Source organism: Macaca fascicularis, chromosome 6, assembly GCF_037993035.2.
Source record: "Macaca fascicularis isolate 582-1 chromosome 6, T2T-MFA8v1.1".
In the NCBI taxonomy this organism is placed as follows: Eukaryota; Metazoa; Chordata; class Mammalia; order Primates; family Cercopithecidae; genus Macaca; species Macaca fascicularis.
In genome coordinates this window covers 144995707-145130000 of record NC_088380.1, presented here as the reverse complement: position 1 = coordinate 145130000, position 134294 = coordinate 144995707, and the positions used below count along the sequence as shown (strand labels likewise).

The 134294-nt window shown below is 45.4% G+C and overlaps 2 protein-coding genes, 1 long non-coding RNA gene, 2 other non-coding genes and 2 pseudogenes across 8 annotated transcripts in view; 5 read left to right on the top strand and 2 right to left on the bottom strand.

Annotated features, from left to right (window-relative positions):
* The window catches only part of LOC135971432 (uncharacterized), a 110606-nt gene extending 97561 nt beyond the window's left edge, over positions 1-13045 (bottom strand). For both annotated transcript variants that reach the window (XR_010587640.2, XR_010587641.2), the window contains exon 1: positions 12921-13045. This is a non-coding gene — a long non-coding RNA (uncharacterized lncRNA). The remainder of the gene's footprint in view (positions 1-12920) is intronic.
* LOC102117271 (large ribosomal subunit protein uL1 pseudogene) lies at positions 2214-3671 on the bottom strand (annotated as a pseudogene).
* Positions 4505-4922, top strand: LOC102130642 (large ribosomal subunit protein eL37 pseudogene; annotated as a pseudogene).
* A 35303-nt stretch (positions 13046-48348) lies between the features above and the next one.
* On the top strand, positions 48349-69822 carry HSPA9 (heat shock protein family A (Hsp70) member 9). The gene is made up of 17 exons (XM_005557912.5): positions 48349-48522; positions 49637-49695; positions 49907-49994; positions 53046-53227; positions 55104-55228; positions 56450-56523; positions 56611-56717; positions 57008-57170; positions 57445-57537; positions 62715-62924; positions 65027-65254; positions 66463-66567; positions 67148-67265; positions 67630-67724; positions 68313-68405; positions 68584-68724; positions 69054-69822. The coding sequence occupies exons 1-17, from the start codon at positions 48442-48444 to the stop codon at positions 69129-69131; spliced, it is 2040 nt and encodes a 679-aa protein (XP_005557969.3). The 5' UTR covers positions 48349-48441; the 3' UTR covers positions 69132-69822.
* On the top strand, positions 63996-64065 carry LOC123574264 (small nucleolar RNA SNORD63). Its single transcript, XR_006699150.1, has one exon. It is a non-coding gene; the product is annotated as a small nucleolar RNA SNORD63 (small nucleolar RNA).
* On the top strand, positions 66080-66149 carry LOC123574265 (small nucleolar RNA SNORD63). Its single transcript, XR_006699151.1, has one exon. It is a non-coding gene; the product is annotated as a small nucleolar RNA SNORD63 (small nucleolar RNA).
* Positions 69823-81784: 11962 nt separating the features above from the next.
* Positions 81785-119871, top strand: ETF1 (eukaryotic translation termination factor 1). 3 transcript variants are annotated; one of them, XM_005557913.4, is made up of 11 exons: positions 81785-81924; positions 82085-82188; positions 106982-107157; positions 108136-108275; positions 112108-112246; positions 112874-113064; positions 114212-114341; positions 114586-114741; positions 115146-115210; positions 117153-117300; positions 117577-119871. In XM_005557913.4, the coding sequence occupies exons 2-11, from the start codon at positions 82103-82105 to the stop codon at positions 117657-117659; spliced, it is 1314 nt and encodes a 437-aa protein (XP_005557970.1). In that variant the 5' UTR covers positions 81785-81924; positions 82085-82102; the 3' UTR covers positions 117660-119871. The 3 variants fall into 3 exon arrangements, with proteins under 3 accessions (XP_005557970.1, XP_065402875.1, XP_045250232.1); XM_065546803.1 differs by having other exon boundaries at positions 82085-82316; XM_045394297.2 differs by having other exon boundaries at positions 82085-82387.
* The last annotated feature ends 14423 nt before the right edge of the window (positions 119872-134294 follow it).

Below are 134294 nucleotides of genomic sequence, written 5' to 3'. Positions count from 1 at the left end.
GGTGGTGTGTGCCTGTAGTCCCAGCTACCTGGGAGGCTGAGGCTAGAGAATTGCTTGAACCTGGGAGGTTGAGGTTGCAGTGAGCTGAGATCGCGCCGCTGAACTCCAGCCTGGGCAACAGAGTGAGAATTCTGTCTCAAAAAAAAAAAAAAAGAAAGAAAGAAAGAAAGAAAAGAAAACAGCCACCCATTTGTTTTAAATGATTTATCATCTCCATGGACAAACAGCTGGAATAAGAAATCTCTCCTGGCCGGGCACGGTGGCTCACGCCTGTAATCCCCAGCACTTTGGGAGGCCGAGGCGGGCGGATCACGAGGTCAGGAGATCGAGACCATCCTGGCTAACACGGTGAAACCCCGTCTCTACTAAAAATACAAAAAATTAGCTGGGCGTGGTGGCAGGCGCCTGTAGTCCCAGCTACTCGGGAGGCTGAGGCAGGAGAATGGCGTGAACCTGGGAGGCGGAGCTTGCAGTGTGCCGAGATCGTGCCACTGCACTCCAGCCTGAGTGACAAAGCGAGACTCAAAAAAAAAAAAAAAAAAAAATCTCTCCTAACTTGTAAGTATCTTGAGGGACAAGGAAACCTTACAACTCACAAACACACGTGGTATTTTGGAGCTCTGGAGATGGACTCCATCAGTTCCAAAAAGCCTCCCACAGAAGCTTCCCATCAAAAAGCCCCACCCTGTCCTCATCCCAAGCAATGGCTCAAACGATTTAGTGAAACTCAACATCTTATTCAATCAATGCCACCCTCTCTTCTCACCAGCACATTCTACCTTTGATTTATCAAGCTGAGATTGGTCAGGAGTAGGGCCGCAGGAAGGGAGGATGAAGGGGGCAGATAGGGTCAGACCTGGTGTTCTAAAACACCAGCACATTCAATTCGTTGGGTATTTTGCATGAATTTCCTCTTGAGTTCACAGGCTCCTAACTCAGCAGAATTAAAATGGGATGAAGTAATTAGAGCAGCAGCCTGTGAGGATGTTTTGGGCCTGGCGTGCATAGGGAATGTGGGGCAGGGGGAAAGAAAAGAGACAAGAGAGCCTTAAGGCAGAAGATGAGGAAAGAAATGCACCCCAAGGGTCAACTCCTTGGGAAAGACTCTCCCAGCTTCCCTGGGTCACTGGTCGGCAGCCCTCTCCTTGGTTCTGCTTCCTGAGAACCTACTCCTGGTCTGGCCCTTCACAATCAGGCTCCAACCTCCCTTTCTAGTCCCCTTTTCAGGCACTTCCACCAGATGCCCATGACCTCTACCCACGCTAAACTCATTACCCTAGCCCTTCACTACGGTCTTTTCTGTCTTTTTTTTTTTTTTTTTTACTTGGAGATGGGGTCTCACTCTATTGCCAGACTGGAGTGCAGTGGCGTGATCTCAGCTCACTGCAGTCTCTGCCTCCTGGGTTCAAGCCATTCTCCTATCTCAGCCTCTGGAGTAGCCAGGACTACAGGCGTGTGCCACCACGTCCAGCTAATTTTGTATTTTTAGTAGAGATGAAGTTTTACCATGTTGGCCAGGCTGGTCACGAACTCCTGACCTCAGGCCTCCCAAAGTGCTGGGATTATAGGCATGAGCCACCGCGCCCAGCCTGCTTACACATTTACCTCTCCTATGAGATGATTGGTTCCCAGCCTCTGGATGTCACGCATGCATTGCATTTTCCTCCCTAAGCAAATCGCCACCTCATGATAAGACTTTCCCCCTTTGGTCCCCAGACTGACTCCTAAATTAGTTTAAACCCACAAGCTTTAAGTTATAAGCAGCGTGATGCAGACTTGTGGGTGTGTCATAGTTTGAGTTTAGGTGCTAATGGTATGTTGAGAGCATGCATGTGACTATTTCAGGGATATAATTTGAAGGGATTGGTTTGTGGATTATTTGTGCCTGGGCCATGGAAACTCTGAGTACCTGGCTAATTTTGATAAAAGCTGGTGACCCTATTCAGTTACCCTATAAAAGAGCCAGAAGCTCCTCCCTGGGGCAGCCTATTCACGTTTCACCAGTTTTTCCTGCCAGGTCCCTCTGTAGAATTGCTGTCCTTCTCCAACGAGATAGGATGAACCCAGATCTCTTGGGCCTGTAGACTCCCGGAACATCAGCCATCTCCTCTGTGATGTCAGGGGGAGCAGCCCTTGTCTAGAAAGGAGATTGCTGAATCCCAAGTCTTTCTCTGTTTATCTCTGTCTCTCTCTCTGTCTCTCTCTTTGTGGCACTAAGATTTATTAGAATGTGCCTTAACATAGGCACTGGGGCTTTTGCCTATGGTGTTCCTGACATATAAAGCCCAGATGTTCTGCCAGTTCTTCCAGAGCAATGATACCTGGAAGCTGAGAGCCAGATGGACATTGTACACAAGCTCGTCGTCTGTCATCCGGACATGGCCAAGAGCCATGCCAGACAGAGCCCTTTCTTCCTCTGGAACTTGATTGTGGACTTCCCCTCATCAACTTTGGCCACCATGTCTTCACTGTACGTCAGCAGGGAAGGGAACCTGCCTTCCTTATTTAGGCCTAGGCCCAGGATTTGTGGGATCTGCCTGATCACAGACCCTGAGGCCAAAAAGGCATCATACTTGTTAAGCAGCTTCTTGTTCTTGTCAAGTTTCTTCAGCACCTCGATGTCCACGTGGGAGACACCCACAGCCTTGGCCTCATCCCAGTGCTGCTGGTCCCCCAGGACACATGTGGAGAACGTGGGGCGGGGAGTGGACTTCAGATGACAGTGCCCAAGAAGCGTTCATCTTTCTGAGGGTCACAGTTCTTCAAGCGGATCTGTAGCTCCAGTGTTCCCAAAAGTTTCTGGCACTTGCACTGGTTCCTGTCCAGGACTTCCCGCACTGCCTCCTACAAGGTCTCAAGAGGCTGCTGCTCTTGGTGTTTTGCGCAGGGGTAACAAGAAAAGAGCTAATCCTGCCTCTCTTGAGGCCTGGGGCTCTCCCATTTCCTCCCTTCTGAGTCTAAGGAGGGTGGGGAGTGGCATGAGAGCCTGCATTTGTCATGTCTGGTAAATCCATATTCCCTGAATAAGGTCCACTTTATTAGATGAGAAAGGGTCACTCTTAGTCCCACTTTGGTTTTGTTTGTTTTTGTTGTTTTTTTGTTTCGTTTTGTTTGAGACAGTCTTGCTCTATTTCCCAGGCTATTGTGTAGTGGTGCCATCTCGGCTCACTGCATCTTCCGCCTCCTGGGCTCAAGTGATTCTCCTGCCTCAGCTTCCCAAGTAGCTGGGACTACAGGCATGTGCCACCATGCTCAGCTAATTTTTTTGTAGTTTTAGTAGAGATGGGGTTTCACCATTTCACCATGTTGACCAGGCTGGTCTCAAACTCCTGATCTGAAGTAATCCACCTGCCTCGGCCTCCCAAAGTGTTGGGATTACAGCCATGCCCCGCCTTAATCCCACTTTTGAAATAATGAGGAAATGAATCTTTAACCAGTAACACCACTTAACACACACATGCACTTTTTGTGATATGACAAAAGATTGCTTAATTTTCATTTTGGCAAGCAAGGAAATAAACAAATCAGTGATGACTACCATCTACTATGAACATGTTTTGAGGAAAGAATGTACATAAGAATATAACTTCAAACTAAAGAGAAAAGATCTTATATTGAATACATTTAATTTTATGTAAAGACTCACTACACTGTCTCTTGCTTTTTCTCATTTCATCATGATAGTGAAATGGACCAGTGAATACCCTAGCATGGAGTCTGGAAAGAACATAACTAGTCCGTGATCTCCTCTAAGCAGGGAGTGGTATTTGTTCATTTATGTATTCGCAGAACCTAACTCAGACCTAACTCACAGCACTCACTACATCTTTGTGGAATAAAGGAAGAGAAGAACGGAGAAAAGAATTCCTCATTTGAGGACCAGGATAGGAGACAGCTTAAGCCCCACTGGACTTGGGACCCTGGAACAATTGCTTCCACCAAATTCTACTCTGTGACCTCTTTTTTCAGGGGTGGGGGATGGAAGACAGAGTTTCACTCTTGTTGCCCAGGCTGGAGTACAATTACGTGATCTCGGCTCACTGCAACCACCGCCTTCCGGGTTCAGGCAATTCTCTTGCCTCAGCCTCCCGAGTAGCTGAGATTACAGGCACGCACCGCCACGCCCAGCTAATTTTTGTATTTTTAGTAGAAACAGGGTTTCACCATGTTGGCCAGGCTGGTCTCGAACTCCTGACCTCAGGTGATCCACCCACCTCAGCCTCCCAAAGTGCTGGGATTACAGGCGTGAGCCACCTCACCCAGCCCTGTATTGTGGTTTCTATCCCTGTCTCCCCTACAAGACCGTGGTTCTTGAAAGGCAGGTACCATGATTTTTTCCATTCTCACATCTCCAGTGTGTGACACCACTTCTGAATAAATGACTGGAAGGAAAAAAACCCAAGGAACCAACTAACATCCTTTTTTTCTGGGCATTTCAGAATCAGAGGCAACTATGGATTAAGGGACTACAATTAAGTTCTGTGAAAGTTGTCAAAATTAAAATAAAGTCACTAATGTTAAGAAAATCCAGCTCTCTGGTCTCGGCTGCAGAAGCGAGAAGACAAAGGGAACGTCATCGTTTGGAAAGCGTCACAATAAGACGCACACATTGTGCCGCCGCTGTGGCTCTAAGGCCTACCACCTTCAGAAGTCGACCTGTGGCAAATGTGGCTACACTGCCAAGCGCAAGAGAAAGTATAACTGGAGTGCCAAGGCTAAAAGACGAAATACCACCGGAACTGGTCGAATGAGGCACCTAAAAATTGTATACCGCAGATTCAGGCATGGATTCCGTGAAGGAACAACACCTAAACCCAAGAGGGCAGCTGTTGCAGCATCCAGTTCATCTTAAGAATGTCAACGATTAGTCATGCAATAAATGTTCCGGTTTTAAAAAATAAAAAAAGAAAAAGAAAAGAAAATCCGGGCAGGGCACAGTGGGTCATGCCTGTAATCCCAGCATTTTGGGAGGCCGAGGCGGGCGGATCACGAGGTCGGGAGATCAAGACCATCCTGGCTAACACGGTGAAACCCGGTCTCTACTAAAAATACAAAAAATTAGCCAGGCATGGTGGCACGCACCTGTAGTCCCAGCTACTCAGGAGGCTGAGGTAGGAGAGTCACTTGAACCCTGGAGGCGGAGGTTACAGTGAGCTGAGATTGCGCCATTGCACTCCAGCCTGGGCGACAGAGCAAGGCTCCATCTCAAAAAGAAAAGAAAAGAAAAGAAAACCCTGACAAACAGAATCAGGGCAGGCCATGAAGAGAGGGTTTTCATGTTTGTATGCTTGATTTAAAAAAAAAAAAAAATCACAAAAGACTGTAAAACTCACAACCTTGCATGAAGGCCTTCACAACATTACATAAAAAATACTTATGCAAGGACATCTGCCCAGCAACTGCCTGTCCAAGCTCAGACTGGCATCACCCTTGGTATTGATGTTTAAAGCCAAGGATAATTATTTTAAAATAATTACGGAATCTTCTTAATTTTTCCTTTAAAAGCCTTTATCAGGTTGGGCACAGTGGCTCACACCTGTAATCCCAGCACTTTGGGAGGTCAAGGCGCGCAGATTGCTTGAGTTCAGGAGTTTGAAACCAGCCTGGGCAACATGATGAAACCCCATCTCTACATAAAATATAAAAATTAGCCAGGCATGGTGGTACACGCCTATCGTCCCAGCTACTCGGGAGCCTGAGGTGGGAGGATTGCTTGAGCCTGGGAGCCAGAGGCTGCAGTGAGCCAAGATCATACCACTGCACTCCAGCCTGGGCAACAGAGCCAGACTGTGTATCCAAAAAAAAGGAAAAAAAAAAAAAAAAAGGCCAGGCGCGGTGACTCACACCTGTAATCCCAGCACCTTGGGAGGCCGAGGCAGGTGGATCACCCGAGGTTGGGAGTTTGAGACCAGCCTGACCAACATGGAGAAACCCCGTCTATACTAAAAATACAAAAAACTAGCTGGCATGGTGACACATGCCTGTAATCCCAGCTACTCAGGAGGCTGAGGCAGAAGAATCACTTGAACACAGGAGGCAGAGGTTGCAGTGAGCTGAGATCACGCCATTGCACTCCAGCCTGGGTCACAGAGCGAGACTCTGTCTCAAAAAAAAAAAAAAAAGCAAGACTTTGTCTTTTACTCACACAGTTTACTATGGCATGCATATTCATATTCCCATTGCAATGTCCATTCCAAAATAAAGACCTTTTCTTTTAGAAAGCCTCTCTGATCGTTATTTAGGTTTACAGTTCCTTCTCACATAGGGTATAAAAAGTGGTCTGAGACAACTCCACTCCCTGACCAAAACACCAGTGCAGATTTCATAGCCTTTAATGCCTGAGGCAGTGCTGAGGCTGGGCAAGGAAAATTCAAGTGTCCTTTCATCCACAAAGTCACTAACACAAACCCATTCACCCTCGCCTTGAAGCTACTAATGTCAAGAGCACCAACAGAAGCCTTAGTGCTCAGGAAAGAGAAAAAGGGCCTGGGTCGAGGGCATCAAATTCAGGTTTTCGTTGAAACTGAAGTTGTAGCTGGAGAGTAGTCTGGGTGTGTTGATCCCTCCTAAGCCCTCGCCAAATATAGAATGTGGGAAACCATATGATCTTACCCATGAAACTGTCCTTGCCTATGGTCTTTTTCTGCTTGTTCCTAATTGCTATTGTAATTTTAATGGGTCCCCCTTCATCAATTCCACATTCCATATCTTTCAGCTATTATACTAAAAAAGTAGGGTAGGCAGGAAGTTGAGGCTGCAGTGAGCCATGATCATGCCACTGCACTCCAGCCTGGGTGACAGTGCAAGACCCCATCTCTAAAAAGAAAAAAGAAAAAAAAGTGGAATAGGATGTGCTCGTTGACACATAACTTTTATGTAACTTGGGCATGCCCAGATTCCTCTGACCCAGGCTCCACCTGCCTTCTGACAGATTAGCTCTAAAGGAGTTCAGAAAATGCCACCCCAAAATATGCTGCTTTGGGCCTCAAACTGAGGACACTTGGGAAATAGCAAATACAGGGAGACGCTTTCTCTGAACTTCCCTCATCTGCCTAAGGACAGATTTTCCAAGAGGAACTCCATTGTCATGAGTCCCCTCCCCAGAAATTTCATCAACCAGGGAAGATTAACCAGGAGAGGAAACTAGAGGCCCACTTCATACCCAGACCGTCTCATGATGTCACCTGTTCTTCTGAGGGCCCATTCATCTTTCCCCAAAATCATTTACAGTCCCCTAAGTTGCCTATATCTCCCCTCACACCTCCCCCCGCATGAACAGAGCATGTAAACATCTACATCTCACTGGGTTTGGAGGTACTCATTTTTCTTTCATGCAATGCCCCTGTGCACATAATATATTTGTATAATTTTCCTCCTGTTAATCTGTTGTCAGTGTACTTCATAGACTCAATAGTTGAATCTCAAAGGATAGAGGGAAAGTTTTCCCTCCCTTACAGCTCATTCCAGCAATTTCTAACTGGAAAATCAGGGATACATGTGCCCATCCAACACCAGACACACTTGCAGGATCACAGAATTTTAACCTTCTCTGGAGCCCTACAGCAAGCTGGAGGTTATCATCCCCCAAGGGCAGGGAAGGAGTTGGGAAAACCACGGGACAAAGTGCCCAGAGGTTAGGGAAGACCAAGTGGGAGAATGAAAACAAAGACTGCCATACATTCAGCGGGGAAAATAACCAAAGGGGCCCGGTGAGGTGGCTTAACGCCTGTAATCCCAGGACTTTGGGAAGCTGAGGTAGGAGCATCGCTTGAGCCCAGGAGTTAGAGACCAGGCCTGAGCAACATAGCAAGACCTCATTTCTACAAATAATAAAAAAGAATTAGCTGAGTGTGGTGACCCGCACCTGTCATCCCAGCTACTCAGGAGGCTGAGGCAGAATCACCTGAGCCAGGAGGCTGCAGTGAGTCGTGTTCATGCCACTGCACTCCAGCCTGGGTGACAAAGCGAGACTCTGTCTCAAAAAAGAAAAGAAAAGAAAATGACTAAAGGAAGCAGGAAAGAGCCAGAGAAGGAAGATGACAAGAAAAGAGGAGGGAGTGTGTACAGGTGAATGATCACATGGGTGAAAACAGTGAAGAGGGAAAAGGGCACGAGGAGGGGGCCAATCCAATTAGAAGACACGTTAATTTCCTCAAGAGTCAGAGCAGTCTCATATCTGTTTGTTTTTCTCGAATCTCCTATTTAACCCCCGAAAAACGTTCAATACATACTTCATTGATTCCAGCTTGATTGATTGATTGATTGATTTTGAGATGGAGTCTCACTCTGTCACCCAGGATGGAGTGCAGTGGCTCGATCTCAGTTCACTGCAACCTCTACCTCCTGGGTTCAAGCAATCCTCCTGCCTCAACCTCCCAGGTAGCTGGGATTACAGGTATGCGCCACCACACCCAGCAAACTTTTGTATTTTTAGTAGAGACAGGGTTTCACCATGTTGGCCAGGCTGGTCTTGAACTCCTGTCCTTGGGTAATCCGCCTGCCTCGGCCTCCCAAAGTGCTGGGATTACAGGCATGACCCATCAGATCTGGTCTCCAGCATTATTTATGAACCATGCTTCCAACAGGAGACTCCAACTCTCTGGTTCATCAGAATCCTGTGCCTGAGACTTCTGACATTCATGGTACCATCTAAATTCTCATTCTATCCCAGGTTCTCAATGTTGCCTTTGAAAGGCAGGACTTTAGGTTGTATACCTAAATACAACCCCAGGGGAAAACTGCTCCCTGTGCTAGGTCTGTACACCTAAAAGAAGGCTACAGACCTTGGTTAACCCATCAAATTGTGATTTTGCCCATATCTGCCAGCTGTTAGTAAATAAATTCCTTTGCCTGGATGCAGAAAAGATCCAAAATATCCATGTTGAAGATACCTGGTTTCTGGTGCACACTCTGCCTGTCTCCCCTTGCTGGGAGTAAGCCTTCACAGTAACTGTTGTTGTTTTTTTGTTTTTTTGTTTTTTTTGAGAAAGGATCTCACTCTGTTGCCCAGGCTGGAGTGCAGTAGCACAATTACAGCTCACTGCAGCCTCCATCTCCAGGGCTCAAGCAATTCTTCCACCTCAGTTTTCCAAGAAGCTGAGACTACAGGTGCATGCCAACACACCTGGCTATTTTTTTATTTTCTAAAAAATTATTTATTTTCTGCCGGGCGCGGTGGCTCAAGCCTGTAATCCCAGCACTTTGGGAGGCCGAGGCGGGCGGATCACAAGGTCAGGAGATCGAGACCACAGTGAAACCCCGTCTCTACTAAAAATACAAAAAATTAGCCGGGCGCGGTGGCGGGCGCCTGTAGTCCCAGCTACTCAGGAGGCTGAGGCAGGAGAATGGCGGGAACCCGGGAGGCGGAGCTTGCAGTGAGCCGAGATCGCGCCACTGCACTCCAGCCTGGGCAACAGCGTGAGACTCCGTCTCAAAAAAAAAAAAAAAAAAAAAAAAAAAAAAATTATTTATTTTCTAAAAAATATAGAGGAGGTCTATCTATATTTAAATAAAAATATAAAAATATAAAAAATATATAAATATAAATATAAAAAATATTTAAAAATATAGAGGAGGTCTATCTATATTTCTCTATGTTGCCCAGGCTGGTCTTGAACTCCTGAGCTCAAGTGATCCTCCCACCTTGGCCTCCCAAAGTGCTGGGATACAGGGCAGAGAACTTCTAATGCATTTCAGCACAGCAGCTGCTTTCCCAGGCTAGGTCGCTGAGCCAGCCTCCGTCTCTATCCTCCTCAGCCAGCTATTGCTGGAACTGCCTGTACCCGCTGCTCCCTGCCCTGGCTGCCTCTAAGAGAGTGCTTTAAGGCTGGGTTGCTTCAAGCACTCTCTGCCCTCAATGCTAGCTTCTCAGTGGCTTGGCAAAGGTGCTTCCAACTCTTTTCTTTCTCCCTAGGGTCATCTTGGTAGGAATACCAGCATCTTAATTTCCTCTTTTATAAATCCTTACCTGATTTCCCTTCAGTTTTGCAGTTAAATCTACTGGTAATTGTGAAATAGCTCATGTGAAAAAAAAAAAAATCCTCAGAGCCTAGAAGCCTGGTCCTCAACTTCCAGCCCTCTTTTCTCATGACCAAAATATCCTAGAGCCTTCAAGTGTTCAGTACAGGCCCTGTTGGAACCTCTTTGAGCTCCACTGTTTATCTCTAGAAAAGCACTGAATATAGCAAGAGGCTAGAGGCATGCTGACATCTGCTCGTCAGCAGAGCAGAAATGATGGCTTTAATTTCCTTTCTCAATTAATTCATTCCCAGGCTGTTCCCTCCCCACCTTCATAAGCTGGTTCTTATTTCAAAAAGTGAAAGTAATAAAGCTGCTCTCCATTACTCATCCAGTTGCTTCCTCCAGCTGCACATACCCCACATGCTCTTCCTCAACCTCTCCTCATCACCTTCTTTTTCCTCCCTTCTCCCTCTCCCTCACCCCTTCTAGAGGGAGTGCAGGGTCATTGCTCTTCCTCCAAGTCCTACACTCTTCCTACAACCTTCTGAGCTTATTCTCGCTGGGTTGGTTTTCACGGTGCTGAATACATACCTCTTGATATGCTTTGCATTGATTGATTTCCTCATGCCAATGTTCCAGGCATACTTCTCTCAGAGATGACCCTAAGAAAAAATCTGCTGCCCCAGAGAAACTGAAAAATCCCAAAAGATTGAGTGCCTAACAGAGCTGGATTTATTCCCTCATTCCAACAACAGGAATTAAAATCTCAGAGCTGGACTGACCCATAATGCCCAGGCACTGGCCCTAACAGTGGGTCTGGACCAGGAGCCAGGATTTTTGTGGGGACCGCCCTCTGTAGGCACCTGGAGGCACCTGCATGCTGCATGTTTGGACATGTTTGGGCAGTGAAATATAAAGAAATGGGCCGGGCGCGGTGGCTCACGCCTGTAATCCCAGCATTTTGGGAGGCCAAGGCGGGCGGATCATTTGAGGTGAGGGGTTTGAGACAGCCTGGTCAACATGGTGAAACCCGGTCTTTACCAAAAGTACAAAAAAATTAGCTGATCATGGTGGCGTGCACCTGTAATCTCAGCTACATGGGAGGCTGAGGCTTGAGAATTGCTTGAACCCAGGAAGCAGAGGTTGCATGACCTGAGATCATGCCAGTGCATTCCAGCCTGGGTGACAGAGTGAGAGTCTGATTGAAGAAAGAAAGAAGGAAGGAAGGAAGGAAGGAAGGAAGGAAGGAAGGAAGGAAGGAAGGAAGGAAGGAAGGAGAAAGAAAGAAAAGTAAATGCAACTGAGCGTATAGGGTAAGGCATGGGGCTCTGGACTCAAAACTCAGATTTAAGTTCTGCCCTGACATTTATTACCTACCTGACCCTGGTTAAGTTACTTCTCTACCCCTTAATTGTAAAATAACAGTACTTCCCTGGCTGGCAGGACCAAATGAGAGCATGTATGTAAAGCATTTAATGCAATGTCTGGTGCATGAAGAGCATTCATTAATTGTAAGAAGTTATTATAATCATAAGTGAATAGACATCACTAAGCCAGATAAGCTGTTAAAACTCATTGTAGGCCTCTAAATTAAAAAAAAATACAGCCTTGCTATTTTTTAAAAGTATTGCCTCTAAGAGTTGCTTTAATAAATTGCTAGAAAGGAGTGATTTATAAGTACCATATTGTTGGAATGCAAACAGATACTCCAAAGAGGTAAAAGTAACTTGTTTTCTTGAGTGGGACAAATATTCCCCTTGGGATCTTGTTTACAAACTCAAATATCTTGTAAGCAAATGATGCTAAGAGAAACTCTAGCCCTTACTTAGGGGAAATGATCACAAAAACTGTATTCTGAGCTTTGAGTAAATGAGGTTTCTACCCTGCAGAAAAGGAGCCATTGCCCAAATGAAATACCCTGATTTCAAAAGCATGAGGAAAAATTGTCAATCTTGAGGTTTTCCATTGTATACATGTTTATTCTGATGCCGCGCAATATTGGGTAATGGCCAACCTACTGCACAAAACAGTTTTCAAGTATTCATGTGTAGACTATCTAAGGGCAGCTATCTAACCAACCTTGTATATGATGCTTTTTGTTCTGTCTGCTTGTATCTTTACTGTTTCCCAATACACACACATGCACACTCACCCAATTCACATCCACACTCACACAGACACACATATTAACACACATTTACTCACAGGCATGCATAAACTAACACACTAACACACACGTTCCCTCACTTTTTTTCTCTTCTACACACACATACACACACACATACACACACAACCCCACTTTGCCCAGAGCAAGCAGAGCCCAGAACTCTGTCTTCTGGTGGCTACGGAAGGATCCCATGACCGCTCTGAAAAGCATCTCTTTGTTCCCTTTCTCCCCTCACTGTAATATTTCCTTTTCCTGAATATCACGCAGCAAGGGGCAGGGAGGGGGAAAGGAAGGAAAGGAAACCGTGGTCTCCCCCGAGCCCAGCAGTGCAGGCTGTGTGAAGCAGAAGGCTCCTGCTGCTGGGTGCTGGCATCTCTCCTGCCATTTTTTCTGAAACTTTGGGGTGTTTTTCTCTTCGCAGCACCCACGCTCCCCTCCCTTTCTGCCAAAGCTCCTTGTTGTGACACAGTGAGCGGCTGGTGGGTGGGGGGAGGGGAATCAGCTAGGTGGCCTCCCGGCTGAGTTACAGCTCCCCCTCCAGGAGCAGGGAAGGCAGAAATGAGACCACAGACAAATCCTAGAAGCCCCCCTAGTGCTGATCCCCCTACATACCCAGAGCGTCTGTGCACCCCCCGACACCCACCCATACACAGACACACACACACACACCCCAGATGAGCGTGGCAGGCACAGCCACACAGTCAGTAACACTCAGGCGGGAAACCCCATGTCACATTGCCATGGGTCTGCCCAGAAGCAATCCATGCCCCACGCCCCTCCTTTGATCTCTCACCCCTTTGCTGGGCCACAGAATGTTGCTGAGTGCTGGGCCTTGGGTGCGTGGACTCCAATACCACCGGCACTTCAAGCACAGGGACCACCAGCGGCAGCGCCAGCGGCTGCCCAACCCCCTCCTCCCAGGGCTCCAGCAGTACACCCTGAAAAACACACACAGTCCTGGTTGGGGGCGGGGCAGAGGACGTGTGGGGTACATCTCATGGGCTGTGGCCTCGCTCCCCTCGGGTTCAGCTGATGGCCAGCAGTCCCTGGGCTCGTCTGAGGGAGAGACATCACTACAAGAGGAAAGGAGAAAGGATTCAATGACCTCTCAGAGCTCTCTCAAAACTCCGGGAGAACCAGTCAGTGAGAGCCAAGTGACAGGTCTGAATACCAGAGGACCCCGCGTTGCCAAGCTAGGTCCTGGGTCAGGAAAGTCAAAGGACATTGCCTACTGTGCGGGGATAAAACAGGAGACTCTGTGGGCTCAGCTGCAAGTACCCAAAGATGGGCTCCATCATTTTCCTTGCTGGCCACTGGAGGGCCAATACCCTGCCCTCCTCCCTCCCCAAGACCTTCTTTTTATCAGGCTGTTTCTCTAGCCCCTCTGCTTTAGGCACATTATTTTATTTTAATTTACATAACTCCACTGGGTGTTACTGTAGAAAAAAAATTAAAAAAAAAAAAAAAACCAGGCCGGGCGCGGTGGCTCAAGCCAGTAATCCCAGCACTTTGGGAGGCCGAAACGGGCGGATCACGAGATCAGGAGATGGAGACCATCCTGGCTGACACGGTGAAACCCCGTCTCTACTAAAAAATACAAAAAACTAGCCGGGCGAGGTGGCGGGCGCCTGTAGTCCCAGCTACTCGGGAGGCTGAGGCAGGAGAATGGCGTGAACCCGGGAGGCGGAGCTTGCAGTGAGCCGAGATCCGGCCACTGCACTCCAGCCTGGGCGGCAGAGCAAGACTCCGTCTCAAAAAAAAAAAAAAAAAAAAAAAAAAAAACCAAACACAACTTGTGGTTCAGGGATTTTACATGATTTGATCAAGATTACAGCCAAGTGCGCGGTGTGGCGTGTGCCTGGAGTCCCAGCTATTTGGGAGACTGAGGCAGGAGGATCACTTGAGTCCAGGTCAGGAGTTGGAGTGCAGTCTTCATCCTGGGTAATATAGCAAGACCTCATCTCTCAAAAGAGAGAGAGAGAGAGATACAGAGAGAGAGAGAGAGACAGAGAGAGAGAGGGAGAGAGTGAGCTAGAGAGAGAGAGAGAATACACAACTAGCAAGTGAGGGAGCCAGGGTTCGCCCCCATACCTGGGTAACTTCGTAACCTTGGCCCTTCCCACTGCTTCTCAGGAGCTCGCCACTGGAACCTTCCCAGCTTCCTCTGAGTGAGCTGGAGAGGGAGTCTGGTGTTGAAGAGAGTGTTGGGGGAGGTAGAAGAGGCATCTGCCTACTGACTTTCTTCCAAGGGAACAAAAGTAGCACAGCCTGGGAACCCTCTGCGCCGTCTTCCAAGCCTTGGGAGGCAGTGCCCAGTGGCTCCGGTGATTCCTCTAGAGCCATTTCTCCTTCAGGACCCCACACTTTCTTGGCCAGTGTGCTACATGGCTGCAAAGATCCCAGCCCTGGACAGGCAAAGAATGTGTTGATTCAGAAACAGTTTTTAAATTAATAAGCACATGGTGATTCAGGCTGTTTGTTCAGGGCAATGTGCTGCCTAAATTGGAATGTGCCAAACTCCCTTCCCCTCACCTTCTCCCCCTTCCCCTCACCTTCTCCCCCTTCCCCTCACCTTCTCCCCCTTCCCCTCACCTTCTCCCCCTTCCCCTCACCTTCTCGCCTTTCCCCTCACCTTCTCCCCCTTCCCCTCACCTTCTCCCCCTCTCCAGGTCCTGGCTGTTCCCCATGTCATTCTGGTAGTCAGAATTCCAGTTCCTCCATACCCTCAGGTGGGGCAACTGTTAGTCTGCAAAGCCCAACTTGCCAACTGAGCAGCTTCCCTGGGCTCTGAGGTCTCTCGTGTGTGTGTGTGTGTGTGTGTGTGTGTGTGTGTGTGTGTGTGTGTAAGGTGCTTTTTCTTCTTAAATTGAAAAGTGATTAATCCATCGGTTCTCCTCTCTTCTGGAACATGTCCTAGGAGGACAGGTACTACTCAGTTTCATATCTGCTGTCAGGAAGTAGGCATAAGCAGCTCCTCCTTGAGGCAAGACCTACAGGTTGGACTGTCTTAAGGATGATCAAACTAGAAATTATTCTTCCTAGAGGGGCTGCCATCAGAAGTTTATCTCATCTTATCTCCCTTCAAATAGAGCTGCTCTTCTCTTCAGCCCAGACAAACATAATACATTCAAATACTCATTCGACAAGTATTTATTGAGTCTTTATGAGCCAGAAATGGTTCCAGGTATAGGCATATTGTGGTAACGAGACAGAGAGGCACCCTACTCTCACGGGGTTTCATTCTAGTATGTGGGGGTGGGGAAAGGCAGATAAGAAATGAGGAAACCAATAATCAGTGCCAGGATATATATCAAATAAGATATGATAGAGCAGGGATCAGATTAGCAAGCTATAGCCATGGGCCGAATCTGCCTACTACCTGTTTTGTAAACAAAATTTATAAAGTAAATAAAGAGGCTAACACAGTGGTTCATTCCTGTAACCACAGCATTTGGGGAGTTTGAGACCATCCTGGGTAACACAGCAAGATCCCCATTCCTGCAAAATAAATATTTTTTAAAATACCCAGGCAAACTTGGTGGGCACACACCTGTGGTCCTAGCTACTTGGAAGGCTGAGGCCAGAGGATCATGAAGGTACAGTGAACTGTGATCGCACCACTGCAGTCCAGCCTGGGGAAAAGAGTGAGACCCTGTCTCTAAAAAAGAAAGAGAGAGAAAAAAAGAAGAAAGGAAGGAAGAAAGGGGAAGGAAGGTTGAATGCTCAGCAGGGGCCTACTTTATTTTCTCTTTTATTTTTTAATTAATTTTTGAATAGATAATATATTTAATGAATCTACATTTTAAAAAAAATAGAAAAAGATATGCAGATAAGTCTATTTTCCTGCCCTGTTTCCTAGCTATCCACTTTCCTTCCCCATAAGCAACAAAATGTTAATTTCTTGTGCCTCCTTCCAGAGAAATGTATTCATACAAAAGCAAGTACATGTGTATAGTCTATGTTTTTGCCCCCAAGGAAGCTATTTTAAATTGGAAGATCGGGAAAGATTTGTGATTTAGGATAAAATTTGAATAAGAAGGTGCCAGCCAGGCAAAGATCTCAGAGCAGCAGCTTCCAGGCTGTGGGAACAACTAGTACAAAGGCCCTAAACTAGACCTGACATGGCAGGCCCTGAGATGAGAAAGGAGGCTCATGTGTTTGGGACATGCTGGGCCAGAGGGCAGTGATTTGACATAAATTGGAAGAAATTAGAAAGCAGGAAGATTCTACTCTTAAAGGCTCTATAGGCCAGGCATGGTGGTTCATGCCTCTAACCCTACCACTTTGGGAGGCTGACGCAGGCGGATCACGAGGTCAGGAGTTTGAGACCAGCCTGGCCAACATGGTAAAACCCTGTCTCTACTAAAAATACAAAAATGAGCCAGGCATGGTGGCACATGCCTATAATCCCAGCTACCCGGGAAGCTGAGGCATGAGAATTGCTTGAACCCGGGAGGCGGAGGTTGCAGTGAGCTGAGATGGCACCACTGCACTCCAGCCAAGGAGACAAAGTAAGACTCCATCTTAAATAAATAAATAAGGCTCAGCCGGGTACGGTGGCTCATGCCTGTAATCCCAGCACTTTGGGAGGCCAAGGCTGGTAGATCACCTGAGGTCAGGAGTTTGAGACCAGCCTGGCCAACATGGTGAAACCCTGTCTCTACTAAAAATACAAAAATTAGCTGGGTGTGGTGGCACACACCTGTAGTCCCAGCTACTTAGGAGGTTGAGGCAGGAGAATCGCTGGAACCTAGGAGGTGGAGGCTGCAGTGAGCCGAGATTGTGCCACTGCACTCCAGCCTGGGAGACAGAGTGAGATTCTGTCTCAAAAAAAAAAAAAAAAAAAGAAAAAGAAAAGAAAAAGAGCTAATATAAATAAAGAGAACAGCAATTAGCACAGTAACCACTCAACAACTTTCTCCCCCTCCTCCTCCTCATTACTTGGTTTACAAAACACTTTCTCATCAATTATCTCATTTGATATTTGCAATAACCCTGTGATTGGGCATGGCAGGTGTTACTGTTTCCATTTCACAGGTAAAAACATTGAGGCTCAAGATGATTAAATACATCGTCCAAGTCACAGAGCAGAAACAAACCCAGGTGTTCTGACTCCACATAGCGCAAGCTTCTCTCGTTATGGGGAGAGCAGAGGGCAATGTAAGCAGGCAGAAAAACAGGAACAAGAGAAAGAAGCAGGCAGCTTTGGTAAACCCAACTGCATGTCATTTGCACCAGGCATGCTCTCTCAAGAGAAGCCTGCAACCTCTGCCTTCTGGGTAGTCTCCATATTCCCAGATCACAAGTCCTAGCTCAGGAAAAGGAGCAGCTTACTGATGGACAGCCTCAACAGAGCAGGAAAATTGTGAACAAGAGAAATTCACCACCTCTATAATCTCATTAACACTGCAGACCTACACGCACATGCACCAGACCTGCAGGTTGTCAGCGTTTAGTTACTAAGCCTGAGGCCTGAAATAAATTAGGCTGCATCTCAGAAAAACAAGGTTATGTTACTCATATTAAGTATTCGTGTGGATTAAAATGCCATCTACACCTTTCTTTTCTCAGGGCCCTGCTGAGTGGCTAGAAGGGCTATCTTCCACACGCGCCACTCAGACTCTGTCCTGTCGCTTCCCAAAGGGGACTGGCCAAATTGAGCCACCTACCCCTTGTCTATCAGAGCCAGGCTATGAGGCCCCCAGGTAGGGGCTTCAGTGTCTGCCTTTGGAATGAAGTTGCCTTCTCGGGTTGCCCCTGGCAACCAAACTGCTTGAATGTCTGTATCTCTTAGAGGAGACTTGGGAACTGGGGAGGAGGAGGAATCGGTCCCTGAACAACAGGATGCAGGGAACATGTCAGGCATTGTCCTCCTTTCCACCTTTCAGCCCCTAGACCCCACCTCCTGATGAGAACAAGTGTTGTCCCCTCACCTGGCTTCTGCAGGTCAGCAGAATTAGCCTGAGATTCTCCCTGAGGACGGGGAGGTTGGGGAGAACCTGCCTGCTTAGCCTACTGCAAAGATCCAGGTACCCAATACATCCTTGGCCAGTTCCTGGCACACCATATGCCTTCAAACGCCTTACACCATTTTGTCCTTTAAGCTTCAACATCCCCTTCTCCAGGAAGCCTACTCTGACTTGGCTTTTGGCCCCAGGCAGAGATAGTGTCCCTGCCTGTGAAAACCTGAGTATCACTCTATCATAATACACATCACTCCATTGTAGATGTATCTGTTTTTATTAGCTCCTCGAGGTTAAGGAGTGTGTATTATTCTAGCCCAGGACCTGGCACATAGGCACAAAATAAATGCTTATTGAATGGGTGACTGAGTGAGAACACAAGACTGTGACAGGAGAGCATTTCCCAAACCAGCAGTCCTGTAGTCCATTGCAGATTAGTAGGAATGTCGCAAAAAATAAAAAGGATTTCTCTGCTTAGATAATGTTGGGAAAGAAATTCCCTCCCTTCTAGAGGCAGGAAGATCTTCAAGCACTGGCCGGAGGAAACAGAATGTGTAGAGCACAGAGGGGCCTGAAATTATTCAGCTCCAACCACAGCATAGGGTGTGCAGAGGGAACAAGGAACCAAGACAGTCCTGAAAGCTGAATTAATACATTTGGGACAGGCAAGTGGCAAGCTCCAAGCCTCATATTAGGAAGACAGATCTGGCCAGGTACGTAGGGTGGACTGGAGGGAAGAATCAGCTGGCAGGGACACTTGTCAGGAAACTGTTGTGACAGTGCAGACTTGATCTGTAAAGGGTGTAGACAAGAGCAGTGACAGAGGGAAATGAAAGCAAGAAATAAACTACCCAACTCTATTGGATGGCTTCTTCATCAGCCCGGGGATGGCAGCTGCTGCCTGACCCTGGTTAATTGCCAGCCTGTGGTTGCCATCTGAGCTGACTGGCCACCAAACACTTGGTGCCCTGCAGAAATCCTAGCTGCCATTACCCCTGGTGCTGAGTAGTGTGGGGTGGAGGGTAAGTCTAGGAGAGCATTTCCCAAACCAGCAGTCCTGTAGTCCATTGTAGATTAGTAGGCATGTTGCAAAAAATAAAAATGAGTTCTCTGCTTAGATAATGTTGGGAAAGAAACTCCAGAGTTGACAAAGGGAGAAAGTTTCTCTACTGGAACATGTCAAGGAGCCATGTACCCCTTCCCTCAGTGTTTATCAACCTGAAATGGCAATGGAGCCCTTTTCATACCAGCCCCATTCACAGCTCCTAAGAGAGCACTCACTTCCTTAGAGGTACAGCTTCACTCACAGTCCTACCTCAGAAGCAGTACAGAAGCTGCTTACAAGCTCTGGCTCTGAAGTCAGTGGGTCTGGATTCAAATCCTAGCTCTACCACTTGATGGTTATCTAGCCTCTCAGTTTGCTTGTCTACACGATGGGGAAAATATTAGAAGCTACTACAGTAGGGTTGTTTAGAGGATTATATTGGCGAGATATGCACCTAGCACTGTACCTGGCGCATAGGAGTCCCTCAAAATTTTTGAGCTACTGTTTTTATCCTATGCAACCATGTGCTCTATAATGAGAGTTCAAGATCTGAACCAGGGCAACCTGGTGAGGGGAGGGTGTCAAATTATCTCTCTGGAGATTTAGAAGTGGAACGCAGGGCCAAATGGTTGGCAGTGGAAATGAAGGCGGACAAGATGCATAAAAAGAGGAGCCAGAATCTGAGATCGAGGCCTGAAGAGTCACAGCCAGCACCTCATCACGAGTCTGCCCCTCACTCTTTCCCCATGCTCGCAACCCCATTTTCTGGCTGCCCCTGTTTGCCCTCCCTGTATCGGAGCAGCGTCAGGCCCTCGGATGTTTCCAGCCAGTGGCCTCCACCAGGTGCTTATTGACTCTTACTGTGTGAATGAGAAGTTCATGTCATGTCCTCATGACTACAAGGAACACCCCTTCCCCTATCTTTTACTCCCCCTTCCTCTCTTCTTGTCCTCACTGCACACGCACCTTTCCAGATGCTTCCCTTGAACCCGATAGCTGTCACACCTTCCCAAGAGTGGCCTTTGGATCTGGAAGACAGAATGAATAAAGGAAATCATTCCTTCCATCAATACAGCATTTTGCAAAGTGATTTTATATGATTTTGATAACACTGTGAGGAAAGTATTATTATTTCCATTTTAGAGATGAATAACTAAAACTTACAGAACTTAGCAATATCTCAAGGTCACACAGCTACACAGGATAGAATCAGGACCTGAACCCTGCACTTTTCACCTCTAAGCCAGGGTCATGTCCACTGTACCCTCCACCCTGGCCTCCCTGCCAACCCAGGACTCAGGGTCAGGCCACTATGGCTGCAAATCACAGCCTTTATCTAAGAACTTGTCTCTGGGCAAGTCACATACAGCTCTGTGTGTTCATGGGTAGGCACCACCCCCAAATACCTAGCTTTGCCTCTGAAAGTGACTTTTAAGAAGAGGTGAGCTAGTCAGGGTATTCAGGGATGCCAGGAGCAAAGTCTTGGATCAGAGCTGCTCTGCCTGCTCGTGTCACACTGCTCTCCTCTGGGGGAAATCCCCAGCAGCTGTGATATGCTTAGGTTCAAGATTCTGCCCTAATGTGGTCTGACAGCAGCTAAAAGGCTGGAGTGGGAAGATCTAGGACTGAAAATCCCTCAGTGGAAACCTGGTTTCCTGTTACTACCCTTTGTGTTCTCTGTATTTGAGGGACTCAGGAAGACTCAGGCACCATGATTATCTGGCAGGTTTTGAGTCTCATTCCTTAGCCATGGGAAGAGGCACCTCCTCCTCCTCTCCATCCAGAGAGGGCCTGAATCTAAGCACGCCAGGCAGATGAGTCTGTGCTTTCCGTGTTCCCCCTTTAGACCTGGCCCTCTTCTCCTCCTGCAATGGCCAGTATCTTGTCACTCACGACCCCGCTTCTGGATCCTGGGGCCCGCCTCTTCCTTCCCTTCCCTCTCCTTATATGCCAGCATCATCACAGAATCGCTCTGAGGGCACCCCAGAGTCCCTCATGTTTTTATCTTGTGAATTCCAGAACTGACAATTTCTTCATTACAAAGAGGAAAGGGTTGACTCCTGTAATCCCTGGGAGACCAAGGTGGGAGGACTGCTTGAGGCCAGGAGTTTGAGACCAGCCTGGGCAACCCAGGAAGACCCCATTTTTACAAAAATTTAAAAATTAGCCATGTATGGTGGTGTGCACCTGTGGTTCCAGCTACTCAGGAGGCTGAGATGGGAGAATCACTTGAGTTCAGGAGTTTGAGGCTGCAGTAAGCCTTGATTGTGCCACTGTGCTTCATCCTAGGTGACAGAGATGCTGTCTCAAAACAAACAAAAAACAAAGGGGAAAAGATGTATTCCTTATCATCTTCCCTAGCCTGTGGGGCTGAGAAGGCAGGTGGTCTGAGCCCCCCTTCTACCCTATCCAAATTGCTGTCCTTCCCAGCTCCACCTCAGCTGCCAAAGTCTGCCATGGTGCACAGACAAAGGGAACCACAAAGCTCCCCCAGGAAACCAAAAATGCCAACACAACAGATTTATAACTGTGAATAGACTCCAAGAGATCATGGAGGAAAACTCCAAGCCTTTTTAGTTTCTACACACACACACACACACACACACACACACCCCGACACACTCTTTCCTCCACCCCCAACAGCCCTCCCTTAAGAGAGATGTTAATGGAGTCGTCCATTAAATGCAGCAGCTGCCAGAGCATTCGGCTGACTGGGCAGAGGGCCTGAACCCATTTATTCCAAACTGCAGCCCCCATCACATATCTCAGGTTTTTATCTTTTCATTTCCACACTGTGCTCCGGCCAGGTCGCTGAATGCCAGCTCCCGGCCTGAGAACCCACACGCTTCCATGGAGTACACACTAATGCCTGCCTGCCTAACAGCCACAAAGGCCGTGCATGGAGGGATGGGAGGGAGGCCAGCGGGAAGGGTAAATCAGTACTCATATCCCAAAGCCCACTCACACTCAAGAAAATGTTGCTTAAAGAGCCCCACTGTGGAATCTTTATCTATGACAATTACTTATAACTGAAAATTTGTTACAATGTCACAACATCTAAAATCCATTCTCAGCCTGGCACGGTAGATGGCTCACACTTGTAATCCCAGCACTTTGGGAGGCTGAGGCAGGAGGATTGCTTGAGCATAGGAGTTTAAGACCAGCCTGGGAAACACGGCAAGACCCCATCTCTATGAAAAATACAAAAATTAGGTGGTCCTGGTGGCATGCATCTGTAGTCCCAGCTACTCAGAAGGCTGAAGTGAGAGGATTGCTGGAGCCTGGGAGTCAGAGGCTGCAGTGAGCCAAGATGGTACCACTGCACTTCAGCTTGGGTGACAGAGTGAGACTTTTTCTCAAAAAATAAAATAAAATTCACTCTCAAGAGGAAGACTGCCTGTTTCTGAAGACTCTGTCCCCAAGACCAGTGTCACCTGTCATTTCTAATGGGTCCCTGTCCTGTTCTCCATTGTGAACTATTATAAAGCCAAATACTTTACCAGCTGTTTAGAATGAAGGCAACAAAACAAGTTTTATATAGTGTGGGAAAATTCTAGAGTATCAGCTGTATACAATCTGGCAAATTGCAGGAACATGGCTTGATGGAAGAGTGGGACTCTGACTTAGCACAACAGTCTGCCTTCAGTTCTTGGTTCTTCCTGCTTCTCTCAGCTTTCTCTTTGACCTTCTGACTCTTGGAGTAGCCATTCTACAAACATTATCTGAGTGCTGCTATGTGCAAGCTGCTGCTCCTGGCACAACCCTTGGGTTCATGGCAAGACTGCCTCCTCCTCATGGTTCTCCAATACCCCCAGCTGGCTTTCTGGACCCTATGACTAGGAGCTGAACTGATTTGTTCCTCTCTTATACTGACCTTGCCTTTCCTCACACCTGAGTCTAGAAAGTACCTCTTATAATTGACTGCTGAACCCATCATTTATGTTCCTTTTTTTTTTTTTTTTTTTTTTTTTGCGATGGAGTCTTGCTCTTGTCGCCCAGGCTGTCACAACAGCATTATCTCAGTTCACTGAAACCTCCGCCTCCTGTGTTCAAGTGATTCTCCTGCCTCAGCCTCCCGAGTAGCTGGGATCACAGGCACCCGCCACCATGCCTGGCTAATTTTTGTATTTTTAGTAGAGATGGGGTTTCACCATGTTGGCCAGGCTGGTCTTGAACTCTTGACCTCAAGTCATCCACCCAACTCTGCCTCCCAAAGTGCTTGGATTACAGGCGTGAGCCACTGCGCTTGGCCCATCATTTGTGTTTCTTAAGCAATTTCATTTGAATGAGCTAGATGTACTCTACAGTCAAAAAGGCAAAAAGACAATGCATGCTGTAATGGACACAAGTTCCTCCCCAAGTGTTGCTTCCTTAGGGGATCAGTCTCTTTAGTTATTCCAAAACCACATGGTCCTGGGAGTGGCAAGATCCTCCCCTCGACTTCAGGGATAAGGACATGACCCAGGCCTAGCCCATCAGATTACTCCACGCCTCTAGGCACAGCAACTGATTCAGAGAAGGACACAGAACTCAAACCAGACAAATCACAGTGGTCTCCGGGCTTCTCCAGGAGCTATAGGGGAAATACATACTCTCTCTGTGGAATGGTGAGTTCTGAGGGTAGCGCTGGTTTGGAGCTGCTGGTGGCCACCTGACTGCCCTATGTGGAGAGTCTGTCTGACCCTGAAGCAAGGCAGCAACAAGCAAAGCCAAGGAACAGAGATAGTCTGTACCCCATGCACCATTTGTTTTCTCTCTCTGTGTGTGTGTGTGTGTGTGTGTGTGTGTGTGTGTTTGCTTCTTTGTTTATTTTCTTTCCTGAGACACAGTCTTGCTCTCTCACCCAGGCTGGAGTGCAGTGGCACAATCTCAGCTCACTGCAACCTCCGCCTCCCAGGATCAAGTAATTCTCCTGCCTCAGCCTCCTGAGTAGCTAGGATTACAGGTGTGCACCACCACACCTGCCTAATTTTTGTTTTTTGTTTTTTTGACATGGAGTCTTGCTCTGTCACCCAGGCTGGAGTGCAGTGGACCGCTCTCGGCTCACTGCAAGCTCCGCCTCCTGGGTTCATGCCATTCTCCTGCCTCAGCCTCCTAAGTAACTGGGACTACAGGCGCCGGCCACCACACCCAGCTAATTTTTGTATTTTTAGTAGAGCAGGGTTTCACCGTGTTAGCCAGGATGGTCTCAATCTCCTGACCTTGTGATCTGCCCGCCTCGGCCTCCCAAAGTGTTGGGATTACAGGCGTGAGCCACCACTCCCGGCATTTTTGTATTTTTAGTAGAGATGGGGTTTCACCATGTTGGCTAGACTGGTCTCAAACTCCTCACCTCATGATCCACCTGCCTTGGCCTCCCAAAGTGCTGGGATTACAAATGTGAGCCACTGTGCCCAGCCTGTTTTTTAATAAGCTGGTGTTTTGAAATTTTTATTTATTTTTGTAGAAATGAGATCTCACTATGTTGCCCAGACTGCTTTTGAACTCCTGGTTTCAAGCGATCCTCCCACCTCAGTCTTCCAAAGTACTGGGATTACAGATGTAAGCCACGGCGCCCTGGCCATGATGCATCATTTGAAGTCATGGATCTAGTCTTCCCAAAGCCAGTCGACCATTTTGCTGGAGATGTTTGAAAGAAAACAGCTACCTTTTAGTTAGTTGTCCCTCTGGGACACAGTCCTTATACTACCTTCCTGTTTGTTTGTTTGTTTGAGACAGAGTCTCGCTCTGTCACTCAGGCTGGAGTGCAGTGGTACAACCACAGCTCACTGCAACCTCTGCCTCCTGAGTTCAAGTCATTCTCATCCTTCGACCTCCCAAGTAGCTGGGACCACAGGTGTACACCACCATGCCTGGCTAATTTTTTTGTATTTTTGGTAGAGACAGGGTTTCACCATGTTGGCCAGGCTGGTCTTGAATGCCTGAGCTCAAGTAATCCACCTGCTTTAGTTTCCCAAAGTGCTGGGATTACAGGCATGAGCCACCATTCCTGGCACTACCCCTATCTTATTCCCTCCCACAAAATATGTTGGGAGAAAAGTTATGGAAATGGATAAGAGTTATCCAAAATTTTCCTTTTCGCCTCTAAATCAAAGCACAAGATTCCAGATCTCTTGAGAATAAGAATCAGAAGCCACTCTGATTCTAGAAATAGTGAGTCAACTAAGTGCTTGCTGAAGAGGTCAGAGATATTTGAGGTGTATCCCTAAATATTTGGGAGCATCTTGATAAACATTTACTGTGCTCTCTGTCTCACATTTTCCCTGGGGATCACTATCAAAATAGATGGGTCAAGGTACCACCCAGTGGCCTTGCCGGAGAGAGTTCTTCACCCCCTCGCCAACTCCCTTCCCATCCTCACCACTAGTGGGAAGGAGGTCTTCAACATAACAGTGCATTGAAGTTAAGCTCTAAGAGGTGACAGAAGCAATGAGGAATTGTCTTGGAGATGCTTTATTGGAAGAACATAAGGATCCACCTTCATCCTTCCAAAATAGAGCCAGACCTTGGCCAGGCACTGTGGCAATAATGCCAGCACTTTGGGAGGCCAAGGTGGGTAGATCACCTTAGGTCAGTAGTTCAAGACCAGCCTAGCCAACATGGAGAAACCTCATCTCTACTAAAAATGCAAAAATTAGCCAGGCGTGGTGGCACATGCCTGTAATCCCAGCTGCTCAGGAGGCTGAGGCAGGAGAATCGCTTGAACCTGGGAGGCGGAGGTTTCTGTGAACCAAAATCATACCACTGCACTACAGCCTGGGCGACAGAGCAAGACACTATCTCAAAAAATTAAAATTAAAATTAAAAAATGGAGCCAGACCCAATCTCACAGGCCCTAATAATGAAGCCTAGACTCAGAGAAGCAAGCAGGGGGTAGAAAGCAAAGAGGAGGAAAATTAAAGGGAACAATTGCAAAAAGATTGAAAAAGAAAGCCCCAAGAACAAAATAGCATCACGAAGAGGCCAAGAAGCTGAGTAAAACATAGCAGAGGGATGACAAGACCCGAGTACCTGGGGCCTTTCATCAGAGCAGCCAGTTCCCTGGGCAGGTGCTGGGCTTCTCCTTCCAGACAGCTCCGGACCCTGCCCAGGGGAGTGTGGTGCTCAGGGCGCAGCTGGCTCCCAGGCATAGTACAGACCTATCCAGATGACTGTCTAGTCATGGCTCAAAGGTTCTTCCAGTCAATGTGCTTCCTTCACTGGTTAAACCCGTGGAACCTCAGCCTGTGGCTCTCTCCTAACAAGGCTTTTTACGCCCTTGCTAGCACAGCTGTCTGCCAGATGCCTATTGAAGGAGTCATCTATTGCTAGAAAAACACACTCCACTTCTTTCTCAGTGGGCCTTTACTCCTCTATGTTTTCTGAACATAGGGAGAGGGGCTGTTGTTCCCAATGCTCGCTGTCATTGGGCATTAATCATCACTATACTCACAGGGCTGTCTACAGTCATTTGGGTTGCTTAATACTCTATCATTTGGGAGAGCAGCTGTATTAGGTCAGGTTCCCTAGAAGCAGAGCCTGAGACAGGATTCAAGGCACGTGATTTATTGAGATGTGAGTTCAGAAGAAAGAGAATGAAGGAAGCAGGGAAGGGTAGGAGAGAAGGATATGGCTGGAACTTTGTATTTAGCCTCAGCCTGACTCCATGGGGGGAACTCAAGAGCATAAATAGCACCAAGGAACTGATCCTTTCTTGCAATGAAGGGGCTGGTCCTTGTACCCTCTTGGCTGAAACCTGAAGGGAATGGGTACAGGAGGGTACAAAGGGTCTCCTACACACTGGGAGCAATTTTCTGGAGGCGGGGAGATCTGTGAGCTATTGGAGTCCCAGATAGCAGCTGGGATACACTGAAAAGGTAAAGGGAATCTGAGCAGGGTACCAATGGCATCTAATACAGCTACATGTTAGTTGGCCTGGGCTGTTAAAACACAATACCATAGATTGGGTGACTTAAACAATAGACATTTATCTCTTACAGTTCAGGAGGCTAGAAGTCCAAGAAGGGGGCAGTAAGAGGGGGAGAGGGGGAGGCGGAGTAGAGAAACCAAGCCCTCTGGTGTCTCTTTCTATAAGGGCACTAATCCCATCCTGAGGGCCCCATCTTCATGACCTCACTTTAATCTGACTGCCTCCCCAAAGTCCCACCTCCAAATACCATCTGGGCAATAGGGCTTCAACATATGAATTTTGGGGGCACACAATTCAGTCCACAGCAGCTACCATTTTCCAAACAGGAAAAACAGACAAGCATTCCATGAGAGCCATTTCCCCACCAGTCATTTCTCTGCTACCTAAATTCCTCTGGGAACCCCATTGTTGACTGATACGGAAGAGTTAAGTTTAAACCCCAGCTAGCTGAACCAGGCCTAGGATCTCCCAACGGCTTCTCTTTCTTCTGCCTTAGCAGATGCTCTGCTTGATCTGGGAAAATCAGGCTGGGAATGTTTGCAAGCCTCAGTCCTTGGTAAGTATTCTGGAGGTGACAGCTGAGGCATGTGCGTGCACTCCTACCCAGCTCAGGCTTTGAAGCTCGGGAGCAGAGCCATTAACATTCTCTTCAGCCTACAGACAGTTCTCTTCAGCCCTTGTTAGTCTCATTTTCTTCCCTCCTGACTTTTTCATCAAGAGCAGCAGCTTTCTTGTTCCTAGAACCTTTTCTTCTCTTCAAAGAGCTCTGGTCCCCAGGGAGGCCTGTGGCCGAGAGACTTGCCAGACACCTCTGGATTCCCAAAGAGGAGACTATGCCACCTGCTTTGCAGCTAAGAACCCAAGCACCCCCACTCCCTTCACAGATGCCTTCAGGATTGAGCAAAGGACCAGCCAGAGGTGGGGGGCCCACTTGCCCCCTGGTTTCCTGGGCATCTGCAGTGGTTAGGCCATGGGCTAGAGGGACTATCCTGCTGGGTCCTCAGGTCCACTCCTACTTCTAAATTTGGGCTATTTAAATAGAGGAGGTCAGAGAGGATAGTTACAGAGAGTTGGAATCCATCCACTGCCCCACCTCCATTCTGAAGCCATGAGAGGAGGTGGAGAGAGCTCCTTTCACAGAAGGCCTCCTGTAGGCTGGAGAGGGGCAGAGAAGTGTTCTCAGTGGGAGCACCATTCACGCCTCTGTGATTTATTAAGAGCTACTATCTATCAAGCTGTGTGTGGGGTGCTTAGAGAATAGGAAAAAGTAATCTCAGGGAAGCTTAAATTCTACTAGCCCCAAAGCAAATTTCCTAAGCAGTCTACAGATGTTAGTAAAAGGGACTCCAGTGCTTGCAATTCAGACAGAGGAGAGTAAGTCAAGCAGATGATAATTCACCATCATTGTCTAAATTTTCCTCTTAGGGCTGCCCTTTCTCCAAGAGCCACTGGTTGTATCCCTGTTCCCCCACGAGGTTTTGCAGGGGTGAGGGAATTGTGCCATGTTCCTCCACTACCCAGAACTTGGTTCTGTCATCTCTGCATCTTCCCTGCCCCATGCCCTACAGTTATCTCAGGCATCCAAGCACTCCCTCCTTACAGTTGCTTCTGCAGTGATTCCAGAGAGACACATGAAAGCAATCTCCCCAGGAGCATATTTTACTGAACTCCTGTGCAGACAGGACAACAGTTATGGCAATGAGGTGCCATCATTTTTATTAATTTCCCTGTCCCCTCTGGCCGCAGAGCTGGGCCCAGCATCACGTTGCACGCCAGCCCAGGTAGGCCCAGCGGCACACAGAGGACTGTGACTCCATCTGCTGGCTTGACAGCAGCTCCAGATCAGAACCTTTGAATTCCTTGCAAGGCAGGCTCTGGCTCTGAACTAGAAGACCAAGAAGTCCTTTCATCATGATAAAGTAAAGATATTCAGCCATTTTGTCAAAGGCGATGACATCTACCCCTCCCACCTTAAACCCATAGACACAGATACAAATACACCAGGGAAACACTGAGCCAAGGATTATTGATCTCTCTGACATGAGGTGGGGAAGGCAGTCCAGCAGCCGCTGGCTGTGTTGAGCATAAGTATTGCTTTGGGGGCTATAATAGAGACCTTCATACAACAAGAGGACAGCTCCAAACCGAGGTGGGGGGATTAGAAAAACACTGATGAAATTAGCGTTTTCTTCTTTCCATCACACCCTTCACCTCTACTTACCTTCTTTATGGAAGAGGCTCCCTCTGTAGATTACTTAACTATTCCCCAGGGCCTGTGGTCCATGCAGAGTCATCTTTATCCTCAAGATTTCTTACTGCTCTTACTGAGCAAGGAAAGGATGAGGGCCCACTTTAGAGATGAGAACAATTAAGCTTCCTTGAAAGAAGACAGGAGAATGGTAATATTACCTACCTATACTCAGAAAATAACCACTCGGTTCCCGAAATCCCTTGTTTAATGACATTGTGTTATTTGGAAATTTCAGTAAGGCTCCAATATGCAGTATCCATGTCATATCAAAGTGAGGTGCCAGCAATGATGCAAATTTTCACAGGAAACAGTTGACAATCACTTATGGGACTCTCAAACTTTCACCCCATCAAGGAGAAAAGAAGTTGTTGGATATGAAGAGAATGTTTCTGAAAAGGATTTATTTGGTGCAAAGTATTGGTGTGCTATGGGTACCCACTCCAAAAGAAAGAGGATACCTGTGTTTCACTACAAACCTAATGAGAAGGGCTTTGAAGGGACTCCTTGGAGAGTTTGATATGTGTCTTCTCCTGCAGTTATCGGGGCAGAGTGGTCTAATTTCTGACTCCAGCCTGAAAAATGTAGAAGCCACCATATGTGCTAGCAGCTGCTTTGTGATGCTGGGATTTGTTCAGAGCTTGTGTGGGCAAAGAACCTGTTTCTCACAGACCCGAGGTGGGGCACATGTATAGGGGGATGCTTTAGAGAGCATTTTAGATCTTGACCAATAGGAATGTCAGAGGGCAAACAGGCCTGAGCAGAAGAGAAACTGGAAATGGACTGTTACATTATGAGGGGCCAGAGCGGGCAAAAGCAACTGACAGAGGGGAGTGCACTTGCCCAGGCCACTGGGAACTGCAGCAGCAGCAGTGTGTGTGTGTGTGTGTGTGTGTGTGTGTGCAGATCTCCGAAGAGAAGAGAAGAGAAGAGAAGCATCACAAAAGTGCTTTAGGAGGAAGCAAGATTTAAACATTGGCCACACTGGAAGGTGGGAGAGTGCAAAGCCAGCTTTGACATGAGACAAGCACCATATTTTCTGTCACCTCTTACTTTCTTGTGCTCTAATTCTGGAAGGATCAGAGATTTCAGAAGAGAAAGACTACACCCTTTCTTTTCACTTGCAGCAGGCCCTAGATAGGAAGGACAAATAGCAAATAGCTTAAGCTTCAAAAACCAAAAAGAAACATTGATAATACCCAGCTGAACTTTTTTTTTTTTTTTTTTTTTTGAGAAGGAGTCTTGCTCTGTCACCCAGGCTGGAGTGCAGCAGCGCCATCTCGGCTCACTGCAAGCTCTGCCTCCCGGGTTCATGCCATTCTCCTGTCTCAGCCTCCCGAGTAGCTGGGACTACAGGTGCCCGCCACCACACCCGGCTAATTTTTTGTATTTTTTTGAACATTTTAAGGGCCTAATTGAAATCATGCTGTACTGCATTCAGTGGCTATAAGGCTTCCTAACACCTCCAAGGGATCCTGAAAAGTATTTGTCCAGGAGCAGACTTAAGACCATCACTACAAAGCAGGTTTAAAGAAACAGTGGGGACAGGCGCGGTGGCTCACGCCCATAATCCCAACACTTTGGGAGGCCGATGTGGGCGTATTGCTTGAGGTCAGGAGTTGGAGACCAGCCTGGCCAACACAGCGAAATCCCGTCTCTACTGAAAAAAAAAATTAAAAAAATTAGCCGGGCATGGTGGCAGGCACCTGTAATCCCAGCTACTCAAGAGGCTGAGGCAGGAGAATCACTTGAACCCAAGAAGCGGAGATTGCAGTAAGCTGAGATCACGCCACTGCACTCCAGCCTGGGCGACAGAGCAAGACTCTGTCTTGAAAAACAAAAAAGAAAAGAAGAAACAGTGGGAGCTGAAAATAAAGTTTCTGTTATGATTATACCCCATCAGTCCTGCTTGTCATTGTTCCCGTTGCAGTTATAAAAGTGGTTCTTCAACCTTTATTTTAAAAATAATTAAAACACCGAAGGTCTCATAAGAAGAGGAGCTGTTGTCAGAGCTAACAGTTCTCCTTGGCTTAACAATGCTTCAATGTCCTTGTGGAAAATGAAGCTTTGAGCTCAGCCCACTTCTCCTCTTTCTTCTTCATTTCCTGAAGGCTTTCTCTTCCCTTCTCCTGTTACTCTGCAGTATTTTTTTTTTTTTGAGCCGGAGTCTCACTCTGTTGCCCAGGCCAGAGCACAGCAGCACGATCTTGGCTCACTGCAACCTCCGCCTCCCAGGTTCAAGGGATTCCCCTGCCTCAGCCTCCCCAGTGGCTGGGATTACAGGTGCGCGCCATCACATCCGGCTAATTTTTGTATTTTGAGTAGAGATGGGGTTTCACCATGTTGGCCAGGCTGATCTCGAACTCCTGACCTCAGATGATCTGCCTGCTTCGGCCTCTCAATACCTCCTCATTCTTTCCCTACAGTTGGGGGATGAGATACATACGCTCACACCCACATACAAAACACCATGCAAAGAAAATTCTATACCTGGATTCTAGCCCCTTAGAAATGTACAACTTAGGATAGTTAACATTAAACAGACAAGCATAAACATATAAACAATAGAAAAACAACATTAAACCAGTACATGAATGAACAGCAGGGCAACTTCATGATTGAGATGGCAAGCAGGCAGCCAGTCGATGAATGTTTACTGAACAGCTCCTAGGTGTCAGATGTTGGGCCAGGTTTTGGCAATAAAATTTGAACAAAACAGACACAGTCCCTGCATACATGGAGAATCAAAATACTAGAGAAGATAAATACTAAACAATTTTTTACTAAAAAGTAGCTTATAGGCTGGGCGCAGTGGCTTACGCCTGTAATCCCAGCACTTTGGAAGGCCGAGGTGGGCAGATCACCTGAGGTCAGCAGTTCGAGACCAATCTGCCCAACGTGGCAGAACAAAAATACAAAAATTAGCCGGGCGTGGTGGCAGGCGCCTCCAATCCCAGCTACTCAGGAGACTGAGGCAGGAGAATCACTTGAACCTGGAAAGCGGAGGCTGCAGTGAGCCAAGATCGCACCACTGCACTCCAGCCTGGGCGACAGAGTAAGACTCCATCTCAAAAAACAAAAAAAGGTATTATAGGTGTAGACAGTGCTGTGGAAGATAATATGCAGGACTGGTCTAGGCCTTAGGAGTCTAATCTATTCTGGGGGCTGGAGAAGCTTGCCTACACAAGTGACATTTATATTGGGACCTGAAGACTAAATAAGGTTAGACAAATGGCTGGTGGGGAGAAAGTGATCTAGGGACAAGTGAGGGCCTATGGAAGTACAGAAGCAACACTTTCAAGGACCTGAAAGAAGGCCCGTGTTGCTGCAGTGAATCTATCAAGGAGGGGTTGCTGATATAAGGAGGTTGAAGGGACCAGCAGGAAGCTGGGAGCTTTTTTTCTTTTTTAAGAGAAGGGATCTCACTATGTTGCCCAGGCTGGAGTGTGGTGGCTATTCACAGGCGCACCATCATTGCACACTACAGCCTCGAACTCCTGGGCTCAAGTGATCCTCTTCTCAGCACTACAGATGTGCACCACCACACCCAATTCTGGTTTTTTTTTTGTTTTTTTTTTTTTTTGAGACGGAGTTTCATTCTTGTCACCCAGGCTGGAGTGCAATGGCACCATCTTGGCTCACTGCAACCTCCGCCTCCCAGGTTCAAGCAATTCTCCTAACTCAGCCTCCCAAGTAGCTGAGATTACAGGCAAGTGCCACCACGCCAAGCTAATTTTTGTATTTTTAGTAGAGACGGGGTTTTACCACATTGGCCAGGCTCGAATTTCTGACCTCAGGTGATCTGCCCTCCTCAGCCTCCTAAAGTGCTGGGATTACAGGCGTGAGCCACCACGCCCGGCCTTTGGGGGATTTTAAATGTTAATTAAGAACAAGCAAGTAGGTCAGGAGCAGTGGTTCATGCCTGTAATCTCAGCACTTCGGGAGGCTGAGGTGGGCAGATCACCTGAGGTCAGGAGTTCGAGACCAGCCTGGCCAACATAGCGAAACCCCGTCTCTACTAAAAATACAAAAACTAGCTGGGCGTGGTGGCCAGCTCCTGTAGTCCCAGCTACTCTGGAGGCTGAGACAGGAGAATTGCTTGCACCTGGGAAGCAGAGGTTGCAGCAAGTCAAGATCAGTGCGTGAGCCACAGAGTGAGACTCCGTCTCCAAAAAAATCCAAGCAAGTGGAAAGTATAGAATCAAAGACTTGCAGGATGGGCAGTCACAGGATTTAAAGGTCATCTAGTCCTACCACCCAGATGATGCTAGTATCTCCTCTGCTCATTTTCCATCACCAGATGAATACAAATGGAGGCCAGAGAGGGGCTAGCATGAGGTCACAGCAGGCTGAGGTAAGGGAGTATCCATGCTGAGGCAGGAGGGTTCTGGGTTCCATTTCTCTGACCCGAGTATGAGTTTGAGCTGGTCTCTGGTCAAACTGCCTATTTGCGTGAGGACGCTCACAGGATCAGCCAAGGAAAAGCAGATAACAACCATTCGTGTTTATTAACCATAGCGTATTGGAAGGCTAATTGCTCTGAGCAGGTGTCGGGGAGGTCGATTTGTTCAAGAGGGCCTGGCTAGTTTGTATTCGTGACAGAGAAATCTATTGTTGAGAGCTGGGCAAGACAGCCTGTGAAGAAGCCAAAGAAGGGCAAAGCCAGCCTGACCAGCACCTAGAGGAGCTCTGGCCCATGGACTCTGATCAAGGGAATTTGTTCATCATTATCAGGGCAAATGCTTCTTCCTGCGCTGGCAGCAGGACAAACAGGCTACTCCTTGGTGATACAAACCAGTGAAATATTCATGATTATATGGCAGTAATGAACCTGGCCCCTTCCTCCCTTCATCTTCCTGATTCTCACTGTGTGGCAGGGCTGCGTGTGCTCAGAAAGAGTCCTGTGTCCATGTCATTATCATAATTAATCAACATTTAATAAGTGCCCCCCACACTATGAAAAGCCCTGTGGTGGCTCAGGATACAAGAAAGTGGTGGTCTCTGCACCTGAGAAGGTTCACAAATCTAAATAAAGTAGAAACATGCACCAAAAGGTAACCTATAACCAATACATGGCTGCAGTGACAGGAGTTTGGGATTTAAAAGGCCATCAAAAGGCCAGGCGCAGTGGCCCACACCTATAATCCCAGCACTTTGGGAAGCCAAGGCAGGAGGATCACTTGAGCCCAGGAGTTGGAGACCAGCCTGGGTGACAGAGTGAGGCTCTGTCTTTACAGAAAGAGAGCCAGGGTCTCACTCTGTCACCCAGGCTGCAGCATAGTGGCGCAATCTCTGCTCACTGCAGCCTCTGCCTCCCAGGTTCAAGCAATTCCCCTGCCTCAGCCTCCCAAGTAGCTGGGACTACAGGCGTGGCGCCATCACATCCAGCTTTTTTTTTTTTTTTTTTTTTTTGTATTTTCAGTAGAGATGGGATTTTGCCATGTTGGCCAGGTGGTCTCGAACTCCTGGCCTCAAGTGATCCACCTGCCTCAGCCTCCCAAAGTGCTGGGATTACAGGCATGAGCCACCACACCCAGCCTACAAAAAGTTTTTTTAATTAGCCAGCCATGGTAGTACATGCCTATAATCCTAACTACTTGGCAGGCTGAGGCAGGGGGATCACCTGAGCCCAGGAGGTTGAGGCTGCCGTGAACTGTGATCATGCTACCGCACTCCAGCCTGGGTGATAGAGTGAGACACTGTCTCTTAGAAACAAATAAAAGTAAAAGTAAAAAATAAGTGAAAAATAAAAAGACCATCAAAGACTACTGTAGAAGAACAAGACAGAGGCTAGAGTTTAAGGAAATTGGCCTCAGAGCAGCATGATGCAGGAAGGTACTTCAAGTAGACTAGAAAGAGATGCTTTGGGGCCAGGAATGAGAATGTTTGTAGGTCCTGGAACAAGGGGACCCAGGCCTTGATCCCTGGCATGGCAGCACCTGAGAAGGGAGCAAGACCCTAGAGAGGCCTGGCCTCATGATATAGCTAGGAGATAGGACCCCAGGCCATAGGATGAGGCAAGGATGAAGAGCAGGCTGTCAGTACCCGGGCCTGAAGTGATGGTGCGAATGATGAGACAACTCAAAGCTCCCTCCAATCTCATCCAAAATATAAGATCTTGGAACCATAATGGAAGCTTGAAGACAAGAAATAAGCTAGGTTAACTTTCTCACCAGTCAGATGGAATCAGAGCGTATAATTGGAGTTTACCTTTATTTAAGAATATAAATAAATGTGATACTTCCTACACACATGAATTTATAAACTGAGAGTCATACCTGCTGCAGTTGCTACAGTTCAGGCGTGAAAGGATGAGAACTAGATTAGAATGATTTCAGCGAGAAGACAAAGACATAAAAGTCTTAGTGATACACAGGAATAAAGAACAGAACTAGATTTGCCCAGAATCTACAGAAAATCCCAGGACACATTGAGAATGCACGAAGTTTCTCCTTGTTTCGGTCGCTCTCTGCCCGTAGGCATCCCTACAGGGGACTCAAGTCAATGCTTTATGAGTTAGTCTTGGCACCCATAAGTTATGATGAAATGCAACTTAAAAAAAGCTTTGTTCTCTCCCAAGGCTGCATGTTACTGCTCAGGTGGACAGGGTAATAATAAAAAAAAAAAAAAAAAACAAGAAAATTTAGTCACTGAGTTTCTACTTTGTGTTAGAAATGGTGAGGGCTAGCAATACCAAGATTACTAAAACTCTCTTCCTTCCCTTAACATGCTCATTATCTATTCAGAGGAATGGCCATTCCAGCAAATAATTAAATCCTCTGTGATATGTTGTGACAGAACTGTGGATAAGTTCTCTAGAAGCACAGAGGATCAAGTGACAAGCTCAAGAAGCCAGAGAAGGCTTTACAGAGAAGGTGAGATTTAAGTGGTGGGCTTTACAGGATGAATAGGAGCTCACCTTTTGTTTTGTTTTGTTTTGTTTTGTTTTGTTTTGTTTTGAGGCAGGGTCTCGCTTTGTTGCCAAGGCTGCAGTGGCATGATCTCAGCTCACTGTAAACTCTGCCTCCTGGGCTCAAGAAATCCTCCCACCTCAGCCTCCCGAGTAGCTGGGACTACAGGTGTGCACCACCATGCCCAACTAATTTTTTTATACATCTTTTGTAGAGATAAGGTTTCACCATGTTGCCCAGGCTGGTCTCAAACTCCTCACTTCAAGTGATCCTCCCGCCTTGGCCTCCCAAAGTGCTGGGATCACAGGCGTGAGCCACTGAGCCTGGCCCAACATTTGGATAAGAAAGAGAAGAGCATTCCAGAGAGTGAGAACAGTACACAAAAAGCATGAAGGCACAAAAAAAGGGTGAGCTTGCAGTGTGGAGGAGGGAGAGGAGGGGTGAAAAAGAAGTTGGCAGGAAACTTCTTCCAATATTTTCACAAGATTAATTAAATTACAAAGATCATATAAGTAATTCTGCAAATTCACAAGTTGTTAAGGAGCTATATCCAAGCCTCAGAATTTGGATTCACAGGGTAAGAGGGATTATCACAACAGAGGGAAACTCGATTGTATTCCATGAAAAAAAGATGTTTTGCCTAGAATTGGCCCTTACACTTTCTTTTCTTGAGATGGAGTCTCCCTATGTTGCCCAGACTGCACTAAAATTCCTGGGCTCAATCAATCCTCCTGCCTCAGCCTCCCCAGTAGCTGGAACTACAGGCACATACCACCACCACAGAGGGCTGGCTCCTGCCATTTTTCACCAAGGACAGCTAGCCCAGCTAGAAGGGGCAGCTGTTCACATATTCACCACCAATGGACTTCTGAGGTACACGAAAGGGAAGAAGTCACATGTTATCTGCCATATGGCCCTGTGCTGGAGACCCCACAAAGAGATAGTTTACACAGACCTTTACGTACCCTTAGAAAACCCACTAGCCTCCAGCAAAATCATTTTCTTCTCTTTTTTTCTCTTTCAGAGCTTCTCACCAAAAGCACTGGTAGGTTTTCCTTCCTCAATAATAGCCAGCCCCACAGCTTTCTTCATTTATCAAGTGAGCACCTTTCAGTGAAAACACTTTGGTTTAATATCCACATTGCAGGAGTCTGGATAAAGCCTGAGACCTTACAGGGGCACATCCATACTGCACAGCTTCAGCACGCCATCCCAGGTATCACATGTCTACATCCATACTGCACGCCATCCCAGGCATCACATGTCTACATCCATACTGCACGCCATCCCAGGCATCACATGTCTACATCCATACCGCACAGTTTCCAGCACACTGTCCCAGGAATCACACTCTTTTTTTTTTTGAGACAGGGTCTCACTCTGTCACCCAGGTGGGAGTACAGTGGCATGATCACAGCTCACTGCAGCCTCAACCTCCTGGGCTCAAGCAATTCTCCCACCCCACACTTCCAAATAGCTAGGACCACAGGTGTGCACCACCACACCCAGCTAACTTTTGTATTTTTTGTAGAGACAGGGTTTCAACTGAAACTCCTGAGCTCAAGCCATCCTCTGGCCTCAGCTTCCCAAAGTGCTGGGATTACAGGTGTGAGCTACCACACCCAACCTGGGATCACATCTCTTTTTTTTATTTTTATTTTTTATTTTTTTCAGACTGAGTCTCACTCTGTCGCCAGGCTGGAACGCAGTGGTGACATCTCAGCTCACTACAACCTCCACCTCCTGGGTTCAAGTGGTTCTCATGCCTTAGCCTCCCAAGTAGCTGGGATTATAGGCACACGCCACCACACCCAACTAATTTTTGTATTTTTAGTAGAGACGGGGTTTCACCATGTTGGCCAGGATGGTCTCGATCTCCTGACCTCATGATCTGCCCGCCTTGGCCTCCCAAAGTGGTAGGATCACAGGCGTGAGCTACCACACCCGGCTGGGATCACATCTCTTTAGGCCCTACTCTTTCCTGCCTTTGCCCCAAAGAGGCAGTGTGGAAGAGAGCTATCCTTGCTTACTAAGATCAGTATATCTTTAATCCGTGGCAACTTCATGTAAAATATGGAACAAGAAGAAAATAACCCCCAAACTCCAGAGGGTTTTTTCCTAATAATGTGCTTCAAGATTTATTGAAATGTCTGAATCTCATTTTCAGCACATTAAAGATCTGGATTGCAAATGTACAGGTTATGTATTTTGTGATGTGTTTCTGATAGAATTCAGGGATCAGGGAAGGAAAGATATTATTACTGATAGATTATTTGAGGGTGAAGGGAAGGTCTTAGGAAACTGACTTCAACTTAAAAAAAGAAAGGTAATTTGGTTTTAATCTTCAAATAAAAAGTGCATTTGATTTTGAAAAACAATCATCAAGATTCACATTTTTGTGTTTAACAACAACCTTGAAATTGGTCTGCCTCAGAGGACAGCATGATTCTAGGCTACCTTAGCATGAATGATTTATGACATTCATGAACTTGGCAACTACATCAGTTTTTCTAAACCTGGCACCCAACACCACCTGCATGTTAAGTGAAGATTTATGATTTATAAAACTCACCTCATTATGCAGAGGTACATGAATTGTCTTCTATCTGTAATCTATAACTCCCAAGACAGATAAGAAGGCAGCTATGTCACAGAATTTATGGCTCCTACCCACTAAAGCTGAAGTTTTGGAGAAAAACTACAGAAATAACTGGCCCCTTTGGAGAAAAATAGCTTTAGCTAACCATTACACCCCCAAATGATGAAATGGCTATAACCCACCATTATATCTTACATGAACAAAGAGGCTAACGGCGAAAGTCACTTTAATCACAGCACTGAACTATGCCTCCCTTTTGAATGCGGCGGTGATACACAGAACCTAAGTGACTTCTTGGAAATATCAAGCATTCTGTCAGTTTAATTTTTTCCCCCAGTTTGGTGTCTGAGACCTCTTGCTGAGATTTCTCATCAAGTGGCCCAGCCAGAGCCACAGACATGGACTTCAGGGAAGACAATTCAATACCTCGTTGTGTCTAATGGCTTCCTGCATACACCCCTAAAGTGAAGAAGATCACATGCTGATTTGAGTTCTGAAATGCAGCTTGTTTTCAGAGATATTTTAGAAATGCAGCCTCTCTCTCCCTATACCCTGAAAAAATAAAAAAATAAAAACTTGGAAGAACAGAGCATTCAGTGGAATAAACTTATGTATCTTATGGAATAAGATTATATAGCTAGCCATTAAAAATGACAAGTATATGGGACCGGGTTGACATGCAGAAATCTTTAGACAACAGTAAACAAAACAAGCAGAACATAAAATGATAGAAAAAAAAATGATGTTTCAATCCTAGAGATTTTCAATGGTATAAAGCTAAATGAAAAACAATAAAACCCTAAATAATTTATTGTCAAATTTCCCTACCAATAAGGAAATAGATATATACACATGGCTGCCGACCGCCCTGAATCTGAGAAGCACCCCATGCCTCCCTCTTCTGCAGAGCTCTCCAAAGAACATCCTACTCTCTCTGGCCTTTGAGAGTATAGAACACCAGCACTCAGATACCCAGGTCCACCGAGGAAAGCTGAAAATGTAAATGTCTTTACGTAGCAGGAGGAAAATCAATCAGAAAAAAGAAGGTAGGAAACCTACTTCCATATTTGATAACTAAATAAACCTTTTAGGGAGATTGTTCTTTGTTATTTACTTAGTAACCTGATTTCCAAAATGTGTCTAGGATTCTCCCAGTTCTGACTTTGGGCTCTAGTGCCAGTGTGGTCACTCTAACTCATGAAAATGATACTCCATTCACAAAATGGTGTCCTAGAACAAGAGGACAGTATCAATGAACAAGATTACACACCAGGAAAAGTGAAACCTCTTTGGCAACTGGGACTATATTCGAGAGCAGATAGATGCACAGATAGACCCCAGGGAAGAATTGCATTTGGGTTCAGGGACTCAGTTACCACTCCTCCTTAAGCGGCCTGCTGATACTTTACCACTCAAACACAGATGCTGTTCTCCAGGGCTCTGGGTGCTGGTCTGTCGGCCGCCTTTAATCCTGAGAGTGACTTCCCCAGTTCAGGCCAGGGATTCATGCTGTAATGGAATGAGAGAGAAGTGGGCCAGTACCATACACACATACACCAATGCACACACCCAACATAACCTAGGGCAGAGCAGACTTCCTTTGGGAAGTCACGTGAAGTTGCAGAGCACAGGCAGGATGGCCTCATCCATGGCTTCTGCCCATTGGCATGCTTAGAAACAGTTCATTGTGGCAGGGTGCAGTGGCTCATGCCTGTAATCCCAGCATTTTGGTAGGCTGAGACGGGTGGATCACCTGAGATTAGGAGTTCCAGACCAGCCTGGCCAACATGGTGACACCCTGTCTCTACTAAAAATACAAAAATTAGCTGGGCATGGTGACGCATGCCTGTAGTTCCAACTATTCAGAAGACTGAGGCACAAGAATTGTTTGAGCCTGGAAGGCAGAGGATACAGTGAGCTTTGGTTGTGCCATTGCACTCCAGCCTGGGCAACAGTGCAAGACTCTGTCTCAAAAAAAAAGAAAAGAAAAGAAAGAAACAGTTCATTCTTTTATGGAAGAGAGGTGTTCATGGGATGCTTATGCAAACAGATCCCCTTTTTCCCTGAAGAAATGGTCAAAGGGATCCTTCCAGGTAAACTGGCTTGCTTCAGGTCATGGCACACACACACACAAGCCCTCTCACCCAACCCCTCAACCACTAGTTGAATAAAACAAGCAATTGTCACTTAAACCAAAGGCCGGGCCTGTAAGCTAAACCAGTGACCCTTGTGACACCTTGGCACTTTTCTGGGCCTTTACTCTGCCCAATAAGGCTTTCCATATGGGATGATGTAATTCAAGCCACGCAGAGGAAGGCAGCAAGGGTGGTCTATACCAGAGATACTTTGGGGTATAGGAAAAAAGTATTTAAATCTATTTCTATTTTATCTCTTTCATTTTTGTTTTCTATTTTTATGTATTTGTAATAATAGCACTATATACACATACGTAGTTTATAAATACATGAACATCCACATAATAGGAGTATGTGCGCCAATATTTTTCTAATAGGGACATGTAATGAAAAAAATTAGAGACAAGAAGACACCACGGAGCTTGGGCTATTTCTAAAAAGACATGGTCCTTAATCTCCACCTCACCATCAGAATCTCCCTTTATTAAACATGCAGATTCCACAACCCATCTCAGACCTGAATGTCCAGAGGTAAGATACCAGTGCTCTGCATGCTTAAAGAACTGCCCAGTAATTCTGACTGCTACTGAAGTTTGGGTACCATTGCAGTAGAATTGGAGAAGCTAACATAAAAAAGGCTGAGCTATGAAAAAGGCAGAGTCAGTGCAGATGAGAACACCAGAAATCCATTTCTAAGAAGAAAACAGGTAACTGGCCGCTACAGCTCCTGATGGAGCCTAAGAAGTCCCTGTTCTTCCAGCATTCTGGCTGTATTGGTATTGAGACAATGGCTGTACTTTCCCAACTAGTCTTCCATTAAACTCTCATCTCCTAAGGAAATCTGGGTATTTCCACTCTTGACAGTTGAGGAACAGGAATGGGGAAACTGAGAAACTGTCTTGGTCAGCTCAGGCTGCTGCAACAAAATATCATAGACTGCATGGCTTAAACAACAGACAGTTCTTCCTTACACTTGCCGAGGCTGAAAGTCTGAGACGAGGGTGCCAGCATGGTGGGTTCTGGTGAGGGCTCTCTTCGTGGGGAAGGGGAGATCATCTCTCATGTTTCCTCTTGTAAAGGCACTAATTTCGGCCGGGCCCGTTGGCTCACGCCTGTAATCCCAGCACTTTGGGAGGCCGAGGCGGGTGGATCACGAGGTCAGGAGATCGAGACCATCCTGGCTAACACAGTGAAACGCTGTCTGTACTAAAAATACAAAAAATTAGCTGGGCATGGTGGTGGGCACCTATAGGCCCAGCTACTCGGGAGGCTGAGGTAGGAGAATGGTGTGAACCTGGGAGGCGGAGCTTGCAGTGAGCTGAGATTGAGCCACTGCACTCCAGCCTGGGTGACAGAGTGAGACTCCGTCTCAAAGAATAAATAAATAAATAAATAAATAAATAAAGGCACTAATTCCATCATGAGGGCCCATCTTCACGATTTAATCACCTCCCAAAGGCCCATTTCTAAATACAATCATATTGGGAATTAGGGATTCAACATATAAATTTGGGGGACATACACATTCAGTCTATAGCAGAAACCAACAGCTCCTTGCATAGAGAGAGCATATAATCTAAGAGAACTGAAAAGGCAACTGACGTAATTTCACTGATCATGTGCCTGAAAGGGTGAGGACAGGATAGGAGGAAGAGGGTGATGAGCCAGAGTTGTCTGTAAGCATTTGAAAAAGATCCTACACTGACCAAACATTTAACCTGAAGTCATGTGGGTGATTTCTAAAAAGCATAGCCAAGTTAAAAGAGGAGGTTGTAGAGCAGAAGCTGGAACAGTCTATGTGACCTTGGGCAATTCACTGATTCTCTCTGTCCTTTATCTAAGGTTCTTTCCAGGTTTCTAGAACCCAAGTTCAGGCTCAACTGCTAGTTCAGGATTTCTTCCACACTATATCATGCTGGTCAAGAATAAATTACTAATTTGGCCCTCTAAAGTAAAAAATCCAGAAAAGCCTCCTACATCTTTAAGAATTAAATATTAAATAGATCTTCATGAGGAGCAAATCTCTTGTTTTGTCAGCCCTCCTCTCCTCCCGATAGGAACTTCTTGCACAGGGCCTTGACCTATCCAAAAGCCAACTATTTCCCAAACCTGAATGAAAATCCAGAGTGAGTATAACTGACTGCTTTCTACCTTGAGCAATGAGACTACATTGTCACTGGAATGTAAATGTCCTGTCTAATCAAAGTGACATCTTATTTTGATTTATTGCTGCCTTACTTTTCTTTTAGGGTCATCCTGTATTTCTCTTTTCTCCTACCAGAAAGAGGGCAGGTTGGTGGGTTACTAGGCATTCACCATAGAATGAAACTTGCTAATTGTCACCACTTCTGTGGCCAGGGACATCACCTGCCATAATTCTTCCTACACTTTGCCGGGGCAAGCTCTGTTGAACCAGACTTGAGGGAAGCGACACTGTGTAATGCACTCCAATAGAGTGTAGCTAATGCCAAAAGAGGGAACTGTCTCCTGAAATCTGCCGCAGGTACATGAAAAATTCCAAGGAGAACAAAGGTGACAAATCCCTGCAGTATGCCACATTTTTATTTCCTGAAGATAGAAGGTGCCACAGCATGCTATTCATCTTTGGGGAAACTGAATAAAATGTATTCTGAGTCACCAGTTTAAAGAGACTTTACTTTAAAAATGTAAACTTGATCCTATGAGTTATAATACAGATTGAACTTTATAGTTGTCCTGGAACCTAAATAATTCTAAAAAAGGTTAAAGTATTTCTAACTTTTTAATTCTGTTGCCTAAAATAACTGCTATTAATAATGTATTAGGCCAGTATTATAAAATGCACCTTCTGGATATGTGAAAGTAGAGGTAAAAGATAACACCCAGCTTGGTTATGAGGCAGCAGAGCCTAGTGGTTAGTAGTGCAGGTTCTGGAGTAAGAGAGTTTGGCTTCAAATTCTAGCTTCGCCATTCAGTTGCTGTGTAACCACTCTAGGCCTCAGTTTCCACATCTGCAAAATGGGAATACCAATAATATTTACTTGAGACCATTGTTGTGAATATGCCAGTAAATAATGTATATGAAGCATTTGTGTGGCACTTAAAATGAATGCTCAACAACTATTGGTGATTACTATTCTAATGACAATTCCTATTAATGAATGAGGGTTATTTAAATACTTAAAAGGTGAAACTAGTTACCTGTCTTCAAATATGCTAAACAATCATGTCAGTTAGAATATTATTAAAAATATAGGCCAGGCGTTGTAGCTCACGCCTGTAATCTCAGCACTCTGGGAGGCTGAGCCAGGGGGATTGCTTGAGGCCAGGAGTTTGAGACCAGCCTAGGCAACACAGCAAGACCCTATCTCTATAAAAGAAAAAATAATTATACATATATAATTATTTCCTGAATAATATATATGTATGGTATACACAGGTATTGGACAGCCACCTGTTCTGTTTGGTAAACATTTATCCGCATGCAGATTATGCATTAGCTCCTTCCATTTCCCAATTTTGCACTGAGATGACAACAGAAATGAAATACAGCACTGTGCTGCAGAAGAATTATACCATTTAGCTATGGATATGTCCATTCTTGCTCATCTGAACCTTTATACGTTTTTAGATTCAGGTTCATTTCCTTGAGCCTTCAGGCTGTAGGCCATGTTAATTTGCAAAGCAGTCCAGTAGCCTGTCTTCCTGCTGAAGATATTATAAAGCTTGCGCTTTTAGTATCTAGCGCTACTACACCCCCCTTGTGGTGGTGGAGAGTATTTGCAAGGCGCCTGAGAAACCACCAGAAACAGCAAACACTGAATATACCCATAGGATCGTAATTTCCGACACCCTTAGATAACATTTGATTCCAGGATTCTTTTGTTTAACACTTCGTGGCTTTTTAACATATGGAACAAGAAGAAGGAAAGCAAACTCGTCGCTGGGCGCGGTGGCTCACACCTGTAATCCCAGCATTTTGGGAGGCCGAGGCAGGCGATCTCCTGAGGTCAGGAGTTCAAGACCAGCCTGGCCAACATGGTAAAACCCCATCTCTACTAAAAATACAAAAAAAAAAAAAAAAAAAAAAGGAAAGAAAAGAAACACTCTTAGGAGAACCAGTTAATAGAAGAGAGAAGTGAGAAGTATACAGTTACTCCAATTATTTCTACCTGCCCTTCTCCTCCCCGTCATGTACAACGTAAGAACATAATGTTTTTTATTGCGTTTCAATGTTCAATAGTATTTGTCACTCCTCTCTGTCTTCTTTTCTTCAGTATATTTTTTTAGAATCTAAATCTCTACAAACAGGAATCATGAGCCTGTAACTTGGATAGCCTTTAAGGAAGCCTGCCTTCTCATTTTTCTTCCTTTCCTTCCTTTCTCTCTCTCTCTCTTTTTTCTTTTCTTTTTTTTTTTTTTTTTTTGAGACGGAGTCTGGCTGTGTCACCTGGAGTGCAGTGGTGCAATCTCCACTCACTGCAACCTCCACCTCCTGGGTTCAGGCAATTCTCCTGCCTCAGCCTCCCGAGTAGCTGGGGTTACAGGCACCCACCACCACGCCTGGTTAATTTTTGTATTTTTAGTAGAGACGAGGATTTCACCATGTTGTTCAGGCTGGTCTCGGACTCCTGACCTCAGGTGACCCACCCACCTCAGCCTCCCAAAGTGCTGGGATTACAGGTGTGAGCCACCACACCCAGCCGCATCTTTCTTTCTTTTCTCTCTTTCTCCTTCTTTCCTTCCTTCTCTCCCTCCCTCCTTCCTTTCTCCTTTCTTTCTCTCTTTTTTTTTTTTTTTTAACGTCTCCCTGTGTCACCCAGACTGGAGTGAAATGACACGATCATAATCACGACTCACTGCAGCCTCGACCTCCCTTGGCTCAGGTGATTCTTCCACCTCAGCCTCCCGAGTAGCTGGTAGCTGGGACTACAGGTGCACCACCATGCCCGGCTAGTTTTTTGTAGAAATGGGGTTTTGCCATGTTGCCCAGGCTGCTCTCAAACTCCTGAACTCAAGTGATCCTCCCACTCCAGCCTCCCAAGTAGGTGGAACTACAGGTGCTGGCTACCATGCCCAGCTAATTAAGGAAAAAAAAAAAAAATGGCCGGGCGCAGTGGCTCACGCCTGTAATCCCAGCATGTGGGATGCCGAGGCGCGTGGATCCCTTGAGTTCAGGAGTTGGAGACCAGCCTGGGCAACATGGTGAAACCCCGTCTCTACCAAAAATACAAAAATTAGCCAGGCGTAGTGGCGCATGTCTGTAATCCCAGCTACTCGGGGGAGTGGGGTGCTGAGGCGGCAGTGGAATCACCTGAGCCCGGAAAGGTCGAGGCAGCAGTAAGCTGGGACTGCACCACTGCACTCCAGCCTGGGCAACAGAGGCTAAAGATGGGGTCTCACTCTGTTGCTCAAGCTGATCTTGAATTCCTGGGTTCAAGTGATCCTCCCACCTCGGCCTCCCAAAGTGCTGGGATTACAGGTGTGAGCCACCGCCCGGCCACCCCTGCCTTCTGAGAGAATTAAAAAACAAGAGAAATGAAGTGTTAAGTAACTAGTGAGGATAATATAATAATAGCTGACAGTTAAGAGTGTGTGGGAGGCTTTTTTAAATCTTTTAGAATCTGTATAATCTATAACCTATGTTACGTTAAACTTTATTTTCTTACTCCCACTGCCATCCCCCTCAGAATGTAAACTCTTCAGTTAGCTTCTTTCCCTCCCCAACCTTCTCCAACATTTCCTTCACAATTCCTCACCCAGGGGTGACTACTTAATATTACTGATCTTCCTGAAGAGATAGGGAGTCTGAAGCATTTCTCTTTTTTGAAAGAGGGCTTCCAGGACAAATTGCTTCATCTCCAAAATCAAGCTCAATCTGTCATCATCCATTCATTCGTGTTTTGCTTTTGCTGTATTCCCACCACCTAGAAGAGTGACTGACACGGTAGGCACGCCAGAACATATCTTTTGAATCAATTAATTCTCTTCTTAAAAATCTAAAACTGGGCTGGGCACGGTGGCTCACGCCTGTAATGCCAGCACTTTGGGAGGCCAAGGGGAGAAGATCACAAGGTCAGGAGACCGAGACCATCCTGGCCAATATGGTGCAACCCAGTCTCTACCAAAAATATAAAAATTAGCTGGGCGTGGTGGCGCGCGCCTGGAATCCCAGCTACTTGGGAGGCTGAGGCAGGAGAATCGCTTGAATCAGGGAGTCAGTGGTTGCAGTGAGCCTAGATGGCGCCACTGCACTCCAGCCTGGCGACAAAACGAGACTGTCTCAAAAAAAACCCCAAAAACCTAAAACTGGTCACAGGGTAGAGTAGTAGTTGACATCCTGCCAGCAGCACAAGGTTTGAAAAGGGCCAGAGGAGTCTCAAGTCAGGCCCAGCACAGTGGGGAGAGAAAGGGCCTGAAGCTCAGCTATTTTTTTTTTTTCTCCTGCAAGCTCCGCCTCCCGGGTTCACGCCATTCTCCTGCCTCAGCCTCCTGAGTAGCTGGGACTACAGGCGCCCGCCACCACGCCCGGCTAATTTTTTGGTATTTTTAGTAGAGACGGGGTTTCACCGTGTTAGCCAAGATGGTCTCGATCTCCTGACCTCGTGATCCGCCCGCCTCAGCCTCCCAAAAGTGCTGGGATTACAGGCGTGAGGCACCGCGCCCTGCCAAGCTCAGCTATTTTTTTTCCCCTTTGTGCAGGCGAATTGGCCTAATGTTATGTGTGAACCAAACGCTTTGTAGTTGGAAACCCAAGACCCCTGTGATAAAACGCAACACGAAATTGTTTAAGCTCTGCATTCCAAGTATATTTCAAGTTGTGAACAACGGGCGGCACCAAGCAACAAAAGTACTGACGTCCTCACTTAACAAAGCCACAAGACAAGATGGCGCCATCCTCCAAGAGCGAGAGGGGGGAACACTTTCACGCCCGCGGGATGTGCACGCGCCCGGGCTCGCCCCAGGCAACGCTGGCGTGCGCTCAAGCACCCAATGAGCGATGTAGTTAGTCTCCACCCACGTTTGCCGCCACTCCCTGGGCACATGCGCTCCAGGTTCTTAGCGGGATGCCTATTGCGCAGGCGCAACAGGCTCCTCCTTCCGCGCAACTGACGCAAGAAGACTGTAATCGGTTCGCAATTTATCCCGTGTGACCTTGAGTCTTTCCTGTCGCTGAGGACCAGGGCTGTCCGAGGTGCCGCCTTCATACCCCTTTTCCTCCCCTGGACTCTTTGTGGCCCAGAGCCGCCGCAGCCGGGACGGGAGGGCAGGCGTTCTCCAACCATCATGCTGCGGAGCATATTACCTGTACGCCCTGGCTCCGGGAGCCGCAGTCGAGTATCCTCTGGTCAGGCGGCGCGGGCGGCGCCTCAGCGGAAGAGCGGGCCTCTGGGCCGCAGTGATCAACCCCCGCCCCTCACCCCACGTGGTTGGAGGTTTCCAGAAGCGCTGCCGCCACCGCATCGCGCAGCTCCCGGCCGCCTGAGCGCCTGTTTGCTGCCTCGTACTCTTCCATCTATCCGCCATGATAAGCGCCAGCCGAGCTGCAGCAGCCCGTCTGGTGGGAGCCGCAGCCTCCCGGGGCCCTACGGCCGCCCGCCACCAGGTGAGAAACTGTCGGACCTTCCCGAATGGGGTCACGGCCTCGGGCCTCGGTGCGGCAGGCCGCGCGCCCTTTAGGGTTTGAGTTCTCCGGGATAGGTCAGGCGGGAAGGAAGGTGACGGACCTTCCGTAGGTAGCGCTGCCGGCTCAAGATTTTGCGGAAGGTTTTGCCTCCGGCTTAGGCCCTGCTGAGTCAGACCCCTCGCGATCTAGAGTATCATCTCAAAATTACCAGCTAGTGGTCCTGATGGCTCGTTCTGTGGCTGAATGGAAAGATTTGGCCTTGGGGGTGAGGGATGCAGTCTATTAGGAAAGCCGCTATTTTCAGTTTTGTTTTCGGCTCCTCTACAGAATACGGAATGTGTAAGGATCTCGTTAATAAGGTGAACTTTCTTTTCTTAAGATGAGAAAGTCCTGAGTCGGAAATAAAACTCCAGTTTTTGTGCTTAGCAACATTTTCTCAAAATCGGTGGTGTAAGATTTTACTCGTTTGTTACTTAAGGACAAAAAGCAGATCGGGGGGCGGAAAAAAAGCTATGGAGTGGTTATTTGTTTTCTAAAATAAAAGATAAATATTTTGGAGAATAGGAATTGTATATGGGCATTAAGGAAGGCTTGGAAGGAGCCTGAAGTTAAATCGTGATAAAGATCTTTTATCCTAGTGGAAGGCTACTACTTAATTTTTCTTTTTAAAAGACTTACTAATCCTAGTTCTCTTAAACTAATTGCATGGCAAGGTCAGGGGAAGTGTTTTCCCCCAGGGGACATCTGGCAATGTCTGTGGATATTTTAGGTTGTCGCTAACTTACTGGGGTTCTTATTGGTTTCTAGGGTGTAGAGGCCAGGGATGCTGCTGTATATCCTACAATGCACAGAACAGCCCCCACAACAAAGATTTGGCCCAAAATTAATAGCGCCACGGTTGAGAAATCCTATTGTAATGTGATTCTAAGGCCATCTTTTATTTACCTTTTTTTATCTTACTTATTTGGGAAACTTTAATATTTACTGTTTTAGTAGCTTAACGTATTTTATATGCTAAATGAGCCCAAGTTTTCTTTTTTTCCTCTCAGGATACACATTGGTTGGTGACTGAGTCAGTTTTTTTCTTTTTTAGGATGGCTGGAATGGCCTTAGTCATGAGGCTTTTAGAATTGTTTCGAGGCGGGATTATGCGTAAGTATAATTTCATTTCCTTTGAGAGGGAATACATATTAAACTTCATAGCAGTGTTTTCTACATTTGTGATTAACTATTCTTCTCTAATTTATCTGTATTAGAGATTATGTAGTATACCACTGTTAATTTTCCAATTAAATATTATCTTTAAGTGACTTTGGTCTATCAAGATAACAACAGCTGTGACGTTGTTCTAAATGTCTTACAGATCAGAAGCAATCAAGGGGGCAGTTGTTGGTATTGATTTGGGTACTACCAACTCCTGCGTGGCAGTTATGGAAGGTAAACAAGCAAAGGTGAGCATGATTGGTAACTAGTACCCTATCCAGAACCTATCCAGAATTCTGTGGTCTTTTCCTTAGTTAAAGAATTTGAGAACCTGATTTGCTTTTTTTTGGTGGGGGGGAGATGGTCTCTATAGCTCAGGGTGGAGTGCAGTGGCACGATCTCTCCTCACTGCAACCTCTGCCTCCTGGGTTCATGCAGTTGTCCTGCCTTGGCCACATAGCTGGGAATGCAGGCGTGAACCACCATTCCTGGCTAATTTTTTGTATTTTTAGTAGAGACAGTTCCACTGTGTTGGCCAGGCTGGTCTCGAGCTCAAGTGATCCGCCCGCCTTGGCCTCCCAAAGTGCTGGGATTATAGGCATGAACTACTGAGCCTGACCTGAAACTACTTTTAACTAAAACAACAAAAACATGACTATAGATCAAGGCTGGCCAGGCATAATGACTCACGCCTGCAGTCCCAGCACCATGGGAGGCCAAGGGGGGCAGATTACCTGAGGTCCTGAGTTCAAGACCAGCCTGGCCAACATGGTGAAACCCCGTCTCTACTAAAAATACAAAAAATTGGCCGGGCACAGTGGATCACAAGGTCAAGATATCAAGACCATCCTGGCCAACATGGTGAAACCTGTCTCAACTAAAAATACAAAAATTAGCTGGGCATAGTGACACATACCTGTAGTCCCAGCTACTCAGGAGACTGAGGCAGGAGAATCGCTTGAACCCGGGAGGCGGAGGTTGCAGTGAGCCGAGATTGTGTCACTGCATTCCATCCTGGCGACAGAGCGAGACTCCATCTCAAAAAAAAAGAAAAAAAAGGCCAGGCGTGGTGGCCAGCACCTGTAATCCCAGCTCCTCAGGAGACTGAGGCAGGAGAATCACTTGAACCCGGGAGGCAGAGGTTGCAATGAGCCAAGGTCACATCACTGTACTCCAGCCTGGGTGACAGAGCGAGACTTTGTCTCAAAAGAAAAGAAAAGACTATAGATCAGGTTTTTCATACCCAGTGTTGGGACAAAAAGAAAAGACTATAGATCAGGTTTTTCATACCCAATATTGGGACCCAATGTTACTTCCACATGGAGAATTATATCTACTTCTAAATTTTTTGGGGGGTTGGCCACAGATTTCAGGCATATAGGAAAAATGCTAAGAAGCACAAATTAGGGCCAAGAGAAGGAATAATCTCGGTGCCAAACAAGTGGGATTAGAAGACCATAGACAGTTCAGGTGATTTCAGAAGAGGAGATGGGGGAAAGAGGAAGCATGAGAGCAAAAGAGGCCATGAATGGAAGAAGCAAGAGTCAAGAATTCCCGGTGCTCTAAATCTTGCTAAGAACCCAATAGGAATAAAAGTTCAATATATAGAGTAAGGAGGCTTCAAAAGGAATAGCCTGCTCCAGTGAACAACATGCATTACTTCACATGTGAAGCTCCACTTCTAGTCTGTCTCTGCACCTCCAACTTTGGTTCAGTTTAGAAAATGCAGCACTTTGGTGGTTACCAGAGTAACCAAACAGTGCAAGCCATTCCCACCCCTCTTAATAGTAAATTAGTAGCCTACCTCTATACCACATTTAAATCCTTTTCTGGGAAGTTAGATACATACAATTATCAGCACTACAAAGGTTCACCTATCAAGAGTCTTAAAAGCAACCAAAACAGCTTTTGTTTTGTTTTGTTTTGTTTTGTTTTGTTTTTGAGACGGAGTCTCGCTCTGTCGCCCAGGCTGGAGTGCAGTGGCCGGATCTCAGCTCACTGCAAGCTTTGCCTCCCGGGTTCACGCCATTCTCCTGCCTCAGCCTCCCGAGTAGCTGGGACTGCAGGCGCCCGCCACCTCGCCCGGCTAGTTTTTTGTATTTTTTTAGCAGAGACGGGGTTTCACCGTGTTAGCCAGGATGGTCTCGATCTCCTGACCTTGTGATCCGCCCGTCTCGGCCTCCCAAAGTGCTGGGATTACAGGCTTGAACCACTGCGCCCGGCCCAAAACAGCTTTTAAAATGTAAATCAGGGCCAAGCCTGTTGAGTCCTACTTGGGACTCAACACTTTGGGAGGTCACTTGAGTCAGAGTTGAAGATCACCCTGGGCAACATAGCAAAACACTTTTGAAGACCTGGGCTACAAAAAATTAGCCAGGCACAATGGTATGCACGTGTGATCCCAGCTACTCTGGAGGCTAAGGTGGGAGGATCAGCTGAGCCTGGCAGGTCAAGGCTGCAGTGAGCTGTGACAGTGCCACTGCGCTCCAGCCTAGGTGACAGGTGAGACTCTGTCTCAAAAAAAAAAAAAAAAGCCAGGCGGTACCTCATGCCTATAATCCCAACATTTTGGGAGGCCAAGGTGAGCGGCTGACCAACTTGGCAAAACCCCATCTCTACTAAACGTACAAAAAAAAAATTAGTTGGGCATGGTGGCAGGCACCTGTAATCCCAGCTACTCGGGAGGCTGAGGCAGGAGAGTTGAACCCAGGAGGCGGAGTTTACAGTGAGCCGAGATCGCACCACTGCACTCCAGCCTGGATGACAAGAGCGAGACTCCATCTTTAAAAAAAAAAAAAAAAAGGTAGTTTGAAAGTAAAGGACTAAAGATATGTTAAATATCTACTGTTCATTAACTATCAGCAGTAAAGCGTGCCCAGTATTGTTCATGCACATTTGTTTCATAATTTGGGAGCTGTTTTTGTGTCTTAAATGATTGCTGCAAAGATACCAGTGATAGGCTGGGCGCAGTGGCTCACGCCTGTAATCCCAACACTTTGGGAGGCTGAGGCGGGCGATCGCCTGAGGTCAGGAGTTCAAGACCAGCCTGGCCAAAATGGTGAAACCCCGTCTCTACTAAAAAATAACAAAAAATTAGCTGGGCGTGGTGGTGCACGCCTATAGTCCTAGCTACTAGGGAGGCTGAGACAGGAGAATCACTGGAACCCAGGATGCAGAGGTTGCAGTGAGCCAAGATTGTGCCATTGTACTCCAGCCTTCGCGACAGAGTGAGACTCTGTCTCAAAAAAGATACCAGTGATAACTACAAACTTACTCTGTGTCACATTTTGGGAGTTTAGGTGCTGGAGAATGCCGAAGGTGCCAGAACCACCCCTTCAGTTGTGGCCTTTACAGCAGATGGTGAGCGACTTGTCGGAATGCCGGCCAAGCGACAGGCTGTCACCAACCCAAACAATACATTTTATGCTACCAAACGTCTTATTGGCCGGCGATATGATGATCCTGAAGTACAGAAAGACATGTGAGTAGTAGCAAAAGCGCAGTTACTTGCAAGGGCTACACAGAAGAGCCTCAGCATGTTGATTAGGATCCCTGGAGCACCTTACCCTAGTCGTTTTACTTACTGTCCCTAGGGGAAATGTATACCACTGCCAAAAGGGTAATTTCTTTAAAAAACTCATTTTTGGCCGGGTGTAGTGGCTCATGTCTGTAATCCTAGCGCTTTGGGAGGCCAAGGTGGGCGGATCACTTGGGATCAGGAGTTCAAGACCAGCCTGGCCAACATGGTGAAACCCTGTCTCTACTAAAATACAAAAATTAGCTGGGCATGATGGTGGGTGCCTGTAATCCCAGCTACTCGGGAGGCTGAGACGGGAGAATCGCATGAACCCGGGAGTGGTTGTGGTGAGCTGAGATCACTGCCATTGCACTCTAGCCTGGGCTGCTCAAAAAAAAAATCATTTTTGTCTTTACAGATTAGGTCTTTGTTATGTATTGACATGATATATGAAAATTTGCAAAGCATTCCTAAACCACATAGTTCAGTGTTGAATACATACGGCAGAAATGGCACAGGTTCTATCATGTGTTGATCCAGTACAGAAAAAAACTTGATTTTTCTTTTTTTCTAACCCCCCGCCCCCCAAAATAGAGACGCGTCTCACTATGTTGCCCAAGTTGGTGTTGAAATTCTGGACTCAACTGACCCTCCCACCCCAGCCTCCCTAAGTATTGGAATTACAGGCGTGAGCCACCATGCCCAGTCTACTTTTTTCTAAAATAGACATACTAGAGGCTAGAGGGGGTGGCTCACACCTGTAATCCTAACACTTTGGGAGGCTGAGGTGAGCTCAGGAGTTCGAGACTTGGGGAAAAGCCGCCTCTGCAAAAAATACAAAACGAGCTGAGCTCGGTGGTGCGTGCCTGTAGTCCCAGCTATTAGTGAGGCTTGAGCGTTGGGGGACGGCAGTTCCAGTGAGCCAAGACCATGCCATTGCACTCCAGTCTGAGTAATAGCAATGAAACCCTGTCTGAAAAAAAAAAAGCACTAGAAGCATAGGTAGAGCTTCCTGTTGTATACAAAATTTTTTAGGTCTGGAGTAGTGGCTCATGTCTGTAATCCTAGCACTTTAGGAGGCAGAGGCAGAAGGACTGTTTGAGGCTAAGAGTTTAAGACCATGTAGGCCAACGAGGCAAGAGAGTGTATGTGTGTGTCTTTCTATATATAAACACTTAAAACTTTAAACAGCTTTATTGAGCTTGAGTAGAATATGAATTCTGTATGCAAGGAGTCGCGTGGACTTCTCTGACTGGCTTCTTTCACTTAGCTTGTTTTCAAGGTTCATCCATGTTGCAGCATGTGTCAGTACTGCATTCCTTTTTATGGCCAAATAATACTATACTGTATGGACATATAGCACATTTTGTTTATCCGTTTGTCAAGTGATGGACATTTGAGCTGTTTCTGCTTTTTGGCTGTTAGAAATAATGCTGCCTTAAACATTTGTGTACAAGTTTTTGTGTGGACATAAATGTTTCCATTTCTCTTAAATAGTAGAATTGCTGGATCATACAGTAACGGTTTCATCGTCAAATTATTGTAAAGTGGCTGCAAAAATCTTCTGCCTGGGGTGCTAAGTAAAAAATGTTGAGGTTTCATTGTGATGTTTTTCTACGTTAATGATTGCTTTCTTTTTATTTATTTACTTCATTTCATTTTGCCGTGTAATCCTCATAAACCACGTTAGTGATTGCTTTCTGAAAAATTTCACAAACTGTCATTTATTGGCCATGAATGAGTCTCTTGGGGTGGAAGATGGATGTTCATGGTGTGTGGTAATTTTGTCATATGAGGTTGTTCAGGCTAGTTTTCTCTAATAGAATTTTTGTTCTTACAGTAAAAATGTTCCCTTTAAAATTGTCCGTGCCTCCAATGGTGATGCCTGGGTTGAGGCTCATGGGAAGCTGTATTCTCCAAGTCAGATTGGAGCATTTGTGTTGATGAAGATGAAAGAGACTGCAGGTGAGTTGAGTGGATTTAGTTCACATCTGGGAAAGTTCTAAGAACAGAATGATTCCTGTGAGATCACTAGCACCCTGTGCCCCAGCATCCTGTAGATGAATCTGTGGTCCCTTTTGTATAGAAAATCTAGGAATGGCAAAACTGTGTTACACTTCATGCTTTCCCTGCAGATGAATTTATCTTCAAATCTCACTAATGGTGGCTGGCTTGTTTCTTTTTTTCCAGTAGGGCGTATGTTCTATCTATATTGAAAGCCACAAGACTACACATTAAGCTTTTGTCCCTGTTAGGTATAAATTAGAACTTCTTATTTAAAGTGGCTGTTATAAGTCTAAAGGTCATTGTAGTTTAGTGAACCTTCACTAAAATGTTGAAAGACTGATCCTAGGGGTTTTGGGTTTTGGGTTTTGGTTTTTTTTGTTTTTTTTGTTTTTTTTAGACGGAGTTTTGCTCTTGTCGTCCAGGCTGGAGTGCAGTGGCGTGAACTCGGCTCACCAAAGCCTCCACCTCCCGGGTTCAAGCGATTCTCCTGCCTTCCACCTGGCGTAGCTGGGATTACAGGCATGTGCCATCATGCCTAGCCACTTTTGTATTTTTAGTAAAGAGACGGGGTTTCTTCATGTTGGTCAGGCTGGTCTCGAACTCCCGACGGATCAGGTGATTCGTCCGCCTCAGCCTTCCAAAGTGCTGGGATTACAGGCATGAGCCACCGTGCCCAGCCGGCCAGTCTTGGGTTTGTTGGGTTTTTGTTGTGGTTTTTTTTGAGACAGTCTCGCTTTGTTGCCCAAGCTAGAGTGCAATGGCGCGATCTTGTCTTACTGCAACCTCCCCCTCCTGAGTTCAAGCAATTCTCCTGCCTCAGCCTCCCGAGTGGCTGAGATTACAGGCATGTGTCACCACACCCGGCTAATTTTGTATTTTTAGTAGAGATGGGGTTTCTCCAATTGGTCAGGCTGGTCTCAAACTCTCAACCTCAGGTGATCGCCCGCCTCAGCCTCCCAAAATGCTGGGATTACAGATGTGAGCCACCGTGCCCAGCCCGATCTTGGGTTTTTAACCAGTATATTTACTTGGGGTGTTTTCCTGCAAAGACATATTAGGTCACTTGTCAAAAGACTGATGAATATTGTCTGTGGCTCCAAAAGGATGACACAGGTTGTTGGGCTATGTTAATAATTCTGTTCTGACAGAATTCCATGATTGAATTTCATTCTTTTCCAGAAAATTACTTGGGGCACACAGCAAAAAATGCTGTGATCACAGTCCCAGCTTATTTCAATGACTCGCAGAGACAGGTAAGGTCGATTAGCATTCTTATTCACAAAAAGGAACGTGCCTGGGATGGAAAGGTACAAAAATGCTTTTCTCTTTGTTTTCTTTAGGCCACTAAAGATGCTGGCCAGATATCTGGACTGAATGTGCTTCGGGTGATTAATGAGCCCACAGCTGCTGCTCTTGCCTATGGTCTAGACAAATCAGAAGACAAAGTGTAAGTTTATGCTATAAATTTCTTACCTGGACTTACTAAAGTGTCACTTGATTTCTTAGTGATTGAGCCTTTTATTTAAATAGTGCTTTTACTGATTTTAAGTCTGTATGATCTTTTTTTTTTTTTATTTCAAAACCATTCCTTTGTTTTCTTTTGGGCCATGGTAATTTAACTAGTATATACCTCAGGGAAAAGCTTAGATTATCTGTATTTGGTTATTGAAATTTATATTCTGGTGATAGGTTTTGTTCCTTAAGGATTTCTTTCTTTCTTTCACAAATCATTTACAGCATTGCTGTATATGATTTAGGTGGTGGAACTTTTGATATTTCTATCCTGGAAATTCAAAAAGGAGTATTTGAGGTGAAATCCACAAATGGGGACACCTTCTTAGGTGGGGAAGACTTTGACCAGGCCTTGCTACGGCACATTGTGAAGGAGTTCAAGAGAGAGGTGAGTTACCAATGTGGTTAATATGTAGATATTAGGATATTGAGAATTTGTTTGTTCAGATTGCTCTTTGCTTTGTTTACGAGTTCAGTTCAACCCCCTTATTGTACACACAGATACTCTTTTCAGAATATTTTTTCCCCACACATTAAGGGTAATAAAAAGTAATCATCTTGTATATAAAGGTTATGATTCCATTTTGTGTTGTTCCACCTTATTACTGCAGTTTAAATTTATTACCTCACTAATGCTGGTGTTCAATGTCTTCACTTTATAGACAGGGGTTGATTTGACTAAAGACAACATGGCACTTCAGAGGGTACGGGAAGCTGCTGAAAAGGCTAAATGTGAACTCTCCTCATCTGTGCAGGTGAGACACGAAAGATTTGAGCGGTCTTGATGGGTATTTTCAGCCAGAGTTTATTTAAATAGTATTTTCTAATTGGCCTAATGTCAGTTGAGTTTTTTTGTTTGTTTTTTCAATTTTCTGATTTCTAGAGACCTTTGTCGTGAGCACAGGAACAGTAAGGTGTTTAGTTTCTTTATGAGCTGAAATTTTTTTAACCACCCAAATCAGGTACATATACTGGAGCTAAATAATATATGAATGATGCTGGGTATACTTGTTTGCTTTTCAGTTAAACACATTCATTTGAAAACCTGCTCTGGCAGTGTTTAAAACTAGAATTACTAGCTTGGAGAAACTGCTCTCTTAACTGACAGTATTAAATAACCTCTCCTTGTGAATTGGAGAGTCTCTGCGTGTCTTTTTTTTTTTTTTTTTTTTTTTTTGAGATGGAGTTTTGCTCCTATTGCCCAGGCTGGAGTGCAATGGTGCGGCGATCTCGGCTCAGCACAATCTCTGCCTCCTGGGTTCAAGCGATTTCTCCTGCCTCAGCCTCCCGAGTAGCTGAGATTACAGGTGTGCACCACCATGCCTGGCTAATTTTTGTATTTTTAGTATAGACAGGGTTTTGCCATGTTGGTCAGGTTGGTCCTTGGACTCCTGACCTCAGGTGATTAACCTGCCTCGGCCTCCCAAAGTGCTGGGATTACAGGCATGAGCCACTGAGCCCGGCTAATTGTCTCTCACTTAATAAATAATTTGAAAAATTACCTGGTCATAGTCTACACAGCTGTAGTCTCAGCCACTCCAGAGGCTAAGGTAAGAGGATTGTTTGAGCCCAGGAGGTTGAGGCTGCAGTGAGCCGTGATCACACCATTTCATTCCAGCCTGGGTGACAGATGAGACCCTGTCTCAAAAAATGACAATAATTTGAACCACCAGTCTCGAAAATGAGCTGAAGCTTGTTCAAGTTTCCGTCTGTGAGCATCAGATTTACTCAGTTTGTTTGTCAGCTTGATTAGCTCCAGTTCTGAGAGGTGAAACTTCACTTCACCACCAAGAGTAGAATTGTATAAACCATGTTAGATCTGTGTTGGAGACCCATAAAGACAGAAAGCAGCAGATCTCTTTCCGGTGTCTTGGGTGACAGTAGGAAGAGCAGAGCTGTGATACCTTTATTTTGATCACCCACAAGGGAAGAGGTATTTATGATGATTGTCATTGTGTTGGTAAAGTGGTTGCTGCTAATGAACATTCAGTCAAACCTGGATTTTGTTTTTTTAAGTGGCTGTGAGGAATGACATAGTTATACACACGCATGCATGGTCTTGCTGATGTTACTTTGCCCCTGCTATCATGGAGTGGCAGAACATTGCAAGGTTGGTTAAGGTTGAAGTTGAAATATGTGGCACTGCCAGAAGATAGTTTGTAATTCTTCCCAAAGATTTTATATTTGGGGTAGGGGATGCAGGGTGTTGGAAGAGATTGGTTGGTTTTAATTAGTGTGGCTGCATGCTATTGATAGACATTTTGATTGTTTTCCAGCGTTTATTTTTTTATTTTTATTTTTATTTTTTTTTTGAGACGGAGTCTTGCTCTGTGCCCCAGGCTGGAGTGCAGTGGCGTGATCTCGGCTCACTGCAAACTCCGCCTCCCGGGTTCACGCCATTCTCCTGCCTCAGCCTCCCGAGTAGCTGGGACTACAGGCGCCCGCCACCTCGCCCGGCTAATTTTCTTGTATTTTTAGTAGAGACGGAGTTTCACCGTGTTAGCCAGGATGGTCTCGATCTCCTGACCTCGTGATCCGCCTGTCTCGGCCTCCCAAAGTGCTGGGATTACAGGCTTGAGCCACCGCGCCCGGCCTTCCAGCGTTTATTATAGCAAGATGTATTGAGCATCCTTATACATTGTTTTGCATAGGTGATTTTAAATGTATAGAATAAATTCTTAGCGTTTATTACCCTCATGCAGATTATATTGTGGTTTGGAAAGCTGGACATTAATTAGAACAGATTAGTAAATGTTAAACTAGAAGTGATACAAAGTAAAGGTTAAGGGTGGTTCTGCAGGCATTCTGCTGGGGTTCGAGTCCCCATTGTGTGGCTTATTAATTGGTGATCTTGGATGAATTAACATTACTGTTACTTATCTACAAAATAAGGATAATACTGGTACTTTACTCCTCCCCTAAGAGTTCTGAGCATTACCAAGTTCATAAATATTACACGCTTAGGAAAACATAGGAAATTGTGAATACTCTTAAATGTAAGTTACTATTAATGTAACAAGTGGTAAAAAGGCAATTATATTTATAATTTAAGAAGGGGCCGTACTTTGGGTGGCCAGGGCCAGGAATATCACTTGAGCTCAGGAGTTGGGGACCAGCCTGGGCAAAATAGTGAGAACCCCATCTCTACAAAACTAGCTGGGCGTGGTGCACTTCACCACAGGTGCATGCCTGTAGTCCCAGCTACTCAGGAGACTGAGGCACAAGAATCCTTTGAGCCCAAGTGTTTGAGGCTGCAGTGAGCTGTGATTGTGCCACTGCACCCCAACCTGGGCGACAGAGCAGGTCTCTTAAAAATAATCTAAGAAGGGCCAGGGTGCAGTGGCTCACGTCTGTAATCTCAGCACTTTGGGAGGCCAAGGCGAATGAATCACTTGAGGTCAGGAGTTCAAAACTAGCCTCGCCAACATGGCGAATCCCTGTCTCTACTAAAAATACAAAAATTAGCAGAGCGTGGTGGCGGGCGCCTGTAATCCCAGCTACTCAGTAGGCTGAGGCAGGAGAATCGCTTGAACCCAGGAGGCAGAGGTTGCAGTGAGCCCAGATGGCAGTCCAGCCTGGGCAACTGAATGAGACTCTGTCTCAAAAAATAAAAATAATAAAAAGAATCTAAGAAGGTACCTGAGAGAGGTGTTCAGCATAACAAGAATAGCATTTGAGGCCCGGCGCGGTGGCTCAAGCTTGTAATCCCAGCACTTTGGGAGGCCTAGACAGGCAGATCACGAGGTCAGGAGATCAAGACCATCCTGGCTAACACGGTGAAACCCCGTCTTTACTAAAAATACAAGAAAATTAGCCGGGCGAGGTGGCAGGCACCTGTAGTCCCAGCTACTCGGGAGGCTGAGGCAGGAGAATGGTGTAAACCCGGGAGGCGGAGCTTGCGGTGAGCTGAGATCGCGCCACTGCACTCCAGTCTGGGCGACAGAGCGAGACTCCGTCTCAAAAAAAAAAAAAAAAAAAAAAAAAAGAATAGCATTTGAGAGATGAGTTTATCAGAAAAAGATAAATGGGCACGTGTAAATGGGTTAAGTGTAAGGCTCTCAGGTGAAGACCTGAGAAAGGGCCAGAGTGGCCAAAAGGGCAGAGTGAAGATTGGGGTCGGGTGTTGGTGGGCATGGAAAATGAGGTTAGAGCAGGCTTGTCCAACCTGCAGCCCAGGATGGCTTTGAATGCGGCCCAATACAAATTCGTAAACTTTCTTAAAATATTGAGAGTTTTGCTTTTTGTTTTAAGCTCATCAGCTATTGTTAGTGTTAATGTATTTTATGTGTGGCCCAAGGAAGCCAAAAGATTGGACACCCTTGTACTAGAGACTTTATAGATTTGGGATTTGGCGTCTCTCCCAAGATAAGTAAATACAAACCCCAGAGGAGTTGAGGATAGTAACATGGTCATGTGTCGATTTGTGAAAAGCCCTTTGGCTGGAGTAGAGTGGAGAATTGTTAAGGGCAGAAGGCAGCCTGAGTGGGTGTGGGGAGGGTGTTGGTAACCATGTGTTGAGAAAGGACTTGGATAAGAGAGTGTGAGACATAAGTGGTTGGGTTTGAGAGAGGAGGTAAGGAGAGAACATTGTGATGGATGTTGGACTCATTGTAGAGAGTTGAGAGTTAGTGCTGAAGATTTTCAGGTTGCCATTAGCTTAGAGTTGTGCTACTATAATAGCCAAATGTGGGTTTTGAATTAATTAAAATTAAATAACATTTAAAATTAGATTTCTTAGTTACCCTAGTCTTATTTCAGGTGCTCAGCAGTCATGTTGTTAGTGGTTGCTGAATTGAGCAACATAAGTAGCATTTTCATTGTCACAGAAAATTCTACTGGATAGCATTGATTTAGATAATTGTGTATTCTGATTTGGTTAATCAACATTTTGTAAAATAAGAAATTGTCAATAATATTTAGATAATACTATTCTACAGATGGTGTGTTAACTCTGTTAATTCTATTAAGTATTGAAATGTCTAGGATACTTTCTTCTAAAGAAAGATGGTTAAGATCTCACTCTCTTCTTAGTTACACATTGTAAGATCCTATGTTGTACTGGGATTTGGGATTTATTAAATACTGGATGTTACATGGTGTGACTGTCAGCTGCCGTCCATGGATGTGATGGCCATACAAGTCAGTCCTCATACATTAATGAGAGTATGTCTGTAGCTTTCGTACCACTTGTAAATGTCCTGGAACTTAACAGAGCCCAGGGTTGATGGCATGTTACTTCGTTCAGAAAATAACTTTGACATTTCACCTACATGGGATATTTTTAAAACTTGGTGAAGGAAAACATCAGTAATGTGGTTCTAATGAGTGTTTAGTGGCAGAATAGCTCTTTATCTCTTGAATGGGGATTTTTTTCCTGCTTATCTGCTGCATTCTTGTTAATAACTATAAACTTCATTAAAACAGATTCTATAGTGTTTATCTCTGGGGAGATAAAACATTGCATCTTAAAGAGTAACTATTCTTGGCTGGGTGTGGTGGCTCACACCTGTAATCCCAGCACTTTGGGAGGCCAAGGCAGGTGGATCACGAGGTCAAGAGATCGAGACCATCCTGGCCAACATGGTGAAACGCCATCTCTACTAAAAATGCAAAAATTAGCCGGGCATGGTGGCACATGCCTGTAGTCCCAGCTACTTGGAAGGCTGAGGCAGGAGAATTGCTTGAACCTGGGAGGCGGAAGTTGCAGTGAGCCAAGATCATGCCACTGTACGCCAGCCTGGCAATAGAGTGAGACTCTGTCTCAAAAAAAAAAAAAAGTATTCTTGGTGACTATTCATTTAAATTAGGTCTCACCCTCCCTGTGGTTTTCCAAGTCTTCTGTCCTAGGGCATGGTCATATCTTAGTTGAAATAATAAATGTAACCGTCATTTGGCCTGCTCACTGACATGCAATTAAACATTTCCTTTGCAGACTGACATCAATTTGCCCTATCTTACAATGGATTCTTCTGGACCCAAGCATTTGAATATGAAGTTGACCCGTGCTCAGTTTGAAGGGATTGTCACTGATCTAATCAGGAGGACTATCGCTCCATGCCAAAAAGCTATGCAAGATGCAGAAGTCAGCAAGAGTGACATAGGAGAAGTGATTCTTGTGGGTGGCATGACTAGGATGCCCAAGGTATGGATCCATGGAATTCTGTCATGGAGAGAGGGGACTGGCACATAGTGTATACTTGGGACAGGTGCCATGAATATATGGCCTGTTCTGCTGGGGTGACCTAAAAGGGAGATGAGATTATATCCTCACTAAAGAATTCTTTTCTGTTTGTTTTGTTAAAATTGAAGAATAGGCCGGGCATGGTGGCTCACGTCTATAATCCCAACACTTCGGGAGGCTGAGGTGGGCAGATCACATGAGTCTGCAAGAGTTTCAGGCCAGCCTGAGCAACATGGCAAAATCCCCTTTGTACAAAAATACAAAAAACTAGCTGGGCATGGTGGTACATACCTGTAATCCCAGCTACTTGGGAGAATCACCTGAGCCCTAAGGTCAGTCACTTGAGTGAGTTTGGGGCTGCAGTGAGCCATGATCGTGCCACTGCACTCAGCCCAGGCAAGAGTGTGACCCTGTCTCAAAAAAAAAAGAAAATACAGTGAGCCGAGATCGCGCCACTGCACTCCAACCTGGGCGACAGAGCAAGACTGTCTCCAAAAATATAGATATAGATAGATATATATATATGAAAAATTAGGAGGGGCAGAATTTCTTTAGGGGCAGTAGCAGGGAGGATCCCGAACTCAGTCATAGAATTTTTAGGATTGAAACAACGTTTGAGGTCAGAGACAGCATAAAACCTTGGTAATAGGCCGGGCGCGGTGGCTCAAGCCTGTAATCCCAGCACTTTGGGAGGCCGAGACGGGCGGATCACGAGGTCAGGAGATCGAGACCATCCTGGCTAATACCGTGAAACCCCGTCTCTACTAAAAAATACAAAAAACTAGCCGGGCGAGGTGGCGGGCGCCTGTAGTCCCAGCTATTCGGGAGGCTGAGGCAGGAGAATGGCGTGAACCCGGGAGGCAGAGCTTGCAGTGAGCCGAGATCTGGCCACTGCACTCCAGCCTGGGTGACAGAGCAAGACTCCGTCTCAAAAAAAAAAAAAAACACCTTGGTAATAACGCTCCCCCCACCCCAGCCACCGTCTTTGTACATGTGTCTTTGCAGCATAGTGCATCTCTTCGACAAAGATTTGTGCGATGATGTATTTTATTCAACACATCATTCTGAAAGAACATATGTGGAAAAATAATGACTGAGCACAAACCTGTTGAAGATGCAGTTCTTCTTGGTAGCCTAAATAGGATTATCTTGGGCCTAAGATAGTGACCTTGTTTTTTTCTTAATTTTTCCATGGAAATACATGACCTTAAGGAAATACGCAAAAAAAAAAAAAAAAAAAATGAACCTGGAAACAAAAAAGGCCCTGGACCAGGTGGATGCCTCTGTAAATGATCCCCGAGGCCAGGCGCAGTGGCTCATGCCTGTAATCCCAGCATTTTGGGAAGCCAAGGTGGGCGGATCACAAGGTCAGGAGATCTAGACCATCCTGGCTAACACGGTGAAACCCCATCTCTACTGAAAATACAAAATATTAGCTGGGCATGGTGGCGGGCGCCTATAGTCCCAGCTACTTGGGAGGCTGAGGCAGGAGAATGGCGTGAACCCAGGAGGCGGAGCTGGCAGTGAGCTGAGATAGTGCCACTGCACTCCAGCCTGAGCCACAGAGTGAGACTCCGTCTCAAAAAGAAAAATAAAGAAATTATCCTCAATACTATTCAAATGGAACTTTATCACTAATAAATACAAGGGAAGAACATGCCCCACGTTAACAATGCAAATTATTACTACAGCTGCGTATGATAATTTGGTCTTTAGTTGATAATATACAAGAAGATGTGGACTTCTAAGTCCCCTTGCCTTACATCCTCTGTTTCAAATGATTTAATCTGTTACATGGGAAACCAGATAATAAAACTTAGGAGAATCCTTCCCAGATTTACAAGGGTCATGAAGGAGATACTCCTGAAAGTATAAAGTGTATGAATGTTACGAGATCATTAGCAGGAACCCAACTATGAAATGGTCATTTGAATAAACATTCTTAGATTTGAGTTAGCCTGTCTTGAGATTTGGCTGGGACCGAAGGACACGTGTGCTGTCTTTTGTTCTGCTCAGGTAGTTCCCAAGTGTGGGCTGACAGGTTCTTTTTCCTTGATGCTCAGGTTCAGCAGACTGTGCAGGATCTTTTTGGCAGAGCCCCAAGTAAAGCCGTCAATCCTGATGAGGCTGTGGCCATTGGAGCTGCCATTCAGGGAGGTGTGTTGGCCGGTGATGTCACAGATGTGCTGCTCCTTGATGTCACTCCCCTGTCTCTTGGTATTGAAACTCTAGGAGGTGTCTTTACCAAACTTATTAATAGGAATACCACTATTCCAACCAAGAAGAGCCAGGTAAGAGCTATCACTTCCTACCTTGTCACATGGGTTTTAGGTTCTATGACGGATGTGATTGCAGCCACTTTCATGAGCTTTTTCTAGAAAACTTCAGTTTTTCGTTTTGCTGTTTAGAATAGTAAATAGTTAACTGTGGGTGGTGAGAATCCTATGTGTTTTTTTGTGTGTTTTTTTTTGCTACCAGAAAAGTTCTTACGTGTTAGCTGGTAGTGATGGTTATAGGAAGGACATCAGTAGTCTCCTCCACAGGATTAACATAATTTGTTGAAAGGGATCTCAGTCATTTGAGACTGAATTCCCTGTAGTCTTCTGTTCTCAAAGACGGTAAAAAGGATAGTCTGGACCAGACTTAGGGGAGTGTTCTTATGAGTGAATGAAGGGGGTGGTATGGGGGTGCCGAGATATCCAAGCAGGGCTATTTGGACATGGCTTGTTCTTGAAGTAGGAATTGTTTCTGGCTGGGCACCGTGGCTCACACCTGTAATCCCAGCACTTTGGAAGGCTGTGGTGAGAGGATCGCCTGAGCTCAGGAGTTTGAGACCAGCCTGGGTAACATGGTGAAACTCCCTCTCTCCAAAAAGTTAAATTAGCCAGGCATGGTGCTGTGTACCTGTAGTCCCAGCTACTCAGGAGGCTGAGGTGGGTGGATCACTTGAGCATGGGAGGCAGAGACTCCAATGAGCTGAGGTCATGCCACTGCACTCCAGCCTGGGTGACAGTATGAAGTGAGGCCTTGTCTCAAAAAATATGTATATATATTATTTCCTGACTTCCCTAATCTTGTGGATGTTTTTCCATAAAACTATGGCTGTTGGTATATTTGTGCAGTGATGTATTTGTCAACACATCATTCTGAAGAAAAGTATGTGGTGACTCTCTGTGACTGAGCACAATACATCTTCTTTCTCTGATCCCGTTTCCCCAGATGAGCATGTTTCAACATTTTAGTTCCTTTTTTGAGGCCTTCTCTCCTATTGCTGCATCTTAGGAGATGCATTTTCTTAGCTGAAACAGTTGCTATTGTATGCCCATTTGCTGTACTATTCCTAGTCCTATTCCCTATAAAGACATCAGCCTTTGTTCTGAACATACTGTGAATTAGGAGCCTTCCAATCTTGGAATGTGAACCTTTGGCTTTCATTTTTTCTATAGAAAGGGAATAGGTTAATCAGATTGCCAACCCAGGAGGTTTTCTTTTTCCCTAGGTATTCTCTACTGCCGCTGATGGTCAGACGCAAGTGGAAATTAAAGTGTGTCAGGGTGAGAGAGAGATGGCTGGAGACAACAAACTCCTTGGACAGTTTACTTTGGTAGGTATTGTGAATCCTGAATACTTTGGCTCCTTCACTGTAAAGTGAGATAATATCCTAAGCCATAAAAATATTAGTATAAACCGCTGGCATACACATACATACTGAGTAGTCTTGAGAAGAGGGGATGCAGACACTTTGTGCAACTGGATACCCATGGCATCAGTTTTTACCTGAAAGCCTTGCTTTTTCCTTGTGCCTTAGGAATTTCCTCAGACATAAACTCCTGACTACTCATTTAAAAGACACTTGATATTATTACTGGTTTCTGATCAGCATTGCTTATTGGTTATTGATGAGGTGAATAATAGCAGGGAGGTTTGCTGTCTGTCATTTAGTGTGTCCACAGGTACATACAGCCATTATAGTTACTTGCTATAGCTAAATTTCACTGGTATAAAACCGGTTGATTTCAGGCAGCAAACTACTACTGTTGCTTATAAAGTGTGTTTTTGTACATTAAATCACTTGTTTTTCCCAGGAACCAAGTGACTTGTTTACTATAAAACCATATAGATTTGAAAATAATAGCACTGGACCCCTCTGTAAGAGGACCTTACTCTGGATTTATTTATTTTAGATTGGAATTCCACCAGCCCCTCGAGGAGTTCCTCAGATTGAAGTTACATTTGACATTGATGCCAATGGGATCGTACATGTTTCTGCTAAAGATAAAGGCACAGGACGTGAGCAGCAGAGTAAGTCACTTTATCAGACCCTAAGAGTGAGGTGAGGGAGGTCTTGGGAAGAGACCCTCTTAGGATGATGAGTCCTCTTTGCCCCTCAGTTGTTCACTTGTAGAAGTGTAGTGTTTATTCCCCCCAAATAGGCACTGAGCCTGTGGATTGCTGAAGTTTTCATGGGCAAACAGGCCAGTTGGTGTTTGTGTATGTATTGGGTCCTTGGTTTCATTTTGCTTTATAGGACTATAAAGTTATTTCTCCTTTTCATAATTTGTATCAAGATTGGCTGCTATGAGCTGGAGTACTCTTAATGCAATGGAGGAAGAAGAGGAATATACCTTTACCTGGGAATTAATGAAATGCCTTCTTTTTACTACAGTTGTAATCCAGTCTTCTGGTGGGTTAAGCAAAGATGATATTGAAAATATGGTTAAAAATGCAGAGAAATATGCTGAGGAAGACCGGCGAAAGAAGGTGATTACTTTTTGTCTTCTGAACTTTAATCTTAGTAAAGCTCGGTCTTGAGAGTTTGGGGCTGGGCGCGGTGTCTCACTCCTATAATCTCAGCACTTTGGGAGGCCAAGGTGGGCCGACTGAAGTCAGGAGTTGAAGATCAGCCTGACCAACATGGTGAAACCCCATCTTTACTAAAAATACAAAAAAATTAGCCGGGCATGGTAGTGCATACCTGTAGTCCCAGCTACTTGGGAGGCTCAGGCAGGAGAATCACTTGAACAAGAAAGTGGGAGAGTTTGGACATGTCATAGGTTGTGGGTAAGAGAAAACCTAAGATCAATCTATTCTTCCTTCCCTGTTGCTTATACCTTATGTGTGCAGTGCCTTTATTATTTCTTCTGTTCTCCATCACAATTCTGATGTTAGAAAACCTAGCCCAAATCTCTCTCAAAGCCATCCCAGACTAAAGCCACTCTGATTTCTCCCTTACTCTATTTTTACTCTGTAACTGTATGCAGCACATAGCTTACTGTCTTACTGAGTATAGACATTCAGCAAACTTTGGTTGATTAGAAAGTCTTCGTTTAAACTTCTGATTTATCTAAGGAACGAGTTGAAGCAGTTAATATGGCTGAAGGAATCATTCACGACACAGAAACCAAGATGGAAGAATTCAAGGACCAATTACCTGCTGATGAGGTGAGTTCTATTTTAAAGTAACTCAAGAGGTTGGACACATTTTTACCAAAGGCAGTGAAGTTTATTTTTCTGTGGATTTTGATAGGGGTTTAATTATTTTAAAATGTTTCTAAATAGTACTTCTACTTGTAATGGTACAGGAGACCTGGAAAAGTAAGGATTTTTTTCTTTTTTTAAGTGCAACAAGCTGAAAGAAGAGATTTCCAAAATGAGGGAGCTCCTGGCTAGAAAAGACAGTGAAACAGGAGAAAACATTAGACAGGCAGCATCTTCTCTTCAGCAGGCATCATTGAAGCTCTTCGAAATGGCATACAAAAAGGTACAAGGGCTGAAGTGGATTTTGATCCTAACTTGATCTTGATGGAACTATTCTTTCTGACTGTTACTGGTGGCTCCCTCTATAGCCATTTGTGGAATTGAAAGTGAGATCAGAGTTGGAGATATTCTCCTGCCGTCTCGACTCTATTTTGACATTGGGGGTAGTGTCAAAGGGAAGGAATCCAGAAGCAGGGTAGAAAGCGGGGAGGGGGAGTGGAATATATATGAATGATGAAGAATATGTGGGTCCCTCATCTTGGAGTGCAACAAAGAGCAAATGGTTAGCCCTAACATTAAATCTGAGTGGCTTGAAAAATGTTTTCTTAACAGATGGCATCTGAGCGAGAAGGCTCTGGAAGTTCTGGCACTGGGGAACAAAAGGAAGATCAAAAGGAGGAAAAACAGTAATAGCAGAAATTTTGAAGCCAGAAGGACAACATGAAGCTTAGGAGCGGACAGACTTCCTGAGCAGAAATGGGCAAACTTCAGTCTTTTTACTGTGTTTTTGCAGTATTCTATATATAATTTCCTTAATTTGTAAATTTAGTGACCATTAGCTAGTGATCATTTAATGGACGGTGATTCTAACAGTATAAAGTTCACAATGTTCTATGTCCCTAGCCTGTCATTTTTCAGCTGCATGTAAAAGGAGATAGGATGAATTGATCATTATAAAGATTTAACTATTTTATGCTGAAGTGTCAAGGGGTGAAAACATCTCGCACACAACAATTAAGGTAGTCATCCGTAGACTTGAAATGAGACGACATGGGGATGAGATAGATCCTTCTAGTTAGCCTAGTACTGCTGTATTGGCCTGTGTGTACATGGGGTCCTTCAGCTGAGGCCTTACAAGTCAAGCTGGCTGTGCCATGTTTGTAGATGGGGCAGAGGAATCTAGAACAATGGAAAACTTAGCTATTTATATTAGGTACAGCTATTAAAACAAGGCAGGAATGAGGCTAGACTCTTAACTTCCCTACGGCATACTTTTCTAGCTACCTCTGCCTTGTGTCTGGCACCTACATCTTGATGATTGTTCTCTTACTCGTTCTGGATTTTTTTTTTTTTTTTTAAATAAATACAGAAAGCATCTTGATGATTGTTTGTGAAGGGTGATGCCCTGAGATTTAGCTTCAGGAATATGACGTGGTTCATGTTTCCCATATTTCCCAAGTAGGGAAATACACGATTCTCTAACACTGGTTAAAAATGCAAATTCAAGATTTGGAAAGGCTGGTATAATGAAATAATGAGCAGTATCAGCATGTGCAAATCTTGTTTGAAGGATTTTATTTTCTCCCTTTAGACCTTTGGTACATTTAGAATCTTGAAAGTTTCTAGATCTCTAACATGAAAACTAAGGTGGCTATTTTCAGGTTGCTTTCAGCTCCAAGTAGAAATAACCAGAATTGGCTTGCATTAAAGAAACTGCATCTAGAAATAAGTCCTAAGATATCATTTCTATGGCTCAAAAATAACAGGAACCCAGATTTCTTTGCCTATTTCTGCTTTTCTGTCCTCAGTGTACTGGCTTGTCCCAAATTCTCTGATGTAGTTCTAATTATCCTGTGTTGACAACTTAAGCAGAAAGGAGTCTACATCTTTATTCAATGTTAAGATTTCCCAAAAGTCTCCCAGCACATTTCCCTTATGTTTCATGGACTTATGTTTCATGTCATATGCCCTTATGTTTCATGTCATATGCCATGTTCAAAGGAGTCCGTTATCAAGATGGGCTTAGAATATCAGATACAGTGGCTCCTTGTATAATGTTTTTTAATATGTAGAGATGAGATTATTTCCAAAAATCAGTATAAGAAATCAATTTGCAAGTATGAAGGAAGTGATTTAGACAACATTTTTGGAAGATTCAGTGCTTGTTAACACCCATGTAAAAGATTCTTGGGATTCATGTGAAAAATAAATTCTAGGCTCAGGTTTCCAACCATATGAACACTCAATGGGAACATTGTAGGATTATGAAGGATTGTTATTTGGTGTGTCAGAAGATACTTAGCATTTCTGGTTGGCCCTTGCATACTGCCTCTGCTGTCTCCTAAAGATAACTTTAAAAGCCCTCCAGGACTTGCAAAGTACTCCAGTTGAGAACTACTGGCTTATATTAGTTAAGATTCATCCTTGGGATCAGAGAGAGGAGCCAGATTTCCCAAGCAAAATATATCTTTGAGTTCTATTAGGAGGGAGAAGTTGCTTGGGTATGAGCGGAAACAGTATTTCAGTAACCTGTCGGTAAAGCTCATAGTAGTATAAACAGCAAGAAGGTATATGGAGATTCCCTATAGAGCCAATAGGATATAGATCTAGAATGAGATTTACTATAAGATATTGGCTCACACAATTATGAAGGCCAAATCCCACCCACAATCCACTGCTGGGAAAGCTGTTGGGGTAAAATTGCAGCAACCAGGAACACAATGGTGTCCTAGTCCAAAGTTAGAATATGGATGTCTTAGCTCTGGCAGTTCTATATGGGCCCTTAACTGATTAGATGATGTCCACTCACATCAAAGCAGAGCAATCTCCAATTCAATACTAATCTCTTCTGGAGACAGACAAATGTTTAACCAGTTAAATGGCATCAATGGCCAAACTGACACACACAATTAACTATCACAAAAGGCAAAAAGAAATGATTGGTTTTATTCTTTAGTAGAGCCTCCCTTTTGTGATTGTAAGTACTTGCTTAGGTCCCAAGAACTTACGGTATCCCTCTTACACCAACCTCCTGTTTCTGGGTTTGTTACTTTATGTATTTTATTTTTTTTTTTAGTTTTTGTTTTGAGATGGAGTCTTTCTCTGTTGCCCAGGCTGGATTGCAGTGGTGTGACCTTGGCTCACTGCAGCCTCAACCTCTGCATCCTGGGTTCAAGCAATTCTCCTGCCTCAGCCTCTTGAGTAAAGGTGCCCACCACCACACCCAGCTAATTTTTTTTTTTTTTTGAGACAGTCTCCTGTTGCCCAGGCTGAAGTGCAGTGGTGCGATCTCAGTTGTAACCTCCACCTCCCAGGTTCAAGCCAATTCTCCTGCCTCAGCCTCCCTAGTAGCTGGGATTACAGGCACCCTGCCACCACAACCAGCTAATTTTGGACTTTTAGTAGAAACGAGGTTTCACCATGTTGTCCAACTGGTCTTGAACCTCTGACCTCAGGTGATCCACTCCCCTCGCCCTCCCAAAGTGCTGGGATTACAGGCTTGAGTCACTGTGCCCAGTGTAATTTTTGTATTTTCAGTAGAGATGCGGTTTCACCTTGTTGGCTAGGCTGGTCTCAGACTCCTGACCTCAGGTGATCCACCGGCTTCAGCCTCCCTGAGTGCTGGGATTACAGGTGTGAGCCACCGCACCCGGCCTCCTTTTGTTATGTTGTTTTTTGAGACAGGGTCTTGCTGTCACCCAGGCTATAGTGCAGTGGTGCATTCATAGCTCACTGCAACCTCAAACTCCTGGGCTCAAGCAATCCTCCTGCCTCAGCCTCCCAAGTAGTTAGGACTACAGGTGCACACCACCACACCTGGCTTATATATGTCTTTTTCTTTTGAGGCAGGGTCTCACTCTGTCATACAGGCTGGAGTACAGTGGTGCCATCACAGCTAACTTCAGCCTCAACCTCTCGATCTCAAGTGATCCTCTCACCTCAGCCTGTGGAGTGGCTGGGACCACAGGCGCACGCTACTATGCCAGGCTATTTTTTTTTTTTTTTTTTTTTTTTGGTAGAGACAGGGTCTCACACTCCTGACCTCAAGCAATCCCACCTCAGCCTCCCAAAGTGGTGGGATTACAAGCATGAGACACAGTGCCCAGCCTGATTATTTGTGTTGAGTGAGGTATACATTATCAGTAGAAATACTACATACATGTGTACATAATGTGTCAATTCTCAGGGAAATCAAGACGTCACATCCTTTGATCCACATAACATTTATAGTAGTGACTACAGCAAGATGGAGCAGCAGAAATAAAAGCAAGTTCTTTCAAACAGTGCATGAGAAGACTGGGTATGAAGAAACAATTCAAATTTTGGAAATAACCAATATTCAAGAGACCCTTCACCACTTCAGATACCACTGCAACTCTATTCTCTTCTCTGGTCATAAGGCCAGGTTTTTTGTTTTGTTTTTTTGAGACAGTGTCTGTCACCCAGGCTGGAGTGTAATAGTGAAATCTTGGCTCACTGCAACCTCTGCCTCCCAGGCTCAAGCGATTCTGCTGCCTTAGCCTCCTGAGTAGCTGGGATTACAGGTGCGTCCCACCACATCCGGCTAAATTTTGAATTTTTAGTAGAGACGGGGGTTTCACCATCTTGGTGAGGCTGGTCTTGAACTCCTGACCTCGTAATCCGCCGCCTCGGCCTCCCAAGTGCTGGAATTACAGGCATGAGCCACCGTGCCCGGCTCATAAGGCCACTTTGTAAGGGCTTTGTCTTCTCCCTTTCCCCACCTCTAGTATCAGAACACAAAATGAGTGAAAGCCCTGGGAACAGATAAAGGAGCTATAGGGTGCCCTGCACTCTGAACAGCATGCAGGAGCTTTACTTTAGCAATTACAGAATTGCTGAAACAGGCATTTGAGTAGATAAACAATTGAATATTCATCACCAATTTCTTATAGTTAAACTATGAGAAGGAGCCATTTTTGTTACAGCAGGTCAGGTAATCTGTCTTGATACTAAAGACTGCAGCTGAACATCAAACCAGCCTTTAATGTAGGCATCATCACTGCAATCAGGAATGGGAAAGTAAAATGTTCTGCCAAACTCACAGGCTCTTAAACAGATTGTTGAAGCCCCTGACTGAGAAAGTGAAGATTAGGGTCAAAGGTGATGGGGGTGTGGGGTGGAGAGTCCATAAGGGACTGATTATAAAGTGCAAAATTGTGAATATTGATTATTTTTAGGAAAGTGGTCCATCGCTTTCACTGGTTCCTTGGAGTCTGTCCCAAAGAGGGTTAACCATTACATGGAAAATTTACTAGCTTAAATGGCTTCAAGTCATATCCTACCGGTCACCCCTTTGCCATTTGCCATCCCCTCAATCCTGTGCATTTATTTAGCATCCTTGGTCTACCATCTACCTCCTTGGTATACCTTCCCCACTCAGCTCACACAGATCATTTCACTCAACTTCTTATGCTTTTTTTTTTTTTTTTCTTTTTGAGCTGGAGTCTCGCTTTGTTGCCCAGGCTGAAGTGCAGTGGCACGATCTCAGCTCACTGCATCCTCCACCTTCCAGGGTCAAGCGATTCTCCTGCCTCAGCCTCTGGAGTAGCTGGGACTACAAGCGCACGCTACCAAACCTGGCTAATTTTTTGTATTTTTAGTAGAGACAGGGTTTTACTGTGTTGCCCAGGCTGGTGTCGAACTCCTGAGCTCAGGTGATCTGCACGCCTTGGCCTCCCAAAGTGCTGGGATTACAGGCATGAGCCACGGCACCCGTCCCTACGCTCTTATTTTTTAACATCTTAATGTTCCATTTAGCAACTTCATCTTTTTGTTCTTTTTTGTTTTTTTGCAGTCTTGAGACTAGTCTCAGACTAGAGTGCAGTGGCACAATCTCAGCTCACTGTAACCTCTGCCTCCCAGGTTCAAGCGATTCTCCTGCCTCAGCCTCCCAAGTAGTAGCTGGGGTTACAGGCATGTACCACCACACCCAGCTAATTGTTGTATTTTTAGTAGAGACAGGGTTTTGCCATGTTGGCCAGGCTGGTCTCAAACTCTAGAGCTCAAGTGATCCGTCCACCTCAGCCTCCCAAAGTGCTTACAGGTGTGAGCCACTGTGCCTGGCCTTCATCTCTTTTATGACATTTTTCCCTACCTTCTGGATTGTTCTGAAGCAAATTCTAGAATTAATAATTTGACTCAAAGTATATACTTTTTTTTTTTTGACACGGAGTCTTGCTCTGTTGCCCAGGCTGGAATGCAGTGGCACAATCTCTGCTCACTGCAAGCTCCGCCTCCCAGGTTCACGCCATTCTCCTGCCTCAGCCTCCTGAATAGCTGGGACTACAGGCGCCCGCCACCATGCCTGACTTTTTTTGTTTTTTGTTTTGTTTTGTTGTATTTTTTAGTAGAGACGGAGTTTCACCGTGTTAGCCAGAATGGTCTCGATCTCCTGACCGTGATCCGCCCGCCTCGGCCTCCCAAAGTGCTGGGATTACAGGCGTGAGACATTGCACCCAGCTGACTCAAAGTATATACTTCTAAAAGGATTATACTACAAAATATATCATTGTCACACCTTTTAACATCTTTATAGCAAAAAAGAGTATGCTTTTCCCAATAGTCTCATAACTTTAAAGTTTATCTGAGTCAGGAACCAAGGGTCACACCCACATTGTTTGACATGTCCAAGTTCCTTTCAATTTAGGCTTCCCTGCCTTTTTTCCCCTTTGCAATTTATTTTAGAAACTGGACCACTGGGCCGGGCGCGGTGGCTCACGCCTGTAATCCCAGCACTTTGGGAGGCCGAGGCGGGCGGATCACAAGGTCAGGAGATCGAGACCCGTCTCTACTAAAAATACAAAAAATTAGCCGGGCGCGGTGGCGGGCGCCTGTAGTCCCAGCTACTCAGGAGGCTGAGGCAGGAGAATGGCGTAAACCCAGGAGGCGGAGCTTGCAGTGAGCCGAGATCACGCCACTGCACTCCAGCCTGGGCGACAGAGCGAGACTCCGTCTCAAAAAAAAAAAAAAAAAAAAAAAAAAAAAAAAAAAAGAAACTGGACCACTGGTCCCGTAGCGTCTCCTACATTCTAGATTTTACTAATTGCTTCCCTGTGATGTAATTTAATGTATTCCTTTGTCCCATTTAATCCAATTCAAGTTCAGTTTTTTTGACATAGGATCTCACTCTGTTCCCCAGGCTGGAGTGTGGTGGTGCTCTCATAGCTCACTGTAACCTCAAACTCTTGAGCCCAAGCAATCCTCCTGCCTCACCCTCCCAAGCAGCTAGGACTACAGGTGCTCACCACCACACACAGCTAGTTTAAAATGATTTTTGTAGAAATGGCACCCTTGCTATGTATATTGTTCGGGCTGGTCTCAAACTCCTTGAGCCAAGTGATCTTCCCACCTTGGCCTCCCAAAGCACTGGGATTACAAGTATGAGCCTTTCACCCAGGCTGTTTCATTTTTCTACAACAGGTGATGTGTACTGCCATCAGAATTTAAAATATTAACATATGAATTCCAAACATAATTTCAGTTGGCTCTTTTGTCATGTTAGTAGCCACTGATGATCATTACCGAAATCTCTAATTTCATTAAAGGTCTATTATTTTACTTCTGTCCTTTCATTTTTAGTTGGAATACCTCTATAGTAAGAAAATTCCCCTTTTAACAAGTACCACGTTACACTGCAATGTAACTATATATATAAGGGAAGACCAGTTAAATGCTCAGCTCTTTTCCTTAATTTACTAGTTTTCACAATTAGTTCCATAATCAAAAGTGGGGAAATTAGGTTTCTTGGTTGTCACTGTGAACTCATGGATTTCAACTTATTTTTATGTTTCACTTCATTGCAACTTTTCTTAGTGATACTCAAATTGTTCTAACCTTGGCGTGAGAGCCTCTTCCTGTTGGCTCTTAAATCCTTTTGACAAAACCCCAGTAGTCTATGTTACTTTCTTTGCTTACTGATATAACAAGATGTTCCAGGCTCACCTTGTTCATTTCAAGAAACAACTACTTACTTTATCTGTTATCTTACTTATTTAACATCCCTGTCTCCCCTGCACCTCCACGAAAGACCATAAATATAAGAACTGAATTACATCTAAAAATTTTCAGCACTTGTCTCAGTGCTGGACCAAAAAAGTGGCATGCAATAAATATTTATGGAATTCAACTAAAAGATTAGCCTCTGTCTAGCTATTCTACAGGTGTCTCTATTGAGTCAAACAAGGCACCACTGGCAACTGGCAGAATTAAGCACTTGCCTCTTCAGGTGGGTCAAGGGCAGGGTTCAGGCTCTCCCTATAAATACTCTTATATGCTAGAGGTAGACCCCAGCTAATGAGCTCTCCCTAGAACAGGTATTCTCACACACACACACCTTTTTTATACTGAGAGAATGAGAAAAACTTAAGTTTTAGTTCTCCATGGGCCTTATTTTCTTAAGGAGGAAATCATTACAGAGTAAAGCATTAATGGCCAGTATCTGCTTAATTTAACAAGACTACAAATTCATGTAAAGATGTCTGATCCTCTAGAGAGGAAACTGTCATTCCTTAGCTGCAGTCCCCCCTCCAACTGAAGAATTACATTTCACCACTAGGTGTCCACAGGGGAACAAAGGATACCTTACACTTGCCCATTCCAAGTCCCTTTCACACACACTGCACTCCATAAACAACTTGTCCTAGGTCAATTTATAAAAACCTTAAATCTTGTTTTATGTTGTACTACTACAGCTTAGGTCTTCATTTATTGTAACTTATATCCTGGCCAGGCGCAGTGGCTCACACCTGTAATCCCAGCACTTTGGGAGGCCGAGGCAGGTGGATCACAAGGTCAGGAGTTCCAGACCAGCATGGCCAATATGGTGAAACCCCGTCTCTACTAAAAATACAAAAATTAGCCGGGCGTGGTGGTGCGTACCTGTAGTCCCAGCAACTCAGGAGGCTGAGGCAGGAGAATCACTCCCTTGAACCCGGGAGGCAGAGGTTGCAGTAAACTGAGATCGCGCCACTGACTCCAGCCTGGATGACAGAACGAGACTACGTCTCAAAAAAAAAAAAAAAAAAAAAAAGAGAGAAAACTTTCCTCTAACAACCATACTGACTTCCAGAAGAGTCAAAGATAGCCCTTTAGCAAATCTCACCACAACCATCCCTTCTTTCATCTTGGCTACTCTTTTTTTTTTTTTTTTTCTCTCTGAACTCCAGTGATCCTCCTGAGTAGCTAGGGACTACAGGTGTGCACCACCATGCCCAGCTAAATTTTGTAGTATAGATGAGGTCTCGCTAGGTTGCTCAGTCTGTACTCCAACTCCTGAGTTCAAGCAATCCTCCTGCTTTGCCTCCCAAGGTCCTAGGATTACAGGCATCAGTCACTGTGTGTGGTCTATCTTCGTTACTCTTAAACTTATCTTCACATTAGTAACCAATAACCTCATTCTGTAGCTATTTTTAGGGGGAAAGGGTCTTGCTCTCTCATCCAGGCTGGAGTGCAGTGATCACAGCTCACTGCAACTTCAAACTCCTGGGCTCCAGTGATCTTCCTGCCTCAGCCTCCTCAGTAGCTGGGACTAGTGGCACATGCTGCTGTGCCTGGCTGATTTTTTTTTTCTTCTTTTTGTAGAGACCAGGTCTCTCTAAGCACAAAGACTTATTTCTGCTTTCAACATCAAAACATAACAGGCCTGCAATCCCAAGCACTTTGGGAGGCTGAGGCAGGTGGGTCACGTGGGGTCAGGAGTTCGAGATCAGCCTGGGCAACATGGTGACACCCCATCTCTACTAAAAATACAAAAATTAGCCAGGCATCACGGTCTATGCCTGTGGTCCCAGCTACTAGGGAGGCTGAGGTGGAAGGATCACTTAAGCCCTGGGGTCGAGGTTGCAGTTAGTCATTATTGCACCACTGTACTCCAGCCTGGGCAACAGTGAGACCCTGAATCAAAAAAAAAAAAAAACGAAACAAAAACTTACCTACCCCCACCTAATTGGCAAGGAACATCACCTATATCCCAATATCTAACTTTGTTATTGTTTGAGCTGAGGAGGAAGTTCTGAGATCATACAGAACAATGTCTTTATTTTTCAGACAATCTGTGTGCTTAGAGAGTTTATATATTCTGTTCTCACCATTTAGGAGTTTGAAAAATCTGTATCACTTTTATATCACAGAACATTCCTCCTCAACAATGTATCGTCATGGTCCCATTTAAAAAGCCTTGATGCAGGCACTACCATCCGTGCTCCATACCTCCCAAATCTCTTCAGGTAGATAACTATCCCAGCTTTTGCTTTTAATGCACTGATTTCTAATGCTAAATGCAGAGATGGTGAATCTGCAGCAACTAGGCCAAGAGCTTTTGGGGCTACCTGGACCTGCAATTGTCTAAGAAATAAGAAATTCAGAGACTGACAAACAGCAGTCCTACTTGGGATGTCATCATGCTTACTTCAGGCTGAATCACACAGAAGAAAGCCTTCAAGCATGGACCTGAAGCAATGCTGTAAACACAAACATCAAAACGAAGAGGAGGCCAGGTGTGGTGGCTCACGCCTGTAATCCCAACATTTTGGGAAGCAGAGGCAGGCAGATCTTCTGAGGTCAGGAGTTCAAGACCAGCCTGGCCTACATGGTGAAACCCTGTCTCTGCTATTTAAAAAAAAAAAAAAAATTGGCCAGGCATGGTGGCTCACACCTGTAATCCCAGCACTTTGGGAGGCCAAGGCAGGCAGATCACGAGGTCAGGGGATCAAGACCATCCTGGCTAACACGGTGAAACCCCTTCTCTACTGAAAATACAAAAAATTAGCTGGGTGTGGTGGCACCCGCCTGTAGTCCCAGCTACTCAGGAGGCTGCCGCAGGAGAATCACTTGAACCCGGGAAGTGGAGGTTGCAGTGAGCCAAGATCATGCCACTGCACTCCAGCCTGGGCAACAGAGCGAGACTCCGTCTTCAAAACAAAACAAAACAAAACAAAAAAGAGAACAGGAAGGGTAGAGTAGGACAATCTAATATGGAAATAGGGCAAGAGGAATGAAGGAAAACCTTGGACACAGTTGATTCCTAGTTAGTAAGTAGTGTTTAAGACTAAGGCAGCCCCTCCGTTCACTACTAAACACAGTGGATGACACACACACAGCAGGAGTACAATATTATATAACAAGTGAACATATGCCAAAAACTACAAAATGGAAGAGGTTCCCAAAGAAGAGGTTCCAACCTGAGATTCATTTCCTGGGGGAGAGAAGTATGACCGTGTCCCCACCCTATGAAAATATAGGTAATGGGGTCACTGTATAATACACTGGACACCAAACATGGAGTCGGGAAGCCATAAACTAGCTGTGGGACTCTGAACAGGTCCCTTTCACTTTTCTTTGCCTCAGTTTCCCCATGTATGAAATGGAGGTCATACCCCCATCTTCAAAGTGTGGACAAACTTTATAACACACGAAAAAAGTATTCAAAGACCATACAAATGAAAGCACATGATTGACATCACTACTTACATGTCTCATAAGCAATCTCAAACGTAACAGGCCCAAGATGAAATTCCCAATCATCCCCCAACACCTGCTCCTCACCTTTCCCACCTCAGTAAATGTCACCACTTCAGTACTCTGGGAACCATTCTTGGTTTTCCTCATCTAATCCATCATTCAGTCCTATTCACCCCTTTTTTTTTTCTCCCCTTGAGACAAGGTCTTGCTCTGTCACCCAGGCTGGAGTGCAGTGGTGTGATCTCAGTTCACTGCAGCCTCGAATTCCTGGGTTCAAGGGGTCCTCCCACCTCAACCTCCCAAGTAGCTGGGACTACAGGCGCGGGCCACCACATCCAGCTAATTTTTTGTACTTTTTGTAGAGACGGAATCTTGCCATGTTGCCCACGCTGCTCGCAAACTCCCGGGCTCAAGCGATCCTCCCTTTGGCTTCCCAAAGTGCTGAGATTACAGCCGTTGGCCACTGTATCAGGCCCTTCATTCACTTCTATCTGCACTGTCAGCACTCTAGTGTAAGAGAAAATCATCTCTCACATGATAATGAAGCAGCCAAAATGGTCTCTGAGCTTCTCCTGTGCTCTCTCCAGTCCAAACCAGGGCTCTAAACGCTTTAAACTACCCACTGTTCTTGAAAGAAACCAAACTTCTGAATCTGGCTTAAAAGGCCCTACATGATCTCTTCTCCTGCTGCTCCTTCAAACCTCTCTCCCCGTCCCTGACTGTGCCAGCACACTGGCGTTTCTGTATTTCTCAACTGTGTTCTGCTTCCTCCTGACAAACTCTTACTCACCTTTTGGGTCTCATTTCAGAGGTGCGTCCCCGCCATACACTCTCAGAGCACCCTGAAGTACTGAAGCATGTGTGTAGTTATTTTATTACAAAAAATATAAAATCACAAACGGTTAGAAACCCAATCGACTACAAGCTCCATGAGGGGTAAGTACTGTCATCTGTTTGGTTCACCTCTGTATCCCCAGGAAAACAGGGTCCAGCACACGGTCTGGGCTCAATATTTGAACCCAGACGAGGTGACAAAGTAGCCACCTAAAAATCCTAACTCAAAAAGATAAAGTTCTAACCGTATGTGGATGCCCATTTTATTTCAACTCTCTCCACCTCCGTTCTCAACGGCTCAGGCCAAACCATACATGGGGTCAGATACCTCAGGTCTCCAAGCTCAGGCAGCCCCCGCTGTCTTCCACCCCATAAAGTTCTAAGTCCAAAGTGAGCCCGTCCTAGCTCCGGGGCGAGAGAAAACAGGCCTCTTTCGCCCCTGCAGGTGAGGGTCCCAGACCGCCCGGAGGCAGGCTCCTCATCCAGACCTACTGGCCAGGATTCCTCCACACTATTCCGCGCAGCCGTGACGCACGCAGACCGCAGCACTTCGTCAGCGAAGAAGCCGCTGGGTGCGAGGCGCTTCTTCGCGGCTTCTCAAGCTTCAAACCGCGCGTCGGGTCCAAGTGCCTAGCTTCGCGTCACAAAGCCTCAGATGTCCATCCTATTAATGGAGAAGGGACTGAAAAGACGACGACCCCGGTCGTCTCTCTTTAAGAACCACCCCCATTCGAGCCTGACGGGGGGGGGGGGGGGGGGGGGCTCTCAATAAACTCGCGAGAGCCACCGGCTTCCGCCCGCTTCCTCCTCTCGGCTTGCCGGGCCGGAAGAAAGGTGGCACCTCCCACCCCCCCAGCCTCTACCTCACAAGACAGCGCGGACCCAGCTGCGGCCAATCGGCAGGTTCATTGTAGGCGGCGGGGCAGAGAGCCAATGAGAAGTCGCGGCGGACGCAGAGCTTCTCCTCACTCGCACCGGCCCCCTCCCTTCCGCCCGCCGCCTTCCACTCCGCCCCTGGCGGAGGAAGTGATGTCACAGGCCCCATGTGAGCGGATTGCAACACATGCAGCTGCCTGGAGAGAGGGAGCCGGTGTCCTACGTCAGAGCCGCCGCCGCCGCGGAGCCGCCGCCGGGGAGGAGCAGCCGCTGCCGCCCAGGACTGGGCCCTTAGGTAAGGCACGGGGAGGGAAAGGCCGGCGACCTCTGTGGCGAGCTGCGCCGGGCGGGAGGAGAGGGCCTCTCGGGGGTGGCGAGGAAGGGGGCCGCTCTGCCCCAGCGGCGGCGCTAACTCTGTGGTCTTGGTGTCTCCGGGCCCCGCCGGGCCGCTCTAGGGAGGAGGAGGCGAGAAGATGGCGGACGACCCCAGTGCTGCCGACAGGAACGTGGAGATCTGGAAGATCAAGAAGCTCATTAAGAGCTTGGAGGCGGCCCGCGGGTGAGCGCCGCGTCCGGCACCCCCCGTGCCCTCTTGGTTCCCGGACCCCTCAGGATGGACGCCCCCGCGCCGCATGGCCAGATGAGGAGAACCAGGCACTAGCCAACTCCCGCCTTCTGGATCTCTGGGTAGTAGCCCCTGACCCAGGGGCGAGGGTCGGTGCGGTTGGCCCAAGAAGGGGTCCTTTCCCCGCATGGGGGTAAGGGGCCCGCGCTCCCCGGGTTTAGATCACTCGGCCCCCCTCGTGGTAGGCCACCGCTACTTTTTACCCCTCCTGGGCCCTTAAGTCCAGCTTCTCCCTCTTCGGGCTCCAGGTGCTGCCATCCGACTCGGGTACTATTGTGGCAAAGTGCTCGGCCTTCCTTTCCCAACGCCCTTCCCTGATTTCCTCTTCTCCCTTCGTTCCTCAGCCAGGCCTCATTAAAATGGCCTCTCCCTCCTGGGCTTCTGAAACCCGGGTGGGTGAAGTTTGGATGGGACGGGAAGCAGAGGTGGTCAGGGACAGCTTGTTTCTGATTCGTGATTGCTCTGGGTTTTCCACCTGTCCCAAGATGACTTCTCCCAAGTCCTCTAATTACCCTGGAGCTTCCTGGTTTTAGCTGTTCCAGGACCCACCTATAGACTGAAAATGCCAACGTATGCGCGATGTAAGGAGTGTTGGGTAGGTTTTGGTTAATGAATCTGCATGTGTATGTCCAGGAGAAATATGGATCAGGAGGTCGTTTGATAGAAGTCATAACTACAGAGTCCCTGCTGGCATTTATCTGAAACTGGTGGGGATATCGCTGTAGAGAGGCTTCTAATGTACTTGATGCTTGTTGAGTGAGATTCAGAATTGAATTAAATGAGCTTTGAGTCTTGTACATTTTGATAAGAAACTGTAGGTGTGTCCATTGTGGGAAGAGTAGGCTAGATTAAAATTAACTGTGTGTGTGTGTTTTGTTTTTAATGTTGTTCGTTTGAGGAAGGTGTGCCAGAGGTATTCCTGTTTCCTTTATTACTTTATTTTGTTCCTTTCCCAGTCATAGAAACTTTTTATTTACAGGAAGTGCCCCCCCCCAAAGAAAAAAGTGTTTGGAACATTATTACATACTTGTGTGTCTGAGCATTCTTAGAATAGTAGAATGGCCTGCCTCAGGCCATGTGAAAAGTTGATTTCAGCACAAGAATTTGACATTCTGGTTTCCAGCCCAGGATTGTCGTTTATGGGTAGATTTGCAATTTTAGAATGACGGCCCCTTCAAGCTCTTCATTATTACTGTTTTATGAAACAGGATGTGCTTAATTGTACTGAAGGCCCATTTCACAAGTTGGTTTTGCTAGTGTTTTGTTCTTAATAAATTAGGGACAGTTCTGTTTGGAATGAGGCTTCTAAAAGTTTGGCCCCATTCGGTGACTTGGGCTTGTGCTCACTCCTTCGGTTTACTGGAGAAACGTTAGTTTAATATGAATCGCAGACAGCAGCTTATTTTTTAGTCCTTAAGTTTTTCTTTAAATTTAATAGAATATTCAGACCTTCTTAATAATCTTACAGAAACTTGTGCCATATGGTAGAGTGAACAGTTATTCCCAAAATGTGAGAATACCGTACAGAAAGGATAATATAGGTCACGACCCATTATGTTGCACTACCAAGAATGAACCAGGTTCTTTTGTTTCGGTAAGATCTTCTGTTTTGTTACTTGAAGCTTTCTTTTTTTTTTTTTTTTTTTTTTTGAGACGGAGTCTTGCTCTGTCGCCCAGGCTGGAGTGCAGTGGCCAGATCTCGGCTCACTGCAAGCTCCGCGTCCCAGGTTCACACCATTCTCCTGCCTCAGCCTCCCAAGTAGCTGGGACTACAGGCACCCGCCACCTCGCCCTGCTAGTTTTTTGTATTTTTAGTAGAGACGGGGTTTCACCGTGTTAGCCAGGATGGTCTTGATCTCCTGACCTCATGATCCGCCCATCTCGGCCTCCCAAAGTGCTGGGATTACAGGCTTGAGCCACTGCGCCCGGCTTACTTGAAGCTTTCAATCCAGTATTGCATTTTATAGATTGCTGTTGTTGCAGTATTATATATAGGTGGATGTGATCTGTGGATTTATTCTTACTACTTTCATTAGCAGGCAGGTTCACACATGTTAATTTGCATACGTTATATTCTCTGAAACAGTCCAGAAAATTAAATCATGACTATAATTTACCTGTTTGAATGAAGTAACGTTGAAGATGACATTGCTTAATAAGTAACACCATTCCTTTCTACTGCTTGATGAAGGAAACTGATTCTTAAATTTTGTTCTACCCATATTACCTAGCGACTAGAAACTTTTAAGCCCCTCTTTAAGACTTTTGAAGGCTTTACCTCTTTGTTTAGCAAAGTTCAGTAGAGTTTAAAGCATGCTAAAAATGAAGTTATAAGGCACAACTTGTTTTCGAAGTTGTTGAGTTTTGATATTTTAGACATGATTAAGCTGTCTAAAATAGCTGGAACATCTTCCTCTAAACATTGTGGTTAATAATCATGTCCTACTTTGCTTTTAATCAGGATTTGGTTGCATCTTGATCCCATGGAAATTTAAAATTTTGGCCATCTCTTGAGTATTGATAAGGGAGTCAGAAGATTCCCCAGTACATACCAGTTTTTGGAGGTGGGGAATATTTTCATTGCCAACTTGTGTTAAAGTCAGACTCTAGATTTTCATAGATAGGGTACAGTGAAAAATGTTCTTCCTACTTTACCTAGTGATAAAATATTTTTAGGAGAATTGTAATGGGCTTTAAAGACAAAGTGGATGGCAAAATGAATCTGTATTTGCTGATGTTTTGGGGGTACTCTGGTTTTCAGGAGGAAAACTGAGGTTGTTTTCAGGCATGGTTGTTAGCACAAGATAGTGAGACTTAGTGGTGGAGTAACAGTATTGTTTTGGAAATGAAAAAGCCCTTTCCTCCCCTTAGCAGTGTAGAATTCTAGGCATGGGAATCAAGGATTGGTTTTTAACAGTAGTTATTAAAAGATGCTAGAATAAGAGTGATTTTGAAATTAAGGTAATCTTATGTGGTTATCTCTTGACATATGACCCAAATTTAATGTAGCTTGAAAAAGAAACCACCTGCAAAATGGGCTCACTAACTACATCTTAATAAAGGGAAATATGTTGGCAAAATAATTTATTTAAGCACATACCATATTATAGACTGTGCTACAGTACATTATTAAGTCATTTAATCCTCACAAGTATTGCCACCATTTGGTAGACAAGGCACCTGAGGCTAAGAGATAATTTGTCTAAGATGTCACAGCAAAAATGTAGCACAGTTCAGCACTTAACCAATGTGCTATACGAGGTGTATTTTATTTTCAGAAAATACAAAACTAGATTTCCTTAAAATGTAGTCTGAGCTATAACAAATTCTATTTTATATTACATGTGTGTGGAAGAGCATTTATAGAAGCCAAATTACTAAAATGGGGAACTTGATAGTGTTCTGTTTTGTAACCAGCATCATATTTAATCTTCTGAGTTGAAAGGAGTGTCATGCATAAACTTGATTTTTAATTTGGGTAGAACATTGTTACTTGGTTTCAGATAAGCCTGGTCGAATGTTAGTTTGTGTGTGCTAGTAAAATAACCATTTAATTATTTTGGTAGACATAGGCCCCACTTAAAGTTGATGGTAGTTCTTCCCGGTTCATGATTGCTCCTGGTATATTCTCCACAGTTGGCTAATGAAGGATAAATGTATACGTAAACCAATACTGTGGTTGAGGGTATCTTGAATAAGGAACTGAAACAGGTGAACGTATGTTGGAAAAAGCGGGAGAATTATTCGTTGTTTTTTCTCGGTGTTTTCTGTGCAGGCGAGTGGTGGCCTCAGAAATAGTTTTGGACACTATCGTTTTAAGGTAATGTTAATAAAATCATAGCTAGAGCCTGTCCTAGCCAGGGACAGTGGTGAATATGACAAAGGAATGGACAGTGTTAGTTTGGGTTAGATTGTGTCAGTGGGTGTTAAAATGTCTTTTCACTTCTCTTCACTAGGAAACCTCATGTGTTTCATATCTAATGAACACTTGGTCAGATAACCCTCATAGCCATAACCCTTGTTTGAAGGTCAGTGCAGCTTGCAAACTTCTGCTGTAGTGTTTGGGCATTTTAAAAACTGGTTACTTAAAAATAACTTGTTGATATCTTAACTCTAAATGAAATAAAATTAGTTGTTCCTGCCCCCAAATATAACCATTTTTAAAGAATCCCCACTGAATTCCTCACATTATACAGAATTAAAAGTTAATGTTTTGGCGAGATCATTGAATAGGTTAATGTTTTAAATCTTAGAGATAATATGAACAGCTTGCTTAATTTATATACTTTGAATAAATTAAGGTATGTTGGATGTGTTTGAGTACCTTCCCTAAGTAAAAATTGTTGGTTAATAGAATATTCACCTAAATGGTGGTGGTAATAATGTTCTCAAAGCACTGAATTTCACATTTTTTTCCCCCTCACTATCCTCAAAGGGCTGGTTGTAGCTAAAGTGCTACTTTGTGGTCTTTGATACAAATACCTGAACCATTTAAAGTTCAGGCTCATAAAGAAGACCTTTTTTGTCCTCTATTCTGGCTCTTTCCATGCCTCCCTCCCCCCAAACTGATGGTTAGACAAGTTAAAAGACCACATGAGGACTAGGCACATTGGCTCATATTTGTAATCCCAAGAGTTTGGGAGGCCAAGGTGGGCAAATCGCTTGAGGTCAGGAGTTCAAGACCACCCTGGGCAACATGGTGAAACCCTGTCTCTACTAAAAATACAAAAATTAGCTGAGTGTGTGGTGGCTTGCACCTGTAATCCCAGCTACTTGGGAGGCTGAGGCAGGAGAAATGCTTGAACCTTGGAGGCGTAGGTTGCAGTGAGCCGAGATTGAGATTGCGCCACTGCACACCAGCGTGGGCAACAGAGTGAAACTCTGTCTCGAAAATAATAGGGGCTGGGTGCGGTGGCTCATGCCTGTAATCCCAGCACTTTGGGAGGCTGAAGTGGGCAGGTCACAAGGTCAGGAGATCAAGACCATCCTCTCTAACAGTGAAACCCTGTCTCTACTAAAAATACAAAAATATTAGCCAGGCATGGTGGCGGACACCTGTAGTCCCAGCTACTCAGGAGGCTGAAGCAGGAGAATGGCGTGAACTTGGGAGACAGAGCTTGCAGTGAGCTGAGATTGCACCACTGCACTCCAGCCTGGGCGACAGAGCAAGACTCCATCTCAGAAAAAAATAATAATAATAAAGACCACATGAGGAAAAAAGTCAAGAACTAGACTATTTTAGGTTTTGTGAGAAGAGATGAATATAGAACAAACAACTACAGACCTCTCTCACTCTTTCCAAATTTTGGTTTCCACATGTGTGACTATGGACATTACTCTTGGATTAGGTGGTGACAGTGAGATAATATGGGTTAAAATATCTAACACCACATTTGCCACATAGAAGGTGCTCTGTAAATGTTAGCTCTTTCCTTTTCTATATGCAAACATTGATTCTGCAGAGATATCCTAATGGAGAATTGTATTATTAAAGGATCAGGATACAGATGCCACAGGTCTGAACTATGAGAAAGGGAAGAAATAAGTGAGAGAGAAAAGAGGTAAAGGGAAGAGGGCAGAGTATATATGTTAGAAAGGATGTGGTGGTGGTCCTTAGTTTCCTCCAAGTATGTAGGCTGCCTGCTTCAACTCAGAACTAGTCCTAACAGCTGTTGTATCTGGCATGGTGTTCTATGCACTGTGAACCTAATAAGCAATTACTCCCTTTGAATTTCAAGATATTATAATAGCAGATATACTTACCCTTCCTGGGAAGGAAGGCTTACTCTGGACATACTGCAAGGTAAGCGAGAGTACATAGTTAGAATACCATTTAAGGCGGGGTGCTGTGTAGGTTATAGGTCTTTCCTATCTTCCACACCAGTTGTACCCTTTCTTCAGAGGGCTTGTTTTCTTTGAACTTGAGATTGAGGGTCAGCCCAGTACAGCACCACCCCCTGTCCTGGGATGGTACTTCGTTGTTAAAAAAGTTAGTGTCATCTTTGCAGCAGGGCTAAATGGTCTTAGATCTTATTTGAAGAGTAGGAAGGAGAAATTTGCCTTCCCACTGCTGGATCTGTTCAACTAAGAGGCTGGACAATAGAAATTACTTCTCAGTCCAGCCTATTCTCTAGGGATCTCAGAATAGAACCTTCTCCTAGGATACATTCTGTAGGTGTCTTTCAATTCTTCAGCAGCCTGCTATCTTAGTGAGGGGGAGAAGGAATTAGGAAGGTTCAGGCTTTTTTTCTCTGGCAGGTTAGAAATTGAGAGTCTGAGGTTTCTCACTGAGTACAGTCCTCAGAGAGTATGATGAAGCTTCCTCTGATACGGTTTTATCTTACGCCATTTGACACACATCCTTGCCCACTGTCTTTACTCTTCTCACAATCCGTTCAGGTTCAGAGGACTTGACATTTTCAGGTGCGTGACAACTGGCTCTTGTCATACAGATAACTCTACATGTTGAGTTTGTACTCTTGATTTCACATTTTCATTTGTTCTTCTAAGATCTCCTTTAGAAGAATGATCATAGGCCGGGCGCGGTGGCTCACGCCTGTAATCCCATCACTTTGGGAGGCCAAGATGGGCGTATCATGAGGTCAGGAGATCGAGACCATCTTGGCTAACACGGTGAAACCCCATCTCTACTAAAAATACAAAAAAAAAATTAGCCAGGCGTGGTGGCGGGCGCCTGTAGTCCCAGCTACTCGGGAGGCTGAGGCAGGAGAATGGCGTGAACCCGGGAGGCGGAGCTTGCAGTGAGTCGAGATCGCACCACTGCACTCCAGCCTGGGCGACAGAGTGAGACTCGGTCTCAAAAAAAAAAAAAAGAAAAAAAAGAAGAATGATCATAGCCAAAATAAAGGTTCTTTTTGTTTTCCTGCCGTGTCTGTGACCTTATAAACTAGATTTTCCTCCAAAATACACATATAAGTATATGAATATGAAGCCCAGAAATGCACTTTTACTGTTAACCAGTAAGCTAATGGGCTTCACCAAACACCTGCTGTGAGTTGGGCACTAGATATTTTGGAAGAAAATGTAATAAAATGAAAACATGATCTGCCACACAACCATGGAATGATAATATAAACCATTTTCAGCTCCGTATTAGTGAGTACAGAATAACAGTACATGTTGAAGGGGATTTAGTATAAGCAGATGATTAAAGTCTTTTTTTTTTTTTTTTTTTTTTTGAGACGGAGTCTCGCGCTGTTGCCCAGGCTGGAGTGCAGTGGCCGGATCTCAGCTCACTGCAAGCTCCGCCTCCCGGGTTTATGCCATTCTCCTGCCTCAGCCTCCCGAGTAACTGGGATTACAGGTGCCCGCCAACTCACCCGGCTAGTTTTTTGTATTTTTTTAGTAGAGACGGGGTTTCACCGTGTTCGCCAGGATGGTCTCGATCTCCTGACCTCATGATCCACCCACCTCGGCCTCCCAAAGTGCTGGGATTACAGGCTTGAGCCACCGCGCCCAGCTTGAGACAGAGTCTTGCTCTCCCGTCCAGGCTTGAGTGCAGTGGTGCGTTCTCAGCTCATTGCAACCTCTACCTCCCAGGTTCAAGCAATTCTCCTGCCTTAGCCTCCCGAGTAGCTGGGATTACAGGTGTGTCCCATCAAGCGTGGCTAATTTTTTTTTTTTTTTGAGACAGAGTCTTGCTCTCTTGCCCAAGCTAGAATGCAGTGGTGCGATCTCAGCTCACTGCAACCTCCACCTCTCAGGTTCAAGCGATTTTCCTGCCACCGCTCCTGGCTGAAATTCATCTTTTATTAAAAGGAGATTATAGTGAGCAGAGACTTTGTCACTGCACTCCAGCCTGGGCAACATAGCCAGTCTCCATCTCAAAAAAAAAAAAAAAAAAGCCAATTATTCATCCATTGGCTTCAGTTTCCCCATCTGCTTCATGGGTGAAATAATGTTTTTTTTTTCTTCTTCTTCTTTAAAAAAGGTAACATTGGCTGGGTGTGGTTGCTCATATCTGTAATCCCAGTACTTTGGGAGGTCTTGGCAGGTGGATCACTGAGGTAAGGAGTTCGAGACCAGCCTGACCAACATGGTGAAACCCTGTCTCTACTAAAAATACAAAAATTAGCCGGGTGTGTTGGCACGTGCCTGTAATCCCAGCTACTTGGGAGGCTGAGGCAGGAGAATTCGCTTGAACCCAAGATGCAGAAGTTGCAGTGAGCCAATACCAGCCTGGGCTATAGAGGGAGACTGTGTCTCAGAAAAAGAAGAAAAGAAAAGTAGTTTTCTGAGGATGAGTAGCATACATTTTGACCCCCCCTTATAACAGCTCTGTGTGAAAAGCTATTATTACCATTTCATGGATAAAGAAGTTAGAGTACATACAGGGAGTAAATAGCTGCCTAATATCACAGCCTTTAGTAAGGGTCAGTGCCAAATTCTGTACTCCTTTTCTGATTTCAAAGCCTGTGGTGCTAATTTATACAACACTACCTTGCTCTTTGGCAAGTATTTATTTTGCTGAATAGAGATGTCTCCCATTCCCTTCTGAAAGGAAGACTCTTGTCCATGGACATTTGTAATTTTGTAGAAGGAGCAGGTGTGCTGAGACTCAGGTGCAAAGATTTAAAAGAAAACAGGCATGCTATTTCCACCCTAGGAAGAACTTGGATACTGAATGTGTTTATTCTTGACGAGTATCAGGGGAGAGAGAAATAATTTGTTGCAAAATCTCTCCCCAGAAGCTCATTCATATATTAGAAAGAAGATCCAAGTAGTAAAGTGGTGAATCCTGAACACTGGTTGTGATTGCAGTCTCTTGCTTTGCACTGTTGTAAGAACACTAGAGAAATTTTCCAGCTTCGAAGCTGCTTCCTGATGGAATATTCCACTGGGTTTTGTGAAGATCTTTTAATTTTTCTTTTTAAGACTAATAATGCCTATCATTATAGAAAAAGTGTACACACTCTACCAGATGTGTACATTTTTGTTTTAGTTGACTGAGTAAATCTTTGTTCTTTGGGGCATAAAAAGCTAAAATGAACCTTTGTGAACTTTATTCTGAAAATGTTTGGATATCTGAGTTATTCTGTACCCTGGGGGGAGGTTGCTGTAATGTCTCAGTAAGTTCCGGTCTTGGTATTTCTCCCATTTGGTAATAGCATCTGACTCTAAGGTCAATTGCATAAACCAATTTCAGGTAACTTTCCTAGTCCCTTTGAAGGGTAACAGAATCATCCCTCCTAATGCTAAACCTTTTATAAAAGGCAGCCCCATCCACCTCCTAACCTGCCTCATAGATGGTAGTAGCAGCGGGAGTGGGGTGGCATTAATGTGAGGATCAACAAAATATTTGAGATATTTCATAAGGGGTGGTTTTGTTTAGTGCTGGTTTTGTTATGGTAAACGCCTAATAGTATGATGGTTTGAGCTTTTAGGTGCAGGGGAAGTTGGGGACAGTTAGTCAATTTAAGGCACATTAGTTCCTTTCCAAGGACTGACAGTTTGTTGTTGGTTTTTGTTTTGTTTTGTTTTGTTTTTGAGACAGAATCTTGCTCTGTTGCCAGGCTGGAATGCAGTGGTGATCTCGGCTCACCGCAACCCCTGCCTCCCGGATTCAAGCGATTCTTCTGCCTCAGCCTCCTGAGTAACTGGGACTACAGGCGCCCGCCACCACACCCAGCTAAGTTTTGTATTTTTCGTAGAGACTGGGTTTCACCACGTTGGCCAGGATGGTCTCGATCTCTTGACCTCGTGATCTGCCTGCCTCAGCCTCCCAAAGTGCTAGGATTACAGGCGTGAGCCACTGCTCCTGGCCAGATTTTTTTATTGGTATTTTATTTGGTAGTTTAGAATAAATCTCTGATGTTTGCTTAGAAGAGTATATAGAGATGATGGTAGGAATTGGCCATTTATTCATTTGTCAGATGTTTGAGTGCTGCTATGTGCTCAAATGATTTCTGCCCTCAAGAAGCTTATATACACTTGGGCTGGGCGCGGTGGCTCATGCTTGTAATCCCAGCACTTTGGGAGGCTGAGGTGGGTGGATCACTTGAGGTCAGGAGTTCCAGACCGGTCTGGCCAACATGGCGAAACCCTGTCCGTACTAAAAATGCAAAAATTAGCCGGGCGTGGTGGTCCACACCTGTAATCCCAGCTACTTGGGAGGCTGAGGCACGAGAATTGCTTGAACCCGGGAGGCGGAGGTTGCAGTGAGTTGAAATGGCACCACTGTACTGCAGCCTGGGTTACAGAGGGAGACTCCGTCTCAAGAAAAAGAAGCTTATATACACTTACTGTAAACAGTGTGTTTCGTTGTTTGATACTTGGTGGAAGAGAAGAGAGAAGTTGGGTATCAGGTCCCTTTGAAGTGACTGGCCATAGGTTATATCAGAATACTGAACTCATGCCACAAAAGTTTTAGAAAGGAATGAATTTCTGTGGTTCTCCCTTATGATAAATTACAGAGTTTCCAGTGTTCTGGCCATATTATTTTTGGTGTAGCTCTTTTTTTCTGTGGAAGATTTGGCAAGTCCTGTAATCCCATAAAGGTGACCATCATCTGCTACTACAAAATCAGCTCATACTTCAGGACTTAACAGGATTCAAATAAGACTCCAACCCCATCTGATATTACCTCTTTCCCCTCCTCATTTCTAGTTGGGCTGCGCTGCTACTTTCCAGCTGGTACTACTGGTGGAGGGGAGGCAGTAGTAAAGAACTAGAGCTCCATCTCATTACCATTTAGTGATCAGTTACTATCTGTTCTCCAAGCTAGGCACTTGACATATATGATCTTGTAGAATCCTCATAACCTTGTGAAGTAAGTAGAAACTGAGACCCGCAGGGATTTCTGTGGTTTGTCTTTGGTCACACAGCCATTAAGTGATAGAGTTGGACATGAGTCTGAATCTGGGCTCCTCCTATTCTGTTCCCATATTAACTCCATATAAAAAAGACCATCTTAATTTAAAAGTTTAAACTTAGTTTTACAAATTTGGGAAAAGAAAAATAGAAAACACACAGTGAATAAAACAATGACAGTTTTGGAAATGGAGTAGAAATTGAAGAGAAACTGATTTTCAGGTGGTGATCCATGTAATACTGCTGGCTTAGTGACTCCCGGAAATGATCTGGCTGAGATTGATTGATTGATTTTTTTTTTTTTTTTCAGGCGGAGTCTCACTCTGTCGCCCGGGCTGGAGTGCAGTGGTGCAATCTTGGCTCACTGCAAGCTCTGCCTCCCGGGTTCATGCCATTCTCCTGCCTCAGCCTCCCGAGTAGCTGGGACTACAGGCGCCTGCCACCACGCCCGGCTAATTTTTTTCTATTTTTAGTAGAGACGGGGGTTTCACCATGTTAGCCAGGATGGTCTTGATCTCCTGACCTCGTTATCCACCCGCCTTGGCCTCCCAAAGTGTTGGGATTACAGGCGTGAACCACCGCGTCTGGCCTCTGGCTAAGATTTAAATTGAGCTTTGTGAGGTAGGCACAGATGGGAGCTTGAAAAGGGAAGTGGTGAAAAATTTGGCCATCCATTCCCTCGGCACAACCCAGCCATCAAACCCTGGGATGAAAGCTTCTTGGAGAGCATATACTGTACATCCCAATTAGGGAGTATAGTAGGCAGTCTCTAAAACATTCCTGGTCCTAACCTGAAAGTAGTTACGTGACTTACAAGTGATGACTTGGATGGCAGAGTACTTGAGGGGGAGTGAGTATTCGGGCTGGTAAAAGTTGAGTATCTCTGAGCTGTCACAATTCATTATGGTTGTATTATAGCTAGGTTGTCTTAAGTTGTGGGGGTTTTTTGTTTTTTTGTTTTTGTGCTGCTATAACAGAATACCACAGATTGGTGTTATGGTAAGGGCCTGCTCTCTGCTTTTAAGATGGCACCTTGAATGCTGCATCCTTTCTTGGGGAAGAACACTGTTCCTCTCGTGGCAAGAGAACAAAAGAGAGATGGCCCACTCTTACAAGCACCTTATTTTATCGTGTGTGTGTGTGTGTGTGTGTGTGTGTGTGTGTGTGTGTGTGACTATAGCTGTCAGGTCTTACAAGCACCTTATTTTATCTTTTGTGTGTGTGTGTGACTATAGCTGTCAAGTCTTATAAGCACCTTATTTTAAATAGCAGCATGAATCTATTCATGACCTATTCATAACCTAAACACATCCCATATGCCCCACCTTTCAATACTGTTGTGCTGGGGATTAAGTTTCCAACACATGAATTTGGGGGGACACCTTCAAACCATAGCATAGGGTAAATGCAGCAAGTGACCTCTCCGGGTTCTTCTTCTTTGGGTGGAGGTGAGGTTGTGGAAGCTTGTTACCTTCAGCTGACCTAGAGATGACCCTGTGAAGAAAGCAAGCAAGATGCAGTGATTCTCAACCCTAGTTCTGCATTTTAGAATCTTTCGTATTTGAGGCCAGGCACGGTGGCTCACACCTGTAATCCCAATTCTTTGGGAGGCCAAGGCAGACAGATCACTTGAGGTCAGGAATTCGAGACCAGCCTGGCCAACGTGGTGAAACCCCGTCTCTACTAAAAATAGCCAGGCATCGTGGCGTGTGCCTGTAACCCTAGCTACTTGGGAGGCTGAGGCAGGAGAATCGCTTGAACTGGGGAGGTGGAGGTTGCAGTGAGCAGAGATGGCGCCACTGCACTCCAGCCTGGGCGACAGAGCAAGACTCTGCCCCAAAAAAAGAACCAGCTGGGCATGGTGGCTCACACCTGTAATGCCAACACTTTGGGAGGCTGAGGTGGTTGGATCTTTTGAGGTCAGGGGATCGAGACCAGCCTGGCCAACATGGCAAAACCCCATCACTATTGAAAATACAATTAGCTGGGTGTGGTGGTGGGCGCCTGTAATCCCAGCTACTTGGGAGGCTGAGGCAGAAGAATCGCTTGAATCCAGGAGGCGGAAGCTGCAGTGAGCCAAGACCACACCACTGCACTCTAGCCTGGGCAACAGAGCAAGACTCTGTCTCAGAAGAAAAAAAAGAATCTTTCATATTTCAAAATTGAGACTCTCTCACCCAAAATCATCACCACCCTCTCTCTCCCTATTTGGAAACTATTGAGTCAGGATGGAGGAAGAAGGGATCTTTTCTGTTTGAGCATGTATTCTTTTATTTTGCTTTTTAAGAAAGCTCTAAAAGGATTGGGGGCGGGGAAGTATGCAGACTGAAGTGTTCTTGAGCATTGTTGATGATGGTGAACATTGATGAAGATCCTTGGGGGTCAGGCGGGCATGGTGGCTTGCGCCTATAACCTTAGCTGCTCAGTGAGTCTGAGGTGGGAAGAGCGTTTGAACCCAAGCGTTCGAGACCAGCCTGGGCAGCCTTGTGAGATCCTGTCTCTAAAAGAAAAAGAAAAATTAGCTGAGCATGGTGATGCGTATCTATAGTCCCAGGCTAGGGTGGGAGGCTCACTTGAAGCCAGGAGTTTCCAGGCTACAGTGAGCTATGATTGTGCTAAAAAAAATAAATTATCTTTCTACTTGAGTTTTGTTTGGGATTTATTTATTTGGTTTAGTTCTGTTTACAATTCCTTGTTTTCACCGGTTTGATTTTTCAGAAGTTAATCCTCTGAGTGAAGCATTGATGAAAGCTTTGATAAGCCAAAGTGCCCCTAAAACCAATGAGAACAAGAAGGGATCTGAGTACAGAGGTCCCTGGGAGCTTTGAGGGATACTTTGCTGTATGTTGTCTCTTTTTTTGCCCAGTTTTTACAACCTGCATGTGAGTCATTGCTGTACCCCATGATTCACTAGTTCTTTGATTTTGGGAGAAAAGTATAGGGACGGTAGAAAAATGAAGGAAAACTATTAACGGTTAAAGAAGGTTGTAGATTGCCTATGTAGCCAGCATCTCCTTAGTGAGAGCTTTATTTTTCATTCTCCCCTGAAGGGTGTTCACTTTAAAAGTCATGGAAGTATTCAACTTCCTTAATTTTATTTTGGGTGTTTACACAAACTGTTCTAACAACTTTGATTGGCTTGCAGGGATGAGGGTAAATGAATGTTTATCTCATTTGGAATCTTTACTGGAAGAACAATCTGCTTGTTTTGTTTGTTTGTTTTTTGAGATGGAGTCTCTGTCACCCAGGCTGGAGTGCAATGGTGGGATCTTGGCTCACTGCAACCTCTGCCTCCCGGGTTCAAGCCGATTCTCCTGCCTCAGCCTCCCGAGTAGCTGGGATTACAGGCATGCACCACCACACCCAGCTAGTTTTTGTATTTTTAGTAGGGATGGGGTTTCTTCATGTTGGCCAGGCTGGTCTCCAACTCCTGACCACAGGTGATCCACCCACCTTGGCTTCCCAAAGTCCTAGGATTATAGACATGAGCCACCGTGCCCAGCCCAGTCTGCTTGTATTAAACCTAACATACAAAGCATGAGAAGTTATTAAACTACCCTTTAAATTTTTAAAGTAAAAGCCATCCATTTAATCATCTGCATTTCCCCTCCCTAGTCAGGTGTCTTATTTTAAAAATTCAGAAACTTAATGTTTCCCCCACAGAAGGTAGGAGGAGAGGCACGCAGGGAAACTAGTGAAAGGTAATTTTTTGCACCTAATTCAAAAGGAATAAGAAGCCAAGACTACCTTTCAAGTTTTGTTTCATTTATCAACTTTGCAGAAATCTACCAAACAAAAAACAATTCTTAGGCAAGCTACACTTTTGAGCCATTTTTTAAAGTGGAATCCTATAACAAGATTACATTCTTAGGTATATTTGCTCCTTGGTCCTCTGGAATGTTACATGGATGTGGAATGCAAGGTTGCCCAACTGGGTTATACAGTAGGGTTGCTTAATGAATGTTTATCTTCTTAAACTATCAGCAGTGGAAATTAAGTAGCTGCTTATCTTAAGGTCATTGCTTTGCCCTCCACATCATTATCTTATTTGAAGAGTTGCCCTAAGGCATTTTGAGTTCTCTCAGTTAATTTGTCCCAAATTTCTCCCCTTTTTAGCCTTAAACTTTCCAAATCTTTGGGGTTTGTTGCCTGTTCTTCCTCAGCTCTGAGGCTTCACCTCTGCTATCCCTTTACATTGCATTCCCTGCTGACTGCATCTTAGGAAGCTCTTCTCTGTAAGTCAGAGCATGTCAGCTTTTTAAAAAAACAACCCCTTTTAAGGAAGAACTTCCAGGCCGGCATGGTGGCTCACACCTGTAATCCCAGCACTTTGTGAGGCCGGGGGGTGGGGGTGCGGGGTGGGGGTGGATCACCTGAGGTCGGGAGTTCGAGACCGGCCTGACCAACATGGAGAAACCCAGTCTCTACTAAAAATACAAAGTTAGGCCGGGCGCGGTGGCTCAAGCCTGTAATCCCAGCACTTTGGGAGGCCGAGACGGGTGGATCACGAGGTCAGGAGATCGAGACTATCCTGGCTAACATGGTGAAACCCCCATCTCTACTAAAAATACAAAAAAAAAAAAAAAACTAGCCAGACGAGGTGGCGGGCGCCTGTAGTCCCAGCTACTCGGGAGGCTGAGGCAGGAGAATGGCGTAAACCTGTGAGGCGGAGCTTGCAGTGAGCTGAGATTCGGCCACTGCACTCCAGCCTGGGCGACAGAGCGAGACTCCGTCTCAAAAAAAAAATACAAAATTAGCCAGGCATGGTGGCGCCTGCTTGAAATCCCAGCTACTCAGGAGGCTGAGGCAGGAGAATTGCTTGAACCTGGGAGGCGGAGGTTACAGTGAGGCGAGATTGCACCACTGCAGTCCAGCCTGGGCAACAAGAGCAAAACTCCATCTCAAAGAAGAAAAGAAAGAACTTCTACAAACCCCTACGGTTGTAGGCCCCTTGAGAATTGACTTACCAAGCATAAGCCAGTAAAATTGGTACTCAAGTGTTTTCCCCATCTTTTCTCTTCATATTCTCCCTGTGCATGAGTGGACCCCTGTGTCAGGTAGGTGGCACCTACAATCTAGATTGTGATGGAAGTTCTGTTTAGTTGCCCAACATTTCCAGCCTCTCCCAAAGCAAATGTCTTTTCCCTCCATTGGCCTGTGTGTAGAATTTGACATAACTCCAGAAAGAATTATCAAAATTTTTTTTGGAAATTACAGTTTAGAAGCCCTAGCAAGTGTTTGTGATGATAACTTAATCAGTGTATCATAAATTCCCTTGATTCCGTGGTTTGGCCAGAATACTTGCTCCCCTATCCAAGGGGTGGCAGCAGAGCACACACCATACTCTCCTGTGTACTGTCTTTGATTAGCTTCTAATTCATTGGGGAAAATAGCACAAAAGTTTATGAACCAGCCTTCAAGGTAGACACCCAAACACAATTCTGATTTTTGGAGATATAACTTTGACTGCCAATCTGAGAGTAACTTTTTGATAGTGGGAGGACTGGACAGCCAGCTCATCTACTTACAAAGAAAACTTTTTTCTGGGCCGGGTGCGGTGGCTCACACCTGCAATCCTAGCACTTTGGGAGGCCAAGGCAGGTGGATCACAAGCTCAGGAGTTCCAGACCAGCCTGACCAACATGGTGAGTACTTTGGGAGGCTGAGGTAGGCAGATCACAAGGTCAGGAGATTCAGACCATCCTGGCTAATGGTGAAATCCTGTCTCTACTAAAAATACAAAAAAATTAGCTGGTTGTGGTGGCATACGCCTTAGTCTCAGCTCCTCAGGAGGCTGAGGCAGGAGAATCGCTTGAACCCTGGAGGCAGAGCTTGCAGTGACTGAGATCACGCCACTGCACTCCAGCCTGGGCAACTAAGCGAAACTCCATCTCAAAATAAAAAAAAAAAAAAAAGATTAGCTGGGCGTGATGGTGCACGCCTGTAATCCCAGCTACTGCAGAGGCTGAGGCAGGAGAATTGCTTAAACCTGGGAGGCGGAGGTTACAGTGAGGCCAAGATCGTGCCACTGCACTCCAGCCTGGGCAACAGAGCAAGACTCCATCTTGGGGGGCAGGGAGCGGGGGGAAGAAAATCATTTTCTGCCTGGAAAACCTGTGGAATTAACCACTAGGAGAAAACTTCCAGGGCAAGAGCTCCTGTTAATGAGATCCCTTCCCAATGCAAATACCGAAGACACCATAGTACACGTTTATGAAATTTTGCTTTATAAAAATAAGCTTTCTAGGACCCAGTTTGAGACATTTTCGTATTTTAAACACCTGTAGTTAAAAGTTAATATAGGGGGTTTATTTTGTTCACAGTGCTGCTTCTCTTCTTACTAGTCACTGAACACATAAGCCCATTTAATTTGACTTTGTAACCAGCTTTCTTCTTGCCAGCTTCCAGTGGACTCTGTATAGGTGAGATTCTGTTAAAGCTGGCATATTGGGCTACTGTGAGATTATGCACGCTCAGTAATTAGGGGAAAGTTTAGATGGTTCTGGCAGTCTTAACTACAATATTAAACCTGTTATATATTTGGTTTTGTTTTGTTTTTTGAGACGGAGTCTCGCTCTGTCACCCAGACTGGAGTGCAGTGACTGGATCTCAGCTCACTGCAAGCTCCGCCTTCTGGGTTTATGCCATTCTCCTGCCTCAGCCTCCCGAGTAGCTGGGACTACAGGCGCCCGCCACCTCGCCCGGCTAGTTTTTTGTATTTTTCAGTAGAGACGGGGTTTCACCGTGTTAGCCAGGATGGTCTCGATCTCCTGACCTCGTGATCTGCCTGTCTCGGCCTCCCAAAGTGCTGGGATTACAGGCTTGAGCCACCACGCCCAGCCTGTTACATACTTTTAAGAGTATAGATCCGCCGGGCACAGTGGCTCACACCTGTAATCCTAGCACATTGGGAGGCCGAGGCGGGCGGATCACGAGGTCAGGAGTTCAAGACCATCCTGGCTAACACGGTGAAACCTCGTCTCTACTAAAAATACAAAAAATTAGCGGGGCGTGGTGGCGGGCACCTGTAGTCCCAGCTGCTGGGGAGGCTGAGGCGGGAGAATGGCGAGAACCCGGGAGGCGGAGTTTGCAGTGAGCTGAGATCGTGCCACTGCACTCTAACCTGGGTGAGAGAGTGAGACACTGTCTCAAAAAAAAAAGAGTATAGATCCAATAATCTATAAGGATCTCAGGAAGTAACTTTCTTATTGACTCATGAAATATCAGGTAGAAACAGTTTATAAAGCGATACCACATTTCTTTTTTTTTTTTTTGAAACGGAGTCTCGCTCTGTTGCCCAGACTGAAGTGCAGTGGCACGAGCTCTGCTCACTGCAACCTCTGTCTCCCAAGTTCAAGTGATTCTCCTGCCTCAGCCTTCCAAGTAGCTGGGATTACAGGCGTGTGCCACCACACTTAGCTAATTTTTGTATTTTTAGTAGAGATGGGGGTTCATCATGTTGGCCAGGCTGGTCTCAAACTCCTGACCTCAGGTGATCCACCCCCCTCGGCCTCCCAAAGTGCTGGGATTACAGGTGTGAGCTACCATGCCTGGCCAGGTGATACCACATTTTTTAGTGTGCTTTGGTTCATATCAGATCAGCCTTTGCCTTCAAGATGTGAGCAAGCTCAATTTATACTGATAGCTATTGTACTAAAGCCAGCTTTTAGATCAGGTCAGGGCAAATTTGAGACTTCTAATTTCCTATATGTTGTAGTTTTCATTCTGTTTATACTTCTGCTTGTTCTCCTTATAAAATTACTAATAGGCCAGGCGCGGTGGCTCATGCCTATAATCCCAGCACTTTGGAAGACCGAGGCAGGCGAATCATGAGGTCAGGAGTTCAAGACCAGCCTGGCCAACATAGTGAAATCCCCCGTCTCTACTAAAAATACAAAAATTAGCCAGACGTGGTGGCGCACACCTGAAGTCCCAGCTACTTGGGAGGCTGAGGCAGGAGAATTGCTTGCACTCCAGCCCAGGCGACAGTGTGAGACTTCATCTCAGAAATATATATATATATATAAATAGTAAGCTGCTTTTCTTAACATGATAAAATTAGAATTTATTGATAATTTAGTAAAAACACAAATTAATACTCCTCGAGAAAACATGCTTTGACTTTTATAGAGGAAACTGTCAGGTTGAGACCAAGAGACCTTAAAATAAATATCCTAGGTCCTATATTTCTAGTCATGATGAATGTATTTTGTATACCATCTTTATATAATAAAATTAACTTTCACAAATTTAAAAAAAAAAAAAGAAAGAAAGAAATATCCTGGCTGTGCACAGTGGCTCACGCCTGTAATCTCAGCACTTTGGGAGGCCGAGGCGGGCAGATCACAAGGTCAGGAGATCAAGACCATCCTGGCCAACATGGTGAAACCCCATCTCTACTAAAAATACAAAAATTAGCCGGGTGTGGCGGCATGTGCCTGTAGTCCCAGCTACTGGGGAGGCTGAGGCAGAATTGCTTGAACCCAGGAGGCGGAGGTTGCAGTGAACGGAGATCATGTCACTGCACTCCAGCCTGGCGACAGAGCGAGACTCTGTCTCAGAGAAAAGAAAGAAATATCCTATTATGTACTGTCTGTATCATTTCCGTGTGTGTATATATATATATATACACACACACTTTTTTTTTTTAAGAGACACAGTTTCACTCTGGTTTCCAGGCTGAAGTGCAGTGGTGTGATCACAACTCACTGCAGCCTCAACCTCTAGGGCTTAGGTAATTCTCCCACCTCAGTCTCCCAAGTAGCTGAGATTACAGGCACATGCCACCATACTGGCCTAATTTTTGTAGAGACAGGTTTCATTATATTTTTTTGGTTTTTGATTTGTTTTGTGACAGTCTCGCTCTGTCCCCCATTCTGGAGTGCAGTGGCACGATTTGGGCTCACTGCAACCTCCATCTCCCAGGTTCAAGCGATTTTCGTGCCTCAGACTCCCAAGTAGCTGGAATTACAGGCGTGTGCCACCACTCCCAACTTTTTTATTTTTTTTTATTTTTATTTTTTTTTTAGACAGAGTCTCGCTCTGTCACCCAAGCTGGAGTGCAGTGGCACAATCTCAGCTCACTGCACTGCAGCCTCTGCCTCCCAGGTTCAAGCAGTTCTCGTGCCTCAGCCTCCAGAGTAGCTGGGATTACAGGCATGAGCCACCATGCCTAACACGCCGAGCAACTTTTTGTATTTTTAGTAAAGATGAGGTTTCACCATAGTGGCTAGGCTGGTCTTGAACTCCTGGCCTCAAGTGATCTGCCTGCCTCAGCCTCCCAGACTGCTGGGATTGAAGGTGTGAGCCACCATGCCCAGCCGGTGTCTCACTACATTGCACAGGCTGGTCTCAAAACTCCTAGGCACAAGCAGTTCTCCTGCCTCAAGCCTCCCAGAGTGCTGGGATTACCAGTGTGAGCCACCTCGCCCAACCTTTTCCCCTTTAAAGTGCATTATTTCACTGTTTTCCCAGAGCTATGCAACCACTAATTTAAAAATATTTTCCTTAAAAAAAGAAAAAGTGTTTCCATCAACCTAAAAATCCCTATATCCTTTAACAATCACTCTGCATTCCTCCCTGCCTTCAGCCCCTGGCAACCACTAATCTACCTTTGTCTCTCTGAAATGCCTGTTGTGAACATTTTGTGTAAATGGAACTATACAATATGTGGTGGTTTTTTTATTTTGAGACAGAGTCTCACTCTGTTCCCAGGCTGGAGTGCAATGGCGCGATCTCGGCTCACTGCATTCCCCCACCTCCTGGGTTCAAGCGATTCTCCTGCCTCAGCCTCCCGGGTAGCTGGGACTACAGGCGCCCACCATCACGCCCTGCTAATTTTTTTTTTTTTTTCTTGAGGCGGAGTTTAGCTCTGTCATCCAGGCTGGAGTGCAGTGGCTCCATCTCAGCTCGCTGCAACCTCCGCCTCCGCCTCTTGGGTTCAAGCGATTCTCCTGCCTCACCCTCCTGAGTAGCTGAGATTACAGGCTCACGCCACCATGCCCAGCTAAGTTTTGTATTTTTAGTAGAGATGGGGTTTCACCATGTTGGTCAGGATGGTCTCGATCTCTTGACCTCGTGATCCACCCACCTTGGCCCCCCAAAGTGCTGGGATTACAGGCGTGAGCCACTGTGCCCTGTCTACAATATGTGTTCTTTTGTGACAGTTTTTACTTGATGTACTGTAAGTTAATGCAATATGTCATTTCTTTTATTGCTGAATAGTTTTTCATCATATGAATGTACCAGATTTTGATTATTCGGTTATCAGTAGGACATATGGGTTTTTTGTTGTTGTTTTTTTAATGTTATGAATAATGCCTCTGTGAACATTGAAGCACAAATTTTTGTGTGTTACGTATTTTGTCAATTCCCTTGGGTATATAACTAAGAGTAGAGTGGTTGGGTCATATGGTAACTCTGTGTTTAAACTCCTAAGGACTGCCAGACTGTTTTCTGGAAGTATTGTACCACTTAACATTCCCAATAGCATTGGATCAAGATTTCGATTACTTCACATGCTATGTCTTTGTAGAAATGTCTCCTCACACCCCTTGCCTATTTTTTATTTGGGTTTTTTGTTGATGAATTATGAGTTCTTTACATATTATTTATATTCTTTACATAAATCTTAAGAGATAATATGATTTGCATATATTTTCTCCCATTCTGTGGGTCTTTTTACTTTCCTAATGCTATCCTTTGAAGCCCAAAGGTTGGTTTTTGTTTTTGGGGGTTTTTTTTTGTTTTGTTTTTTGTTTTGTTTTGTTTTGAGAATGAAAGCAAGTATATTAGAGAAGGAAAAAAAAAAGAATGGCTACTCTATAGTATTTTTATTTTGAAGTCCATTTGATGTAGACCATCTAAAATTTTAAATAGTCATTTATCCATGTTGTGTCTAAACTAAGAAAAATCAGGATGAGAAAAACGAAACTCACAGGAATCCTTTTTGAAAAGGAATCATCTGGAATGAACTCCCCAGACGATTTTCATCTGCAGCAAATTGAGAACTACTGTTTTGGGGAAGTGTGTGCTCTAAAAAACTTTAACTTATAGCCTAGGCACTCTGGCTCACGCCTGTAATCCCAGCACTTTGAGAGGCTGAAGTGGGTGGATCACCTAAGGCCAGGAGTTCGAAACCAGCCTGGCCAACATGGTGAAACCCAGTCTCTACTAAAGATACAAAGAAAATTAACTGGGCCTGGTGGCACATGGCTGTAATCTCAGCTACTCGGGAGGCTGAGAGGCAGGAGAATCGCTTGAACCTGGGAGGCTGAGGTTGCAGTGAAATGAGATGGTGCCTCTGCACTCCAGCCTGGGCAACAAGAACGAGACTCTGTCTCAAAAAAAAAAAAAAAAAAAAAAATTATAAGTGGACTAAGTGGATTTTTTATCACTGTAAAAAATACATAACATGAAGTTTACCATCTTAACCATTTACAAGTATATAGTTCAGCAGTCTTAAGTACATTCACACTGTTGTACAGCCAGTCTCTAGGACTTTTCATCTTGTAAAACTAAAAAAGCTATTAAACAACTGCCTATTTCCACCTTACTCCAGTTGTTGGCAACTGCAGTTCTACTCTCTGTCTCTGTGAACTTTAATACTCCAGGTTACCTCATGTAAGTGGAATCATACAGTATTTGTCCTTTTCTGTCTGGCTTATTTTTCTTAGCATAGTGTGTTCAAGGTTCATCCATTTTGTGTATGTCAGAATTTTCTTCCTTTAAGACTGAATGATATTTCACTGTGCACACACACCACTTTTTTTTGTTTGTTCATCCACCAATGGGTGTTTGGGTTGCTTCCACCTCTTGGCTATTGTGAAAAATGCTGCTGTGAAAATTGGTGTGCAAGTACCTGCTCTCACTCTTGGGTGTATAATTGGAAGTGGAATGGCTAGATCATATGGTAATTAGTTGTTTTGTTTTTGGTTTTGTTTGGGTTTTTTTGTTTTGTGTTTTTTTTGTTTGTTTTTGAGACGGAATCTCACTCTGTCGCCCAGGCTGGAGTGCAGTGGCACTGTCTCGGCTCACTGCAAGCTCTGCCTCCTGGGTTCACGCCATTCTCCTGCCTCAGCCTCCCGAGTAGCTGGGACTACAGGCGCCCGCCACCACACCCGCCAAATTTTTTTTTTTTGTATTTTTAGTAGAGATGGGGTTTCACCGTGTTAGCCAGGACGGTCTCGATCTCCTGACCTCATGATCCACCTGCCTCAGCCTCCCAAAGTGCTGGGATTACAGGTGTGAGCCACTGCGCCCCACCTTTTTTTTTTTTTTTTGAGGAGCTGCCACACTTATTCCACATGGCTGTACCATTTTATATTCCCACTGGCAGTCCACAAGGGTTCCAGTTTCTCCACATCCTCACCAACACTTTGTTTCCCTCCCTCCCTCCCTTCCTTTCTCCCTTCCTTCCTTCCTTCCTTCATTCCTTTTTTGAGGCAGTCTTATACTGTTGCCCAGGCTGGAGTGCAGTGACAAATCATAGCTCACTGCAGTTTCTAACTCCCGGGCTTGAGTGATCCTCCTGCCTCAGCCTCCTCAATAGCTAGGGCTACAGGCCTGCATCACGTGACGTCCAGCTAATTATTTTTTGTACAGATGGGGGCCTCATTATGTTGCCCAGGCTGTTCTCAAACTCCTGGACTCAAGTGATCCTCCTATCTCAACCTCCCAAAGTGCTGGGATTACAGGTGTGAGCCACTATGTTTGCTTTGCATAGAATTAGGAATTTTTCAATGAGGTATTTCTTGACTGGTAGTGATAAGTGTCTTTGGAAGTTGTAGATGAAAAAGATATGTTACTGGCATTGGTGTTGAAATTTAAAGGGGGCTTAAAAATGAGTTGGTAACTGCTCAGAAGGGACCTCCCATGTGGCAGGGCCTTGATGGTATCTTCCATAGGGTCAGACTTTGGTCCTGTTTTTTAGTTTTAAAAACTTGAATTTGGTAGGGCACCCAGAATTTATCAGGCTGTCAGTGGTACCTCCTTTTGATCAAACTCAAATGCAATTAATATGTTGCCATTTAAAGAGAATGAGTTTGTGAGAGAGATTTTTTTTTTCTCTCTCTCCCTCTCTCTCTCGAGACCGAGTCATCTCTGTCGCCCAGACTGGAGTGCAGTGGCACAATCTCAGCTCACTGCAACCTCTACCTCCCAGGTTCAAGTGATTCTTGTGCCTCAGCCTCCTGAATAGCTGGGATTACAGGTGCCTGCCACCATGCCCAGCTGATTTTTGTATTTTTGTTGTTGTTGTTTTAATAGAGACAAGGATTCACCATGTTGGCCAGGCTGGCCTCGAACTCCTGACCTTGTGATCCACCCGCCTCGGCCTCCCAAAGTGCTGGGATTACAAGCATGAGCCACCGTGCCCAGCCGAGAGAGAGATTTCATAACTGGGACATTTCTGTGATTTCCAGAGTTCTCCTTTTCCATCATTAGTGTGCTAAATTCGTGATTACAAATATGCCTCGACTTTGGAAAGACTCATTGCATCATCCTGTCATGGCATCTCCCACTCAACCACCATATTTGAAGGCTCTCCCATAGACAGATTCACTACCAAATGCCAGCCTGTTGACACTCTTTATGTATCATAGATAGCTTCTTTCTTTACCCTTCGGAAATGAGGTGTTTCTCAAGTATCTCTCCAAGTGCATTCTTTACATAACTTATCTCAGTATTCAATCAAATTGAGCACTAGATTCTGAACACTGTTCCTAACTCTGTGTGTACATTCATAAACAAGACTATGATAGTCCCTACATTACCCCTTTGAGAGTGACTTGTTTCCATAACTTTGGGGGCATCTCCCTCAGCTTGCTTTTACCAGAGAGAAACATGAGTTTACTTACGTAATATTTAAACCCCTAATGAGTTATTCTTTCTTCCACAGCAATGGCACCAGCATGATATCATTGATCATTCCTCCCAAAGACCAGATTTCACGAGTGGCAAAAATGTTAGCAGATGAGTTTGGAACTGCATCTAACATTAAGTCACGAGTAAACCGCCTTTCAGTCCTGGGAGCCATTACATCTGTACAACAAAGACTCAAACTTTATAACAAAGGTAATCTGGAGTTTGCTCCTTTTCCTTCTCTATGCATCTTGGTTATGTTTTATACTGTGATCCGGCTATGGTGCTTTGTTCACTGATGTTTCCTTCAGTCAGCCGTCATCAATGTCTCTTTGCCCTTGGTGGTTAGCTTTTTTGTTTTGTTTTGTTTTTTGTTTATTGAAAGTTAAGTAGGCCAGGCGCAGTGACTCACGCTTGTAATCCCAGCACTTTGGGAAGCTGAGGCAGGTGGATCACTTGAGGTTAGGAATTCGAGACCAGCCTGGGCAACATGGTGAAACCCTGTCTCTACAAAAAATACAAAAGTTAGCCAGGGCTAGTGGCAAACACCTGTAGTCCCATCTCCTCTGGAGGTTGAGGCGGGAGAATCGATTGGACCCGGGAGGTGGGTTGCAGTGAGCCACGATCTTGCTGCTGCACACTCACCTGAGTGACAGAGTGAGACATCATCTCAATTTTTTTTTTTTTTTTTTTTCCGGGATGAGACACAGTCTCTGTCACCCAGAGGCTGAAGTGCAGTAATCCGATCTCAGCTCACCGCAAGCCTGCCAGGTTTAAGCAATTTTTCCACCTCAGCCTCTTGAGTAGCTGGGATTACAGGTGCCCGCTGCCATGCCTGGCTAATTTTTGTATTTTTAGTAGAGACGGGGTTTCACCATGTTGGCCAGGTTGGTCTTGAATCCCTGACGTCGGGTGATCTGCCCACCTTGGCCTCCCAGAGTGCTGGGATTACAGGCGTGAGCCACCATGTCCAGCCTGTTTACTTTAAAGAATAAATCCTACTGAAACATCTCAGAGGAAGTTTTAAAATTAGGGAGAGAGTTCTGCCTGAGAGATATCAGGCTTTTTCTGCTTTATTTAAATTATGACTTAAAGGGTCAGGCAGGGAAAATAGGCTATGGAACATTTTCTATTGATTGAGGAAAAACTGGGTGTGGAATAAAGTAGACAAATTGTTTGTGTTCTTTGCAGTACCTCCAAATGGTCTGGTTGTATACTGTGGAACAATTGTAACAGAAGAAGGAAAGGAAAAGAAAGTCAACATTGACTTTGAACCTTTCAAACCAATTAATACGTCATTGTATTTGTGTGACAACAAATTCCATACAGAGGTAAGAAGTCAAGCCCAGAACATTTTCATCACTCCAGAATTCTTTCCCCATCCCCGTTAGCAGTCAGTGCCCCCTCCCTCCCACTTACCTCTCTCATTCTAAGCAACCACTATGTTTTCTTTCCGTAGATATGCTTGTGCTGGATTTCTTTTATTTATTTATTTATTTATTTATTTATTTATTTTTGAGAAGGAGTCTCGCTCTGTCGCCCAGGCTGGAGTGCAGTGGCACAATCTTGGCTCACTGCAAGCTCCGCCTCCCAGATTCAAGGGATTCTCCTGTTTGAGCCTCCTGAGTAGCTGGGATTGCAGGCACATGCCACCACACCCAGCTAATTTTTTTGTGTTTTTAGTAGAGACGAGGTTTAACCACATTGATCAGACTGGTCTCAGACTCCTGACCTCGTAATCCGCCCACGTCAGCCTCCCAAAGTACTAGGATTACAGTCATAAGCCACCCCGCCCAGCCTGGACATTTTATATAATAGAATCCTATAGTTTGTGGCCTTTTGTGACTGGCTTCTTTTACTTTATACTTTATACTTTATAGCATTCATCAGTACACTTCATTGCTTTTTATTACCAAGCAGTATTCCATTGTATACATATATGCCATATTTTATATTTTATGTATCTTTTCATCAGTTTTACATTTGGGTTGTTTGCACTGTTTGGCTGTTATGAATAATGCTGCTGTGAACATTCATGGACAAGTTTCTGTGTGACCATACATTTTCATGTTTCTTGGATTTGTGGAATTGTGTAGGTTATATAGTAATTATGTTTAACTCTGAAGAAGTTGCTAGACTGTTTTCCAAACAGTTGTACCATTTTACACAGCTATTTTCAAAAAGTAAGGCAATTTACATTTATTATGACACTAGTCGTTGAGCATGTTTTGAGACAGTCTCACACTGTCGCCCAGGCTGGAGTGCAGTGGCGCAATCTTGGCTCACTGCAACCTCCATCTCCATGGTTCAAGCAATTCTTGTGCCTCAAGCCTCCTGAATAGCTGGGATTACAGGTGTGCGCCACCATGCTTGGCTAATTTTTTGTATTTTTTTAGTGGAGACAGAGTTTTGCCATGTTGGCCAGGCTTGTCCCAAACTCCTGGCCTCAAGTGATCTGCTCGCTTCAGCCTCCCAAAGTGTGTGTGTGTGTGTGTGTGTGTATTTTTTTTTTTTTTAATTTTTGTGGGTACATAGTAGGTGTATGTGGGGTACATGAGATGTTTTGATACAGGCATGCGATGTGAGCTATCACACTATGGAAAATAGAGTACCCATTTCCTCGAGTGTGTGTCCATTGTGTTACAAGCAGTCCAGTTACACTCTTTGAGTTATTGCACTCAGTTTTCACATAACAAATTGTAAACTTTTTAGTAGCAAAACTGTAAGAACTCATTTTCTCCCTTTCCCCATGAAACTTTTGAGTGACAAAGCTGCCATAAGATGAACTTGAACGGTGGAAAGGAAACCTCATTAGAGTGACCTAAATCAGTCAACAGTAGAACAATCACGAATTCACAGCCGGCTCCTAGTTCAGTCTCTTGCCTTTCATCAACCTAGGAAAAACCTCTACAGTGGAATTAGAACTGACATTTGTCGACAGTTTACAATAGATGATTTTTGCTAACTTGATGGGAAGTCCATTTATAGTTGGATCTTGGTCGACTACATAGACAATCCAGACTGTTTTTCTCTTCACTACCACACTGTACTTACAGCAGATGGTTCTTCAGGGAGCCTCTTAGCCACTGAAACCACTTACCTGTATCTGGTTGGATGAAAGCAGATTTTGAATCTTGTTGATTTAAACAGTGCCAGGTACCCATGTTGTCTGGCTTTTGCTCACTTACTGAGTTAGCCTTATTGGCTTTTTTCCAAACCTTAACTCCTTTTCTAAGATACTGTTTAATCTTGCTAACTTTGTACATTTTAGCTTTAACTGAGAGGGTTATATCCCGTTTATCAGGGTAATTATATATTCTAATAAGGGATAAGCCTGTTCCCTGATAAGCAGATTTATTGAAAACTTCAATCTACCTAACAGGTCATTTTGATAAGGCTGTATTATTAATGTGCAATATTCATATTCAAGGCCTATTTTTTTCTCTTTTTTTTTCTGAGATTGATTTTTGCTCTGTTGCCCAGGCTGGAGTACAGTGGCACGATCTCGGCTCCTTGCACCTTCCACCTCCTGAATTCAAGTGATTCTCCTGCCTCAGCCTCCAGACTAGCTGGGATTACAAGTGTGCACCACCACGCCCAGCTAATTTTTGTATTTTTAGTAGACAAGATTTCACTATGTTGGCTAGGCTGGTCTGAAACTCCTGACCTCAAGTGATCCACCCACCTTGGCCTCTCAGAGTGCCATTGCAGGGATGAGCCGCCACTCCCAGCCACAATATTCATATCTTAATGCTAACTATCTAGCATGGTTTTGTTAAAGATGGATTTTTAGTTGATCCATCTGCTTTCTAGTCAGTTATTGAAGGGGCTGTTTTCCTAAAATGGAATGGTAAGGCCAGGTTTTGTGGCTCACACCCATGTAATCCCAGCACTTTGGGAGGCCAAACAGGAGGATCAGTTTATAAAAATAAAACGGAATGGGTAACAGTTTCTTACTTCCAAAGAGATTGTCCTCTGGCAGTTAGAGATCTACTAAGTGTGTAGTATTCCAATTCCATTGTGAGAACTCTTATCTATGTATGTCCCAGGACTGTTTCAATATTTTCTCTTTGGGAAGGCATAAATAATGGGGATATAAAGTTAACATATAAGGAAGGTTTTCCTCATAAAACTCTGAATCACTAGCTGTACTACCTTTAAAGGCATGCTGGCTCATGCCTGTAACGCCAGCACTTTGGGAGGCTAAGACAGAAGGATCATTTGAGTCCAAGACTTCGAGGCTGCAGTGAGCTATCATGGCCACTGCACTCCACCCTGGCCACCAAAGTGAGACCGTCTCAAAAAAAAGAAAAAAAGGAACAAGTTAAAGTTTTTTTGTATTTTGAGACAGGGTCTCTGGATCTATCACCCAGGCTGGAGTACAGTGGCACAGTCTTGGCTCACTGTCAACCTACACCTCCCTGACTGAAGCCATTCCAAGTAGCTGGTAGGCACGTGTCACCACGGCCACCTAATTTTTGTATTTTTTTTTTGTAGAGACAGTGTTTTGCTGTGTTGCCCAGGCAAGTCTCAAACTCCTGAGCTCAGCCTCCCAAAGTGCTGGGATTACATGTGTGAGCCACCACACCCAGCTCAGAACTCTATATTACAAAACTGAAACTATATCCGTTGAGCAGTAATTCCTTGTTCCCCCTTTTTTCCAGCCCCTGGCAACCACCATTTGACTTTTTGTCTCTGATTTTGATTACGCCGAGTACCTCATATAAGTGGAATCATACAGTATTTGTCCTTTTTTTGACAGGGTTATTTCACTTAGCATGTATTCAAGTTTCATCCCTATTGTAGCATGTTTCAAATTTTTCTTTCTTTTTGAGATTGAGTAGTATTAACTGCTGTGTGTAATATTGCTATAAACATGGGCATACAGATATCTTTGTGCTTTTATATTTACATGCCCATGTCAAATATGTTGAAAAGCTTCACATAGATACCATCCGTTATTTCCTTATTGGGTTCAGATTTGTCCATAAGAGTTACATGATTATAACTGAAGTCTATAAATTATTCCATAGAATGGTTTTTCCACAGTGCTAATAACATGGTGAGTGGAGTGAAAGGGCTTGTATATGTCCTTTCTCAGAGTTTTTTTGACCTTAGCAAAGCTTTGGGATTCACCATGTGGTACTTGTGTTTGCTTTTCAGGCTCTTACAGCACTACTTTCAGATGATAGCAAGTTTGGATTCATTGTAATAGATGGTAGTGGTGCACTTTTTGGCACACTCCAAGGAAACACAAGAGAAGTCCTGCACAAATTCACTGTGGATCTCCCAAAGAAACACGGTAATACAGGAGGAGAACATGAACCCACTTACTTTGTGTCTAGCAATAAGAAAACAGTATGATGGGCCGGGTGCGGTGGCTCATGTCTGTAATCCCAGCACTTTGGGAGGCCGAGCCGGGTGGATCACGAAGTCAGAAGTTCGAGACCAGCCCAGCCAAGATGGTGAAACCCTGTCTCTACTAAAAATACAAAAATATGATGGGTGCTTATAATTCAAGCTACTTGGGAGGCTGAGGCAGGAGGATTGCTTGAACCCGGGAGATGGAGGTTGCATTGAGCTGTGATTGTGCCACTGCACTCCAGCCTGGGCGACAGAGCAAGACTGTGTCTCAAAAAAGAAAAAAAGAGAAAACAGTATGATGTGAGGGGAGTGAATCCAGATGATAGGGAGAGAAGCCTCCCGGAATGACGGGTGCCTCACTGGTGCTTATGGCTCTTCTCTTGACATAGAATTAGTAGTCGCTCTCTGAAAACAAGTAGCAGTTTATGCTAAACGTTTAGTTAAGGGAATGGTGATTTTTCTTTGTCCTTTTCTTGGATGATGACATGATTATTTTATTTTTAATTTGAAGACATCTTGTAGTTCTTAATAATTGCCTTTTTCTCTTGCTACTTTTGTGTCAAAGGTAGAGGAGGTCAATCAGCCTTGCGTTTTGCCCGTTTAAGAATGGAAAAGCGACATAACTATGTTCGGAAAGTAGCAGAGACTGCTGTGCAGCTGTTTATTTCTGGGGACAAAGTGAATGTGGCTGGTCTAGTTTTAGCTGGATCTGCTGACTTTAAAACTGAACTAAGTCAATCTGATATGTTTGATCAGGTAAGTAAGAAGTACATGCTCTATTATGTAAGTCCCTAGGTAGGAGTAGGTGAGTCCTCTGTGTGAGCACTGGAACAGACACATCTTTTTAAAATTGCCTGGGTTAAAAACCTACCTCTGAGTTAAACGGCAGGTTTACAGATGTTTATTAGGAAACATTCCCCTGTGCTTTTCTGAGCCCCTTCTCTTCCGAAATCAACCAGTTTTAGGTGGGCTTCTTATGGATCCTTTGGAGGTCCCTGGTTTAGTTGGGTTGTCAGAATTGGCTGTAGAATGGAGTTTGATTTCAAATAAACTAAAACCTGTTCCTTATTTTCTTTTTCTGATTTATTCTTGGAGATACATAGCAGCAAAGCTCTCAGCAATATGACAGCTGATTCTGCCTAAAGCATTTAAAGCCCATTTTATAACATGGGCTCAGCCATAATACATTTCCAAGGTCTTCTGGAGGAAGTAACCTTACGGTAGAAGGTCCACCAAGGAAATTGCCTTAACACCTTTTTTCTCTTTTTTTTTTTTTTTTTTTTTTTTTTTGAGACTGGGTCTCGCTGTCTTGCCTAGGCTGAAGTGCAGTGGTGCAATCATGGCTCACTGCAGCCTCGATCTCCCGGGTTCAAGTGATCCTCCCAGCTCAGCCTCCCAAGTAGCTGGGACTACAGGGATGTGTCACCATGCGCAGCTAATTTTTGTACTTTTTGGTAGAGGCGAGGTTTCACCACGTTGCCTAGGCTGGTCTCAGTATTCCTGGACTCAAACTGTCTGCCTGTCCTAGCTTCCCAAAGTGCTGGGATTATAGATGTGAGCCACCCTACCCAGCCCGTCTTAACTTCCGTTACCTTATTTTGCAGGAGCCAGTGGTTCCCCCTTTCCTCCACAATAACTTATTTTTGTTTGAACTTAATGAGTTGTCCTATAGTAGGTCTAATAAAATGTGTGATGTAATTGGCTGGGAAAGTTTACCCTGGCAGTGCTGTTCACTGTAAGAGCAGCTTTTGATTAAACTGGGCTCCTTCCCCATATTTAGACTTCAGGGATCATAATGCTGAGCTTTGCATGCCATTGAGAGTTAGTGGGTTTGGGTAAAGGTGTTTTAATAATATTTTAAATAAGTACCAATAAATACTAATAATTTTTTTTTGTGTGTCAGAGGTTACAATCAAAAGTTTTAAAATTAGTTGATATATCCTATGGTGGTGAAAATGGATTCAACCAAGCTATTGAGTTATCTACTGAAGTCCTCTCCAACGTGAAATTCATTCAAGAGAAGAAATTAATAGGTATCGGTGAAATGCAACTGCATATTCTGTGAAATGTTTTCGTGTGTGTGTGTACGTATATACGTGTTTGTATGTATGAGACAAGGTACCAAAAATGTAAAAAGAGTATATTTAGTATTTTTATTAACTCTTTTGCCTCAGTGAAAGCATTATTTTTTATCTTCTGTAGTCACTAGGTTGAATAGGTATGTTTGTATCTACTAGGGAAACTTATTATGTCCTGTTGACTGATCCCTAATCACAGGACGATACTTCGATGAAATCAGCCAGGACACGGGCAAGTACTGTTTTGGTGTTGAAGATACACTAAAGGCTTTGGAAATGGGAGCTGTAGAAATTCTAATAGTCTATGAAAATCTGGATATAATGAGATATGTTCTTCATTGCCAAGGCACAGAAGGTATGAGAATTAGAAAATAAGGTTGCTATTTGTTACTGAGCCAGGAAGCCTGGGGTGGAGATTGGGAGGGATGGCTGATTTCAGGAGCGGTCAGAAGGTAGATCTAGCCCTTGTTCCCTGCTCCTTCAGTCTGTAGTACATTCCTGCATAGATTTTTCTGCTTGAACTGTTTAACGTCTGCTTAAGATTGTTAAATCTGCTGAGGACCAGGACTGTATCTTGAGCATCTCTGATGTTCCTTATGGTTGAAGCACTGTACCTAGTAGACACTCAGTGTATGCTAACATGCTTATGGAAAAAAGGTTGAGAGATTGAGTCCCTGAGCCCTTTTCTCATCTTACACAGCTTGCACAGATTAGTATATGAGAGCCAGGTTAACACATTTTTTTCTCCTAATACTACAGAGGAGAAAATTCTCTATCTAACTCCAGAGCAAGAAAAGGATAAATCTCATTTCACAGACAAAGAGGTATGTGATTATTTTCTTGGTTTGATGATACATGCAAGCATAAATCCATGTGCTAGAGCACTGGCGGTGTAGAGGGTGAGCTTTGGGAAACCAAACCTCATACTAATTGGGGGGGCTGTGGGAGGTGGTCATCTCCTATCTGCCACATACAAATCTGACTTCAGGGAAGGAGGCCAAATCATATTTACTGCAGCTTTTTTTTTTTTTCCCCCCTGGAGACAGGGTCTTGCTCTGTTGCCCAAGCTAGAGTACAGTGGCATGATCTCGGCTCACTGCAACTTCTACCTCCTGGACTCAAATGATCCTCTTGCCTCAGCCTCTCTAGTAGCTGGGACTACAGGCACACCACCACCATACCCAACTAATTTTCAAATTTTTTGTAGAGGGGGGTTTTCACCATGTTGCCCTGGGCTGGTCTCGAACTCCTGAGCTCAAGCAGTCCGCTTACCTCGGCCTCCCAAGTGGTGGGATTACAGGTGTGAGCCACCGTACCCGGTCTTTTTTTTTTTTTTTTTTTTTTTTGAGATAGTGTCCTGGTCTGTCACTCAGGCTGGATTCAGTGACACAATCATAGCTCACTGTAACCTCGAACCCCTGGGCTCAAGCAATCCTTCTGCTTCAGTCTCCTGAGTAGTCAGAAGTACAGGCACAAACCCTCATGCCCTTTTTTGAGACGGAGTTTTGCTCTTGTCGCCCAGGCTGGAGTGCGGTGGTGCAATCTCAGCTTACTGCTACCTCCACCTCCTGGGTTCAGGCAATTCTCCTGCCTCAGTCTCCCGAGTAGCTGGGACCTCAGGTGATCCACCTGCCTCAGCCTCCCAAAATGCTGGGATTACAGGCGTGAGCCACCGTGCTGGGCAGCCTTATTTTTTATAGAAATGGGCTCTTGTGTTCACCAGGCTGGTCTTGACCTCCTGGGCTCAAGTGATCCTCCTGTGTTGGTTTTCCAAAATGGTGAGATTATAGGTGTGACCCACCATGCCTGGCCTGGTTTTTTGTTTGTGTTTGTCTTTGTTTGTTTTTTAGACAGTCTCCCTCTGTCTCCCAGGCTGGAGTGCAGTGGCACGATCTCAGCTCACTGCAAGCTCCGCCTCCCGAGTTCACGCCATTCTTCAGTCTCAGCCTCCCAAGTAACTGGGACTACAGGCGCCCGCCACCATGCCTGGCTAATTTTTTGTATTTTTAGTGGAGACGGGGTTTCACCGTGTTAGCCAGGATGGTCTCAATCTGCTGACCTCGGGATCCGCCCACCTCGGCCTCCCAAAGTGCTGGGATTACAGGCTTGAGCCACGGCGCCTGGCCCTCTTTGTTTTTAAGTAGTTAAGCAATCAGGAAAACATTTCATTATCCTTGAAATGTAATAGGGAGGAAAATGTAATTTGCATAATGTCTCTCCTGCACTATGAAACCTGTGCTGCTTTCTTCACTTGATCAGCTCTTCCACTGCAGTGGCTTCTCTGGTTTGCTCTAAATGCATCACAGCAGTTGAAAGTATCACTCTCCTGTATGAGATAGGTTTAAATGGTAGCTTCCTCAAATTCTGGTTTGGAGAGCTTTGTTATCTATGAGGCCACTCCCAAAAGCAGTCCTGGCCTGTCTCTTCGGGGTCATTGAATGGGGTGCTGCTTAGAGACTCTACAACAGCCAGACTTCTAGAGTCAGCAGTAGCAATCATAAGCTGAAAACCCACTGAGTGTTTGTGTTGGTATTTCATGGCTGAGGGTAGAGTCTGAGGAGAAGTGTTGTTTGAAATAATCCAAATTTCTCTGCTTATGTCCATTATGTTATCAAAACCAGAGATGACTTACAGAGCTTTACACACAGACATGCCTATAAGTGGGAGGATGAGAGTGATAGGTGGGCAAGGGGCTGTGAGAGGGGCTAATTAGCCTTCATATATCCTAATCCCCCCTGTTTTTGTATCTCATGGTCACCCCTGTAGACCGGACAGGAACATGAGCTTATCGAGAGTATGCCCCTGTTGGAATGGTTTGCTAACAACTATAAAAAATTTGGAGCTACGTTGGAAATTGTCACAGATAAATCACAAGAAGGGTCTCAGTTTGTGAAAGGATTTGGTGGAATTGGAGGTGAGTAGCAAATCAGCAAACCAAACTTAAAACCAGGGTCTCAGGCCAAGGTCACTCCTGGCTAGCCCTGCTTCAGGCGAGGTGCTCATTATCTGCTGAGATAGGTGATTGACGCAGCAGGTGCAGGTTCCTAATTTGGACCCGTGTTTATTATTGCCTCTTTGTTTTCTGTAATTCTGCAAGAGAATGGGGCTTCCCTTATTAGAGTGACCAGCCCCCTACACACATGCCCATTCCGTGAACACAGGTAATTTACCTTTTGGTTTGTTTCCCCAGGTATCTTGCGGTACCGAGTAGATTTCCAGGGAATGGAATACCAAGGAGGAGACGATGAATTTTTTGACCTTGATGACTACTAGGTAGTCGACATGGGTCCGGCAAAATGTGCCTCACCCTCCAGCATCCAACCCAAGGAGCATACCCATGGTGGAATCCAAACAGATCCCTGCCTTACAATTGGAACATTTCCAGAACTTAATCCATGAGCATTGGATATTGAAAAGAAAACCGAAACAAAACCAGACCCAGCCCTACACTTTGGTTTGTCATGGTGTCAGCGCAGCAGCCTACAACTAAGTTCCTAAATGCCACTTTGGACTAATTTAAAAAAGAATCCCAGTTTTTACTTTTACTCGATGGTGAAATTGGTTGCTCTTGTATTTTATGAAAAAAATGATTTTTTTAACCTTCATACATAGAAGCAAAAATACTTTAACTGCTGTAAACCTTCAAAAGTTAATAGAAGTGAGATCATACTGGTTTGTTTCTTATTTTGATTGGAGAAAAATTAAATTGCTGCATTTCGCAGTGACCCATTTACATGGCATTCTCAGCTTAGACTGCATAAGAAGAAATATATGTGGTGAAATGTTGGAACCATTTCTCTCTTGGTCTCTGTTTAATGTTGAAAGGGTGAGCTAATAGGAGGCACTTTCAACTTCTCTCCCTCACGCTACCCCGTCCCCTCCAGACTGGCAGTTTCAAGGATGCAAATTGCATTGCAAAATCAAACTGACTCATGAAGCATTTGGGCCAGTGCACTGTTTACTTCCATCTGTTTGCAGACACATTTGTGCCCGGCGTTTGGGAGCCCTTTGTATCAGTGTTCTGACGGGGGTCCCTATAACCTTAACCTACTCGAAACCAGTTTGGGATGGATATGATGGGGCTTCTGTGCTATTGCTGGGATTGGGAGAAATAAAACATGCAATTTAAGTGGAAGCGAAGAAATTTAAAGAGGATTTTATTTTGCTTGGGTCAATCCTTGTTAAAAGGGAGGTGGATGTGTTTTCCTTGTGTTGGATGGCATGAGATTATGTGAATGTTTTGATTTATTAAAATGAACTGCAAGGTTTTTCACAGGAACGACAGACATGTATGACTGCATGTAATTATAAACTCCTGACCTCCTGGTGGGGTTGGAGCATCTTTTTCAAATGTGGGACTTCCAAGCACCTCTCACATGAGAAATGAGGGGCGGGTGGGAAGGGATGGGACACAGCTTCTGGCACCATGGATTTAAGACCATGTTGGATCCAAAAGTTGGCCTGAAACCCTGAAGCTTATGCATCACAGCTGGGCTGTAAGTCAGACTTGAACCCAGCTGACATGCAGGGTCATGGCGTGCCCGAGGTGGTGACAGTTGAACAAAGTGTATAGTATGTGCCCAGTGGTAGCAATGGAAAAAAGTATACCAAACAGACTTTGAAGGACCAAAGGTTTTAAAAGTCAATTGGTATCACCTCCACACTGACTATAGGGTAGTGGGGTGCATTTGGTTTTCAAATTGGGTACTTTTAACACTTTAGTGCCTGACTGCTGTTCTTTACTGACTTGATTCAGTCACTCGTAGCTTTATTGGTCTGAACCAGCTCCTTCTTCCCAGGTTACAGACCTGCCTATCGTTCCAATAATCCTGTTTCACTTGAATGAAGGGAGTATGTCTTAAATGTAAAGTTTCTGGTTCTCACACTGTACTCTGAGGTCCAAATACTGTCTGTCAATGTGTAACCTGATGTCTCAACCCCCAGTGAGAAGAGTCCATTATTTGGTGTTCACCAGCGTGGGAGACTTCACCGGAACAGGCTTTTTTGCTTTGGGCTCTGCTATTTGTTTGCAGAACACCCAAGAGCGAGCAAACATGCTCTCTTCACAGCAGTACCTGAGGGTTTCGCCATTGTAAATGGGTCTGATGTGATAGGACAAGACCAGAGAAATTGGATGTAAATTTACATTTTTGAATATGCTTGTTGTTTCACATGATACATTTAGGGTATGCAGCTCCTTTTGTAGTTTTTATTTTTACTATTTAAGTTTGGAAATGATGCCAAATTTTTGTATTTCTTTAATCAGTGTGTTCTCTTCGGTGATATATATTGCATTATATATTGATGTGTGTATCAATATATACTGATATGTATTACACTTACACATACAAACACATAAATAAGAGGGGGTGAAAACCGTAGCCTTTGCATTCTCTATAGCCTCTGCAGAGAGATCCTAAGCAGCAAAATCTTGGTGTTGTGATGTACAGAAATGGAGAAGAGTATTAAACCATATTTAAGAATATACTTTGTGTGCTTGAGATTTTTTAGGACTGGTCTAGAAAGGCCTGAACTGTGGAGACAGTGAGTTCTCCAAGGCATACCTCAGATTAGTCATGCCCAGTAGCGTTTCAGCCTTGGATTTGAGTTGTGTTTACTACATTTGTCTATGGAAAGGTATATGCAAAGTTTTTCTGAGGTCACAATCCCAGAGTTATGGTAGAGGAAGAAGGTTCAGGTTGCTGGGGCCACACTAATTTGTATTCTCCCCCATTCTACATGCATGCCAAAGGGAATCTTGCTTCCTTTTTGTTTGTTTGTTTGTTTAAGGTATGTTAAGTGTATTATTCCATAACCCAGCATCCCATGGAGGTACCCAATTTTACAGGTGATGAAACAGAACAAAAGAAGGTTAAGTAGCAGCTCTTTAGTGATAACACCAAAATTTTATCCCAGGCCTTATTCCAAAGTTATCTCTGTATCTGTCTTTGAGTCCTATAATAGAATGGTCCAGATGGAATAGCAGAAACTAGGCCTGGGCCCTCTCCCTCCCACGCTCCTTCATCTTACATACCTTACACTGGGTAGGAGAGTAGTAGCCCATCCAAGAGCAGGTGCTGGTCCAGTAGAGCAGGGCTCCTAGGCCAGGTTCAGAGCAGAAGAGGATTTGTTTTCTTTGTTTTCCCCCAAGGTTGAGGTGCTTAGAGAGCCTCTTTGGTAGTTTAGGAAGCCTAGTTGAGGAGCCAAGGTGGTGCATGGTTTGCTTTCTCTAGGTTTGAGAAAACTGTTTTAAATAAAATTGACCAGTAATGGCACTTGGCATAGTTTTCACCCATTTTCTCACCTGATCTAGATGATAGCCCTGACAACAAAACTCAATTACCAGCTGGGAAGGGGCGAACATGCCTGTGCTGGTGGAAGTGTAATTTTCCCTCCTAATGCATGTCTAGGTGCTGTTCTTGAAGACAAAATTGTTGGAAGGCAGCACAGTGGTGCAGGATGTATGGGCTGTGGTGCTTGCCTGTCTGGGCCTGCAGCACTTGCCATCTTTTGTTCTCTGACTCCCAAGACGCATGCCATGACACTCCCAGACAGCCACGGTGGATTCAGGGCTGAGAGCCAAGGTGGAATTTAAGCCTCATGCCAGCTTCTCCTTTGTTGCCAACTTGAGTGAATGCCAGCTGGGATTTCTGCCTGCCAAGTCCAGTCCTGATGGGACTGGGTCTCAGGGGACCTGGGAACTGAACAGCCAAGTGGTATGGGAGCATCCGATTAGAGCTAGGCAAGCAGGGCACAGTTGCTTGTTTTGTGGCAGTTTGGGTGCTGCAAGTTGCTGAGGATGTGGCTGAATAACAGGAACTAGAAATACAGGTGAAAACAATTCACCACCTCCAGGGTTCTCTGTAAATCAAGTCTAAAACCCTGTCTGGTGAATTGAATTTCAGATACAGCCATCTCCAGGAGTCCTTCCCTGAAACTGGCAGGTTTACCTGGGGCTTAGCTAAGAGCCCAGAACCAAACAAGGGAGTTAAGCTCTGGTTCTGCTAGGCACCGTGGCTCATGCTTGTAAACCCAACACTTTGGGAGGCCAAGGCAGGTGGATCACCCGAGATCAGGAGTTCAAGACCAGCCTGACCAACATGGTGAAACCGTGACTCTACTGAAATTAGCCGGACAGGTGGCGGGCGACTGTAATCCCAGCTACTCAGGAGGCTGAGGCACAAGGATTGCTTGAACCTGGGAGGTGGAGGCTGTAGAGACGAGATAGCACTACTGCACTCCAGCCTGGGCGACAATGAGACTGTCTCAAAAAAAAAAAACCTCTGGCCCTGTCTCTGCTGTTAACTGGGTTTGTGACTTCACAGTATCAGACAGTCCCTGAATCTGAAGTGCCGTGCTCGCCAGCTTCCCGGGAAGAGCGCAGTAGGAAGCAGGATCTCTGAGGTCTGAGGTAGAAATCCTGGCTCCACTTGAGAAGCTGGCAAATTATTCCATGTCTTTGAGTAACAGTTTCACCACCTGTAATAAGGATTAAATGGAGTAAGGCACATGAAAGCACTTAGCAAGGACTGGAATGGCAGCTACTCGTGGTTCCTACACTCCCAACCTTGGTCCTCTGGAAGTGGCCAGGGAAAGTTTGTGCTGGTGACCACAAGGTGGTGCTATAGAGTTAAGGACGCTGACGAAGAAATTTGCTTCATCTGAAGTAGGGGGAATTTCTGACAAGCATTAAGAGGTGCCTGGGACAGCTTGCTTTGCCCTTAAATTTTGGGAAAGTGGAGAGGGCAGGTTAACAAAGGAGTAGGGATGAGTGAACGGAGAGGAGAGCCCAGGAGTCTCAGTCCAGCTCTGCCCAGTTTTCTTACTCCTCATTCTGGGCTTTGAGCTATCCGTCTGTGAAGTAACTATAGTCACTGACATTTGTTGAACGGTTATGTAATCCTTAGAAAAACGTAGTGAGGGAGATGCTGTTTATATCTTCCCATCCACGTTCTACTAAGTGGCAAAATCTGGGACTCAAAGTCAGGTCTGTTTGGTTCCAAAGCCAGTGCAAATGCAGGTCATCCCTACAGAGTGAAGTCAAACAGCATGAAGAAGGGCTTCTTGGGGGGCCCTTGGCCCCAAGTAGGTGAGCAAGGAAGTGATGAGAAGGCAAAGCTGTACCTGGGAATGTCAAGCCCATTCTCAGAAAGGACTAGAGTCTCTTTTTTTTTTTTTTTTTTTTTTTTTTTGAGACGGAGTCTGGCTCTGTGGCCCGGGCTGGAGCGCAGTGGCCGGATCTCAGCTCACTGCAAGCTCCGCCTCCCGGGTTTACGCCATTCTCCTGCCTCAGCCTCCCGAGTAGCTGGGACTACAGGCGCCCGCCACCGCGCCCGGCTAGTTTTTTGTATTTTTTAGTAGAAACGGGGTTTCACCGTGTTCGCCAGGATGGTCTCAATCTCCTGACTTCGTGATCTGCCCGTCTCGACCTCCCAAAGTGCTGGGATTACAGGCTTGAGCCACCGCGCCCGGCCAGGACTAGAGTCTCTTTCGACCGTAGTCCTTAGTGTACGGCCACACCTTTATATAGCTTTTCTCTACAGTACCCAATACTTAGACTTCTTAAGGAATTATCATTTTAGCACTTTTTTTTTTTTTAATTGAGACAGGGTCTCACTCTGTCACCCAGGCTGGAATGCAGTGGTGCAATCTTGGCTCACTGGAGCCTCAACCTCCCAGGATCAAACAATCCTCCCACCTCAGTCTCCTGAGTAGCTGGGACTACAGGCACATGCGGCCACACCTAATTTGTGAGGTTTTTGTTGTTGTTGTTTTTGTAGAGATGAGGTTTCGCCATGTTGCCCAGTCTGGACTTTTTTTTGAGACGGAGTCTTGCTTTGTCGCCCAAACTGGAGTGGAGTGGCACGATCTCGGCTCACTGCAAACTCTGCCTCCCAGGTTTATACCATTCTCCTGCCTCAGCCTCCTGAGTAGCTGGGACCACAGGCGCCCGCCACCATGCCTGGCTAATTTTTTGTATTTTTTTTTAGGAGAGGCGGGGTTTCGCTGTGTTAGCCAGGATGGTCTTGATCTCCCGACCTCGTAATCCGCCTGCCTCAGCCTCCCAAAGTGCTGGGATTACAGGTGTGAGCCACTGCACCAGCCTGTTCTTGAACTCCTGATCTCAAGTGATCAGCCTGCCTCAGCCTCCCAAAGTGTTGGGATTCCAGGTGTGTGCCACTGTGCGGGGCCCCTTAATTTTAGCACTAGGAAGGGTCTTGCACCTTACCTATTCCAGTCCCCTCAATGAAGACAGAAGACAACAGGTCAGAGAGCAACACAGTGACCTGTCAGGCTCATGCAGCAAATTAGCAGAGCCGACATGAACACTTGCTGCAACTCCAGATTCAGTGCTCTTAACAGCTGGATGATCTTCTTATTCTTCATCCAGGCCTTGTTCTCTCCAATGTTATAAATGAGAGAAGGGACAATTGGAGGGAGCACATGGCCTGAAACCAAAGAGCTAGGAGAGGAAAGGTGGCCAACATCCAGATGGAGTTATAAAAGCTGTTTGAAGTCACTTCCCTGTGAGTCAAGGTTGGCTTGGGTGTGTAGACCAACTTGCTTCTCCAGCCCCCGGGCTTCCAAATTAGCCCCATCTAGCTCTCCCTGACTGCCACAGACTTCCAGCTCCTCCCACTTGGCTGAGATACTATACCTAGCCCCTTCTGCTTGCCTCTCCATCCCCGCCCAAAGGAAAGCTAGAGGGCAAACCCGTTTCCAAGGAAGCCAGGAGAATAAGGAAGGAGGGTGGAAACTTGAGAGAAAGGCTCCAAGCAGGAATGGCAAGGATCTTCTGAGAGGCAAAGATGCAGAGATATTCCCATTCCTGGGAGGCATGAGGAGAAATCAGGGCTTGATGATGCCAGGACGCTCTGCCCCATGTTATATGACTGTCCAGACCCAAAGACATGCCCAGCCTAGGCTCCCTGGTGGGGAAAGGGGAGGCAAGATGAACCAGCTGGGGTGGGCCTGGAGGGCCTGCATAGGGGGGCTCTTTGTAATAAGGCAGGATGTTGCCTGGGAGAGAGTTGCTTCTCCAGATAAAGACGAATTCCTGTGCTCAGGGCTAGAGGCCCTTCCTAGCACCCGTCGGGCTCTGATTCTGAAAGGTAACATGGAAGGAGTTCTCCCCTATGGAAGGAGTGCTACCCCAGTCTCCTCCAGCCTTCTCCACAGATGCACTCCACTGCTGCCTCTATTCCTTAAACGAGACTTGGGTTAAGTCAGTCTCATTCCTTGACTCAGCAAGCATTTAGACATGTCCTAGGTCCTGCGTGAGATTCAGTGGCGAACAGTGGAGGTGCACACCCTGCCCTTCGGTGTTGAAGGTTCAGCAGTGGAGACTCTGAACAAGACTCTGAACAGGGAATGGCAATGAAGAGCGGGGAATGTTAAAGGACAAGGGGAGTGCAGGGTGGCTCCTTCCTCCTCTGGGGGTGCTAGGTCTATGTTGCGACCTGGATTAGCTGGAGAGATGAGAGGGTAAGTTTGGAGAGGCACGTGGATCAGTCCTGACTGGATCCAAAGGCCAGGAAGACATTCCGATTTCAGGACACAGTGTTTTCTTTTTTTTTCTTTTTTTTTTTTTTTTATTTTTTTTTTATTTGAGACGGAGTCTCACTCTGTCGCCAGGCTGGAGTGCAATGGCATGCTCTATGCTCACTGCAACCTCCACCTCCTAGGTTCAAGCGATTCTCCTGCCTCAACCTCCCAAGTAGCTGGGACTACAGGTGTGCACCACCATGCCTGGCTAATTTTTTAGTGGAGACGGGGTTTCACCATGTTGGCCAGGATGGTCTCCATCTCCTAACCTCATCATCCGCCTGCCTTGGCCTCCCAAAGTGCTGAGATTACAGGCGTGAGCCACTGCACCCGGCTAAGACACTGGTTTTTTCATCCTGCTATCATTTCTGTGGTTTATTAACAGCTTTATTGAGGTATAATTTATAATCTATAAAATTAACCCACTGTAGGTATAGTTTGGCTATTTATTTTTAAAAGTAAATGTGTGTAGGCCAGGCCTACACGCCTGGCCTCACGCCTGTAATCCCAGCAGTTTGGGAGGCTGAGGCAGGCAGATCACTTGAAGCCGGAAGTTCAAGACCAGCCTGGCCATCATGGTGAAACCCCGTCTCTACTAAAAATACAAAAATTAGCTGAGTGTGGTGGTGTAGGCCTGTAGCCCCAGCTACTCCGGAGGCTGAGGCAAGAGAATATCTTGATCCCGGAAGGTGGAGGCTGCAGTGAGCCAAGATCCTGCCACTGCACTCCAGCCTGGGTGACAGTGAGACTCTGTCTCAAAAAAAAAAAAAAAAAGTAAAAGTAAATGTGTATAGTTATGTAAACATCCCACAACTCACAACTCAATGTTCAGCATCCCAAAAAGATTATTTGTGCTCTTTTGCAGTCAATCTCTGTTTCCACATGCAACCTGGGCAACTGCTGCTGATCAATCTACTTGCTTTGGTTTTTTTTTTTTTTTGGAGACAGAGTCTCACTCTGTCGCCCAGGCTGGAGTGCAGTGGCGCGATCTCAGCTCAGTGCAACCTCTGCCTCCCAGGTTCAAGCCATTCTTATGCCTTAGCCTCCTGAGTAGCTGGGACTACAGGTGCCTGCCACCACACCCAGCTAATTTTGCTATTTTTAGTAGAGACAAGGTTTCACCATATTGGCCAGGCTGGTCTCAAACTCCTGGCCTCACGTCATCTGCCCATCTCGACCTCCCAAAGTGCTGGGATTGTAGGCATTAGCCACCATGTCCAGCTGCTACAGATCTGCTTTCTACCTCTACAGTTCTGGCCTTCCTAGAAATTTTTATATTAATGGAAAAGCACAACATGTAGTCTTTTATGTGAAGCTTCTTTCATTTAGATAAATTTTTGAGATACACCTATCTTTCTTTCTTTTTTTTTGAGATGGAGTCTCACTCTGTCACCTAGGCTGGAGTGCAGTGGCTCATTAACAGCTCAATAACAGCCTTGATCTCCTGAGTTCAAGTGATCCTCTACCCTCAGCCTCCCAAGTAGCTGGGATTACACCATCATGTCGGGCTATTTTTTTGTAGATATATTTTTGTATAGAGATGGGGTCTCCTTATGCTGCCCAGGCTGGTCTTGAACTCCTAACTCTAAGTGATCTTCCCGCCTCAGCCTCCGAAAGTGCCGGGATTACAGGTATGAGTCACCATGCCCAGCCTGTTGCATGTTCATTTTTATTGTTGAGTAGTATGATACACGAAGAAATACATATACAAGTCTTGGCCGGGCGCGGTGGCTCAAGCCTGTAATCCCAGCACTTTGGGAGGCCGAGATGGGCGGATCACGAGGTCAGGAGATCGAGACCATCCTGGCTAACAAGGTGAAACCCCGTCTCTACTAAGAAATACAAAAAATAGCCGGGCGAGGTGGCAGCGCCTGTAGTCCCAGCTACTCGGGAGGCTGAGGCCGGAGAATGGCGTGAACCCGGGAGGCGGAGCTTGCAGTGAGCTGAGATCCGGCCACTGCACTCCAGCCTGGGCTACAGAGCGAGACTCCGTCTCAAAAAAAAAAAAAAACAAGTCTTTGCTCCACCTCTTTCCTGGCATGCGGCTCCTAAAACCCATGGAATCTCCAGAGTGATGACAGTGTCTTTTCTATGCTAATAAGATTACTGATGGGCCGGGCGCGGTGGCTCAAGCCTGTAATCCCAGCACTTTGGGAGGCCGAGACGGGCGGATCACAAGGTCAGGAGATCGAGACCATCCTGGCTAACACGGTGAAACCCCATCTCTACTAAAAAAAATACAAAAATCTAGCCGGGCGAGGTGGCGGGCGCCTGTAGTCCCAGCTACTCGGGAGGCTGAGGCAGGAGAATGGCGTGAACCCGGGAGGCGGAGCTTGCAGTGAGCTGAGATCCGGCCACTGCACTCCAGCCTGGGCAACAGAGCGTCTCCGTCTCAAAAAAATTTTGAGACTCCGTCTCAAAAATAAATAAATAAATAAATTTAAAAAAAAAAGATTACTGATGACTGGGGACCCCTAGGTAGCTTCAGGATGGGGACTGGTGACCAGAAAGACCAGAACGTGATCAGAGAGTAGAACTTTTGGGCCAGGCGCGGTGGCTCACACCTGTAATCCCAGCACTTTGGGAGGCCAAGGTGGGCAGATCATTTGAGGTTAGGAGTTTGAGACCAGCCTGACTAACATGGTGAAATCCCGTCTCTACTAAAAATACAAAAAACATTAGCTGAGTGTGATGGCATATGCCTGTAATCCCAGCTATTCAGGAGGCTGAGGCAGGAGAATCGCTTGAACCCAGGAGGCGGAGGTTGCAGTGAGTCAAGATTGCTCCACCGCACTCCAGCCTGGACAACAGAGCTAGACCTATCTCAAAAAAAAAAAAAAAAGGTGGAGTTTCAGCACCTGCCTCCCACCTCCAGAGAGGGGAGAGGGGCTGGAGGTTGAATTAATCACTGATGGCCAATGATTTCATCAATCATCCCTATATAATGAGACCTCCATAAAACCCCCTAAATGACACAGTTCAGGAAGCTTCCAGGTTGGTGAACACATTGAAGTGCTGGGAGGGTAGCATGCCCAGAGAGAGGATGAAAGTTCTGCACCCATACCTTGCCCTATGCATCTGTTCTGTTGACTGTCCCTGAGTTGTATCCTTTATAATAACCTACCATAATGTGTAGATTTTTCCTGAGTTCTGTGAAGTGTTCTAGCAAATTATCAAACTTGAAGAGGGGGTGATGGGAACCCCTTATAGCCAGTTAGTCAGAAGTACAGGTGGTAACTTGTGACTGGCATCTGATATTGGGGCAGTCTTATGGAACTGAACCCTTAATCTGTGGGGTCTGCTAACTTAGGGTAGTTAGTGTCAGAATTGAGTTGAATTGTAGGACACCCAGTTGTGTCTGGAGAGTTGGAGAATTAGTTGATGTGGGAACAAAACTCCACACATTTGGTGTCAGAAGTGTTGTGGGTAAAACAGCACAAAAGTAGTATTCCATTGTATGAATATACCACATTTTGTTTCTCTCTTCCACTGGTGGATATTTGGACGGTGTCCAGTTTTTAGCTGTTTGAATAATGCTGCTATGAACATTCACGTACTGGTCTTTATGTGAATATATGTTTTTTGTTTCTCATGGGTTGATATTGTGTATCTTTGGAGAAATGTCTATTCAACTCCTTTGCCCATCTTGAATTGGTTTATCTTGTTGAGTTGTAACAGTTCTTTATATTCTAGACACCAAACCCTTATGAGATATATTATTTGCAAGTATTTTTACTTTCTTGATAATGTCTTCTGATGCACAAAACTAATTTTGGTGAAGTTCAATTTATCTATTTTTCTGTTGTTGCCATATCTAAGAATCCTTTGCCAAATCCAAAGTCATTATTTACCTATGTTTTCTTCTCTTAAGAGTTTTAGCCCAGGCACAGTGGCTTCTGCCTGTAATCCCAGCACGTTGGTATGCCAAAGCAGGAAGATGGCTTGAAGCCAGGAGTTCAAGGCCAGCCTGGGCAACATAGCAAGACCTCATCTCTACAAAAAATTTAAAAATTACCTGAGTGTGGTGGTGCATACCTGTAGTCATAGCTACTTGGGAGGCTGACACAGGAGGATCACTTGAGCCCAGGAGTTTGAGGTTGCAATAAGCTATGACTGTGCCATCTCACTCCAGCATGGATGACAGAGCAAGACCCTATCTGTTATATGTCATTGGCCCATTTTTAGTTAGTTTTTGCACATGGTATAAGGTCGGGGGTCTGACTTCATACCTTTGCATATGAATATCTAATTGTTGTAGGGCTGGGCATTGTGGCTCACACCTGTAATCCCAACACATTGAGAGCCCAAGGCAGAAGGATCACTTGAGCCCAGGAGTTCAAGACCAGCCTGGACAACATAGGGGGACCCCATCCATACAAAAAAGTGAGCTGGACATGGTGGCACTCACCTGTGGTCCCAGCTACTGGGGAGGCTGTCGTGGGAAGATCACTTAAACTTAGGAAGCCAAGTCTGCAGTGAGCCATGGTGCTGCCACTGCACTCCAGCCTGAGTGACAGAGCAAGACCCTGTCTCAAAAAAAAAAAAAGGTGTGCAAGCACCATTTTGTTGATGAAACGATTATTTTCCCCATTTAATGCTCTTTGCTCCCTTGGAGAAAATCAGTTGGTCATAGGTATATGGGATTATTTCTGAACTCTGAACTCTCTGAATTACTTCTGAACTCAGAAATAATCTCATATACCTATGGCCAACTGGGTATGGTATAATAATCCCATATGCAACTGATATAGATATACAGGTTTATATTTCTAACTTTATTATGCCAGTACCACATTGTTTTAATTTATGTTACTTTGTAGTATGTTTGTTTGTTTAATCTTTTTTTGAGACAGAATCTCTTTCTGTTGTCCAGGCTGGTGTACAGTGGCAGGATTATGGCTCACTGCATCCTCTACCTACTGGGATCAAGCAAACCTCCCACCTCAGCCTCCTGAGTAGCCTGTACTATAGGTGTGTGCCACCATACCCAGATAATTTTGTTTTAATTTTTTTTTTTTTTTTTTTGAGACGGAGTCTCGCTCTGTCGCCCAGGCTGGAGTGCAGTGGCACGATCTCTGCTCACTGCAAGCTCCGCCTCCCGGGTTCACGCCATTCTCCTGCCTCAGCCTCCCGAGTAGCTGGGACTACAGGCGCCCGCCACCACACCCGGCTCATTTTTTGTATTTTTAGTAGAGACGGGGTTTCACCATGGTCTCGATCTTCTGACCTTGTGATCCACCCGCCTCGGCCTCCCAAAGTGCTGGGATTACAGGCGTGAGCCACCGCGCCCTGCCTGTTTTAATTTTTAATAGAGATGGGGTCTTGCTGTTGCCCAGACTGGTCTTGAACTCCTGGGCTCAAGTGATCCTCCTGCCTTGGACCCAGGAAACACCAGGATTACAGGCATGAACCACCATGCCCCACCAACTTCTAATATTAAACATTAAAATAAATGTGAAGCTCAGTGCAGTGGCTTGTGCCTGTAATCCCAGCACTTTGGAAGGCGGAGGCAGGCAGATTGCTTGAGGTCAGGAGTTCGAGACCAGCCTGGCCAACATGAAAAGCCCTTTCTCTACAAAAATACAAAAAGTTGTCAAGCGTGGTGGCACACACCTATAATCCCAGAAGCTGAGGCAGGAGAATCTCTTGAACCTGGGAAGGGGAGGTTGCAGTGAGCTGAGACCACACCTGCGCTCCAGCCTGGGTGACCGAGCAAGACTCTGTCTCAAAATGAGATATATGTGAGCTGGCCGGGCGCGGTGGCTCATGCCTGTAATCCAAGCACTTTGGGAGACCGAGGCGGGCAGATCACAAGGTCAAGAGATCGAGACCATCCTGCCCAACATGGTGAAACCTCGTCTCTATTAAAAATACAAAAAATTAGGCCGGGCACAGTGGCTCACACCTGTAATCCCAGCACTTTGGGAGGCCGAGGCGGGCAGATCACGAGGTCAGGAGATCGAGACCATCCTGGCGAACACGGTGAAACCCCGTCTCTACTAAAAATACAAAAAAATTAGCCAGGCGTGGTGGCGGGCACCTGTAGTCCTAGCTTCTAGGGAGGTTTAGGCAGGAGAATGGTGTGAACCCGGGAGGCGGCGGAGCTTGCAGTGAGCGGAGATCGCGCCACTGCACTCCAGCCTGGGCGACAGAGCGAGACTCTGTCTCAAAAAAAAAAAAAAAAAAAAATACAAAAAATTAGCCGGGCGTGGTGGCGGGCACCTGTAGTCCCAGCTACTCAGGAGGCTAAGGCAGGAGAATGGTGTTAACCCGGGAGGCGGAGCTTGCAGTGAGCCGAGATCACACCACTGCACTCCAGCCTGGGAGACAGAGCAAGACTCCGTCTCAATAAATAGATAAATAAATAAAATAAATGTTAGCTATACACACATTTAAGAAGATCATGGCCGGGCGCGGTGGCTCAAGCCTGTAATCCCAGTACTTTGGGAGGCCGAGACGGGCGGATCACGAGGTCAGGAGATCGAGACCATCCTGGCTAACACGGTGAAACCCCGTCTCTACTAAAAAATACATAAAACTAGCCGGGCGAGGTCGCGGGCGCCTGTAGTCCCAGCTACTCGGGAGGCTGAGACAGGAGAATGGCGTAAACCCGGGAGGCGGAGCTTGCAGTGAGTCGAGATCGCGCCACTGCACTCCAGCCTGGGTGACAGAGCCAGACTCCGTCTCAAAAAAAAAAAAAGGAAGATCATAAGAACAATGATTGGCCAGGCGTGGTGGCTTATGCCTGTAATCCCAGCATTTTGGGAGGCCAAGGCAGATGGATCACCTGAGATCAGGAGTTCGAGTCCAGCCTGACCAACATGGAGAAACCCCGTTTCTACTAAAAATACAAAATTAGCTGGGCATGGTGGCACATGCCTGTAATCCCAGCTACTTGGGAGGCTGAGGCAGAAGAATTGCTTGAACCTGGGAGGCGTAGGTTGCAGTGAGCCAAGATCACACCATTGCACTCCAGCCTGGGCAACAAGAGTGAAACTGTCTCAAAAAAAAAAAAAAACAAGGATTATTTACTCAATTTTTGGTGAATCAGGGAGGTTGTGGTGGTGGGTTAAATGAAGGAATAAATGTTTGCAAAACAAAAATTGTAAGGAGCACTTCCTACTACTTCACCTGCCTGAGTTCAAAAACAATCACAAATATGGAAGGCTTGCTGAGCACTTTCATGTGGCACTGTTTATCATTGTGCATCATATGATTACTGGATATTTACAGATTTTATTTGACAATAATTTGTATTCATTCATTCATTTTCCACCCCACTTCTTCCGGTTGCGGGTCTCAGGTGGCGGCAGCCCATCCCAGTAGCTCTCAGGGCACAAGGAAAACACCAGCCCTAGACAAGATGCCATTCCATGGCAGGGCACACTTACAAACACACCCACACTTATTCATCCTGCGACCATTTAGACATGCTGATTCATCTAACGAGTACATCTTTGAGATGTGTAAGGAGACCAGAGTTCCCAGAGAAAGCCCATGCAGACATGGGGAGAACATACCAACTCCACCCAAACAACTCCGGCCGGAAACTGATTTTTTTTTCATCAATGTTATAAGGAAAGGACATTGAATTGAATGAAACGACATTATTTGAGGACCTGTAGTCAACAAGGCAGACAGTCCGTGTCAATAAAGAGTGCTCAATCTAGTGGCAAACCCAGCTAAAAAAAAAAAAAAAAAAAAAAAAATCCGTGGGCCGGGCACCATGGCTCACACACCTGTAATCCCAGCACTTTGGGAGGCCAAGGTGGGAAGATCACCTGAGATCAGGAGTTCTAGACCAGCTTGGCCAACATGGTGAAACCCTGTCTCTACTGAAAAAAAAAATTAAAAATTAGCCGGGTATGGTAGCAGGCGCCTGTAATCCCAGCTACTTGGGAGGCTGAGGCAGGAGAATTGTTGAAACCAGGAGGCGGAGGTTTCAGTGAGCCAAGATGGTGCCACTGCACTCCAGCCTGGGCAACAAGAGTGAAACTCCATCTCAAACAAAAAAGCCCTGGTTTGGTGGTTAAAAGCACAGAGGGTTTTGTGAGGCAGGGAGACCAAAGTGGCACCCAATCCACTGGCAAGAGAAGGTTTGGTTTCTGTCTGGAAATCTCATTTTGTGGAGGAAGCAAGCACAGGAAAACAATGAGAAGAAAAATGCAGGGGCCGGGCGCGGTGGCTCAAGCCTGTAATCCCAGCACTTTGGGAGGCCGAGGTGGGTGGATCACGAGGTCAGGAGATCGAGACCATCCTGGCTAACACGTGAAACCCCGTCTCTACTAAAAAAAAATACAAAAATTAGCCGGGAGCGGTGGCGGGCGCCTGTAGTCCCAGCTACTCGGGAGGCTGAGGCAGGAAAATGGCGTGAACCCGGGAGGTGGAGCTTGCAGTGAGCTGAGATCCGGCCACTGCACTCCAGCCTGGGGGACAGAGCGAGACTCCGTCTCAAAAAAAAAAAAAAAAAAAAAAGAAAAATGCAGGAAATAACAGGCGGCTGTGGTATTATTGGGTGTCACATTGGCAGTTGTTGAAAGATTATCAGTCCCAGGCTCCAGTATTCCTAACCCGCCCGAAAGCCAGCCCCAGGACCACTAGAGCATAGGTCTTAAGGCAGGGAATAGCCCAGGACCTTTACTGTTTCATAGGGCTTTCAAAGAATCAAGGCCCTGGAAGGGCGCGGTGGCTCACGCCTGTAATCCTAACACTTTGAGAGGCCGAGGCGGGAGGATCACAAGGTCAGGAGTTCGAGAGCAACCTAGCCAACATGGTGAAACCCCTTCTGTACTAAAAATACAAAAAAATTAGCCGGGCATGGTGGCGCATTCTTGTAATCCCAGCTACTCGGGAGGCCGAGGCAGGAGAATTGCTTGAAATCGGGAGGCAGAAGTTGCAGTGAGCCAAGATGACGCCACTGCACTCCAGCCCGGGCAACAGAGTGAGACTCCGTCTCAAAAAAAAAAAAAAGAATCAAGGCCCCTGCACCCTGAAGAGAATAAAAGGCCTACCCAAGCAGAGGCCTGGGGTTCCTGCAAATTCTGTAGCAGCCTACAGGAGCTCCCCTCACACCTTGCCCCTTGGCTAAGATTAATCGTAAATAGCTCACTGGTTTCCAGTCTAGGATCTCCCATCCCTGCAAGGAGCCCACCTCCTCACTCTGACCTGCCCTTCTCCTGGAGCAGGAAGGCGGGTGGCTGTCAGGGACCTGAGAGGAGGGGAGGAGAGGGCAGGAAGCAGCACCACTGGGAGCCTGGCCTCTGTGGACTGCATTACCCACAATCCTAGAGCATAGCTCTGCAGAGAAGGCTGCTGGGGGCCTGCAGCCCTAAGTGGGAACAAGGCAAGAAGCCTCCTAGGCTC

Coding starts and splice junctions, on each gene's coding strand:
- ETF1 (XM_005557913.4), top strand. CDS start 82,103: ATGGCGGACGACCCCAGTGCTGCCGACAGGAACGTGGAGATCTGGAAG. Junction 112,247..112,873: donor GGATCTCCCAAAGAAACACG/GTAATACAGGAG, acceptor TTTGTGTCAAAG/GTAGAGGAGGTCAATCAGCC. Junction 115,211..117,152: donor CTCATTTCACAGACAAAGAG/GTATGTGATTAT, acceptor TCACCCCTGTAG/ACCGGACAGGAACATGAGCT.
- HSPA9 (XM_005557912.5), top strand. CDS start 48,442: ATGATAAGCGCCAGCCGAGCTGCAGCAGCCCGTCTGGTGGGAGCCGCA. Junction 57,171..57,444: donor TGAAGGAGTTCAAGAGAGAG/GTGAGTTACCAA, acceptor TTCACTTTATAG/ACAGGGGTTGATTTGACTAA. Junction 67,266..67,629: donor CACAGGACGTGAGCAGCAGA/GTAAGTCACTTT, acceptor TTTTTACTACAG/TTGTAATCCAGTCTTCTGGT.